Source organism: Xenopus laevis, chromosome 2L, assembly GCF_017654675.1.
Source record: "Xenopus laevis strain J_2021 chromosome 2L, Xenopus_laevis_v10.1, whole genome shotgun sequence".
Taxonomy (NCBI): Eukaryota; Metazoa; Chordata; class Amphibia; order Anura; family Pipidae; genus Xenopus; species Xenopus laevis.
In genome coordinates, this window is record NC_054373.1 from 107,158,448 (window position 1) to 107,302,626 (window position 144,179).

Genomic DNA, 144,179 nt, shown 5'->3' on the forward strand with positions numbered 1-144,179 from the left:
ATTAACAAAAAGATGTTACAAAAAGAGACTTATATCCAATAATACAAACAGTTTATAAATAAAAGGGAAAACATGGAAAACTTATACTTAGCTTCAAAGGTATAGAATTCCTGGTCCTGGAGGCAAGGGGAAACAAATGGGATCCAATTCTTAGTCAGAAGAGCTGACTATTTATCAGTGATTTCAGGGGCATCAGGTAACTGCACACTCCCCCCTCCCTCAGAAATGAAGGAGCGTGGCCTAGCAGGACACAGGTTGAGTTTTTTATGACCTCCTGTGAGTAGGAACTGGACCAAGAATATACTGACCATAACTCCTTATTGGAACATAGGAGAGAGATGATATTATATTCATTGGTTATTAATTCTCTCATGAATGCCATAGATATTAAACATCAATACTGTGTGAATTGCCCCTGCCCAGATATTCACAGAGTACCAAACCTAGTCATGTTTGGACTCATCTGAGACCTGAAATTTTCTTGGACCCATCACCAGTTTTTATACTGTTGGTACAGCAGGTATGGGTTCTGTGAGGATAAATATATTTGAGGAGGTGTTATGTGTGACCTTCACTTCACCTGTGAGGGGCCCTTGCTGGGAACTTTAAGTTCTCCCTCTTGGCTTTCCCCCTCCACATGGAATGGCTCTTATCAGTCAGGGCTTGGAGAAGGGAATAATAGGTTGTGACCCTGTTACAAATGGCTGAATTCAGACCGTAGTGAAGCAAGGCCTGTTATGTGCCTGATTTAGGTATTGGCAGAAATATTTTTTCATGATACCTTGGCCTGTTTTATTAACTATTACAGGACTGTAACATGACAATCACCAAATTATTCTAAGGAAACACCAATAAAATTTAGTGTTTTCAAGTAATGGAAATATAATGCACTGGTTCAACTGGTGCATTTGCTTCAGAAACTCTACTATAGTTTATATGAAAAAGTTGCTTTGTAGCCATGCTGTGTAGCCACGGGGGCAGCCATTCAAAGCTGAAAAGGAGAATAGGCACAGTATACACAGCAGATAGTAAATGAGCTCTATAGTATACAATTGTATTCTTCAGAACTTCTGTTATCTACTTGTAAGGGGCCCTCCGGTGGATTACAGGCCAAGTACACCCAATAGTTGAACTGAAGAAAATAATTTTTATGTAACAGTTGCAGGGTACTCACACAATAAAATGGTTGGAACACTTTGCTGTTGCACATATGATCTCTGCCAGGATGCTTCCAATAACCAAGGATTCACGAACCCAACCAAGGTCCTCTGTTGCACCACCTAATCAGTCAAGTAGTCCGTCACACGACCTGTGACCCTCCACTTCGCCCCGGTCCGGAATTTATACCTTGTGCCACCTCCCTCCTTGAGCCAGGCTGAGACTGCTTCAGTGTCCCTCTGACCTTTCCAGTGTTTCCTCGACCTCTGCTTGGGTTATCCGCTGAATCCTGACTACACACTTGTTCCCTCACTGTGGTTGAACCACGGCTACTAAGCCTCTAATGCTCCTGGTTGGGGTGACTGCTACCCATTCTCACTTAGCTATCATCTAGCTAACTCAAGTACCTAGTACTTTTACACCAATGCCTTGCAACTGTCTACCTCTAAAATATGTGTCCTTTCTTTGGGTGTATCTCCCCTTTAAATACTTTCCCAATTAAACATTAACCAATCATTTCCTGTACATGCTTCCCCAAATTCTGTACATGTGCCTATCAACCCTTTAAACACATGAAACCGTTTCCAATCCCAACTGTAATACAATACTGCCACTTAGTAGTGACACTTAAAATTTATATTCAAACTTTTCAAACAATTTTCAATCACATATCCATTCAACATTCCATCATTCACACATCTTACATAACTTTTTATCACTTAATCACCCTCTTACATACTGTGCATCCTGTGCTTAAATTACTGCCCCCATGGCTACACAGTAGCTTGTTTATATAAGCTATAGCAGTGTTTCTGAAGCAAACACACCAGTTTTAACAGAGCAGGACAACATTACATTAGAATGTCATTTGTTTAAAACTGTTTTATTTTTTGGTGTTACTGTTCCTTTAAGGAGGCCTGGTGCATGACACGCAGCCGGCCCCCGCCCCCCCCCTCCGTACACGATGGATTTCACTGGCGAGCGGGCTGCCGGGGGGCCCTGAGGGGGTGCGGGCCCTGGTCCGCTCGCACCCCCTGCTCCCCCGGTAGTTCCGCCACTGTAACTTACATTTATGTTATTGATACCAAAGGACATAACCTTGCACTTATCAATACTGAACCTCATTTGCCACTGCCCAGTTTTCCAATTTAGTCAAATCTTCCTGCACAGCAGCAAAATCCTACAGGTTTTCACCATTTAGTTTCTCAAGCAACGATAACAGCTTCACTCACAATGCCAACCTCAGAGTCATTATTAAACAAATTAAAAAGCAGATGACCAAGGACAGACCCCTGTAGTACACCACTAATAACACTGTTTTGATTAGAAAATGTTCTATGTATCACCGCTCTTTCTAATTTATCCTTCAGCCATTTCTTTATCCAAGTACAAATATGTTTCAGGACAATATTCTTTAATTGACAGTAACTTTCTGTTTGGTACTGTATCAAATATGTTAGAAAAACCTAAGTAGTTGACATCCACTGCCACCTCAAGATCTATGCTTCTGCTTACCTTCTCATAAAAGGCAAGTACATTTGCCTGAGAAAATCTATCATATGGGGTGCCGTTTGTCCCAAATACATTCTGTATACAAAACTATCCCTAATATACAGAATTCATGTCTCTCATTGTATATAAGCATTTGTGACCATACACAGATAAAAAAATATACAAAACACTTATTTCTATTAAAGAATGAGAACAAAATCTGGTTAGTGCACAAAAGGATGTCATTATATTACGAACTCCATTCTGTACATTTTAACAAGTAATCTGTCTCACAAATGTATAACCTCCATGTAACGGACGCACTTATATGCAAAGTTACTTACAGAATGTATTGTGTAAAAAAACTTGGACATAATATATAATAGTGTAACTAACTAGTGCATGTCAAGCTAGATTTGAATGACAAAATCGATATTTGTGACAGAAAGCAAGATTTTATAGTACAGTTTCATTCTTTGCACAAAATGAAAGCTCAGTTTCACAAAACAGATAAAATAATCATTCTGTGAAGCAACACTGTCAGTCACATTCCTGAACCAATAAGAACAAAGCTTATTGCCATATATCAAACAAGAGGAGAAGTTTCCAGCTCTGCTCCACAGGGCTAAGGCATAGTATCTGCTGCATAGCAATAAACATGAACAAACATTTCAACTACTACATAATAGTTTTAGCCAGAGATGTGGAACTGATCATGTGCACACATATTCTGTATAGTATGATGTGTAGGTCTTATGAGCAGCCACTGAGTACTATGTGCAAACAAAAGGGCTAATTTAGGCAGGGGCAATTTTAGGGGATCATAATTTATTTATATAAAAGCAACAAGCTGCACAGTGCTTTACATTCATTTATAACAGTGCTTACCCCTGTCCAGTGCTTTCCCCTTTCACATCAGAGCTGGTCTAGGGGGGGCACAACACTAGTGCAGAGAGGACAACTGCACACATGTCACACGCATGTCACATCAGTAATGATGACACACAGAATTAGAAAAGAGCACAAATATAATTGTGCAAATTGTAATGCATTGGTTGCAATTGTGTCAGACATCTCACCTACATTCTGCATTGTGGTTAAAAAAAATGGCAACAGTAGCTATAAATGACCTCTAAAGTCTATGTAGTACAATGTGTAACCTTGGTGATTAGGGATAGTGAATAATTCGCCCAGACACAAATTTGCTACAAATTACCACATTTTGCCGCAAGCAAATTCATTCGCCGGCAAAAAATCTGCTGCATCGAAAAAAATTGGTGTGTGTAAAAATTGTCACATGCATAAAAATTGTTGCATGTCAAAATTATTCAAACACCCATTGACTTTAATGAACTTGAACCAAATAGTTGCACGTATAAAAATTTTAACTTGCCTCAAAATTGACATGCGTCGAAATTACTTTGACGCCCATTGCGTTTCGTGAATTTTTCACCGTTTCATGAATTTTGAGGCACATGTTCGCCCATCACTAATTAGGGACATTGTATAATTAATACTGTCTAATCTGAACTGTGCAGTTCCTTGCCCAGCAGCAATCCAGATGAATGTCATACAATAATATAGTTGGAAAAATAATATTTTCCTTAGAGTGAGTTCAGAATTTTTCAACAAGACTGTGCTGCTGAACTCCATCCGCCAGTGGGTTATTCAGCTGTCTTACTGAGCCACATATACCAGATTAATCCGATAGGAAAAATTCACCTATGGGTAGGCTCTGCTCACTCACAAACTGTTACGTTGCTTTTGATAAAGCTGCTATAGTGATGAAATGGAAGTTATGTAAACCAAGAAACTGCTTAAACTGAACTACAGCTAACTATGAGACATCTCAGAATATGTGGCATATGATCAGTCTAGGGTTGCCACCTTTTTTTCAGCAAAAATGGACAGGGCGTGGGCCGGTGATGTGGGGGGGGGCAGTGCAGGTGACATCAGGGGCTGGACTGATTATGTGGTAATCAGCGATTATCAGGGCCGGAACTAGGGGTAGGCAGAGTAGGCACGTGCCTAGGGCGCAAAGCTGGGAGGGCGCCAGGCCAAATTATTTTTCAGGCCCCCAAAATGTTTAGAGGTTAACTTGTTTTACCTATATTTATTGAAACTGTATATGAATTAGGGCCTCATGGGACCCCTATACTTCTTGGGTCCCCCTGCAGCCACAGGGTCTGTTTTCTCTTCTCCTAGTTACACCCCTGCTTCTGGTACATTTATTACAACATGGCAGGTAGGTGTGGCCTGCCCCATTATTGCTCTCAGCTTAGACAGGAAGTGGGAAACAGGAACAGGAGTGAATCATAAGACAATGGCAAAACAGCAGGAATGCCCTTAACCCAAATGTCCACACAATCAGGTTATTACAATAAGAATAGCCATATCACATAAAATGATCATATTTATGTTTTGCATATTTTTCTTTCTCTACAATCGTTATAAGTGCAGCGTTATATTTCTCAGCCATTTGTAAAAACTTCCAATTATGAACCTGTAGTATTTAACAGCAGCTCTTTTAGGAAATGTTTGTTCATGTTTATTACTATGCAGCAGAGGGGACATTAGAGGGCGCCCTCTATAGCAGGCCAGATACTTGCCTTAGCCATGTAGAACTTCTCATCTTGTTTTATATTTGGCAATAAGCTTTGTTCTCATTGGTTCAGGAATGTGACTGACAGTATTGCTTTACAGAATGGATATTTTATCTGTTTTTTGAAACTGAGCTTCCATTTTGTGGAAAAAATGAATCCTGTACTATAAAATCTTGCTTTCTGTCACAAATATCTATTTTGTCATTCAAATCTAGCTTAGCATGTACTAGTTAGTTACACTATTATATATTATGTCCAAGTTTTTTTTACATAATAAATTCTGTAAGTAACTTTGCACATAAGTGCGTCCGTTACATGGAGGTTATACATTTGTGACAGATTGTTTGTTAAAATGTACAGAATGTAGTTCGTATTATAATGACTTTATTTTGTTCTCATTCTTTAATAGAAATAAGTCTTTTGTATATTTTTTTATCTGTGTATGGTCACAAATATTATATACCATGAGAGACATTAATTCTGTGTATTAGGGATAGTTTTGTATACAGAATGTATTTGGGACAAACGGCACCCCATACTGTCACAAACAAGGGAAAGTTGTGCTCACCACTATTTTTTAAAACCATTAGGCGGGGGTGCAATGAGGGTGTGACCACAAAATACATATAGTCAACTACAAGAGGTCCTCTGCACTCAACCCATTATCAATATATTTAAGACAGAGAAATTTTGTGCATACTGCTACTAAAAAATGCCTCTTGTAGTTGACCCCATACTGTCATGCATAAAACCATGCTAGCAAAATATAGCTATAGTATTGTCATTTAAATGTATTTAAGTATCCTATCCCTTATTAGCACTCCAAAATCATTTCTAACAATAATGTCAAACTAACAGGCCTATAGTTTTCAGGCAGAGGACAGGAGCCCTATTTGAATTGTGGCACCATATTAGTATTTTGCAAATTTGCAAGTACCATGCCAGACCTCAAACAATCATTGAACAATCATTGAAAATGAAGTAAAGCATTTTGACAATCACAGAGCTGAGCACTTGTAGTACCATGGGATGAATATAATACAGTCCTGGATATAAATAGTAAATAAACAGCAAACAGAAAAACACAGGCTCCAATATACTGAATAAAATACACTATTATGAACCCAAGTGCAATGTGCAAATTTGATGTTTCTACATAATGCAGCATTTTCCCCCATAGATCCAATTTCTACATCTTTGGCCATACTACAGAGAGTGAACGGTTGAAAGTCCCCAGCATGGGAAGGATATTATAGACAGAGAAGAGAAAGAATAAAAGCAAACTGTGCATTCATCTGTGTGTAAAATGCATTCTAAGTATTTTTGAGGGTGTCTGCAAAAATGCAAATGGTTTTTATTATGATGTATAGGCAAAGTTGAGCATGGTCTATTTTTCAGTGCAGCATTCTTTGCACACCAACAGAGAAATACGAGAAACACCATGGTGATGCTAAATCTTTAGGTTGACTCACTAAGTTCAATATATAAAATATGGCATTTCTAAACATATCGAGATGCTAAATCTTTAGGTTGGTTCAACAAATTCAATATATAAAATATGGCATTTCTAACCATATTCATTTTTAAGGTTTAGTTCTCCTCTAAAACCGAACCTCTACGCTACAGGCCATGCTGGTCAATAAAATGTACATCTTGCAAATAAATTGATATAAGCAATGATTTTCTTGGTGTCTGGTTTCAGATGGAAGACATGGGAACCATGATATAAACTAAATCTAACTAATCTCAAAATAAGTAAACAAGTACTTATGATACTTATTTGAAACTTTTATTAGAATAATTGACCATAAAATTACTGCAGACAATAACTGAACATATATAAAACACACTAGATATTGATTTAGAAATAGTCTCCTACATGCAATAAAAGTCACTAAACTCATAGTATCCAATAGGATATGCAACTTAAGGTGGCCAGAAAATGTTATTGGTAGCAAATGTATCACCTTTTATTACATAACCCCCAAAGGTACTAAACTGTAGTTGTCAATAGACAGTCTACTAGAAGTTAGGAAGAATTGGGGCCTATTTATTATACTGTGTGAAATGATAAGCGCCAAAAAAATTGTCTAAAAAGCTATGTAAAAAAACAGAGAAGTTATCAAGGCATATGCTTTATTTTATGTGTGCATTTGGTTTCTGTTTTTTTCACAGTATGATAATTAATTAAAGGAACAGTAACATCAAAAAATGAAAGTTTTTTAAAGTAATACAAATATAATGCAGTGCTGCACTGGTAAAAAAAAGTGTTTGCTCCAGAAACACTACTTTTGTTCATATAAATAAGCTGCTGTGTAGCAATGGGGGTAGAAAATAATCGTAGCAGGGGATGCAGGTATATATGGCCCTGGCCTAGCCACACGCCAGTATAAATCTCAGAAAAGAAAGTATTGCCAATACCTGTATTTGATTTCAACGGGGTGCTCCCACTTTTATTCAAGGTGCTTCCAGACACTTAACAATGGATCAAACGTTTCGGGACCGCATGGCCCTTCCTCAGTGATACCCAACCATAGAGCGTGTACATATTTATAGACATTCAAACAGCGACCTCTTGTGGTGGTCGATACAAAATACTTTAAAACAATTAAATAACAGTGTAACAATGTTAAAAGCATCACAGTGTATCCATTTCACTTTCAAAACCTGTTTCTCAATGTGACTATCATTATAGATACATATAAATGGATTAAAATTACTAAAATACTCCTTTATCATGTGAATCGTGAATTATTATTCTCTATTTAACAATTGGTAACATTAACCCATTAATCCTCAACCTGAGTGATATACTCCATGCTTACAAAAAACACTATTTACACTTTACAACACATAGTTTGTTAACATACTGATATTTGTTACTCACTGACTATAGTACAATTAGCTGGATGATGCATACATCTCACTTCTTATTGAAGATGTTCCTTATTTTAATGCTGTAAGAAAATGTGTACAAATTAATAATGGCACGAACACATTAACATCTAAAACGCGTTGGTATAGACTTAAAGAAAACAATTTAATCCCCAACTCTCGTTCAGCCCCTTAGGGGCTAGGGTTCCCAGCTTCCATATCCAGAAACACTCCCGCTGTAATAATTTTTTATCAGAATTAGTTTGCCTGGGATTGATTTCTTCTAGCACTTGCCATCTCAATTGCGCAACACCGTGTCTGTGTTCAGACCAATGTTGCCCAACCGAGGTGGCTTTGGTATGTGCATTTCGAATGGAGCTTCGGTGTTCATTTAGGCGTAATCTCACTGGTCTATTTGTCTTCCCTACATATCCCATTCCACAAGGGCATTTTAAGTAGTAGATTACATTATCTACTCCATTCGAAATGCACATACCAAAGCCACCTCGGTTGGGCAACATTGGTCTGAACACAGACACGGTGTTGCGCAATTGAGATGGCAAGTGCTAGAAGAAATCAATCCCAGGCAAACTAATTCTGATAAAAAATTATTACAGCGGGAGTGTTTCTGGATATGGAAGCTGGGAACCCTAGCCCCTAAGGGGCTGAACGAGAGTTGGGGATTAAATTGTTTTCTTTAAGTCTATACCAACGCGTTTTAGATGTTAATGTGTTCGTGCCATTATTAATTTGTACACATTTTCTTACAGCATTAAAATAAGGAACATCTTCAATAAGAAGTGAGATGTATGCATCATCCAGCTAATTGTACTATAGTCAGTGAGTAACAAATATCAGTATGTTAACAAACTATGTGTTGTAAAGTGTAAATAGTGTTTTTTGTAAGCATGGAGTATATCACTCAGGTTGAGGATTAATGGGTTAATGTTACCAATTGTTAAATAGAGAATAATAATTCACGATTCACATGATAAAGGAGTATTTTAGTAATTTTAATCCATTTATATGTATCTATAATGATAGTCACATTGAGAAACAGGTTTTGAAAGTGAAATGGATACACTGTGATGCTTTTAACATTGTTACACTGTTATTTAATTGTTTTAAAGTATTTTGTATCGACCACCACAAGAGGTCGCTGTTTGAATGTCTATAAATATGTACACGCTCTATGGTTGGGTATCACTGAGGAAGGGCCATGCGGTCCCGAAACGTTTGATCCATTGTTAAGTGTCTGGAAGCACCTTGAATAAAAGTGGGAGCACCCCGTTGAAATCAAATACAGGTATTGGCAATACTTTCTTTTCTAGCAATGGGGGTAGCCATTCAAAGGAGAAAAGGCTCAGGTTACACGGCAGATAAGCTTTGTAGAACACAATGGTGTTTTCTGTTATCCACTATTTAACCTGTGCCATATAGCCTTTTTCAATTTCCACCATTGCAACAGAGTAGTTTGTTTATGTGAACTAAAGTAGAGTTACTGAAGCAAACAGATCAGTTATACCAGTTCAGTGCAACAGTACATGTTATTTCCATTACTTAAAAACACTTTAATTTTTGGAGTTATTGTTCCTTTAATGGCAAAATAGTAATTGTATTCATATATCAGCCTCAATAGTGTAGTATTTATGTAATCTGGTTTCCTACTACCAACAACCCTATCAATATGTAGGAACCTACCTGCTGGGTGGGTTAGCTGGAGGTAATATGTATAGAAGAGAAGGGATCTAGATGGTACCCCACGGTCCAGGGTGGATGTGGGTTAAGAACTGAAGTAGAACAGGGGTACCTTGTAAATGAGAGTTAGTCAGTTCAGCTCTAGTCTCTGGCACATGCACGCTCATGTGCACACACGGGGGGGCGGGGTTAGCCGACTGGGTTGCCTAGGGCGCCCGGTCAGTTTGGCTCGGTACTGAGACTAACAGTAAGAAACAGTTGGGGTACGTAGCTGAACTCAGTGGGCTCAGTATCCCAGTGACATGGCCACCCTCATTATAGTTATAGGGATTTAGGTATTCTCCCTGAAGTGCCTCTATAATGCCAGTGTCCTATATATTGCTGTTAATAATTATATGAATTTGATGCTACTGATACTGCACATTCTACTTATTGCTAATGAATTGTATGTGTTATTGCACTATTACACTGTTCATTAAGTTAACATACCACACGTTTAAGAACTACTGTTGCCTAAATATCTGTGTTATTGCACCATATAGCTTAATTGTATTTTGTTTTATTTTATGTATTTTATATAGCTCCACAGATGTACACAATGTTTAAATAGAAACAGGGGCATAGTGATCATAAATGAATGAATAAATTATTGAAAATAAAGTTGGGATGAGGTCCCTGCCCAAAATAGCTTAAAATCTATTAATGCACCATCCACATACACAAAAGCCATAAATATCTTGTAAATTATAACCTTGGTGATGTCATTGGTTATAAACGGTGAGTAGTGATGTCATTTTTGTCACATGACTCTCTAAAACTTGTGTATTATAATAAATAAAGTACCCCCTATTGTAAAATATAAGGATTTTAGAAGGAACACTCAGAGTTCCATGACCTGTATTATATGGTAATGGAACTCCTCAGTTACTTATAATATCCTTATACTTTACAATAGGGGGTACTTTATTCACTATATATATATATATATATATATATATATATATATATATATATATATATATATATATATATATATATATATATATCCCTTTATATAAGGTATTTTAATTAACATTTCTGGGGTTAAAGGCATGGTTCATTGTAATTATGGCTAATAAGCAGCAAATTAGTTATACAGGATAACTTTATGGAAACCAGTAGATTGTGAAGTATGCACAGTAACTTATTTTATAATCAGTTGCTTAGCTTGACGGTTTCAATAGTGCCTAGAGTAGTGCTCTCACATCAGAATAAGCAGCACTTGTCTGAAACCATTATGTCATATTGTTTTATGTCAAGTTCAGGAAAAAAAATTTTTAACATTGCTGAAAATATTTTTATCATGTTTATCACTTTTGTGCTTGTTTGGGGCATTCCACTTCCTGTACTCAAATGAGTACCTCAAAAGTGTCAGCAGCTCCAAGGGTGCTACAGTGACCTGTGACAATTAACACAACATGCTTGTTTGTACCTAAAGAATCTGTGGCAGATATCATTTTGACACAAAGCCTGTTAATGGCAACATTACAGTAAGTACCAAACATTTTCAGAGTAATCTGATTTGTCTAGAGCAGTGCTGTCCAATTTATATGGTACAGAGGGCCGGAATTTTTCTGATCTACATGGTGGAGGGCCGATAACGGAAACCAGTGTTAGCCACTCCCTGTTTTTAGACCATACCCACTTTAAACCACACCCATTTTACCGCAGGACAAAGTCCACATTAATAGCACACCAAAAAACCAGATGGTTGGTGCTCACTGCAGGGATCAGGGCCGGAAATAGGGGTAGACAGAGTAGGCGGCTGTCTAGAACGCCATCATTGAGCGGCACACTTTTAATGTTTTTTTTTTCTTCTTTTTTTTCAAGCATTTATTTAATAATTTGTTTCAGTAATCATGGTCACTCAGTCGGGTGTAATCCCCCTCCTTCACCTTTTCCCTCTTGCCAGCAAGTAATAGCTCCTTCTGTGCGGTGCGGCAGTGCAGCGTGACGTGCGTATACGCGTCAATGACGTCACTCATGCAGTTGGGTGGCAGAGAGAGGCAGAGAGCTGGTGGCCTACTTGGTGTCGCTCGCGCTTGCTGCTCTCAGCCTTGCACAGTTGCACTGAACTGAAGACATTCTTTATATTACTGTAAAGTGTGAAGCTTCCTGCTGGCACAGCCAGGTACAGATTGGGCTGGGTGCTGGCACAGGTACATAAATACTTTGGGGCAATATGATGATGTGATCAGATTTTTGCACAGATAAAGATTGGGGGCAATATGATGGCTGCTGGAGGGCTGTATGATGGATGGCTGCTGGGCTTGCTGGTACAGGTATGGGGGCAGTATAATGGATGGCTACTGGAACAGGTATGGGGGGACAGTATGATGGATGGCTGCTGGGCTTGCTGGTACAGGTACGGAGGGGCAGTATGATGGATGGCTGCTGGCACAGGTACAGATGGATGTCTGCTGGACTTGCTGGTACAGGTACAGGGGGCAGTAATATAAATGAAAAAGTGTTATACATTTTCTTGCTTTCTTTATTTAAAAACCATCATGGTAAGGAGGGAAATGGTAATGCAGGACAGGGGGTGCTGATTGAAGCTCTTGCCTAGGGTGCCAAACTACCTTGGCCTGGCACCAGCAGGGATGTCATATTAAGACATATGCCTCCTCCTCCCTAAATCCATATGCCTCCTCCTCCCTTGTGTATAATACAGTACCCCAGCATATAATTAAACACCTTAGGGGCCCCTAACATTAATTTTCAAATGCTAACAAACCCCCAGAACAAATACTAGACTTACGTTCCATAGGGATCATAGGGCAGAGTATGGCAAACACAGGGTGCAAAGAGGAGGCAAAGTATGGCAACACACAGGGAGCATAGGAAAGACAGAACAGAGCAGGAGACAGGAAAATCAGGACCATTCTAATATGTACTACATACAGTGACACAGTGCTGGTGCACCATTAGCATTTTAAATAAGGTGTGAACAGGTGAACAATGTGGGCAGTTTCAGTCTGGGTCTCAGGTGTGAACAGTAAAGGCTTTAGGATATAAACAATAGAGGTGTCACTAGTGTGAACAATGCAGGGGGATCACAGGTGTGAGTAATAGAGGGGATTAGTCTGAATTTGAGGTTTAAACAATGCAGGGGCCAATTAATATCTGTACTGATACCTTTTAAAGATTACATATGGTAAGCAGACACAGCAGGCAGACTTTGATACGGAGGGCCAAATAAAGGGGGTCGCAGGCCACCAGTTGGACAGCCCTGGTCTAGAGGAACTGAGTTGCTATGATTACGTCATAGATCTGGGAGCTTGGTAAAGAGGAGGTAATATGCTGGAATGACATCATATGATTTAATATTGACATTGCAAAACCATAAGCGAGTAAGCACATAGACCTCAGCCAAGAGCCACATATCATTTGAAAGACAGTTAGTTTATAAAAAAACAACACATTGTTTAGCTCAGAAAGCAAAACAAAGTATTTCTTGACTTCAAAATGGAAATTAGACCAATCCCTGGAGCAGTACAGTAATTAGGATTAATGGGCCAGTAGATCTAGGAATTGAAAATACTTTATCTACAGCATCGGCAAATAAAATATTTCTCTCCTATACAACATGGGTTACACTTCAGTTCAGTTCCCTTCAAATGGGGTCTCAAATAAATTAGAAGTTTACGACTAATTTATGAACACATGAAAATTGCATTTGTCTGCATACACAAAACACAGAATTTGTGTCTGGCACTATCTCAGAGTAGCTGCACTCTGCAACCCAATGCTGGTTGGGCAATTAAAGACGCATCTTGCACAAAGCATGGAGTGCAGTAGCCACTGGCACAAGGGATCTTTGCTGTAAGTAGTAAGTACAGGGACAAATGTACCTTGTATCTGCCCTTATTGTGCATTATGAATTTTCATGCAAATTCAAGACGTGCATAGTTTATTGACATGGATGTCCATGGACTATCCAAACGTATTCCTCTTAAAGGGAATATCTACCCAAAAAATGTTTGTTTAATAAAAGAAAACATAATTCTAAGCAACTTTGCAATGTACATTCACTACAATTTTACTACTTTTAAAACATTGTTTAAAAAATAACAACCAGGATTTAAGCAAATGTTGCTTTCAATAGCAATTGTTTTTAGAAATAACTTTAAAAGCACTAAAGTACACTGGAAAGTTGCTTAGAATTATGTTTTCTTTAATTAGGAAAACTTTTATTTTGGGATTGACTTGCCTTTAAATGGCCAGTGCAGCAGGTTACAAAGGTTACACAGACAGAAACATAGGTTGTAGTATTGCCACATAAAGCAATTGCAGGTGACACCTTTGAGCAGATGGCAAGGTTTTAATCACAGAATTCAGGTTCCTAACTCTACTTACACTTCACAGTAGAGCTGATGTTGCTTAGCTGTTTAACTATAGATAACATACTTTTTGGACTTGTTACTAGCTCATTGTTATCACTAAATTACATAGCAGAATAGGAACTAAAACCAATGGCGTAACTAAAAGGTGGCTGTTATAGGTGGAAGCGTGAGCTGTGACTGGATCCTTGGCGTGTTTGTCTGCTAGGTTGGACGTTATTCATCAACAACCTCTCCAAGCCCGGTCCCGGAAAGCAGACCATTACCTACACCCCCGGGTAATGCAGCGGTAGAACCCAAGGTCGCATTACCTAAAAAAGAGGCATGTAAATTACATTTTGGGTTCATACCCCGCTCCTTCTCCACTGAGAAAATGTTTTTATCACTTTACTTCAGGGGGATCCCCAACTGTGGGCTTTTAGTATATCCCCTTCTGACCCAGCCCATCTCTCATTTGATGCCTTCTTCAAGGCCATGGCTATTATTTCTGATGGCCCTGATTGTTTTGCCTCTGCAGATTCAGCTGTCCATAACCTCTGTGTAAAACTGTGGATCAAAGATTATTGTACTGAATTTCACATATAGGTGGTAACATGGGCTGGAATGATACTGCCTTATCCAGTCAGTTTAGAGTAGGGCTTTTAGATTCTATCACAGACATACATAGTAACATAGTAAGTAAGGTTGAAAAAAGACACATGTCCATCGAGTTCAACCTTTTTTTTTTTATTAACTACCTATCTGCCAGTTGATCCAGAGGAAGGCAAAAAAAAACCCATCTGAAGCCTCTCCAATTTGCCTTAGAGGGGGAAAAATTCCTTCCTGACTCCAAAATGGCGGACTAGTCCCTGGATCAACTTGGACTATGAGCTATTTCCCATAACCCTGTATTCCCTCACTTGCTAAAAAGCCATCCAACCCCTTGTTAAAGCTATCTAATGTATCAGCCTGTACAACTGATTCAGGGAGAGAATTCCACATCTTCACAGCTCTCACTGTAAAAAACCCCTTCCGAATATTTAGGCGGAACCTCTTTTCTTCTAATCGGAATGGGTGACCCTGTGTCAGCTGGAAAGACCTACTGGTAAATAAATCATTAGAGAGATAATTATATGATCCCCTTATATATTTATACATAGTCATCATATCACCCCTTAAGCGCCTCTTCTCCAGCGTGAACATCCCCAATTTGGCCAGTCTTTCCTCATAGCTAAGATTTTCAATACCTTTTACCAGCTTAGTTGCCCTTCTCTGTACCCTCTCTAATACAATAATGTCCTGTTTGAGTGATGGAGACCAAAACTGTATGGCATATTCTAGATGGGGCCTTACAAGTGCTCTATACAGTGGAAGAATGACCCCCTCCTCCCTTGACTCTGTGCCCCTTTTAATACAGCTTAAGACCTTATTTGCCCTTGATGCTGCCGACTGGCATTGCTTGCAACAGCCAAGTTTATCATCTACAAGGACTCCAAGGTCCTTTTCCATAATGGATTTGCCTAGTGCAGTCCCATTAAGGGTACAAGTGGCTTGGATATTTTTACATCCCAGGTGAATGACCTTACATTTATCAACATTGAATCTAAGGCCATGGAGGAGTATATTAAGGAAAATCTGGAAAAGGGTTCATAAGACCTACCTCCTCTCTTATGGGTGCTGGCTTCTTTTTTTTAGAGAAGAAAGATGGTGGCTTAAGGTCATGTATTGATTTATTGATTATAGAGGTTTTAATAGGATCAAGGTTAAGAATCGTTACCACCTTCCCTTGATTTCTGAACTCTTCATTAGCATTAAGGGTGCCACAAGGTCGATATCAGAGGCACATACACAGGCCCGGATTTGCGGCAAGGCCGCATAGGCCCGGGCCTAGGGCGGCAAAAAAATAGGGGCGGCATGCCACCCAGCCGCACTATGTGGACGCGTGCGTCCCCATTCAATTACAGCAGCTGCGCCGGCGTTTTTTCGCCAGCACGCTGGGAAGGGGAGGTGAGGTGGGCGCTAGGACCGCGCGGCCGCCTGGTCGGACCGCGCGGCCTAGGGGCGCCCCACATTGAAATCCGGGGCTGCACATACAATTTGATTTGAATCAGGGAAGGGGACAAATGGCGGTCGGCGGTCACCCATGATGGGTATTATGAATATTTAGTAATGCTCTTTGGTTTATGTAACGCCCCAGCCGTTTTCCAAAAGTTCGTAAACAATATCTGCCATGATCTTCTGGGTCGCTATGTAGTGGTGTACCTAGATTATATTAAGATTTATTCTTCTAATTTAACTGATCATGGTGCCCATGTTCAGGAGGTGTTACATAGGTTAAAGCAAAATCAGTTATATGCCAAGATTGAGAAATGCATTTTTGAAGTACCCAAATTTCACTTTCTGAGATTTATAATTTCACAAAAGGGTTTAGAAATGGAGCCAGCCAAGGTTCAGGACATTTTAGATTGGGTGCAACCCCTTTCTTTGCATGTCATTCAAAGATTCTCATGGTTCTCCAATTATTACAAGCAATTTATAAAAAAAACAACTTTTCAACCCTGGTGGCGCCGATCAATGCCCTTACCAAGAAAGGGGCAGATCCTAGTATTTGACTGTTGAGGCGGTAAAGGCATTTGAACAGTTGAAAAAATATTTAATTTCTGATTTAATACTCCAGCATGCAGATTCTACCCTTCCTTTCCTGGTAGAAGTGGATGCCTCTGAGATTGGTGCAGGAGCAGTTTTGTCATAGTGACACCCTGTTACCTGTAAAATTCATCCATAGCTTTCTTTTCAAGGAAGTTTTCTCCTCCATGTAACAGGGAATTGCTGGTTATTAAATGGGCATTTGAAGAGTGGATACATTTATTGAAGGGTGCTAAACATGTGGTTTTAATGTTCTGTAAGTGTTACTAATACAAAAAGAGGTAGCCGGACAGCACTTGTTTCTTTAGTTAAAAGATCATTTCTTTATTTGCAGACATTTACTGCACAACATGTTTCGGCTTCACAGGCCTTCATCAGGTGCATAAAATCAATTAACACAGCAAGCTATTTGACCCCTCACCTCACCAACAACTGCATACCGGCTCCACAGAGTGGCCAGGTTAATACAGACATATTAGAAATAATAGTACTGCCATCTTGTGGCCTACTAGTAATTAGCACCAACAAAAGTTGCAATTGTTTTGTAGCGATGGTGATACATATTGACACAATATATGCAGAAGTTTGAAACAGTAACAAGGTATTGTCCTACCAGTGTCAAGCCATTTTCAGTATTACAGTGTATATTATTCCAAAGTATATCTGTAAGAAAAAATGGAATTTCAATTATACATAACCATTATAGAAAGCATTTATAGCTCATAGCTTCGTTCATTCCCCTTGGTTCAACCGTATTCATTCTATCTATCCATCTTGCCTCAGTTTGTAGTGGTAAGCGTTTTCTATCTCCCCCTCTTTGGGGTAACTGAACCTTCTCTAAAACCAGCCACCTTAATGTTGCAGGATTGTGCTTATGCAAATAAAAATGTTTACCGACAGGTGTATGAGTTTTTTTATTCTCTGGATCATAATTGGAAATAGAGTACTTATGTTCCCTGATCCTAATTTTTATTTGTCTCGATGTTTGCCCAATGTACATTTTCCCACAGGGGCATTTAAGGGCATAAATCACTGAATCAGTATTACAAGTATGATAAGCTTTTATGGGGATCTTATAACCCTTCAATGGGTGCGTTATACTGTCACCCTTGATTATGGAACTACAGCACCCACAACCCAAGCAGGGGAACGTGCCAAACTTAGGAGCGCTTAAAAATCTTGTTTTATTCTCTGTCTCATAGATGTCAGTCTTTACCAGCTTGTCTGCCAAATTTCTCCCTTTCTTATAGGAAAATAATGGGACCGCTTTACAGTGTTTGCCAACCACAGGATCCCTTTGTAAAATGGACCAATGTTGCAAAATTAATTTTTCAAGTTTTTTACTAAGTGGTCCAAATTGGCTCACAAATGGAATTCTTTGATCAACAGCCAATGCATCCTTTGTCTTCCTTAGAAGACTTGTTCTATCTCGTTTTAGGACCTCATCTCTTATTATACACAATGAGTTATAGTCATAACCCTTTTCCACAAATTTATTTATCAGTTTATTCGCACTACTCAGGTAGCGTTCATCACTAGAGGATATACGTCTCACCCTCAGGAACTGGCCCTTCGGAATGCCTTTAATAGTATTCGGCATATGGTAGCTGTCAGGGCGTAAAATGTTGTTTCGTTCAGCAGGTTTGGAATACAGGTCTGTTGATATTTTCCCATCTACATTCAAAACCTCCACATCTAAGTAGTGGATGCTAGATTTGTTGTACTCTGCTGTAAATTTTATGGAACCATGGTGTGTATTGATATATTCAATGAACTGTTGTAGTTCAACATCACCCTTTTTCCATATAATGAAAATGTCATCCACATATCGAAAATAGCAATGTGTGCAATCTGTGAATAGTGGATTATGCAATATCAATTTTTGTTCCAGGGTTCACAGATTGCATACATTGCTATTTTCGATATGTGGATGACATTTTCATTAAGAGGGGGAGATAGAAAACGCTTACTACTACAAACTGAGGCAAGATGGATAGATAGAATGAATACGGTTGAACCAAGGGGAATGAACGAAGCTATGAGCTATAAATGCTTTCTATAATGGTTATGTATAATTGAAATTCCATTTTTTCTTACAGATATACTTTGGAATAATATACACTGTAATACTGAAAATGGCTTGACACTGGTAGGACAATACCTTGTTACTGTTTCAAACTTCTGCATATATTGTGTCAATATGTATCACCATCGCTACAATTGCAACTTTTGTTGGTGCTAATTACTAGTAGGCCACAAGATGGCAGTACTATTATTTCTATGTCTGTATTAACCTGGCCACTCTGTGGAGCCGGTATGCAGTTGTTGGTGAGGTGAGGGGTCAAATAGCTTGCTGTGTTAATTGATTTTATGCACCTGATGAAGGCCTGTGAAGCCGAAACATGTTGTGCAGTAAATGTCTGCAAATAAAGAAATGATCTTTTAACTAAAGAAACAAGTGCTCTCCGGCTACCCCTTTTTGTATTAGTAACCTTTGGCACACTCACAAGGATGGATACATAAAGGACTCTTTTATAGTTGGATGTTCTGTAAGTGGTTTAATCCTACAGGCCAGGTGGGCATTATTCTTTACCCATTTCAATATTACCAAAACAAACAGGCGGGGGGGAAGAAATGCTAAGGCAAATGCCCTTTCCAGAAATTGTGTCAAAGGAAGTGATTGTAGCAGCACTGAGTTTGGATCTGTATTACTCTTTGTTTGAATCCCAAGTTAATTTACCATCTAATGTACCTCCGGGCAAACTCTTTGCTCCAGAAAACCTTCGTGAAGTGATTCTGATTGAGATTCGTGATTCTAAGGTAGCCGTGCATCCAGGCCCGGATATGGGGAGAGGCCACCTAGGCCTGGGCCAAAGTCAGCAAGATGTTTAGGGGAGGCATGCACCCCTAATGTTCTGTTTCAACCCACTATCCTTAGAGATAGTTCCCTTAGATCTGGGCCAGGACCTTTACAGGACACAACTCACTGTTATTAGCAGATCTCCACAGACAGCTGAACTCAACTGGACCGACACGAGTATGCAGATATTACTGTAGTTTATTACAAAACTAAAGAAAATCATCCATACATTGATCAGACCAGTAGGTCAGAGAATATTTCTTTCACTAGCGTTGCTTAGGCAGTTAGAGAGCACCTAATATGGCTGCTAACTGTAAACTGGGAACAGTTGAAGAGGGGAGGGGGGTTAAGGGTCACAGCATCTTTCTGGACTACAGGGGGAGGAGAAGACAAATAGAGAAAGATGCAGCACACAAGAATAACAATACAATAAAGACAAGTTGTGTGTAACATAATACTCCCCACCTGAAATCTTTAGATTTCACAATAACTTAACAATAAATATAACAAATCAGTCCATAAAATTGTGATTCTTGTACTGCAGAACCTGTAACAAGAACAGAGAGCAACAAAAAACATGCATAACAATACTGGAGTCCTTTGTAGACATCTTCTGCCATTATATCAGTCTTAATGTTAAAAACATCACAGTGCAAGGTATAAGGAGAAATGGTGTCTTCTATTGGTATGAGCAGTACCAGCTCTGTAAAAAGTCTGAAGAAAGCTAGGTAGTGTCACATTTGACTACCTTTTCTACTATCTTTTATAGCTTCCCTCCTTCACTGGGTAAAACAAGAAATCCTGTAGTTCATTTTGATGAACAAGATCCCTTGTTGGTTAGGCTTTGCCTCTTGGCCACTTGTTCTGAAAAACATGCAAACACAATCTTTCTGGACTAGAGGGGGAGGAGAAGACAAATAGAGAAAGATGCAGCACACAAGAATAACAATACAATAAAGACAAGTTGTGTGTAACATAACACCTAACATCTATATATATTACAGGATAAGCCAAAACAGACCACTTGCTCAGCTCTTTGACTCTTTAAAATTTGTGGCATTTATTTTTATAACGCACCCCCACGTAGCCACCCTGACCCAGGATCCAGTACTTTATTCGCTCCCAAAAAAGGGAGTAGAGAGCAGTGCCTTGTATATCCTTCCAGTGGCGGCTGTGCGCAGTGACGTATTCACGCAACCACATGACATCACTGGGTCAGATTAGGCGCTAGATTAGAGGCCGCCACTAAAATGTGCACAACAGAGGCATTTATGTGAATTTGGCTAGCTGCCTCAGCCTGGCTGCAATTACCTGCAATTGTGCAGCCACAGCAAGCGGGGACATAGCTATAGTACTGTGTTTTTTTTTTCTTTATTAAAAAGCTTACAGTTGGCAGGTTAAATGGTTAATTTTATATATATATATATATATATATATATATATATATATATATATATATATATATATATATGCTGTGCTGTCTGCTGCTGACTAATGTATTGCGAAATAAATAGATAGATAGAAGTGCTGATTGTGAGGGCAGCACATCATGCTGGGTGGCTCTTTACACTCCAATATTGTTCAAGTATTTAGGGAGGGCTCAGTGGTTCGCTTCCAGGAGATTGGGGGGGCGGCAAGAAAATAAATCCGTCCCTGCGTGCATCCGGGCTGCAGTAAAACCTGTTCTCTTCTGTCCCGCACACTCTGGTAGTCAACATTAAGACAGGATGTTGGGAATTATTTTGATTCTTTCCCAGTTTGTCAATATTCAATATCGTCCAGGTTCTTACCTCAGGGTCTGCTATAGTCGCTTCCTATTTCTGAAAGACCATGGACCCATACCTCAATGGATTTCATTGTGGAATGACCTACAAGGGTGGTAGTATAGGGTGGTAGTGGATCGATTTAGTAAAATGTCTCATTTTATTCCCCTTCCCACCCTCCCCTCTGCTAAGTTTTTTGCTGAACTTTTTATATCTAATATATTTAAGCTTCAAAGAGCTCAGTTGAATATTGATAGGGGGGTTCAATTGTTTCAAGTCCTGGCAGGCCTTTTTATGGGCACTTGTCTTTTTCCTTTGTGTATCATAGGCTAAATAATGGCCAGACGGAAAGGACAAATCAATCTTTGGAGCAATATCTCAGATGTTATGTCTCCAGTAATCAATCACCTTGGGCCCATTTCTTCCATGGGCCAGGTTCGCATACTATAATGCTACTCACTTGTCCACTGGGGAATCTCAGTTTTTTTACTGTTTTTGGCTATTATCCTAGAGCCTTTTAAATTTCTGGTCATTCCTCAGATGTTCCTGCATTGTACTAAATTCAACTATTTAAAGTTCCACGCACAATTCTCCCTGCCCAATGTAGGTCTATTGTAAGATAGTTCATGGGTGAGCTCATTGTCTTGTTCCTTGTTCTTGACCCTTGCCTTGACTTCTGCTGATAAGCTGCATGTACTGACCTTAGCCTGTTATTGACTATTCTTCTGGATTCTGAATTTGTACTGCATTTACTGGTTTGTGTGACCCCGGGATGAGGCCTTGACTATGCTCCTGGTTCCTGATTCTGTACTGCACTGTCTGTTTGTTTTTGACCCCAGCCTGATCTACAACTAGGCTTTGCTGTAGGGCGGTGGCACACGAGGAGATTTAGTCGCCTGCTACTTCAGGCCACAAATCTCCCCAAAATGCCTTTCCACAGGCAAGAATGTGAATCACCAGCGGGATGGCATAAGATTCACTTCAGTTTTCCAAAGTCACCTGAAGTTTCCTTGTGCAATTGGGCAATTCACATTCTTGCCAATGGGAAGGCATTTCGGGACAGTAGTGAAGATTTACCGCAGGCGACTAAATCTCCTCGTGCCGCCACCCCAACCCCGTTCCTCCTGTTGCACGTTACAGTTCCCTTGTCTGCTCGGGAACTCTTGCCTTTTTTCTCTCACATTAAGACCTGGTGGCATCCAATAAGTGGAGGACTCCTACGGAAGCAAAAGGCAGCTGTTATAGGTGGAAGCATGAACCGTAGCTGGAACCTTGGTGTCTGTTCTGGGGTTTGGGAACCAAGCTAGGAACAAGGCAGGATCTCACACACCCAATCAATAACAACAATATGCCTGGTGCACAATGGTAGAGGTTCGGCAAGCCCCACAACAGAGTACAGCAAAGAAGGAATTCCAACGGCACACAGGACTGTAGGAAATCTTCAAAATTTATTTCAAAGCAGAATTCGATGCAACGTTTCGGGGAGTAAAACCCCTTTGTCAAGCATACGTGATCCACATACAAAGTGCAAATAAATAGAACAGTGCTTCATTCAATTAGCATGTCATAATTGATTGTCCAATCATTGTAAGATAAAAAAACATCTAAAACACTTTCTCTTAGATAATTTAAATAATCCAATAAATAGTATACAATGCATAATATATCATAAAAGTGCATACGGTAGAAAAATTGATAACGACAGAAGTGTATCCAATAGAAGGAACAACAATACAGTGAATACTCCAAAAAATACTATATTAAATTTAGTGTATCACAATGCAGCCATAAATGATTAAATTAACACTTGCAGGGTATTATTATAAATTTGATCTTACCCTATACATTACAAATTTTTAAATTTTTTAAATTTTATCTTTGTTTCTTTTACAGATAATCACTACAAATGGCAGTGTAAATTGCAAGCAGGGTCAGCTGCTCTTTGTTATTCCTGTATAGGGTAAGATTAAATTTGGATTATTTAAATTATCTACGAGAAAGTGTTTTAGATGTGTTTTTAATTTACACTGATTGGACAATCAATTATGACACATTAATTTAATGAAGCACTGTTCTATTTATTTGCACTTTGTATGTGGATCACATATGCTTGACAAAGGGGTTTTACTCCCCGAAACGTTGCATCGCATTCCGCTTTGAAATAAATTTTGAAGATTTCCTACAGTCCTGTGTGCCGTTGGAATTCCTTTGCTGTACACTGGGGTTTGGGAAACCATACAATATGGTATTTTTCCCCTACCTCTGTAACAACTAACAGTTATGAAGGTTTCTTATACACAAAAAAGTTGGACTTGATGAAGACATCTATATTCGTCCTCATCTACTAAGTTATTATGTGATTGCTACACCTCTTAGCTTCATTTTTTTATATCTCTCCTTTTGCTTCTTGCAAAAGCATAAAGAACCTCCAGCCCCACTGGGATTCTCTTTTACAAACAGATACTCCCTTTGCTCTGTGTCTTGCTAAGAGTGAAATTCTAATTACAGTTAAATACCATTCCAAATAATTCCTTCCTATAAAAAATATATTTCAATGTACCAACTGGATTAGTGGAACAAACTTTTTGGCCTACCCATTCCTTCTCAAAATTTTTGTGCTCCAGGATACAACAGCAATATTCTCAAATCAGCAAAAATATATTTCCTGTTGGTAGCCTCCCTGAATCTTCCCCCACAAGGGATAATTGAAGGCAAAACACATCGTCTCACATATTACTTTGGTCATCCTGAAAATCCTCAATAATGCAATTAAAGTCTAAAAAAAGACCTATCAAGAGACAAACGGAATACTATTACTATTTTAGAAATGTGAAAAGAAATATTTTGATCCCTAGAAATATTTGTACAGCAGTATATATATATATATATATATATATATATATATATATATATATATATATATATATATATATATATATATATATATGTACTGAGCAAGCAATTAAGAAAATAAACTGATTTACTTGTTCATGACTGAGAATGCAGCATTATTTAACCCTTTGCCTGTCAAGCATGTACTGGCAGGCAAGGGCTCAGACTGCCAAACACGTACATAGTACGTTGTTTGGCACTTCCGGTTTTCTTCTGTGATCTGTGACTTGCAATGCAGCGAAAAATCCGCAGATCACTTGGCAACCCCCTAGGCAATGAGCAAAGGGTCCTCAATCCCCTGCTGGCCCCCCGGATCGACCCCCCCACCCGACCCCAAGATGGCCGATCACATTGACACGTACCTTGTACGATGTCCAGATATTCTGCAAATCTTCTGTGATCTGCGGCTTGCGATGCTGGGGAAAAGCCGCAGATCACTTGGCTCTCCCTAGGCAATGAGCTCCAGGTTGCCTGCTGGCCCCACTGATCGCCCCACCGACCGCCCCACACATGACCAGAAGCAGCGCCAACATCAGACTGGTGGCTGCTTCTAGGGGAAAAAAATCCTGCCTCCCAGCACTGCCCCCTTCTCTGCTGGTGCTGATCTGCCTGGGATCCTTCCTGCTGCGGTCCTCCGGTGTTGCTTGAGAAAGAGAGACTTTGCCTGTCCCAGGTACAAAATTTGCTTTATTTCACTTTTGTTTTTATCAAACTTGTCTTTTGTTTTTTTCTTTTTTAAATTTTCACTTCTTTCTCCCACTTATTGCTGTACACCCATATACCCACACATATACTCGCACATATACACACCTACACACACCTACACACACCTATACACCTGTATAATTATATTTATTTGCTGTAATTTTATCATTATTGCATTTTCTGTGATTTTTTATTGAATATTATTTTCTGTTTTGCTTATGTATCTTTAGTATAGTTTTGCTGTTTTGGTATAGAAAGATGTATTTTACTTTGTTTGATCCATGAGAATTTGTGCTTTCCAAAAATATATGGCCTTACCGCACATAATGCAGTTGGGGCTGAGTTGGCCAGCGTGAAAATTCATATGCACTATTTTTATTTGGGGTCCGCACATGCCATTTGCTTTGGTATATCTATGCATATTGGAAATCAAACTGTTCCATAGACCCTTGCCGTCAATATTTAGGGTGTTTTACAATTGTGTGTAGGAAATTGGGTGAGGTAAATGTGGCAAACTGCAACATTTTTAGGCGATTTTCAGAAATGTTGTAAAAACCTCTACGTTTAGAAAAGCTTTGCAGTTTGGTAGTTTGGTGTAGAAAGACGTCATTATCTTTGTTGGATTCATCAGAATGTGTACTTTCCAAAAATATATGGTTTTGGGGGTCTTTGTGCTTTTAGGAGGGTCTTGTGGCAAATAATACGCACTCACATGTCTTTGTTCATAGAAGGCAAATCAGCAGCGGAAAAAAGTAATCTGCACTGTTTTTATTTGGGGTCCGCACATGCCAGCTGCTTTGGTATATCTATGCATACAGGGCATCAAACTGTTCCGTAGACCCTTGGCATCAATATTTAGGGTATTTTACAATTGTATGTAAGAAATTGTGTGAGATAAATGCGGCCAATTGCAATATTTTTAGGCGATTTTCAGAAACGTCATAAAAACCGCTGCCTTTAGCGTAACTTTGCAGTATGGTAGTTTGGAGTAGGAAGACATAATTACCTATTTTAGATTCGTCAGAATGTGTACTTTGCAAAAATATATGGCTCTGGGGGGGTCTTTGTGCTGTTAGGAGGGTCTTGTGGCACACAATGCTCAGTCATAGGTCTTTGTTCACTGAAGGCGAATCGGCAGCGGAGAAAATCAAATGCACTGTTTTTATTTGGGGTCCGCACATGCCAGCTGCTTTGGTATATCTATGCATACAGGGCATCAAACTGTTCCGTAGACCCTTGGCATCAATATTTAGGGTATTTTACAATTGTATGTAAGAAATTGTGTGAGATAAATGCAGCCAATTGCAATATTTTTTGGCAATTTTCAGAAATGTCATAAAAACCGCTGCATTTAGCGCAGCTTTGCAGTATGGTAGTTTGGAATAGAAAGACATAATTACTTATTTTGGATTCGTCAGAATGTGTACTTTCAAAAAATATATGGTTTTGTGGGGTCTTTGTGCTGTTAGGAGGATCTTGTGGCAGACAATGCTCAGTCACAGGTACTTGTTCACAAAAGGCGAAACGGCAGCGGAGAAAATTCATATGCACTGTTTTTATTTGGGGTCCGCCCATGCCAACTGCTTTGGTTTATCTATGCATATTGGGCATCAAACTGTTCAGTCAACCCTTGGTGTCAATATCTAGGGTGTTTTCCAATTGTATGTGGGAAATTGGGTGAGATAAATGTGGGCAATTGCAATATTTTTAGAAATGTAAAAACAGCTGCCTTTATCGCCAAATTTAGGAAAGGTTTGCGGCTTGGTGCTTTGGAGTAGAAAGACATGCATATCCAATTTGGATTCAGGGGAATGTGTACTTTCCGAAAATATATGGTCTTCTGGGGTGAATGTTTTCTACCTTTGCACCCCCCAAACTATGTAAATGTGTTCATTTTGCAGTACCTGAAATGACAGACCATATTGGGGGGTCTTCATTTTGGGGCCCCTATATGCCACGTGCTTAGGTACACCTATACATATTGGGCATAAAAATGTTCAGAGGCCCCCAGGCTTTCATATTTGGGGTGATTTATTGTTATACCTAAAAAAATGTGGGGAAAACGATGCTGCAGGGTGGAAGTTTTGAGGTGATTTTTGGAAGTGTCACCAAAATCACCAAATTTAGGAATGGTTTGCGGCTTGATACTTTGGAGTACAAAGACATGCATACCCAATTTGGATTCAAGGGAATGTGTACTTTCTAAAAATATATAGTTTTCTGGGGTGAACTTACTTTTTTCTACCTTTGCCCCCCCCCCAAAACGATGTAAATGTGTTGATTTTGCAGCACCTGAAATGACAGTTCATATGGGGGGTCTTCCTTTTGGGGCCCATATATGCCACATGCTTGGGTACACCTATACATATTGGACACCAAACTGTTCAGAGGACCCTAGGCTTTCATATTTGGGGTGAATTATCTTGATATCTAAAAGTATGTTGGAGATACGATGCTGCAGGGTGGAAAATTTAAGTTGATTTTTGGATCACCAAATTTAGGATTGGTTTGCGGCTTGGTACTTTGGAGTACAAAGACATGCATACCCAATTTGGATTTGTGGGAATGTGTACATACCCGAAAATATATTGTTTTCCTGGGTGAACTTACTTTTTTCTACCTCTGCCCCCCCCCCAAACTATGTAAATGTGTTGATTTTGCAGGACCTGAAATGAGAAACCATAGGGGGGTCTTTCTTTTAGGGCCCCTATATGCCACGTGCTTAGGTACACCTATACATTATGGGCATAAAACTGTTCAGAGGACCCCAGGCTTTCATATTTGGGGTGATTTATCTTGATACTCAATAGTATGTGGGACATACAATGCCGCAGGGTGGAGGTTTTGAGGTGATTTTTGTAAATGTCACTAAAATTGTCAAATTTAGGAACATTTTGCAGCTTGGTGCTTTGGAGTAGAAAGACATGCATACCCAATTTGGATTCGAGGGAATGTGTACTTTCTGAAAATATATGGTTTTCTGGGGTGAACGTACTTTTTTCTAACTTTGCCCCCCCCCCCCAATCTATGTAAATGTGTTGATTTTGCAGTATCTGGCATTACAGAACAGCTCAAATAGGGTGTCTACATTTTAGGGCCCCTATACACCACATGTTAAGGTAAACCTATACATATTGGGCATCAAACTGTTCAGTGAACCCCAGGCTTTCATATTTGGTGTGTGTTACATTGATACCTAATGATGTGTGGGAGATATGATGCTGTAGAGTGGAAGCTTTGAAGTCATTTTTCAAAAAATTCACCAATTTCTATAAAACATTATAACTTTAGGAAACAATTGCAACTTTGTAGTTTGGAGTACAAAGATATATTTACCCATTTTTGATTCACCAGAATTTGTTCTTTCTAATAATGGGTAGTTTTCTAGGGTAAACCTATTGTTAGTCGAATGTTTGGCCTTGAAATCAGAAGTATGCCGTTTGGGGAGCGGTGCTTTGGAAATTTGGTAGTGTACTGCTTGTAGATTTTGATCTATACAAGTGAGAAATCTCCATAAAACTATATATATTTGGTATTGCCGCATTCAGGAGGCATAGACTTTTCTAAATCAGCTGTGTTCTCGTACATAAAATAAATGATGTTTCTGATATATGTGATTGTTCTTTGTGAAACATGATTTTTTTCATTTAATTAGACACTTAGAAGCCTATATTTTTTTACAGAAGTAGAATTACACCAAAATTCTTGCATATTTTGAAAGTTCAGGTTGTCCTGAAAAAAACAATATATTGTTTTCCTGGGTAAACTAAAAGACCGCCCCAGGAAAGGCCCGTAAAGTGAAAGAGTACAAAATGTCTAAAAACTGCTTGGTAGTAGATGTTCGCATCTAGGACAAAACGGTTGGCAGGGAAAGGGTTAAAGAGAACCCACCCTCCTCCTCTTTGACATAAGCTTATTTCATGAGGATTTTTTAATACATACACAATTCCTCAGAGTAAAAGGAAGCCATGATAGTCTCTGCTTATCAGAGACAGACTATTTTTCCATAGCCCCTTAGGCCATGATCAGGCGGAGTGGAGATCAACGGGAAAATAATCTTTTGTGGGCTGATCTCAGCTCCACTCCATGTAGCTGCACTAAGGTGTAAGATATGCACTCAGTGCAGCTATACAAAGCTGCAGAGGAGAGCAGGTCCTCTTTGTTCAGCCTGATAATAAAACACAAGCCAAGAGCAATAGAGCCAACGCTCATATGACCATGGCCTTAGTCCCTCCCTTACATTTGTTCCATGTTGAAATTATAGATTTTTGAACTTAGATCCCTTTGCTTTCCATGGTGGGTGGTACACAGGCTGTCTGGTGAGCAGAGGGATCCATCACTTTCACATAGAACAAGGTGAGGGAGGGCTGAATGTAAACATACACAAATATCCTTACTTTTTGACTTGAGATTTGATTCTAGACAGTGTACTGTTTGAAAAGACTTTGGGGCAGATTCACTAAAGGGCAAAGTGGCTAACGCTAGCGACACTTCAACAGAAATCCCATCCGTAGGGACATCGCCAATTCACTAACAGGCGTAGAGGACAATGCGCCAGCGAACGAGACTGCCGCTAGCATATGTTCGCACCCTATCGCCAGATGACATTTTGCTCTGGTGAAATGCGAATCTTACTGAACGTTACCTCTTTCGCCAGAGTTTATTCACCACCTCAAACCAGGCGAACTGATAAAACCAAGCTACATCTTCCTCAATCTTATGTCATTGAAATTATTAGTGGTGTAACTAGTAACTAATTTTTTAGGCCTCCAAAATGTCTAGAGGTTGACCTGTTTTATCAATATTTATTGAAACTGTATATGAATTAGGGCCTTGTGGGGCCCCTATACCTCTTTGGCCCCCCTGCAGCCGCAGGGTCTGCTTTCTCTGTAGTTACGACCCTGGACATTATATCCTGTATGCTGGAAATGTATTAAAGTGTTTAAAAACACTGGTGATTTTTCATTTTTAAAGCGGGATTGTCTTCAAAAGTAGTAACTATTAAAGAACTATGTGTGAATACTTTTTATTCACCAATATGAGGGGCATGCCACATTTCTTTAAGGGTGGGCTCATGTCTAGGGCATTAGAGAATCTCTTTAATCTTAATATTGCTTTGTTTAACATTTGGAATAAAAAGTGGCCACTTCAAGCATTAGCACCAACATCACTAATAAAGACGTCCATACGACTTTTATGTACTCACCCTAATCAAATTGACCTAAGCCTAAGAGTACTAGCAAAGTTTCTCTAGGCAGAAATGAACGCTAGCGAAAATTCGCTATGAAATGCTTGCACACCCGAAGTAACGCTAGCGAAAATTCCCCAGCGTTCGGCTGCTGAGACGCAACTTCGCATTTTAGTGAATTAGCATAGTGGTAACTAATTTGCGCCTGCGAATCGGTGCGAAGTGTGGCGAATCGGTCGCTGGCTAAAATTTGCCATTTAGTGCATTTGCCCCTTTTTATGCTCTCCCCAAGTTATAGTATTGTACTGGATTTTCCTTCTACACTCAGAGGCAGGTTCATTGGATTCTGTTAAAACTGACTATATATTGTATGAATGCGATAGGAATCTTAAAGAGCTGCAGAATATGTCAGGGCTATATAAATAAGGATAATTATAAAGATACTGAGAATAAAATTGTATTTTGCACTCATCACTCAAGTCAAGTCAAGCCTGCTTGGTTAAAAAATTGTCTGGGGCTTATAGCATCTCTGACCATATCACATATGAATGTAATAGGAACCATAAAGCACTACAGACTATTTAAGTGCTATTTTAATATTTAATATTATAAATTATATTATCATAATAATTATAAATACAGGTATGGGATTCATTTATAGGAAACATGTTTTCCAAAAATTTCTAAATTATGGGAATGCCATCTGTCATAGAGTTTATTTTTAAAATGATTTCCTTTTTCTCTGCATAATAAAACAGTACATTGTACCAGGCCCTAACTAATGAATCCATATTGGTAGCAAAACAATCCTATTGGGTTTATGTAATTTTAAAGGAAAACTATACCCCCCAAACAATGTAGGTCTCTATAGAAAGATATTGCATAAAACAGCTCATATGTAAAATCTTGCTTCATGTAAATAAACCATTTTCATAATAAAATACTTTTCTAGTAGTATGTGCCATTGGGTAATCAGAAATAGAAAATTGCCATTTTAAAAAATAAGCCCCCTGGGATCGTAGGATTCACTGTACTCACAAACATACCAACAAACCATACATGTTAGGTCACATGAGCCAATTAACAGACAGAGTTGTGTCTTTTGCTTCCACACTTCTTCCTGTTACAGTTAGAGTTGAAGTATTTCTGGTCAGGTGATCTCTAAAGCAACACACAGACCATCACGCAATGGTGGCTCAAGGCAAGAGATGTAAAAGGGCAATATTTACTTAAATATATATTCCAGTTTGGTAAGATTCTTTAATATGCCACTTAATATGATATGAACTATCTGTTGCTTACGTGTTCATTTTGGGGGTATAGTTTTCCTTTAAGCAGACCTAAGGTATAGAGAGCCAAATTACATAAAGATCCCTGTGCAAAATAGGATTTTATTCTCATTATATGTATGGGACCTGTTTTCCATAATGTTCAGCATTATGGAAAACAGGTCCCATACATATAATGAGAATAAAATCCTATTTTGCACTCATCACTCATGTCAAGTCTGCTTGGTTGAAAAGTTGTATAGGGGCTTTATGGAATCCCCTTTAGGACAGTCTATGTTAACTTAACCTTTTTCTAAGAACACTGTCTGATGGTGTGCTCTTTGATCAGACCTTGGCATTGTTAGGTTAATCTGAAATAAGTGGATCCTAATGGAGAAAATTATAGTGAGTACCATGTGACAACAGGGCCGTCACCCTTTCTTTTAAAGGAATTGTTCAGTATAAAAATAAAAACTAGGTAAATGTTTTGATAATTTATGATGATCCCTAAGCGTAACCTCCCATCTGAAGCCCAGACCACACTGAACATGTGCGTGGTCTTGCAAAAATGTTTAACAAAGTTACACGTTGACAGCCCCCTGCGGCCAACTTTGAAAACATAAATCATTTGTTTAATTAAGCTTCTGGTGCAGTTCATGTTTATGTTTAGAATACAAAATACAGTACAGCATTTCTAGCATTATTCTATTTTAGACTTTAGTTCAAAGTAGAAATTGGGTTCTGTTCTATTAAACATCTAGTCACTCCTGCCTTTATAGAAAACATTTTTGGCTAACTAACTATATTAGACATGTTTTTATTTTACACAATCTATCTATTTACCCAGTTTTTATTTGTACACTGAACTGTTCCTTTAAATCCAGCAATGTTTTCTTTGCCACAGACTACCTGTTCTTTTCTTTCTTTTCTCCATTTTTCTAACACTGCTTGAATGTTTTACAGTATCTACAACCATCTCTGCTTTTGGTTTGGGTTCACATGCTCTTTGCCTTAACCAGTGAGATTCAACTTGTGAATTTCAAGCTGATGATACACTATTATCAACAGGATTTTTTGTTACAAACCCCTGTAGAAGGGGCTCTGCATTGCACCATTGTCTGCACTGCACTACACTGTCAGCATTGTCTCCCAGTGGGAGAGCACACTAGGATCCCAGGATTACAAATTCTAAATACAGCAAAACCTCAGTTTTAGATACCATAATTTTAAGTTTTAAGTGAATGGTAATATTAGTGAAATTATTGTAATTCAAAGTAAGCCTGACACCTATGCCTATATCCTTTGAATAATTGAATAATAAATTGCTTTAACACATTTCCCTGATTCTAGATTTTCTCATATTTTACATTATGTGGTCCTAGTCCCTTGACACTGTACACTCTATTATTTTCAATTTCTTGGAGCAGAAAAACAGAATTTTAGTCACTTGCCAATCTTCATGTGTCATATAGCCAAAGATGGTTTAATAAGTACTGCTGGAGTTAAAATTATGTTTGGATGATAATTTACTATCAATTTACTATCACAGAAAACTATTGTCATATCAGTATGTCCTTGTTTTCTGTGTGCCACAATAGGTGTTCCATGTCCTGTAAAAGAAATAGAAATGAAAAAGAGCTAATTATGATAAATATATTGGTTCCTCTATGGTACTATTAATTATACACATGAATCTAGAGGTATGTTTAGTCTTGAGCTTGCACATACCCCCGGCTGCAAGCAAACAATATTATAGTTCCAAAGTATTACAATGCATGCCTCCTAGAATCAGAATCCAGTGTTTTACCCACTGTATCCACTCTACTTATCTACCTGCTAGTAGAGCAGTTAGTCTGATGCATGGTTCTAAAAGCCAATGGGAACACATATTGTAAAAATTAAAAGTGAAATATATGTGGTCTGTTAAAAGCATATGGAAGGGGACTTATTGACCAGATATACATAGTTGTCCTGTTGGCCCCACTTTTTAGCCCAGAGCAGTAGCTGGCTAGCCCAGTCTAAAGGCCAGTAAGACTAAGATTTGCTCTTCTAGTTACATGTGAAAACCCAGCTGGACTTATTTGCTGCCCTAAATATACTGTAACTGGAGCTATAGCTGCATTATTGATAACACAGTGTTTTAATTTCCATAACCTTTCTGTAAATAAAGGGGGCTGTAACCAAATGTTACTTAGATTGTAAGCTCTACGGGGCAGGGACCTCCTTCTTTTTACCACAAGGCAATTAAGCTCTGTGTGCTTATATTTATATATAATACACAAAAGCCATGAATATCTCGTAAATTATATCCTTATAAACGGTGAGTTCTGATGTCATCAGTTATAAACGGTGAGTTCTGATGTCATTTCTGTCACATGACTCACTGAAACTTGTGTATTATAATAAATAAAGTACCCCCAGTTGCAAAATATGAGGATATTAGAAGTTACCTCGGAGTTCCGTGACCTGTAGAAAAACACTCGGCCTTCGGCCTCGTGTTTTTATATGGTCATGAAACTCCTCGGTAACTTATAATATCCTTATATTTTACAAAAGGGGGTACTTTATTCACTATATAATACACAAAAGCCATGAATATCTTGTAAATTATATCCTTATAAACGATGAGTTCTGATGTCATCAGTTATAAACGGTGAGTTCTGATGTCATTTCTGTCACATGACTCACTGAAACTTGTGTATTATAATAAATAAAGTATCACCAGTTGCAAAATATGAGGATATTAGAAGTTACCTCGGAGTTCCATGACCTTTATAAAAATATGGTCATGAAAACTCCTCGGTAACTTATAATATCCTTATATTTTACAAGAGGGGGTACTTTATTCACTATATATTTACTGTATTTATTATGTTACATGTTCCCCCTGTGTTTACTTATATTTTGTACAGCGTATATATTATTCACAGCCACAGGTCCTTACAGTGCTTTATAAATAAAGTTATTCACACAAAGGTTGGACCTCGAAGGGATGCTACTACCTAAAAGATCCAAAAATGTCTGCCCTACTGCATGCAATATTCAATATGACACATTCTGTCAAAAATGTAAACATTCATATTAGTATGTATATTTTTAAAGATGTAATTTAAAATGTAAACAACTTATATAACAGCTGCTGTCCTTTAAAGTTTAATTTGCATCAACAGGGCTATTTTAGGTTTTTATGTCCTAATAAGAATATCTTAATTTTTTAACTAATTGTTTCTTTACTATTGGAGGTCCTCACACCTTTTTTGAAATGCTGTTCTATTTTAGATAGCCCCTCATTTTAATATGCCTTTATGATGGAAGCCCTGGGAAACAAATGAACACTGCTAGAACTTCCCATCCTCGGACTATTAGATATGAAAAACACAGAACAATTGCTATAGTAGTTAGAAACTTTTTTGCCTCTAGTTTATCGTCATACCACACAACCATCTGTGTCTTTCTGGCCATTCCTCTAATTTAGATCTCTGAACCTGTGCCTGTTATAATATTATTGAATAGCATGATATTTGAACTTAATCTTAATCACTTAAACTAAATTAAGGAACATGGAAGGCTGCAAAGTGCAAAAAACACATGAAATGTCCAATGTTTTTTGCAATTTTTCGCCACATAGAAGAATTCCAGTGTTACCCTGATGAATGCAGCACTGCCTGCATTTGACAGCTCTGTATTCATGAGGGGTAAGTGGGGGTGGCACATAGGCATACCCCCTTCCCCTGGGGTCCTGTACTTAGCGTTAGGGACAGGACTGCCTTGCATCCAATCACACTGCATATTGCACCTTGAGCCAGATTCTGAAGGCAGATCTTATTTATCTCTTTGACAACTGTGGGGGGCCAGAGGGAGAGCTGGGTCTGCCCCCCCTCAGGTATGACCCCTCTCCCCCCCTGCACACACAATCTCCTATCTGCACCCAGCTCATACCTGTGGCCTGCACCTGAAGTAACCATTGGAAAAAGCACAGGGGGCTCTGAGGGCTCTTGCAAAATAATTTTTTGCAGTGGGCAAAGGTATGATATGCCACTGTTTAATCCCACATATTAGGCTCTTAATGGTAAATTATGTAGAAGAATTCAGAGTGGAGTTCTTCAACGTCGATTTATGGTTTAAAAACAAATACTTTTATTTATCCACATTAAAACAGCACGCAGAGTGTGTCATCTGACGCGTTTCAGACATTTCCACCCTTAACCTATGATTAAGGCCCGAAACGCGTCAGCTGACACACTCTGCATGCTGTTTTAATGTGGATAAATAAAAGTAATTGTTATTAAACCTTAAATCTATGTTGCGGAACTCCATTCTGAATGTTTCTACTTGATGCGGCATGAGATGACAAGGGATTTCAGCACTCAATATCTGTGACCACGTACCGTGCCATTTGTACTTCACAATTGAGCAGTGAGTCGAAGCGGTGATTATTTATGTTTGCTTCTTAATGGTAAACCACCCACTTTGTATTAGTTAGAATATATTTTAATATTATACAGTTTACCAGTCACATTTAACTTGAAATTATGTGCGTTACCTCCGCATTTGTATGTTCCCTTCTGAAACAACCAACAGTTATTCAATCTGAATGATGATACCACACTTGGAGCTAAGGTGTTAAATAATGTGGAAGCTTTTTTAGATACGTACTTGAAAATATTTGAAATTTTCACTTAGCATAGAATCATTATATACGGGAAGGTATCTCTTTGTCTTACAAATTTGCTTGTACTCACTGCTATACTGTGTAAAAGAATAGATGTCCTTTTTACCATCTTGTTTTTTTATAGTTTTGAACATCATTTTCTACTGCAAAGCTACTATTTGATATCAGCATGTTGGTCTGTTTTTAAGGCTATATTTCATCCAACTTCTTTCGCTAAGACCTCATTATAAAACTTTAATTTTGCCTTTCCAGAAAGATTGATTCCCTGTTCATCAAATATCTCAGAAGCTGAGCAAATTCAACTTTATTTAAATGTATCATCATATAAATTGTCCAAAGCATATGATATAAAGGGAGATATCTACTAAAGCTTGATTTTTTTTTTTTTGGTCAAGGTTTTTTGGGCAAAAACTAAAATTTTTCATGGAAAAAAACCCTAGAATTTTTCGAGATTTATTATACCCTGAAACTGCTAAAAGTCCGAAATTCCCCCATCTCAAACCTGCTATGTAGAAGTCAATGGTAGATGTTCCTTTTATGATTTGAAGATATTGTGATCTGTGCTGGGTTTCGTTCGATAATAATAAAACATTTTTCCAGATGAAAAATCTATTATGAACTCCACAATGAATTGTTGCCATCTTACCTGACTGGGAAAGATAGTGCTGTGGTGATGTAGTACTTTCTTTCCTGGACTATTGGATTTCAGTGGGGAAGTCCAATCCCACTGAATTTGGCTTTCTTGTACTCTATAACACAATCACCTATGAATATGGCATCCAAAAAGCTTATTTCACGTCACAGTGAAAGAAAAGTTATGATCATTGTAATTTACAATAAACAACTAACGTACTTCAACTAATAAACAATAATCTAAACGGTTCTTGTGCATTCATATGTGGCACACCATACTGACTGACCAGAAATGCCACATGATGGCATCGCTTTTAGCTACAAATGCATAAATGGTGAGACTGTTTAAATTATAGATTTGATTGCCTAGTGGATAGGCAGGATATATAAATGCAACTGGTATTTACGGTAGCTCCTGGTATAATGTATCACAATGTTAATTCCCCCTGCACTGTACAGCACTTATGCCAATGTTGTAAGGGGCCACTTTGGAATTCCATCACTTGCAGTCAAGTTATGTGTGGACTAGTTAAGATCGCTAAGACTGCACTAATGAGATATGCCAAGTGGACTATAGACTATCTAAACTAAATTGTGGCCACATTCAACGTCCAGGTTACAACTATACTATTCCTGTCGAAGAGAATCGAAGCCCATCTTGAAGGTCCAAGTGTTGAACCCTTAATCGATGTCTAACAGGCTGATAAAAACGTTTTCATGTATTTGTAAAGTTGTCACCGTGCGCTGCGTTTTCATCCGACAGTCGAATAAATGTAGTTCTTACCTGCGATTTCTCCTTCACTTCCTGTTTCTTTAGAACATCCGACACGTCGCATGCGTTTTGTCGCATAGCGACGTGTATGCTCCAGACGCGTCATGGAGTTCTAGCCTAAAGGGGATTAAGCCCTAAAACTACTGTCATGTTGTTCAGTGTCCCTAGAAATTGTTTCCAAGTTTTGGCAACTATACAATATTAATACTTAAAGTGGCATATATACAGGCCAGCCCAATACTCTCGCTAAATGGTGAGATACCATATGGATATGAGGAGCTACGTACAGTATGTTTGCCATCCTACAGATGATTGGAAACCTCAGGAAGTGAACAGGAGCACTCCATTTTACTTCCTTATCTGCCGATGTACCATGCACTGACTGAGGGTGTATTCCAATCAACGAACCAGCTCATATATGTATAGACACATTTGTCTTGAGAAAAAAAAAACTAGTCCTAAAGACGGCTCAAGTGAAGAGCTGAAACGTTGAATAAAAAAAAAATTCACTTTTTTTCAATACCTGATTGGTGTGGTCTTTTCATTGTGGTAAATATGGCTTTTTTGACCTGCACACAGGCATGTGAATGAATGTTTAACGAGTGCACTATACTGGATCTCTGTATGTATATATATATATATATATATATATATATATATATATATATATATATATATATATATATATATATATACTTTCCAATGAGTATCCGCACTCCAAGGCTGCTGCAAATGGAGGGGTGCACGGTAATTTTTGTATGTATCAATTATCTTCAGACCAGCACTGCCTTTAAAAAACGTAGTAATTTATTGTTGCATAGTATCAAATACCCGATGTTTCGGTCCACATTTGGACCTTTTTTAAGGATATATATATTACACAGACATTGGTCAGGGTCACACATGCATAACATAGTACAAAATTATTATTGGTACAGTTCTAGCAAGCTTTAGGCTTATGGCAAATATGTTTTCTCTGCCAGTGTATTTCTACAGGAAGAGAAACTGTCCATTCACTTAAATCCCCCTATATTTGTTAGGTGGCAGCAGCTCTGGACTGGGATTCCATTCAAAATAGGCCGACATTTTAAGGTCACAGAGGTCCAAACAAGCACCCACTAGCCTTATAAATGGTGACTATGGAATTTTACAGCAGTCGCTCTGGCATTTGCCAGAAGCCACATATTGCCAGTCTGGCCTGGGTGGCAGGGGCCTATCTGGCCTCTTCCCTGCCAGCTGAAATATGTCAAAAGAGAAAATGTGCCAATGACCTAAACAAACTCTGCCAGCCCCTAAAATAAACATTATTAAAGCTTAATGGTCAAAAAGTTAAAAAAAAAAAATATTTTATAATAATATTTTATCTGGAGTTCATGTAATATAAATTTTAAGTCCAGTCTTCTATTATAAATAGAGCAGTTGAAAACAAGGATTAAGGCGCCCTTGTCACTCATTGTGAGACCTAATTGATATTCTTCTCATAAGGAATATTTGATTTGATTTAGTCGTACATTTATTATACCCGCTTGCTCTAAACCTCACGCCATACTCATACTGCTGCCCAATCATTATCCACTTGATCTCGGGCTTCTTCTCTTCATCCGGGGAACTATACTTTTACATGTGATATGTCATCCAATGGTGCCTCCGCCGAACTCATTGCAGCTCGTCGCAGTAAAGGCTGTTTAGGTGTCACTTCTAAGTCGCTGAAGCAAAGTTTCATATTTTTCGTCTATTTCCGTGCCCAGCAAGCCTCACGCACTTTGAGGACTGACTTAGTGGAAATAACAGCTTGACATTATATGGGGGCAGCATAGGCTGAGGGAGCAGGGCTTCTACACACTAACATCAGTGGGGCTGCTCGAGTGCCCATGAATACACATGAATCATATCACGACACAATGCACTGCTCTTGTGGAAAGCGGCAGCTTGCAATGTATCCCTTCGACTTCCAGTGCGTTATGTGCTATTCACTTCCCACATCAACCAGTTGACGCCACCTCGTTTAATCCCTAGTTATTTGCACTGCGCACAGCACCTTTTCACTTAGGACTGTTTATTCTAGTGGCTGTTGAAAAAAATAATGCAAAAAGTGACTGATTTGTACTATGTTGCACATCTAACGATAGAGATACGTACGGGAGCGAAGGAGAGGCGGCCGGGTGTAACGGGCTATCTGTATGGCTGGCTAAGCTGTCAGTCAGTACTGCAGCCAATCCGGCGTCGCCTTAGAAATGAATGTTTGCAGTTTGTCAGTGCATGTACACTATGTGGAGCACTGTACTGAGCGGCTCCGAGGCACAGTGCTGAGTCCCCTCTCTATACCCCATACACCGCAGGGGGAGGGAGCTCGCACTCACACTGTACTCTGACAGACGGGGAGAGAAAGAGGGTCGGTGGCTGGGGTAGTAGCCAGTGCGCAAGGAGGAGTGGGACGAGCGAGGTAAGTGCGGTGCGTGAATGCCATGAGCCCTGTGTACTGAGCTGCCTTCCTTCAAACACTTTTTCTTCACTTGCAAACACGCCAGGTGCCGGGGGAGCTGCAGGCAGCACTTGCATCGCACGCAGGGGGACACGGGAGAACAGCTGCTGTCTGTCCCGGCGACAATTTTCAGTCACTTTTTCGGGCCGGCATAAAGTTGAGCAGGGGATGTGTGCGTTGGTGAGCGGCTGCCCAGCACTGCTTACATGTCTGAGCTCTTCCCCCTCCCTCTGTATGTAGGCCGGGAGGTGAATGTACAGATGAGTGGGCCAGGCTGCTCCAGCAGAGCATTCACAGGGGGGCACAGAAGCAAAGGTGACCCAGCAAGGAAACCATGACAGCGGTCAGCCATGCCAGGCACAATGATGCGCGTCTTGTCGCTCCCTAAACTTGCCGTGTGCAAGGGGAAAGTGCGATCATATGAGGCAAGGCATGGGGGGTGCTTATGGAAATCCTCGCCACTTGCTCCATCTGTTGTCTCCAGTTCTGTGCGTGTCGCCACCTTTTCCCCAGATGGATGAGTGGCGGTGGGATACAGGCTTGGATGTGGTGTCATTTCATGGGAGGGGGGGTTTGGGATTATATGCTGCTGCCATGTTTGACCTGCGGCCCTCCTGCTCCTATTAAACTACACGTTGGCTTGCAGGGGGAGATGTGGGAGTTATAGTTCATGTAGAGGTCCACAGGTTGAAGTTCACTGCGTGCCCCCATGTTGAGGTGTGTGTGTGTGTGTATGTGGGGGGGGGGATGTTATAGAGGGATCGTGTGTGGGGAGGCCTTCCTTGTTAAAGTTCAGTTTATCAGATACGTGTTTATGACACCAGCACCATGACAGAAAACTTGTAGTCGCTGCCCCCCTGGCACCCACTGGGCCCCCTAAACTCTCCCAGTGACACGGGGGCTGTAAAGAGATCGCATGCACAATGACACCAACCATCCTGTCGGCTTTCTCCTCCTCCCTCCTGCAATGCACTGCTAATAGGTGAGGAGGGAGGCTAAAACTTGTGATGACAGAGAGGAAGCCCCAACAAACACACACTCGAATGAAGGATCCACGGGGAGTGGGCAGTTCGGGTGTGTGTGTGTCTGATCCATGTCGCGCAAGAGGGAACAGCGAGACGCTGAGCGGACATGTACGACAGGCAATGTGACTTGTCCTAGCACTGTGCTACACGGCCGCACGAAACTTTGCTTAAATATGTCATTGCTGGGGGAGGTAGAGGATCTGTTCGGTGCTGTGGTGCACATATATATGTGGATGTTTATCAGTGATGCCGGTCACACTGGCCTGGGGCTGCGAAACCATTGCCATCCGCGCTCATGACACGTTCTTTTCTGGCAGCGGGGCGAATAGTCAGTACGCACGTCCCATTATACGGGGGGGAGTCCGAGCACATGAGGGTCCAGATCTGCCGTGAACAGACGGAGGAAGCTCGTTTCCACTTATTGAGTTGAGCGAGTCGCCACTCCTGGCAGCCAAACACTGCGCGCTTTATTGTTCTCGGGAAGGGGCACGGCTCGGGGAGACCCCCTTTCCCCTGATGCTTATTTAACATGAGGTGCCTTGTAGAGTTAGCTGCTGCCTGAGCTCTGCACTTCACCCCCACCCCTGCCGAGGCAAGATGGACTCTGTGCGTCTCACTGCGAGTCTATTTATTCCTCTCTCCCTTTCTGGGCTGTCTCGTCAGCCTTTTAGATCGACATTTTGCGCTGAGATGCAAGAACATGTATGTAACCTACATCTGATTGTTGTCTCCAGGCCTCCTCTGTTTCTTTCTGTCGGCATCTTGCTTTTATTTGACGGGTGCTAACATCTGATCACACTGACTTTGTTGACTTTATTCAGTGGCGTTCTCTTAATCTGTGGCAGATCATGTTAGTGTGTGTTGTTATGAGGCAGACAATGTTAGGCTGAGTGCACGTTCTGCTTGCTTTGCAGTCAGTAATAAAGTGTGTGTGTAGGATGGCGAGATTGTAATGTTTACATGACAAGATGTCAAGTTGTACATATGGGGTTTTCACCTGACACCACTAAAGCTGTTTTATGTGTCACTTTATTAAGCATCTTTATTTCAGCACCACAGGTTCCTTTACTAAGGTGTGAAATAAAAATATGGCCCATCCCACAAACAGTGAAGGAAGGCAGGGAAAAAGCATGAAACATAACCAGCACAATGCTGTCATTGTTAAATAATAACCCTTATAAATGGTGCTGGAAAAGCAGCAGAAGCCTACATGTATCAGTGGCACAATGCATACTAGGCCCTATCGTATTAGAACTAACTATTTCTCTACTTGTTTTTAATTTAACCCTTCTTGAGTGAGGGGCACGTACAAAATAATAACAACCTTTGGAGCTGTACTCTTAAGTAATGTCGCTGTTCAACTGAAGTGAAAACTGGGACTGTGATGCCAGGATGTTTGACGGGAGTCTGTTGTTGGTTGGTGGGGGGTGTAGGTACATGTAGTACAACAACATCTGGATAAACAGAAACATCTAGGCCAGGGATATATCTCAGGCAAATTAAGGTGGCCTTACACAGGCAGATTTTGTTTCCATAGTAAAGGCAGGGGCACAATGACAGATTTAGGGGGAGATTTAGTCGCCTGGTGACGAATCGCCTCTTCTGCAGAGCAGCAATCTCCCCGAACTGCCTACCGCCTGCTGTAATGAGAAAACGCCAGCACAATGGCACTCGCAGAGCTTCGATTTCCAAAGTTGCCTTACAAGGAAACTTCGGGCAATTTCGAAAATCGAAGCGCCACAAGTGCATTGGCGCAGGCGATTTTTCATGTAAAGCAGGAGCCCGAATCTGCCTGTATACCCCTGCCCTAAACAATATGTGAGGAGACTTTGGTTGTATCTTTGTCATATTGGCTGCAAGATCTAACGTACATCTGTTTCTTTGTTTACTTTCGCAAAAGGAGAGTGAATTAACGTTTAACCATGATTATCGGATTGTCATCCCCAGGACTGGACTGGGATTCTTAATAGGCCCTGACATTCCTAGTACACAGTGGCCCAAACAGCCCCCACCAGCCCACTTAATAGTCACTTTCTATGGCATTTTACAGCAGCCCCTCTGGCATTTGCCAGAGCCAACAGATTGCCAATCCAGGCCTGGTCATCCCATCCACTGATTTCATTGTCTCACAACAAAATTTTTTAAACCTGTCTGATCGACTGTTGGAACAATTTTGTCAGAACAATACAATCGTTCGCGCCCCCTTACATGTACTGACAAGTAGTCAATTTTATCGGTAAATTGGTTGAAAATCTGCCTTTGTATGGCCGCCTTTAGTCTAATTGCAAGTTAGTCAGTGGGCCATATACAGTATGTTATTTATTTCAGAGTATCCACCCCTAGCAAAGTGGGGCATCAGAAGCCTCAGGTAATAGATTTCTTTTTTCAGGTTATTGACCTCAGTGATTAGTATTTTGAATTTTGGAAAAGGTAGAATTACTCTTTAGTTACTTGACCTCCATTAAACCAAATGATAGATGAAGGAAAGACGGTCCTCCTTGGTATAGTTGGGACAAGGATTACTTATTTTTAACTTTTCTGAACTTCAGTTTGCAGCAAGTACAAGGGTTGTCTAATTTGAATATCCTTTGCTTTTAAATGCATTGGATTGATATCCCTTTCAATTCTCTTCCAAGGAATGTGGAACTGAACTATGAAGAGACTGTTGGTTTTGCCGGCCTTTGCATGCTTTGGAATTTACCCCCTTTGCATTTGTAAGGACAAGGCTGAAACAGTTTGGAAAGTTGCGCATTGCAATAATTATATGCATGATAAGTATGTTTTTGCCTTAGATTGTAAGATTTACAGGAGCAGGTGCATTGAGAAATTACCAGGGACAGCAAAAAGCTGATCTTGGTAACTTCAAGAGCCAAAATTCTGCACTCGCTGAATTAACGATGCGGCCCCCTAAGAGAGGAAGGTCGGCATTTACTAAGCAACGCACATATGTCCATGGCAGGGACGTAAATGATCTACAGCAGGGGTGTTCAAAAGGTAGATTGGGATCTACCAGTAGACTTTTAGCTGGTGATCAGTAGATCTCGACACTGTCAACATATAGTTTGCAAAGATCATCCTCCTTTTTCATGTTTTTCATTCATATTTTGTTATGTTAAGGTTACATAAGCTAGTTATTTAAATAAAACAATATACATTTTCTCATAAATCAATACTGAAGTAATATTGTAGAATGCTAATATATTATACAAATATATTGTAATAAATAATTTCTTATGAATGGGTGTAAATATGTAGACACTTCTATAATTTTATCTTTTATTGATGTAGTGCCAACATTAAACATCATTCATGTCAGCCCTTGTACCGGTGTAGTTACGTTTATAATCTAAGTCTAATGTCAGACAGGGGTTGATCTCAGTTTGCTGAAATACACAGGCCCGAGAATCAGCCCTTATACTGACTTCCTTCTGTGCCTGCACCCAAAACCTTTGCGTAGGCTCGGTGCAGACACATAGTGGATTTTGGTGCCGAAATGCAAACATTTTTCAGCACCAAAAACCTGTGCATGTGCCTGTACCTAGGCTAACACAATGGGGCAAATTTAGTGACTAACGCTGGCGAAAATTCGCTAGCGAAGGAGATAGACTCTAGCGGTACTTCGTTCCCTAATGCCAAGTCAATTTGGGCTCTTTCGAATGGACTTTATTATGCAAATTCAGTAAGATGCCGATTTTGCTGAACGTTACCTCTTGCGCCAGACTTGAATTTTCGGAGATTAGTAAATTTGCCCCAATGGATCTGGCAGCAGGCAAGGAAGGAAGGAAATGCAGCCTAAAGGCTGATTATTGGGCATGTTTTTCTCAGCTGGCCAAGATCAGCCTCCATCTAACACATACCTCCCAACATTCTGGAGACGGAAAGAGGGACAAAAAATTTGTTGTGCTGAGTGCGACAATTTTATTTGACCAAGCCCCTTAGAAACATTGTATCTTATTTGGCTGTTCAGTGCAAAGAAATCGGGACTTTTCAGTACAAAAGCAGGACTGCGGGTTGAGCTGTCAAAAGAGGGACCGTCCCGCTCAAAACGCTGTCCCTCTTTTGACAGCTCAACGGGACAGTTGAGAGGTATGATCTAACATTAGCCCAAGATATGAATATGTTATCAGTAGACCATCACCTAGGACCCACTTAATGTTTTTAGACCAGACACCAGTTAGGGTCATTGCTGGAAGCACCCTTTTTCCTTGAGACAGAGACCTACATATAATTTATGTCCAAAGAATAGAAACATTTACATATATATTCAACATGATACTAAATCGTGTTTGAACACTTTACAAATGTAATAGCGTTGTCTTTTAAGAACCATGTAAAACCGGTTGTTATTAACCTATTAATATTGATAGTGGTTCAAAATAGGGTTTTTGAACCAGACTTTATAAATGTCAAATAAAAACTGTAACTACTCCATTGTTTATAACACAAATGAATACTGAAGCGAAGAGATATACCAATCTACTATCTAATATGATAATGGACAGTGAGGTACCCAGGCATTTCCATCTCTTACAGCAAAATAATTATAAGTTCCCCATAACTTTGTCATAAACTTATATTGGAACTGCTTTTCAATAAGCTCCTTCTGACCCATTTACTAGTTGCAGGGTCTTCTTCTATATTTGCAAAATCGAAGTAGGATGGAGCACACAAAATAGCAGCTTTTCACACTTGAAAAAGGATCCATGAAGATCCGAAACATGTTGTGCTCAATAAATCTTTTGGTAAAAGCTGCTATTTTGTGTGCTCCATCCTACTTCGATTTTGCATATTACATTGGTCAGACTGGTGTGGCCTAATCAGGAGAGAGAGCAGAAACAGATGGTGGAATTTCGTTGGAACAAACCTACCTTGTTCTTCTTCTATATTTATGACCCTGGTAAGTCATTAATGTAATTCATTAATAATAACATCACATTAATGATCCAGTTCCTTACAACAAATTAGTTATGCATTGAATCCAGGATTCGGTTCGGAATTCGGCCAGGATTCGGTTCGGGATTCGGCCAGGATTCGGCCTTTTTCAGCAGGATTCGGATTCGGCAGAATCCTTCTGCCTGGCTGAACCGAATCCTAATTTTCTTATGCAAATTAGGGGTGAGGAGGGAAATCATGTGATTTTTTTTGTCACAAAACAAGGAAGTACAATTTTTTTCCCCTTCCCACCCCTAATTTGCATTTGCATATGCAAATTAGGGTTCGGTTCGGTAATCGGCCGAATCTTTCGCAAAGGATTCAGGGGTTCAGCCGAATCCAAAATAATGGATTCGGTGCATCTCTACTACAAATGCATGTTCTATGTGACAATGACATTCTAAGTCACCTGCAATTTATTTCCAGCTTAGTGCAAATGTTTGTTGGATGACTGCTGGGATATCAAGGAGAACTCCAAAGTAATTGGTATTTGCAGTGAATATCAAATTAAAAGACTGTGTACAAATTGCAAGGCAGGCACTATTAAAATCGGTATCCATGACAATTGCAGCCTTTACAACCAATTTGCACAGCTCTTGTTGTGCTGGGTGAATAATGGCCACTTATTGTGAGTGATAGGATTCCCTCAACTTTTTATAATTCGACTGGGAACCAATAAAATCCTTCATGATAGGGGAGAAATAGTTCTGGAATAGATGAACATTCCAGAGTTTCTAAAAGAACACTGTAATGTAATATGTTATATATATATATTATAGATATATTTTAGAAAAATTAGCATTAAATGTAGATAAAATATATGTATAATGCTGGAACAGACACATACAGTAGATGAATTCAGCTGATGTGTATGTATTTTATTTATATAGCTCCACATATGTATGCAGGCATAAACACAAGCATGAGTATAATTATAATATGTTAGACAGTGAAAATAAATAAATCTATGCTTAATTGGTAGGTGTTTCAATACATAAAAAAGGCGCTTGCGAGGGGACATAATTACACTTTACAAGTACATTAGAGGACATTATAGACAAATAGCAGGGGACCTTTTTACCCATAAAGTGGATCACCGTACCAGAGGCCACCCCTTTAGACTAGAAGAAAATAACTTTCATTTGAAGCAACGTAGGGGGTTCTTCACAGTCAGGACAGTGAGGTTGTGGAATGCACTGCCGGGAGATGTTGTGATGGCTGATTCAGTTAATGCCTTTAAGAATGGCTTGGATGATTTTTTGGACAGACATAATATCAAAGGCTATTGTGATACTAAGCTCTATAGTTAGTATAGGTATGGGTATATAGAATTTAATTAAAAGTAGAAAGGGGTGTGTGTATGGATGTTGGGTTTTCATTTGGAGGGGTTGAACTTGATGGACTTTGTCTTTTTTCAACCCAATTTAACTATGTAACTATGTAACAGTTAGGATGATGTCCCTGCCCCTAAGAACTTACAATCTATTAGAAGAGACAGACAGAAACAAAAAGGAGTATGGAAGAAGTGCATAGGTCAAGGTGTGTTGTTGGAGAGGAAAACTATGGAAGTGCTTCCTCTAGAAGTCCTCCTGTAGAAGATCAGAGTTTTTACTGATCAGCAGAATTCAATCTGAAGATTACGATTGAATGTGTTCCTAATTTATGATCATCGTTTTGAATGAATGCATGGCTCTTCCTCCAGATCTTGGATTTGGGGTGTGCCTGAATGTCCCACGTTCACAAGTATGGCCAATGCACTGGCTTACATCTGCCATTGGTATAGCCAGGTGTACACACTTATTAGCTAAACATAAATAGATAAATGGCTCTTCTGCTTAATCATGTCATTTAGGCAATTGCCAGATGTGAGGATATTGGCCTCTACTTGCCAGTTTGGCTCACTGTATTGAATTAACCTTTTTTGTGGCCTGGCATATAAAAAAAGTATGATTACTAACTTAGATCAGTTTGTGACGTGTTTCTAATATGCAACAACTATCGTTGACTTTAATATATAATTACAGTTTTATATAGTTTTCCTGTAATCTTCTTATTCTTACCACTAGGTGACATGTATTTTGAAGCTTGCCATATAACATTTAATTGTATTGTTATCTTTCTGCTGACTGAAGAAATTTTTTTTTTTCTAGGTCACTGTCACATGACAAAGATATCAAAATACCGTTACCATTCTGTTCTTCCATTTGCCTTTCTTGGGTAAGTAATTGCTCTATCTGCTAAAAGGAAAAAAACGGAAAATGTCTTAATGTGATCGAGACAAAAATGGGCTAGTCTTGTCAACAGACCATAAAATATGCTCTGTTCGTTTTAAGGTTCTTACTTCTTAATTTATATACATGCTATATGCTTTGGTTTATTAAGTGTAATAGCAAATGTACAGCACAAGTGGCTTAACAATTGGCCTAAAGTGGGCTGAAGGCTTTTGTTTTACTGGGAATCTAAACCCCAAAATAAACTCCCTTAAATGTAACCAGAGTGCTTCTCGGAGCAATTTTTCAGTTTAGTATTAATTTTCTATTTTAGCAGTTTCTGAGTTATCAGTTTTAGACTCCTAATACTAGGCTTTTGGCTTAATAGCACTTTCTTAAAGTCAGCAACCCTATAGCTGGCCATAGACGCAAAGATCGAATCGTACTAATGGAGGATTCGTACGATTTTTGGACCATGTATGGACATTTTCCGTCCGGAGGAGATCGGTCGTTTGGTCGATCGGAGAGGTTAAAAGATTTCTGTCGGCTGCCGATAATATCTCTGCATGTATTGCTGATCGTACGATTTTCAGTGGGAGACTGTCACTAGCTTTTGTCGGACATAACTTTCGTACGATTGCTGTCAGGGCTGATAATAGGCTGATCTTTTATTTTCTACTTTATTTGATCGGAATGGTTAGTGGCAAGTCGGGAGATGGGGAAGTCCGATCGTACGATGATTCGTATGATCGGATCTTTGCATCTATGGCCAGCTTAAGGTTAACTGGCTATACAGAAAATACATAGATATTTAAGGCACCTATTTATCATGCTGTGTAAAAGTGGAGTAAAATATTACCGGTGATGTTGCCCAGAGTAACAAATCAGCAATTAGAGTTCAACCGTTAGCAAACAAAAGCAAAAATCTGATTAGTTGCTATGAGCAACATGTTTTACTTCACTTTTTACACAGCACAATAAATAGACCCCTTAGGTTTGTTGGTAGTCTGACCTTCAAAGAGAACTGCTGTCTAAAACCTCTCAGAAACCACTAGCAAAATAAACATAAAAGGATGAGGAAAACCTACAGTATTTCACTGGGGGTGCCAAAACACTAGCCACCTTTAGTGAAATACATAGCTATGTTTTCCCACCAGGCTGGTGCTCCTCTTCTGAGAAAACTGCAATTTAGTGATAACATGGATCCCCATTTGTTTCTCTTCCATGCCCTCCAAACATTTGCAATTTGGGATACAACATAACCTCTGTAGCTGCCAAAACTCCTGCTCCAGTGAGGTGTTTTACCGTATGTAATTCAGCATTATTTGTTAGAGCCTGGATGAAAGTCTTACAACCATAAAGCTGGCCATAGACGCACAGATCCTATCGTAGGAATCGAGGATTCGTACGATTTTCAGATTGTGTGTGGAGAGTGCTGACATCTTTCGTCCTGCGGAGAACGGTCGTTTGGTTGATCGGACAGGTTTGATTTTGACCCAACCGATCCCGCCGGAGCCCATTGCGCATCGTAATTACCCCCCAAGATAGCCATGCTCATTAATGGCATATCGGGGAAAGATCCGCTCGTTTGACGATGTTACCAAACGAGCGGATCTTTGCGTCTATGGCCACCTTTACTGATAATTTATCCCCCCTTACAGCAGTGTTTTTTGGCATACCATAAGGCTTCACATGTTACTCCATGCATCTCCCTGCATTTGCTTAAGACAAAGGATGTCATATTTGGGAAAATGGGCACTCTGTTCCTTGGTTAGTTCTGCTGCAAGACCCCTTTGAATTTCTGCATTTGTTGTGAACCCTCTTGCACTGGACAAGTAAGCTGGAAAGAGGCACCTTTCTGTCTAGTCTCCTAGAAGGCCATATCCTTTTCCCAATTAGTAACTTAATGTTTTAAAAGCATGCCAAGCAGAGCCTTGTTGTGTAACTGGCATGGTAGTACACAAAGCACTTTTTTTCAAGCATGTAAAGTATGACAGCTAGGAAATCTTTTAGCCATCCTTTTTCTAAAGTATCTCAGGCTTATCCACCTGTGAGCCTTTCATTGTGAAGGTTACTGCAGTACTCTTTGTTCTCAAGATCTCTGAGGTGCTCAAAAGATTCTTAGGAATCCTGCGATTTCTCCAGTTATAGAAGCAACTGACTCTGTTTCCTATAGCAAAAGTTGATTTGTGTGTCTTGTATAAAGAGGCAAAGGCAAGTCCTTACCTGAAATCTGGCAGAAATAGTAGAACTAAGATTTTCAGAACTTTAGCTCTTGAAAATAAAGATCCCAACAATAAATGAAAAAAAAAAAACTGTTGTTACGCACTGAAACCTGGAAAAAATTAGCAGTTAAAAGTTAACACGTATGGTAAAAATATCTAATTGTGGAACAGAAATACTGGTCATTTACTTTTCCCTGGTGCAAAAGTGCCAGAAAAATGGGCGGTGACAACGGAAGTATCACATGTTGACGTTTTATTTTTTATGTTATTCTTAAAGGCACTCCACTTTCTTTTTTACTTCTTTAGCCTTCATCAACTTTCAAGTATACTGACACTTTATAAATAACAAAATAACAGTAAATTAGTACTACAGGACTGAATTTCTCGATTTTAACTTTTTAATTTTGCACCTAGAGAGTCAGTCATTAAAACTGCTATGTATTAACTTCATAGATAGTGTAGCAATGTAGAAGATGTTACATTTGTTTATGACCTATACATAAAAAAACACTTTTTATCTTTGTATTTTTTGAAACTTTTGTTAGGATAATATAGACATTGAACTGAGCACAAACAAGAGACAAACCTTGTTTATGCAGAACCATATTAGTGGTAAGAAGTCAAAGTAACTGTATCAAAATAGATTGTCACAGTCATTATAAAATGTTTATGAACATGGCTGATTAACCCCAAGGTGGTGAAATGCAAACAGTATATGAGAGAATATTACCTCCCAGTGTCTCTTACATTTTGATTGCCATACTCCTTTACCACAACAACATTTCTGAACATATATTGTGTTATACAATCTTTTGTAATAGCATCATGGACCGAGCACCATTATCCATATTATACTTGTTATAACCTGTACAAGCTGCTGATGTAATAATAAAAATTCCCTGTAATCATCTGTTTTTCCAGAGTCCTGAGTATCCCCTTCTCAGTGTGGGTTTCCTCAAGGTACTCCAGCTTACTCCCACAATCCATAAATACAGGCAGGTTAATTGTTTTCTGATGAAATTGACCTTAGTTTGTGTGAATGTGATTGGGACCAAGTTTTACTGAGGCTGTGACTGATGTTTATAATAAAATCTCTGTGTATAGAAATAACATAAGTAATTAAAAAATGATTTAAAATGTTACTTTTTATACTGGGATATATTTTTTACAGTGGCAGATTTATTGTGAGATTAGAGCTCACCACAAAAAAACTCACCCACTTTCTATTCATTCCTTTGGGATTTTTAGAATCATATTTATCAAATGGTGAACTTTTACCCATTGATAAATATATTCGGTATAATATATAAGTCTTTAACTTTAAATTGTGTGTGCTTGCTTATGTGTGCGATATGTTATTAACAGCCTTTAAAAATATTTTAAACATTACAATACAACTGATTGATGACCCAGGTTATTCAAAAAAATTGCCACACACAAATTATGTGTGCCAAGAATTCACCATATCAAAAACTGTGGGCCATACTATAAACGCTGTACATAATTTTGTGACTGCAGAAAAATACAAATCACTCCGAAAATTGGTTTTCAAATAGTAGATACGCTTTAACTTTATATAAGTTACAGGTTTGCATCATCAGATGAGATAAAGATGCCTGAGCCAGAAAAGTAACTAACCACAATTATTTTAACTCAAAGCATGAGATAATGTGATAAACAGCGGCATGTAATATTTATATTAAAATGACATTATATTTTTTAAATATAGCTTTGCCAAAAGGAAAATCATGAAGACAGAAAGATTTGGTCCAGTTGTTATGCATTCCCTCTGCCATGCAATTTGATGTGTGTATGTTTATTTACATATGTATACATTCTTTCCTATGTATAAAAGTAATTAACTGCAATCTAAAAACTCATCACACTTGCATAAAAACGTAGTTGGTCACGGGTATTCAGTCTACTCACGCTTCTGGAAATAGATTCATGCTACTGAATAAGCCATAGACAATTGAAAATAGACAATAATTATCAATAATTGTTATTGTTATTGACTATTAGGATTATGTAATAAACGGCACTAAGTTTGCCCTGGAGCAGTAACCTGTAGCAACCAATCAGCAGGTAGAATTTACTAGTCACCTGTTTAAATGCAAGCATCTTATTGGTTGCCATGGGTTACTGGTCCCAGGCAAACTAAGTGCCTTTATATTACATATGGATGTATGAATATTATGGGGCCGATTCACTAAGCTCGAGTGAAGGATTCGAATGAAAAAAATTCGAATTTCGAAGTATTTTTTGGGTACTTCGACCATCGAATTGGTTAAATTCGTTCGAAATCGAACGAATCGAACGAAAAATCGTTCGACTATTCGACCATTCGACCATTCGATAGTCGAAGTACTTTCCCTTTAAAAAAAACTTCGACCCCCTACTTCGGCAGATAAAACCTACCGAAGTCAATGTTAGCCTATGGGGAAGTTCCCCATAGGTTTGCTAACCTTTTTTTGATCGAAGGATTTTCCTTCGATCGTTGGATTAAAATCCTTCAATCGTTGGATTAAAATCCTTCGAATCGTTCGATCGAACGAAAAATCCTTCGATCGAACGAACGTTTAGCGCTAAATCCTTCGACTTCGATATTCGAAGTCGAAGGATTTCAATTCGAGGGTCGAATTTCGAAGTATTTTTAACTTCGAAATTCGACCCTTAGTGAATCTGCCCCTATGTGTACACAAGGAAAAATATTGAGGTGTATAATTTGTGAAGTAATACCAGTCTACATTTGTTATGAGACAGCAGTTACATACGTTTTTTGTGATATGAAAACTTCTCTGAGACTTTATTACCAAAGATATAGTTTAGTTCACATACATTTGATTTATAGCCAGGTTAATGATGATGTACGTAGGCGTTTGGTCAAGTTTTTATATATTGGAACAATGCGATACATTTGGATTTTAGTAAATAACCCCATAAATCTCACATTGGTTTATGAACTGCTTCTAATGTTATTTGCTATCTGATGTCTGATTACCGTTAATCATGAATGTTTATGAGTCTTCAAAAAGTGCTCCGCCTTGTTAGTTTCAAACTACACTTCTGTGTAAATAATACATTGATTCCTGAAGTATGGTGTTCACTTTAAACTTGTGCTTAATTGCGAGAGGCATATTTGACATTTTTTTAAAAGCTGGCTTACTGACTCACACATCCGATAATTTAGTATATGAATAATGTGAATGATGTATATAGAAAGCTATGCTTTTTCTTTTTTTTTTTTGAGAAGTGGAAATGTTTATCTTTAATTAACATCTAATGACACCTTATGTTCATCTGTTTTGGTTACTGCATTCAGTTATTGAAGTCTTGAAATATTTGTCATCAGAATGTTTTATATTTACAATTTAATTGCAGTCATTCTGTAACAGTTGTTCATTGGTGACTAGTGTAGTACAGGTATGGGACCTTTTATCCAGAAAGCTTGGGACCTGGGGCTTTCCGGATAAGGAATCTTTCTGTAATTTGGATCTTCATACCTTAAGTCTACTAAAAAATCATGTAAACATTTTATTAAACCCAATATGCTGGTTTTGCTTCTAATAAGCATTAATTATATCTTAGTTTGGATCAAATATAAGGTACTGTTTTATTATTACATAGAAAAAGGAAATATATTTTTTTTTAAACAGTAGATTATTTGCTTATAATGGAGTCTATGGGTTTTCTGGGTAACGGGTTTCAGGATAATGGATCCCATACCTGTACTGTTAAATTATAGAGGAAAATGAAATATTTTTTTCAAAATGTGGATTATTTGGATAAAATGGAGTATAACATACAGTAGATGGCCTTTCCGTAATTCAGAGCTTTCTGAATAACGGGTTTCCGGATAATGTATCTCATACCTGTACCGCTCTTTTGCATCTAATTTCTGTAATAGTGGCCCTCTTTAACATAATAATATATCATATATAATATATTTTATATTTCTCTGATTTTACATTTTCCAGGATTTTACACAATTTATTTCTGGTCCCCTGAAAAACATAGAATGGGGGGATTCTACTGTATAATGACTGTAAAATAGCACTAGTTGACACAAAAGTATTTTCAACTCGCATGAGTTGTTGTTCTTCATAATAATAACATTTTATAATTAACAGTAATTTTAATAATTAACAGTAATATAAATTGTGTGCGTTTGTGTGCATAAGACATAGCTGTTTTCAGAACTTTCTGGATAACAGGTGTCCACATAATAGATCGAATTCCTGTATCCGTAAATTATCAGGGGTTCTGTATTTTTGTTTAAAAATGTAAAAGCATAATCCCTATCTTTTCTTTCATTACTGAATATGCAGATCAATATTCAGACTTACTTAAAGAGTGGTTCACCTTCTAGGTAAATTTTAGTATTTTATAGAATGACCAATTCTAAGCAACTTTTCAGTTGGTTTTCATTATTTATTTATTTTTAGTTTAGTTTTTGGTTTTATAGTTATTTGCCTTTTTCGTCTGACTCTGTAAGGCTACAAATGTATTATTATTTTATCACTCATATTTCTATTCAGGCCCACTCCTGTTCATATTCCAGTCTCTTATTCAAATCAGTGCATGGTTGCTAGGGTAAAAAGTAAAGGTTGTGGGAGCACTCCACGGCTTAATAAAAATGTACTAAAATACAATGGAAGTGCTACTGATCTGGCCAAATTAACTACTGACATAGGGAAAGAAGATAAATTGATCAATGCACATTCCCTTGTCCCCTGTCATATAAGTAATCTATGCAGATGCATGTATTTACAATGAGAGGGTTTGTTTAGTGGTTGCTAGGGTAAATTGGACCCTAGCTACCAAATTGTTTAAAATGCAAATTGAAGAGCTGCTGAATAAAAAGCTTACTCAAAAACCTTAAATAATAAATAATGAAAACAAATTGCAAATCGTCTCAGAATATCAATCTTTAAATCTCCTCTTTTGCAAAATTTCCCTTTGGGAAATTAATCCATTTATTCTATTTATTTAATTTGTTTTTTTTTTCTTTGTAGTAATAAGACAGTATCTCGTATGTGATATTGATTAATCTAGCTTAATGCCAAAGTGATGACAAAACAATCCTATTGGTTATCTGTAACATATAGATGTTTTAGTAGCCTTAAAGGGGTTGTTCACCTTCCAAACACTTTTTTCAATTCAGTTATTTTTAGATCGTTCCCCAGAAATAAAGACTTTTTTCAATTACTTTCCATTATTTATTTTTTTACTGTTTTTCCAAAATCTAAGTTTAAAGTTGAATGTTCATGTCTCTGGTGTTTCAATGTGGCAGCTCAGTAATTCTGGTGCAGATTCTGAACTGTTACAATTTTGCAACATTTAGTTGATACATTTCTCAGCAGCATCTCTGGAGTATTAGTAACTATTGTATCAATTCTAACAGCTGCCTTTAACGAAACCCAGAGATTCTGCTCAGCAGGGACAAAGATAAGAAATGTATCAGCTAAATGTATCCATTTAGAACATTTTACAGGGTCGATGACCCCCCTCCCAGAACTGCTTCAGAAGGTGAAAAATGACACTTTACACTTCAATATTAGAAAAACGGTCACGGAGAATGGAAAGACATTGGAAATAGTCGTTATTTCTGGTGATCTATCTGAAAACAAGTAGTGGTTTGAAGGTGAACCACCCCTTTAAGGAATAGTTATACTTCATAAAAATGTTCCAAATGGCTACTGTACGATTAACAGGGCAGCATGAACACTGGGAACTCATTTACTTAATATTTAATATTAAAATTAATAGATTTGTCTGGATTTTTTAACCACAACATGTCAAATCAGGGTGACAGAACATGTGGTACGATCTTCAATCCAATTCCTCTGTTGACAGCTGGAATCTGAACAGGTTGTCAGCTAAAACCGGTCTGGCTGCATTTTCATGCTGGTATGCCATTTGATTCCATTTGTGGAAATTTTAACTGTTCACCATGTGGAACATTTGGGGACAAGCCCCCTTTTTCAGAAGCTTAATCAAGCCTGCCAAACACTGACATATGTCCTAGTGTAACATAGCCTAGTCACAGACCTCTTTCAGGCAAAACCAAGACTTATTTCTGTGCAAAAAAACACAAAGTGGGCAGTGTGCCATAATACTAAACCTTTCTGCTGTTCTTTCTTGATCCACTTCTTATCTAAATCATTCTTCTACTTAAATGATAGTGTCACAAAATGTGTATTAGTGCCTAAAAACATTGTAAAAGTAAAGTTAAAGTTGTGATGTGCTTAGGGAAAACACTTACATTTTAAAAAGCTTTTTCTTGATGCAGTATGCTTTAGAAGAGACCTGTCATCCTAAGAAATAATTCCAAATCCTATTCAATCATGTTAATTGAACAAAAATAAATGTTTCTTATAGTATTCAATATATTTAAATGTTGAATCCTTCAGTCTTATAATTCACAATCACAGGTAGGCACCATGTTGTGGACACTGTTATTATAGCAAGTTTTGTATCACCCCAATATCCTGTGTATGCACTGAAATGGGGGACCATGCTCATGCACTAGCTACACATCTATAGAAAATAAGGAGGGAGGATGAATTTGAAGAAGTGCAGAAAGGAAAGTGAAAGTAACTGACTTCCCCGTCTCTATGCCTGAGGGAGGGAGAGAGGAGGGCCAGTCAATATACGATAGACAATTTTGAACAAATAGAGTCTCAAATTGTGCTCAGTAGATGTATATCAATTCATTAAATTGTATTCAGAAAATAATATATGATAGACAACAGATTTTTTTTTACCTATTTATATGGATATATTAAAAAACAAATTGGGTTTCATGTTTACTTGACTATACGGCTTTTTATTTGTGGGTGACGGGTCCTCTTTAAGATTTAGATTCCAGCAATATTTAGGCTGATGGAATTCGAGCGCATTGTCATTTGCAGGAATTATTCTCCACTCGAGCGACAAAGTTCTAGAAAGTAATTTGCCATAGGGAACTTGTTGCGGGTAAAACATAAATCGTACAAAATTGCAGAAGTCCATTTTGCATGTTTTCATGATTCATGTGTTTTACCTGCTGCGATTTCCACTGTTCCTTATGGCAAGGTATTTTAGGTGTTTTGTGGCCCATGGGAGAGGTGATTTCCCACTGGAGACAAAGTGCCACATGTGCATACCTCCCATAATTTTGGAAATAAAAATAGGGTCAAAAAGATTTGCTGCGAAAAGCACAGCGACATTTTCTGACCACGCCCATTTTTGTGGGCACACCCCTAATTACCAATTTAATTTTACAAAATTTGGTAGTTTATGAAAGTTTGAACACATTTCTGGGTTTTTTTTCCAGTTATTACAGTTTTGCTAATGAAGGGGAATAGCCCTTTTAGCTGCAAGTCAGTTTCTCCAAGAGACCTGCTTATCCTAAATTGTTACAATTGTTTATTTTGCTTCTGTTAAATTGTCACAAAAGTATCTTTTACTGGCTTTTCAGTGCAGTAGATCAAAGAGAAAGTTCAGTAACAGACCCTTGCAGTTTGCAAATATGCAATATTTAGTCAGAGAAAAATTGTGAAATCATGAGATGTTGGTGTGGCTTCTACTGCAGTAGAGTAGAACAAGCTTACATGTGGATTTTTGCATAATACACAGTACCTCTCAGTTCATACACAGGAGGGAGCAGAGGCCATTGGATCGACTCATTGTCGGCCTGCATATAAATGCATATCATCCCCACCTGGCAGTAGCCTAACAGTGTCCTCTCCCTCGACTTCTGTAAATTTCTTTGAAAGATCTTAAGCTGCACTCATAGGCACATAAACCATAGGGGTGGGCATGAAGTTCAGTGGACCTTATTGAGAAGCTTTGAGACACAGGAATCTGGAGATCCACATATGGTCTGTGGGAGGTTGAAATGGGAGATTCAAGAGAGTTTTCAGAAATCTGTTGGTACCACACAGTTTTGACAGCGGCCAGCATAAACCCTTATTGTGTTGAATATGAGTGGTGGAGTGAATACCTAGCATTTCACTTATTTCACTGAAAAAGACCATATATATATACACAAGAATATATCATCTACAGAGTGTGTGTGGATTAGTTGAGCATGATTAGCGCTGTCAATACTTTCGTTTATTGTATATGCAAATCAGAGATTTGTTTGTAACCTTTAACAGCTTTTTTGGTAAGTGAGAAAAAGTACAGTTGTTTGAAAGGTGTCAGAATCAACATCTCCTATTAGAAGTTGACAAAAGTGAATGCAAAAGGAATAAATAGATGTTTTAGCTAATCAAACTCCACTTTAATTTATAGTTAAAGGGAAGCTGTCACCCTAAAAAAATAATTCCAACCCCTATTTTATAATGTCAAGCAAAATAAACTTCACTTTCACAACCTAAATTATTTAAATATTGTTTATTTTAGTCTTGGAATTCACAATCACAGCAAGCAGACAGGTGCCATTTTGTGGCCACTGTTTTTAAGGCAAGCTTTGCATCACACCAAAATCTTGTTTATGCTTCACAATGCTGCAGCTGATGCCCATGCACTGGCTGCACAATTATATGGTGAGGAGGGAGGGGGAAATGCGAGGAGGGCACTAACATCTAAAAAGTGCAGAATGGAAAGTGAAAGTATTTAGCTGCTCCACCCCTATGCCTGAGGCATAGAGGAGGGGCAAGCATTATATGATTGGCAGCTAAGACTTTTAATTGTGTGTCTGTTGTATGGATGTTTTAACAGAAGAAATAATTTTGGTTTCATGTTTATTTTTATAACACAACTTTTTATGTATGGGTGACAGGTTCCCATTTTGAAAACATAGCTTAGGTCACATAGTTATTTTTAAAAAAAAACTTCTTCAATTAACTTCAGTAATTTAGTTTGCATTGTTTGAGATTAAGATTAAAAAAACATATTTCCAGTGTTAACTAGAGAGTTCAGAGAGCTAGGTTGTCCATTTTGTTACATGTAGCAGTTAGAACAGCTAATGATATGCCACAAAATAGTGGACCTCAAACTCTATAATTGAGCATGTCAAGCTTGCCTACCTTCCTAATGAGCACATGTATTGGTGGTCATTTTCTCAGTAGCTACAATCTACTGGATGTGACTGTAGCTATTGCACCTGCAATTTGTTTTGGAACTTTAGTGAGTGGGAAACTCATGACTATATTGTGCAGTCCATGATCTAAACTTGTCAACATGGCTATCCGCACCTCTCACTTCTTTTCAAAAGAACTTAAAGATCCAATGGGCAGCACAGTGGCTTAGTTGATAAACTCTGCTGTCTTGTAGCTCTGAGGTCCTGAGTTTGATTCAAGCCAGGGCAAGGATGGTCTTCACAGGTCTGCTCATGTTTCCGCCTGTTACTCTGGTTTCCTCAAACACAAAACACACAGGCAGGTTAACTGGCTCCCTATAAAATTGACCATTGTGTTTGAATTTAATAGGGTCCTTTGCTCCACTGGGACAGGGACTGATGTGAAGGATATACAGGATTATCTCTGTAACGTGCTGAGGAAATATGTTGGTGCTGTATAAATTATCAGGAAAAACATTCTAAAATCATTTTCTTACAAGTGCTTGCTCATATGTGTGTGTTGTAAGAATTTAGTTCAGGCAGCTGTTTGTCAGACTTTGATAGCTGAGGGCTTATTAGATTGTCAGCTGCCCAGAGACATTATATCCAAGCATGCTCTGTTAGACATGCAGGCTCATGTTTTGCAGCACAGATCTGTACTCTTGTCAGCCATCCCAAACTTAAAACTTCTTCTGATATGTGTTTAAGGACCCCACATTTTCATGCCCCTTGCACTGAGCATGAACCGATAGAGTATCTTCTAATAAACACTTAGTTATCCACTCCGACAAGGTGCCTGCTCTGAGCCTGAACATTTCATCATTGTTTCTTCTACTGTACATAAATCATTGCAGCTTTCCATAGCATTGTTGTCTATCAGTCAGCTTTCTGGTAAAAAAAATCTTCTGCAATGAAGAGTGCTTTTCATTTAGTGTTATTTTAAAGATGTAATATCAATTTTCCCAGGCAACACCTATTACCTTGGCTAGTTCCATCAGGATACACAGTCACATCCTTTATAACACTGCCCTGTATGGGATTATGGCACAAACTAAGTCAACACTTAAAGGAACAGTAACACCAACATAAAAATAGTACGGAAAATATAACCGTGTTGCTCTGTACAACTGGTACAACTGGTGTGTTAGGGAAACTATATTATAGTTTATATAAGCAAGCTGATGGGTATCCATGGGGGCAGCTATTCAAATTGAAATAGAGCTAAATGGCACAGGTTACATAGAGGATAACAGATAAGCTCTGTAAAACACCATTGTATTCTATTTAACCTGTGCCTATTTTTTTTTAACCCTATGGATACACAGCAGTGTGTTTAAATAAACTATAGTAGGGTTTATAAAGAAAAAGCTCCATAAAACAAATATCTTTTATACCTGCAAAAGTGTCTAAACAAATTTTTCAGTTGTTGGAATGGATTACTTATGCAAACAGAGTACTTCTTTTCTAATATAGATAAATGTCGCTACATGTGAGTTTCTAGAAAAGATTCTAAATAATGGTTGCTGTGACTGAAGGTTTTATCTTTAAAAAGTTAGGATAGAGTGATATTTTTGGAAAATTTGCAACGGGTTTTCATTTATTATTATTTGTAGTTTTTACGTTATTTCACGTTTTATTCAGCAGCTATCCAGTTTGCAGTGTCGGCAATCGGGTTGCTAGGGTCCTATTTACCCTAGCAACCTTGCATTGATTTGAATGAGAATATGGAATATTAATAGGAGAGGGTCGGAACAAAAAGATGAGTAATAAAAAGTAGCAATAACAGTAAATGTGTAGCTTTAGAGAGGATTTGTTTTTAGAGGGGGTTAGTGACCCCCTTTTGAAAGCTAGAAAGAGTCAGGAGAAGAAGGCAAGTAATTTGTAAACTATTAGAAAATAAATAATGAAGACCAATTGAAAAGTTGCTTAGAATTGGCTATTCTATAACTTACTAAAAGTTAACCTGAAGTTGAACCATCCCTTGTACATTCGGTAGGGTTCAAAGTAAAAAAAAAAAAAAAAAAACAAGCAGCTATGGTTTTTTTACATCTTGCACCCTGACCTGCCAACAGTACCTGTAGCTGGTGTAAAGCACAAGGACTTCTGGATGAATAAAGTGATGCCAGAGTTCAGTAGCACTTTATTATGAGCCCCCATCCCAACCCATAACTTGTGCCTCATTAAAACACAGAAGTCTGCAAAGGAGCCTGGTTATTAGCAGTTGGCCTATGGTAGTCGTACAGGTACATTCCTATAAAAATCTGAATCTGAAAAACTGCTCTCGTTCTCAAAATTTGTTAACCCCTCTCAGCCTGCATAATATTTTACTCCACTTTCGACAAAAAAAGATAACAGTGGTATGTCTTTCATTTCCCCCGGAACATCTGAGTACTGGGGTGTTTTCTGAAGAAAGATTTTTAGTGAAGCAGTATTCAGTTGTATGAAATCAAATCAAATGTAAAAAAGCTGGCTGTGCAAAAATGTGGGTACCCTTGTAATTTTGCTCTTTTCAGTGCATGTAACTGCTCAATACTGATTACTGGTAACACCAAATTCTTTGACTCGAACTTTATAGGCAGGTGTGTCCAATCATGAAAAAAGGTACAGTATTTATAGTAAGGTGGCCAATTGCAAGTTGTGCTTCTGTTTGACTCTCCTCTGAAGAGTGACCGCATGGGACCCTCCAAGCAACTCTCAAAAGGTCTGAAAACAAAGATTGTTCAGTATCGTGGTTTAGGGGAAGGCTACAAAAAACTATCTCAGACGTTTAAACTGTCAGTTTCAACTGTAAGGAATGTAATCAGGAAATGAACGGCCACAGGCACAGTTGCTGTAAAACTCAGGTCACAGGAGCGGCATATGCGGAGAATTGTGAGAATGGTTACAGACTACCCAAAGATCACCTCCAAAGACCTGCAAGAACATCTTGCTGCAGATGGTGTATCTGTACATAGTTCTACAATTCAGAGCAATTTGTACATAGAACATCTGTATGGCAGGGTGATGAGAAAGAAGCCCTTTTTGCACTCATGCCACAAACAGAGTCACTTGTTGTATGCAAAAGCTCATTTAGACAAGCCACAGTCATTTGGAACAAAGTGCTTTGGACTGATGAGACAAAAATTTAGTTATTTGGTCATAACAAAAAACGCTTTGCATGGCGGAAGAAGAACACGGCATTCCAAGAAAAACACCTGCTACCTACTGTCAAATTTGGTGGAGGTTCCATCATGCTGTGGGGCTGTGTGGCTAGTTCAGGGACTGGGGCCCTTGTTAAAGTGATACTGACACCAAAAATTTTATTTTCAAAAAATGAATCATGAATTCGCTGATAGTTCTGCATTTGTAAGTAATTATTACTTGAAGTTCCTGAACCTGACTGTTTTGTCAACCTGACTGTCCCTTCTCAACTTGTCAGTTAGAGTTTCTAATGCTAACAGACTACTGCTGCACAAATATGGCAGCCCCCTCATAGGGAAAAAAGGGGTAAGAAAGGTAATGCAAAAGCATCAGGTAGATACTTTTTATGGCAAAATAAATATAAATGGCATTCAAAGATAATGTTATGATAGATATTAAAAAAAGTTTATTTTCTGGGTCGGATGAATTCAACCAAATATCAACAAATTCTTCAGTATAATGTTCAAGCATCAGTCACAAAGTTGAAGTTACGCAGGGGTTTGGATATTCCAACAAGACAATGACCCTAAACAAACTTCGAAATCTACAAAGGCATTTATGCAGAGGGAAAAGTACAATATTCTGGAATGGCCGTCGCAGTCCCCCAACTTGAATATCATCGAAAATCTATGGGATGATTTGAAGCAGGCTGTCCATGCTCGGCAGCCATCAAATTTAAATGAACTGGAGAGATTGTGTATGGACGAATGGTCAAAAATACCTCCCATCCAGAATCCAGACACCCATCAAAGGCTATAGGAGACATCTAGAGGCTGTTACATTTGCAAAAGGAGGTTCAATTAAGTATTGATGTAATATCTATGTTGGGGTGCCCAAAATTGTGCACCTGTCTAATTTTTTTTATGACGCATATTGCATATTTTCTGTTAATCCAATAAACTTTGTCACTGCTGAAATACTAAGGCATGTTATATATTAAAAGGAAGTTTCTACTTTGAAAGCTCAGCCAATGATAAACAAAACTCCAAAGAATTAAGAGGGGTTCCCAAACTTTTTCATATGACTGTATATACATAAGTGGACCAAGCTAAAAAGATATGAAGTAATTAAAAATATATTGATTAATAAAAACTAGCAAATAACTGACACTAGCAACCAAATATTTGTTTCAGATTGTAAAAATTCTATTTTAGAAAGGTCACACTTGAAAATTGTACATGCCCTTGTTATAGTTGCATAGTTAAAGGTGCTGTATTGTTTTTAAAGGGGTTGTAGACCTTTAAATTAATTGTTAGTATGATGTAGAGAGTGATATTCTGAGACAATTTGCAATTAGTTTTAATATTTGTGGTTCTTGAATTATTTAGCTTTTTTTATTCAGCAGCTCTCTAATTGTCAATTTCAGCAATTTGTTGATTTAAATATGGAATTGAAATAAGGGACTGGGATATGAATAGGAGATGGCCTGCATAGAAAGATGAGTAATAAAAATTAGCAATAACAATACATTTATAGCCTTACAGAGCATTTGTTTTTTTTAGATGGGGTCAGTGACCCCATTGGAAAGCTGAAAAGAGAAGTAAAATGCAAATAATTCAAAAACTATAAAAAATGAACCGGTTGAAAAATTACTTAGAATTAGTCATTCTATAACATACAGAAAGTTAACTTAAAGGGGAACCACCCATTTAAATAGTATGCACCAATAATGACATACTCAGTAAATTGCTGTTTATTATTTTTGACTATTTTTCTAAAATTGTAACAATAATAATAATAATGAATTTGTTAACCAGTAGCAGCAGTAGTAAGCCATGTTGCCAGCCTCAACTGTTACAGTTTGATACACTCTCAGCAGCTACAACAAAGAGGTGCATGAGTCTTTTAGCAATGTTGTGTTGGTTAGCAGATGTTAAGAAATGTATATAACATTGATTTCACATTTGCACTAGAAGAAAAATAGTATTTTAAGTAAACTATTGCAGTTTTACATTATTAAACAGAAAGACCTATGCTGTGGACTCCTCCAACTCAAGGCTTTGTGTAAAAACTATGGCCTAAGGCTGTAGATTGTATCCTTGCCTTTTAGTGCTAAAAATTTACTTACTATGTAAAAATAGGTATGTGTGATTATTAAGGTACCATAATGATATAATATTCTTTTAATAATTTACTTAACTACTTTCACTTGTGAAGCAACACAATACTCATTTCTGAGGGGGCTCCAAACATAGTAAAGCCTGTACAATAGTCTTTTAAGCTGCTGTAACATAGAAATCAAACACTAGGGGGCAGGATGTGATTGTGTTTTGTGTCTGTAAGGCTGTGCTGGGCTGAAATCAATTTTCAGTTGTGTTCGTACTCAAAGAAGCTCTTTTTGTCAGTGTAAAACAATATAAGAGATTATGTATCAGTGTTCATGCTGGTTGCTTTGAGGAGCATCTGGCCTTCAGAATTATTCAATATATATATATATACATGTATGCTATTGTGTCTGTACATATAGAAGTAAAAATTATTTGTTTTAAAGAACAAGTGTAATATTTGTGTTAGAATATATCTGTCCCATTCATTTGGTCATATTGAGTTTAGGATTTCGTAGCGTTCTTGCTAATTTTTGATTCCATCATTACACCACGTAACTGATTACAAAGCAGTGCGTTCATGCAGAGAATGTGCTTATTGTTGCAATCTCTTGGCAAGCAATGCTGACTCATGGGATAGTGATGTAGTTGCAGTTTCAGCTCGGCACAGCAGCATGAAATACCTGCTCACCTGATTTACACCACAGTCACTTAGAATTCCTCTGCGTTTATTATTACTTTTACATACAAATACTTGTGTTTAAATACGCCACCCTGTTATTGTGATGTTGCTTTTATGTTTTCAAATATTGCTAAGTGCTGTTTTAGTTGCTGCTAATATACTTCCCAGAGTAACTCCCATGCCTCAGTCTATGAGTTTGGTACTTTAACATTGAATACAGCAAAATGTATAAGAAATGTTTGATTTCCCTTGACTTCTGTGACTATTCAATAACAAAAAATTAGAATTGTGTCCAGCCAGCAGACACAGAACAGATAGACTGGCATGCAATTTCATGCCCAAATCTGGATACACATAGGCTAGCCATTTGGAGCAGTGTGTAACCAAACCTGCACCTGCATTTAGCTCCAAATATTTTCAGTCTCAGTCTGACTACCAATATGTGTAATCCGTAAATCAGCAGATGCATGCAGAGGCGTGTGTAGCAAACATTAAAGGGGTGGTTCACCTTTAAGTTAACTTTTAGTATGACCAATTCTAAGCAACTTTTCAATTGGTCTTCATTATTTATCTGTTATAGTTTTTTAATTATTTGCCTTCTTCTGAATCTTTCCAGCTTTCAAATGGGGGTCACTGAACCCATCTAAAAAACAAATGCTCTGTAAGGCTACAAATGTATTGCTATTGCTACTCTTAATTACTAATTTCTCTATTCAGACCCTCTGCTATTCATATTCTAGTCTCTTATTCAAATCAAAGCATGGTTGCTAGGTTAATTTGGACCCTACCAACCAGACTGCTGAAAATGCAAACTGGAGGGCTTCTGAATAAAAAGTTAAAGGGGAACGCCGGCTTCCAAACCAAAATTTGATAAAGAGGCTTGCATAACACAGAAACCCCTAATATATCCATCACAGTTACCTGTTTCTTCAAAGAATAAATTCCATTTTCTATGCTGAAATCCAGCTGTTTAACAGTTCTTCTCTTTCTGCATCATTTGAAATCCTGGCAGGGAAGGAGAGACTAAAACACTGATGTTACAAATTGTAACAATTTCTCCACAGCTTACAGACAGCATGCAGGAACTACATAACCCACAATGCATTGCACTATGATATTCCATTCCTTATTGAAATAATGTGTGCAGGGAATTGTGGGGTTTGGAGGATGCAGGCTGAGGACAGCTGGCTGTTCATACAAAGCATAGTCAGCCAGCTCAGCAAAGTAGTCAGAGATAGTGATGTGGGGGCCGGCCCGATACCAGCAGGACCCACGGGTGAGTCAAGGCCAACCTCGCACCCCCATTTGCGGGTTCCGGTTTTATAGCCAAGCGCCTGCTTGCCCCGGGTCTATAAAAGGAAGTCGGGCGCGGGTGGAGGAGGGGTGGGTTTTACCAGACCCACACATCACTAGTCAGAGAGATCAGCAGGAGGGCAGGGGTCTAGTCTTAGTGAACTGTCAGAAACCATTAAAAATCATTAAAAGTCTGCATATTTTTCAAATTATGTATCTTGCAAAGCTGCTTGAAATTGTTTACTTTTCAAAAAGCTTAAGTCATGTTTTTGTGGAGTTTCCCTTTAAATAACCACTCAAAAACCACAAATAATAAAAAATGAAAAGCAATTGCATATTGTCTTAGAATATCACTGTCTACATTATAATAAAAGTTAAAGGGATACTGTCATGGGAAGAAAAAAAAATTTCCAAATTAATCTGTTAATAGTGCTGCTCCAGCAGAATTCTGCACTGAAATCCATTTCTTGAAAGAGCAAACAGATTTTTTTTATATTCAATTTTGAAATCTGACATGGGGCTAGACATATTGTCAATTTCCCAGCTGCCCAAAGTCATGTGACTTGTGCTCTGATAAACTTCAATCACTCTTTACTGCTGTACTGCAAGTTGGAGTGATATCACTCCCCTCCCTTTTTCCCCCAGCAGCCAAACAAAAGAACAATGGGAAGGTAACCAGATAGCAGCTCCCTAACACAAGATAACAGCTGCCTGGTAGATCTAAGAACAACACTCAATAGTAAAAACCCATGTCTCACTGAGACACATTCAGTTACATTGAGAAGGAAAAACAGCAGCCTGCCAGAAAGCATTTATCTCCTAAAGTGCAGGCACAAGTCACATGACCAGGGGCAGCTGGGAAATTGACAAAATGTCTAGCCCCATGTCAGATTTCAGAATTGAATATAAAAAAATCTGTTTGCTCTTTTGAGAAATGGATTTCAGTGCAGAATTCTACTGGAGCAGCACTATTAACTGATGCATTTTTTTCCCATGACAGTATCCCTTTAACTCAAAGGTGACCAACCCCATTAACAGTTCACCTTCATAAAACCAAAAATTACTTTTCAATTGCTTTCTATTTCTATGATGTCTGGTCCCTGACTGTTTAATCAGTTACAGTTTGATACGTTAGTTGAAACAGCTGGTTGTCGTATACCGCAATGAAACCTCAATGTTACATTTAAATTTAAATGCTTTTTTTTTTAAATTTGTGGTCGCACCCATATAGTATGTATAATATATTTCCCTGATTTTACACATTTTTTTTAGTCCCATTTAATGGAAATTCTACTGTTATTAATCGTGGAGATAGATAGTTGGCAACCTGGCTTACTGTGCTGCAGCTAGGGTAAAGTGAAAAAAAAATATTTATAAAGTATTATAGTATTGACGGGTGGTCAGTCATAACCAATGACTGTACCCTGAGTGCCATCAACCTATTAAAACTATTGTATTATACACAGCTCAGTGGATGTGTGCCTTATAGCCTACAGTTTTTTTTTTTTAAACCTGACTGTCCCTTCTCAACTTGTTCATTTCTGGTGTCAGTATCTCCTACCTAGATCAGACATGTCAAACATTTGAATTCAGCAGGCCATGGTTGTGTTTGGAATCTGTTAAGGTTAGTGACACACTGCATTTGTCACAGCTTCAATATGCCAGAAAATATTTTGCCATTGGGGACACTGTGTATTGCCCTTTATACACATGTAAAGCAATTATGCGATTTGAGCATTACTTATTGCTTTCTGTGTGTTGTTTTTTTATGGGTTTATATCTCCACTCCATTTAATACATAGAACTGTGTCCTTTGTAAGTGAACATTAATGTTTCTAAAGGTTTTAACCAAACCAAAGGGCACCAGAAAAACAGTGGCACTCTTTTGGCAGATATATCATAGCACGACTAAGGTTCGGGGGGTGAGGTTTATTTTTTTCTGCTAATCAAATTTATTTTCTAGTTTGTGGCGCATCATGTAATTTAGGGTATTATTTTGCATATCTAGGCAGTACAAGTACAAAAAAAGGAGCATACTGAAAATTGAAAAGCCATTGTAGCTCTGAGTTGGAAATTATGCACGTGTTATTGCTCACTAGTATCATGCAATAAAGACGCATAGTTGGAACAATATCTAAACAATATCCCACTTGTTCCCAGCGTGCAACTATTAAAACATCAATTCAGTGAAACTTAGAAATGATCATTAATGGCTCAGTTCTGAGAAACAATGGAGAATACATCACACAGCTAGCCTGTAATTACCATCCTATACACTTCTCCAGCGACAGCATATTAGGCTGACACTTTAATTACACTTGTTTCACTGAGAATTTATGCATTGATCTTTCTTATTGCGTTTGAGGGCATTTCATTCTTACAAACTGATCTGCAAGGCAAGGACTGAGTCTGGTGTCACTGAGCTGTATTATTCATGATGTCATTCACCCCCCTGCCCTGTCTTACATTGCTTTATTGAATTATCTATGTTTTAAAAGAGAATGATTCTTAACATCAATTCACATACCCCTGCAAAGCCTTGTACTACATCATGTGACATCAGCTAGGATTTCAAGTTGGGTTTTCTTATCGTTACGTTATATTATTTTGGTAAAAAAATGTTTTATTTGAATATGTCTGTGTATGTGACATGATGGATTACTATGCATGCCCAGCATTTCAGATGGAATATGCAGCTTGGCTGCCCCCCCCCCTTTAGTCTGTAAGTTCATAGAGTTCTGTCATTATGAATGAGCAATGCCGTGGTCTTAAATGAGAACTAAACCCCCCCAATAAGAAAAGTCCCTACCTACTACCCTAGATAGTCCACCACCCTGCTTCCCCCCCCGCATAGTTCAATACCCTTGAAAGTGTCCCAAAAAAATGGCTCACGTATCAGTGCAGAGTAAGCGCAACAGAGCTCATGGGCGCCAGATATTCGGTCTTCATGTGTAAGGGAGCACCATATTGGCGCATGCACAGTTGGAGAAGTCTTCCAGTACGTAGCAACTGCCCATTTGCCAAAAGTGCCGTGAATTGCCAAAGGGAAGGAAGAGGACCCGAAGATCCAGAAGATGGCACCAATGAACTCTGCTGTGCTTGCTCTGCATTGATGCGTGAGCAATGTATTCGGGACACTTTCAAGGGTTATAAACTATGCGGGGGAAGCAGGGAGGGTGACTATCTAGGTTAGTCAATAGGGGCTTTTCTTATTGAGGGCTTTTCTTATTGGGGGGTTTAGTTCTCCTTTAAAAAGCCATAGCAGAGGGACCACTTTATTGGGCAGTGAGCTTGTGTCCCTTTAGTGTGTCTTCGAGTTTCTACTGACTTCCGAATATCCTGAAGATGGTGCCCATAAGCTCCGATGAGCTTGTTCTGCAAAGATACGTGAGCAATGTATTCGGGGCACTATTCGGGGGTGATGAACGATGCCGGGGGTGGACTATATAGGGTAGTAGGTAGGGGCTTTTCTTATTGGTGGGGTTATTGCTCTGCACCAATATGTGAGCAATGTATTCAGGACACTTTCAGGGGAATGAACTATGCGAGGAGGGGGGAGCAGGGAGGTGGACTATCTAGGGTAGTAGGTAGGGGCTTTTCCTTATTGGGGGGGTTTAGTTCTCCTTTAAAGAGCCATAGCAGAGGAAGATTGTGTCCCGTTAGTGTGTCTTTGAGTGTCTGTTGGTTTATGTTGCATACAGTATATATGTGTAGTGTCTGTTGGTTTATGTTGCATACAGTATATATGTGTATGTATAGAAAAAAAATTCAGCATATATATAATATTAAGCTCAAGCTTTTTGCATTCAGTGTATAGTCATGAAAGGCAGTGCAAGAAATAAGGACAATTCTACTGAAGGAGAAGGAGCTGGAAAACGACCAAAGAGAAAGTGCCTTCAATGGCACCCACTGCTTGCAAACAAAATCCTTGACTTTTCTGAAGAAGATGAGGAAGAAGAGGATGAAGAAGATATTGATAAGGTATATGTTTCATTTTATAGTATTCAGGTAGCATGGTGTATTTTACTCTGATAAACAAACTTGTCTAATGAAAATTTAAATTGAACTTATTTAAATTAAGTTGGTATTCATTGTTGCCTACAGTAGATAACCTGACATTCCAAGTACCAACCTTCTCTCAGCAGTTGCCTACAAATCTTTCAGCAAGAAATATGTTGTATGATATTTGCTTACTCCCAGTACTTTGTATTAAAAGACACTAAGGGGGTTATTTATCAAATGTGTGAATTTTAGACATTGAATGAACTCAGAACTTGAATTGTTTCTAATTCATGAAAAAACTTGAATGGAAAAAACTCGAATCAGTGAGTTACTCTCTAATTGATCAAGCTTTCGTGGTGGAACATACCGAAAAAAACATATGAAGGCTAATAACATCTTCAAATGGTTCAAGGGACGTCTGCCATTAGCATCTACATAACCTCGACAAGTTTAGATATTTTTGGATGCAAGCTATTTCTAGGGTCGGAGTATAATAAATCTTGAAAAAATTCAAATTCATTTTTTTGGAAAACACAACTCGAACTTTTCGTGGCGCATTTGACACCATTATTTTACTTCATTACAGACCTTGCATAATCTATTTACGTTAATGTGAAAAATCTAAGCATCAAGTTCCAGCGGAAAAAAACACGATGGATAAACACTGTATTGTCCCATAGATTTTTTAAGTCTATGACTCCCCTTCAGTAATCCAGATATTTCTCATAACTGAACACCCTGCTTCTGTTTGTTCACCAGCCTATTCATTTGATCATCAGTTCAAAAGGAACAAACTGCTAAAGCTTCCTTGGCCAAATGTTGTGTCTCTGCATTGTCTTTAAGACAGCTGCGTGTATTACATTTACACAGCCCCCTGCTTGAGTATCTCTTTGTGAGCCTCAGAGCAAACATGCCCAGTTTAAAGGTGGGCATACACAGGTTGATAAAAGCTGTTGGCTCAGGAAGGTTTTGGGATGAAGCCTGCATTTACACAATGACGTGTTCCTCTCACAGATGTCCTACATTGGCGGGAAATATGATCCAGTCCATAGCCCAATATTGCCCAAGGTGGGCATATTGGTGAAAGATCTACTTGTTTGGTAACCCTGCCAAAGGAGCAGATATATTTTTAACAATTCTTTATTAAACATACAAATACATGTAGCAGCAGGATGAAAATACAGATGCACAGGATGCTGATTTTATAGTAAATATGAACAAGAAAAATAAAACAAATTAACTAAGGTGTCCTTTTACTTCATGTTCATGTAGGCTTGCATTTTCCCTTTCATGTTGTTATAGTGTTGTATAGGTGGCATGGTAGTCAAAGCCTGGAATAGGTGGGTCTGGCCAGGTAAGTAATTGAACTAGAGGTGGAGGGGGGGAAGGAACCTGTCTGGGAATATCCGAACAGATATTTACATGTATGTCCACCTATACTTTTCAATACTAGAGCACTCCTGCCCTGGCATGAGTGATTTAAGAATAGTGGCTTAGTGAAAGCCCAGATGTCAATTCAGTGGAGAATCGGTGTCAAAACTGCTGCAATCCATAGATAATTTATAAACCTTAACAGACCAGAAACACCAAAAAGCACAATCATTGTCAAGAAATAGGAGAGATGCCCACTGTGGATGATGGATCACAATCAATGTTTACGACCACAAATAACATCACAGAAGGGTAATGCTACGTTCCAAACTTGTACTACTGTATGTAAAGGAGCACAGAGTAGGTGGAAATTCTTGTGTGAGGCTTCCTTCTAGCTGAAGTGTGTTGTGTTGTGTGCTGTTAGCATGTATTAAAAAAGAACCCTTTTACTGAACCGCTTAAGGTACAGATGTGCCTATAAAAAGATTGCAGTACCATACTCCGAAGGGAGATCTCACTACAGCAGGACTGCTCCAAGATAATTGGACTTCTTGCTCCTCTGGGCCTAAGTGATGCTGAAAAATTGGCAGACCAACTAATTTTATTTCCAGTCTAATTGTGAGCAAGAAAGGAAAGATGCTTGTTTAATTCTAGTAAGCAGCTTAGCATACATCCCCACAAATAACTTATGGCTAACTACTCTTCTACTACTGTCTGCCTTCTCCCTCCTAGTCTAGCCAATAGAAAAAAATAAACTCCGTAGGTGAAGTACAACATTATGTAGTGGGAGGAGTGTCTTTTTATTTTTATGTGCTACCTTTGGAGCTAAAGGAATACTTGAGCCCCCACTGGCAGAAAGGACAACTTGAGGGAAATAGTTTATTTGTAGGTACTAGTAAAACGGATCCAAACTATGTTAAAGAATGCCCTATTCCTACCAGCTTTGCAATTGGTTTTCATTATTTTTTATAGTTTTTTTTTATTATTATTTGCCATTCTCTTCTGCCTTTATACAGCTTTCAAATGGGTGTCACTGACCCCGGCAACCATAAACTATTGTTTTGTGAGGCTGCGATTTTATTTTTATTATATTTGTTCTATGCAGGCCTTATCCTACTCATATTACTATTTTTCATTCAAAACCACTGCTTGGTTGCTAGAGTAAATAAGACCCTTGCAACCAGATAGCTGCTGAAAAACCAGACTATAGAGTGCTCATCAATAACATAAACAACTGAAAAATGAAGACCAATTGCAAATTGTCTCAGAATACCAATGTCTTAATCATATTAAAAGGTAATTTAAAGATGAGCTACCCTTTTACTTACATTTGGCATTTTGTGAATAGTAATCAGAAAAGCAACTGTAGAAGTTGAGTCTATTGCTTGTAGGGCTCTTTTCTGAACATAAGTGCTAACGCACACAAGTGCAGTTACCTATAGATACTATCAGCAACTAGTTTTAACTAGTCTACTTCCAGTTCAAAAATTAACACAAATATCTTGTTAGTTGCTATGGTCATATGCACTGGTGTAGTTTAGCACCTGTTGTAGTAAATCAGCCCCTGTAATGTATCCATGGTATTAATCAATACTGATTCCTACATGGTCAGATATTTTCCTACAGTAGGGTCACACTAGACCATGTTTTTATTTAGGTAAGGAAACAACTAGTTGAGTTAGCCAAACAATAAAGTTGTATAGCCATGTAGAGTTCTAGCAGCACAGAACCAGTGTAATCAGTGTATTAACATAATCACGCTCTTATTCTTGAAATTGCAATGATTTATACAGCAAATGATATCCATGAAAAACCTGTGTTTCAACTCATGCATGGATCTTTGTCCGGATAAAGTCATGTCACGTAGTACCTGGGAAACAAATACTGTAGGCTAAAGAACTGGCATGCCTGATTAGGTTAGAGCCCAAAACTGTAGCAGAGAATTGTTTGAGAATAAGCAAAGAAGAACCTCTTAACAGAAGCAAGTGGAACTATGCCAAAATAAATAATTTTGCGTTAATACTTGTAAATAGTTTGAACTCATGGTGGGTTAGCAATTTTGTAACCATTACAGCCTAATTCTGACTCACTTTCTTCCATCCCTCAATTTCAAGAAAACTCCTAATGCTTATTTTGCCTTTAAAGGTCCAGCTTCTTGATGGCGATGGTCTTGAAAATGATGAAACAGAAGACAATGATTCTAGTGAGCAAAGAGCCCGCAGGCCAATGAACGCTTTCCTCTTATTTTGCAAACGTCACCGTTCTCTAGTGCGTCAGGAACATCCTCGTCTGGATAATCGTGGTGCTACAAAAATACTGGCAGATTGGTGGGCCTATCTTGACCCTAATGAGAAGCAGAAGTACACAGATATGGCTAAAGAGGTCTGTAAAACACAACTTAAAGGTCATTCAAGCGCACTGATTACAGATGCATTTGTTGATGATTTGTACAGGTATGGGATCTGTTATCTGGAAACCCATTATTCAGAAAGCTCTGAATTATGGAAAGGTCCTCTCCCATAGACTCCATTTTATATAAATACTTGAATTTTTTAAAAATGATTTCCTTTTTCTGTGTAATAATAAAACAGTACATTGTACTTGATCCAAACCAAGATATAATTAATCCTTATGGAAAGCAAACCCAGCCTATTGGTTTTTTTCATGTTTACTGGATAATCTAGAAGACTGAAGGTATGAAAGTCCAAATTACGGAAAAATACATTATTCAGAGAACCCCAGGTCCCAAGGATTCGGGATAACAGGTCCCATACCTGTACTATCTATCATTTGTAATATTTTTTACACATTACTCTACCTTTATTAAAGGAAAACTATACCCCCAAAATGAACACTTAATCAAAAGTTTATATCAAATTAAGTGGCATATTAAAGAATCTTACCAAACCTGTATATATATTTAAGTAAATATTGCCCTTTTACATCTCTTGTCTTAAGCCACTATTTTGTGATGGTCTGTGTGCTGCCTCAGCGATCACCTGACCAGAAATACTACAACTCTTAACAGGAAGAAGTATTGAAGCAAAATACAGAACCCTGTCTGTTAATTGGCTCATGTGACCTAACAAGTATGGTTTGTTGGTATGTTTGTGTGCACAGTGAATAGTACAATCCCAGGGGATGGCACTTTTTTTTTTAAATGGAAATTTTCTATTTCTGATTACCCAATGGCACATACTACTAGAAAAGTATATTATTATGAAAATGGTTTGTTTACACAAAGCAGGGTTTTACATATGAACTGTTTTATGCAATATCTTTTTATAGAGACCTACATTGTTGGGGGGTATAGTTTTCCTTTAATTGACATATGTAGTTAAAGTGCTAAAAAAATAAATAAAAAAAAACTCCCTGATTTACAGATATTATGTATAGGCTCCTGGTTCTGTTTTAAATAATAATGCATAGTTTATGCTTATAATATCCGATAAGTTATTTAATTGTTCTTGATTTGTTCATGAATTGTGCAGCTTCTGTGTTAAAACGTTACCTTTTCTGTGGGACCTGAGAGCATATCTAGAAAAATATTTCTGAGAGCAGTTTGCACTGATTAATTCCATAAGTAGACAGGAAGCAATTTTTTTGTCTTTGTCAGTCTCATTCCCTGATGCAAAAGTCAAGCTGGCCATACACGTGCAAATTTTGATGCCATGAACTGTGAACTGATTATTTTAACTAATGATATGTGATCTGGGCTGTGAATTTAAATGGTTACATCTTTTTTTAGTAGAAACCGAGGAATTAAAATGGGTGGAGGTGTCTGTCTTTATGTAAAGCCAGAATTAAAGCCATGCACTAAAGACATTACCAGGGGTAGAACTGGGGAGAGTGTGGAATCCTTTTGGATAAAGATTTCGGCTGGGCTAAAGGTTACAAAGAAAATAATCATTGTTTTATGTTATAAACCACCTTGTATTAGCAAAGAGAATCAAGCCCAGCTACTATTACAATTGAAGAAGACTTTACAATCAATTTAAGTTGTTATCATGGGTGACTTCACTTATCTTAACATTGACTGGAGTAATGGGGCAGCCAAGTCATTAACAGCTAGAATATACCAGGAATAACTCTTTTTTGCATCTGGTATTTACTAATAATATGATCACAACATGGTTTTCATTGAGATTATGTTGCAGAGACGGTTTGATAGAAGTGTTGAGGTTGGTAAGAAAAACATGCTTTTCAGGCATTTACGTTAGCTGGGATAGCTAAAACTTTTATCAGGTATAAGGAGCCCAATAAAGCGTGTACAAAACAAACTACCAGACAAACTAAAACAGCCAATTAAAGTTTCCTTTTTAACACACCCAATTCTAATAATATAACTACTGATGAAAGGGAGACTCAAGGAAATTCAAAAAAGACTAGCACGTGTAAAGATAAATAAAGTTACAGAATCAGATGGGATTCATCCCACATCCTTTGCTCTGTGATAGTGAAATCTCTTTACTTAATTTTTTTAGGATTGAGAGATTGTCAAATTGCTGGTGGTGGTTCTGCAATCGCAAAAGGGATCCCATTCTCAGCCAGAATACTATAGACCATTAGTTTGACAACACTGGTAGGAAAGTAATTTTGGGGTTGTTTTCTCTGGAGAAAAGGCAATTGAGAGGGGACATGATTACCCATTACGAGCACATTAGAGAACATTATAGACACATAGTAGGGCATGTATGAACAGTCCTGTTATTGAATGCCCTGCTGTGTGGTTTTGTGATGGCAGATTTAAGAGTGACTGGGTGATTTTTCTGAACAAGCATAATATCCAACGCTTAAAGGGATACTGTCATGGCAAAAAAATTTAAAAAAATTCAAAATGAATCAGTTAATAGTGCTGCTCCAGCAGAATTCTTCACTGAAATCCATTTCTCAAAAGAGCAAACAGATTTTTTTATATTCAATTTTGAAATCTGACATGGGGCTAGACATTTTGTCAATTGCCCAGCTGCCCCTGGTCATGTGAATTGTGCCTGCACTTTAGGAGAGAAATGCTTTCTGGCAGGCTGCTGTTTTTCCTTCTCAATGTAACTGAATGTGTCTCAGTGGGACATGGGTTTTTACTATTGAGTGCTGTTCTTAGATCTACCAGGCAGCTGTTATCTTGTGTTAGGGAGCTGCTATCTGGTTACCTTCCCATTGTTCTTTTGTTTGGCTGCTGGGGAGGAAAAGGGAGGGGGTGATATCACTCCAACTTGCAGTACAGCAGTAAAGAGTGATTGAAGTTTATCAGAGCACAAGTCACATGACTTGGAGCAGCTGGGAAATTGACAATATGTCTAGCCCCATGTCAGATTTCAAAATTGAATATAAAAAAAAATCTGTTTGCTCTTTTGAGAAATGGATTTCAGTGCAGAATTCTGCTGGAGCAGCCCTATTAACAGATTCATTTTGAAAAAAAATTTTTTTCCCATGACAGTATCCCTTTAAGATCTACAGTTAGTTTAGTGTAGGTATTGGAATATATATATGTGCATATACAGTATGTGCTCTGGGGATCATTTGGAGGGGTTGAACTTGATGGACTTTGGTCTTTTTTCAACCTAACTCAACTATGTTTCTATGAAAGGTTTGGCATTAATTTATTTTTTGTTTCTCCTTTTCAGTACAAAGATGCATTTATGAAAGCAAATCCAGGCTACAAGTGGTGTCCTACTACTAATAAACCTGTGAAAGCCCTTTCACCTACTGTAACTACCAGAAAGAAACTATGGGCCTTTAGCTCAGAAACTGTCAAAGATGCTCCAAGCCCCAAGAAAGTCCCACAAGAGGATGAAATGCCTCAACTTAATTTTAGTATTGCAGGTGAGTTATAAAAGTTGTGCTCCTGTAATTTGAAACCAAATTTCTCATTCAGTGCTAGAAGTTATTAGCTTTGTTTGTGGCCATACATGGCCACAAACAATATTAAAATTTGCTATCACCGCATATTTGACCCAGGCGTGGGGCCTTCAGGAGGCATGTCTGGCCAATATTTGGCTTAAAATCAAGCAGATATCTATCAGGCAAGTTTAAGAATGCCCATCCTTGGAACATCATGCTGTAAATGCTATTTTTTTTTAAACAGTAATTTGTGTTGCATTTTGACACACTTATGAAATTGTCAGTGTCTTGGCTATTACTGTTAGGAACACAACACTGTTTTCCATGTAATACATTCAAAGAAATGCGGCAATTTTAAGGGATTCTGTCATGATTTTTATGATGTCGTTTTTATTTCTAAATTACACTGTTTACACTGCAAATAATTCACTTTACAATATATCATTTAATTCCTGAACCAGCAAGTGTATTTTTTTGTTGTTGTAATATTGGTGTGTAGGCAGCCATTTCAGGTCATTTTGCCTGGTCTTGTGCTTTCAAAAAGAGCCAGCATTTTAGGATGGAACTGCTTTCTGGCAGGCTGTTGTTTCTCCTACTCGGTGTAACTGAATGTGTCGCAGTGGGACCTGGTGCTGTTCTTAGATCTATCAGGCAGCTGTTATATTGTGTTAGGGAGATGCTATCTCGTTACCTTCCCATTTTTGTGTTGTTAGGCTGCTGGGGTAGAAAGGGAGGGGGTGATATCACTCCAACTTGCAGTACAGCAGTAAAGAGTGACTGACGTTTATCAGAGCACAAGTCACATGACTGGGGCAGCTGGGAAATTGACAACATGTCTAGCCCCATGTCAGATTTCAAAATTAAATATCAAAGAATCTGTTTGCTCTTTTGAAAAATGGATATCAATGCAGAATTCTGCTGGAGCAGCAGTATTAACTGATGCATTTTGAAAAAAAAAATTTTTCCCATGACAGTATCCCTTTAACATTTGCTGTGTATTATTTCTCTAATCAATCGATCATTTCTTCCTCAAAAATGTCAGCTGCCTTTGCATTGTAGACCTGCTGGCAGATTACTTTAAATTTTACGAAAGGAATGGTATAAGGTGAAAAATATCACTTTTCCATTACTAACTGCTAGTTGATCCAGAGGAAGAAATAAACCCACCTCAAGCCTCTTCGAAGTGTCTCAGAGGGGAGAAAATGAATTTCTAATTGCAAGAGGTTAGTCCCTGGATCAACTTTCTACGAATAGTTAATAGAAAGTGTGCCCAGGTCTAGTAACCCCCAGGGGCAGATTTATTAATATGCAAGGTTTTAATTTTGTTGTGATTCATGCAAATTGTGCAAAAATGTTTTTTGTGAAAATCATGTTTTTTTGCCACAATTTATCACACCAAATTTGTAAAAATAAAAATCTCACGACTAAAGACCAAATGGGAAAAAATGTAGAAATATCTGCAATTGTGGGGAAAAAATTTGATTGTGGTCTTGGTTATTAAAAATTTTTTCTCAGTCACACAAAAATTTATAAATCTGCAGCATTGTAAATGTTTGCTTTTAAACAGCTCAGCAGTAGCAAACATTGCACATTGTATTATCACTATTAAGCACACCAATGTTGTTTTCATCAAAATAGTGATTTTATTTAGTACACTAAATAAAATCACTATTTTGATGAAAATAACATCGGTGTGCGGCTCTTTGCAACAAATCTCTATATGAATTTTTTGACCCTGCACCCACACAGATTAAGCCCGGTCCGGTCTTCAGAGTGCGGTCGCTTGTCACAGATTATATATATAGAGAGAGAGAGAGAGAGAGAGACGTGTATATGTTTCAACTTACATACAAATTCAACTTAAAGGAGAATTCAATCCTTTAAGGGGGTAGGGGGGGACTCCATTGGGTGGGGGGTATGGGTTTTTTTCTTAAAGGGTTGAATTCTCCTTTAAGAACAAACCCAAGGACTGCCTGTATAAATAATTTGATGCCTTTAGTTGTTCTTGAAAAAGATTTTTGTTTTGCTAATTTGGTACGTTTGGTATATTTCCGTAAATACAACGTTTATACCGGTAATTTTACTTCTTTTGTGTGATGTGTGTGTGTATATATATATATATATATATATATATATATATATATATAGCCTGTCTTTTACGCACTCTGATGCTCCAAGACACTGTTAATTTTAGCCACATGCTGCAGTTTATAGAAATGCTGCTGAATTTTCAAAATGTTAAATGTGAAAAATGTACTGACACTATAAACCCAATCAGAGAAGTGCCAGAAGTTTGCCATCTGACCAACTAAAAATGTAATACTCTTAACCAGATCCCACACAGATGGGTGGACTGAGTATGCTGCTTCTTGCTGGTGAACATGCCTTGACTGCACATGGGGATCATGCTGTGACTGAAAGTGTGGAACATTTAAGTGACCATGAGGTGGGTAATTACATTTGTTTTGATCTCTTTTTTATTCTCTTTAGCAAATTAAAGGAGATCACTTGGGGGTGCCTAACTTTTGGCACCCCAAGTAAAAAGGACCTTCCTTATCCTTTAAGTAAATATATTAAGAAGCTGCAGGATATTATCTTATCGTACTAAAATTTCTTAAATTACTTTCAGTGCTTATCATATCATTATTATGAGGGGGGGGGAAATATTGCCTGAATCAAATGTGCAAGAGAACCACAATGTTCATATTTTTGTGTGCACCCTCATGTGCCATAAGTCTAAAACAAGGGTTACGAAGCCATCCATGCAAGTTTTGTGCTTTTATAGTGTTCATATATGCTAATCCCCTTTGATCAGTTAAGATGTGTGCTCTTGGTTCCATTTCGCTCTATTGGAAGTGCATAAGACAATGGACCTTCTGTCACAGGTTTTAAAAATAATACTATCTTTAGAGTTTCTCATACTGAGACCTATGATGGTTAAAGGAGAAGTAAACCCACATTTTACATTTTTTCATAAAGAAAGCATGGGGCTGGTTACCTGACATTGAAGATAAATATTGCCTATAGCAACCAATCAGCAATTACATTTGACCAGTCACAATTTAAAAAACACCAATGGTGTTGTTTATTTCCAATGTTTGTAAACCATCCCTGTAATGGTCAGCAATGTTACAGAATCCATTAATTACCACAGTTATGTAAATAAATGGGTGTATGTGCAGCATATTTCAGAATGCAAAGTATAACTCATGTATTTTTTCTCTTTAAATTATAGGTTTCTTCAGATATTTGTCCTTTAACTGAATCACGGTTTCCCCAGGAAAACAACTCCTCATTATTTCACTTTGATGAGGTATAAACTTTTTTGCATCAATATTTATAAATATAAGTGATTACTGTTTATGTTGAGCTTCTATTATGTAATGTTCATTATATTCCATTATATATTTTTACACAATATAACATTTTCCAATAAACTCCAGCATGAAATTTGCCACATTTGTTAACCTTGTTGTTCCACAATATGGAAAAATTAACTGAATTGACCAGCAGCCTTGTGCCTTTATACTGTATTACACTGTACACTTTTTTTGCAGCTGTTTATTGCATGTTTTATTTCTGCATTCATTGTTTTGCTCATTTGTGTGCTCACTGTTTTCATTTTGGCAACTCAACATGAAACTCAGGTTTGTAATAATATTGGATATCTTCATTGTATCATCAAACTCATGGCAGATAAGATGCTGTGCAAGTTCAAACTTCGAGGCAATTTTCAGAAATTCTACTCTAGCAAATCTTTGCAGTTTGAAGTAAAAAGCAATACTATGCGTATGTGTTCTGAATGTCACAACGTGTATATATATATATATATATATATATATATATATATATATATATATATATATATATATATATATATAGTGACATTCAGGTTAGCTAGGACCAAAGCCACTACACAGTTTAAGCACAGAAATGGATTCTGACACCAACTTCAAAAGTTCAATGCAGCTTGGCTGGCTTTTATTATAAACATAACCAACAGATTCAGCACACTTGCTTCACATATTCTTAGCAGTCCCACTTTCACACACACCTTGGTGTTCACAAAAACACAATACTTCCAGAATACTCTGTTAGACACTCACGTAGCACACAATCTCTTGGGAGAGGTTCTCTGTTCCTCTCACTAGTCACTTGGCGCTCTCTCTCCGACACTTCAGCTCAGCAAGGAAACACAGTCCACGGCCCACTCACCCTCACCCAGCAGAAGGTTTCCAGGGGAAGCTCTGACATGTAGTCCCACACCTGTATTTTTCTGCAGATCATCTGCAGCCTAATTCAAAAGCTGCCTATTGCTGGGCAGCTGAAAACACTCAATATGGAATGGAAGGCCCACCCTGCGCTCCTCCATTCACTCCAGGGACCCAAAAAAATAGATACTATTTTTCATATTTAGTTATTATTATCAGGTTACAGAAGTGAAATTACACAAAAAAGCAAGCACATAGAAATCTTATGTTTCTGAAAAAACAATGTATTATTTTCTTAGGCAGACTAAATATATCTGCCAGAAATTGCCCATGAAGTGAAAATTGATGCAGACCAAAATACACAAAATACTGACAAATTTATCGCTGAATATGTTTTCGACAGTTTAACCTGCGGTAAATATAAATTAGCAAATTTTCTTGGGCAAGAATATGTTTTCGCCAGTTGTCACATTTGCAGAAAATAACGCTACATACACATGCCTGGTTTACTAAACAGCAAAATGTATGAAAGACAAAATTAAAGCCAGAAATTTTACCGCCATCTTTATAGTGGTGGTAATTTATTTTTTTGCCAGAAAATTCTCAAGGGGACAGGAAATATTCCATAACACCTTGTTTTACCCATCATTCTGTTCCTGTTGCCGTTCCTGACAGTAGAAGAGAGAAGTGACAGGATAATCAAAGATGTTTTGGATTATTCTTTTGTCTGCTGCTAAAGCAGCTTTTTCAGTTGAAATAAGATTTATTATGGCTAGGAGGGACCCAAGGCTTCGACAGCCTAGATTAAACTACATTTATATGATGCACACAGATTTATTGCTAAAACTTGTTTATGAATTTTATTTATATGATTCTATTGGCAGGGGGTAAGTCTTGTGACTGGATGTATTGAAATGTGGATTTATATGATGCACACATGTTTGATTGGGTGAAATCTGTTTACTGTGTTGTTGATAATATCTATAAAGTTTAGCAGTTTTGAAGATACATATCTGGCCATGAATCATGCCATAACAAACGCCATAAAAAAAGGCTATTTTATAGCATAAATATTCGCAAACTTAATTTGTCGCCAGAAAATTCGCAACTCGCTAAAATTACCGCCAACGTAAGCTGGTTCGTTAACGTAGTGATCGCAATGACTTCTGAGCGCATCGCTGTTTAGTAAACTTAGTCGCTGTGAATATTTTGGGGGAAAAATATTCACAGCGATAACATGCGAAAACTTAAAGTCTTAAAATTTAAAAACTTAAAATTTATGTATTTAACTTTGAACTAATACAGTGACGCCCAACGTGTCCACCAATAGCTCACAGCAGGCCAGGGAGTTGAAGCTCGGGAGGGGGCCCCCGGGGACTGCCAGGAGGGCCTTTCGTATGCAGCCCAGGTGGGCCCCCAAGGCTCCAGTCCAACCATGTGGAGATACAAATTACAGAAGGATCCCCTTATACAGAAAACCCCAGGTCCCAAGCATTCTAAAAAAAAAGGTCCCATATTTTTATGGGGCAGATTTAGCAAGGGTTGAATAGTAAATTAGAATTTTCAAGTGTCAAAATTCACAAATTCTAATTTTAAACCCTCAATTGGAATATAAATTCTAATGTGAGATTTATCGCACCTCGGCCATGGAAACAGTTCTTATTCGACTATTCGTCACCTAAAACATGCCGAGTTCATGTACAAGTCAATGTCAGGTCTCTGTCTAGCCATTTGGAGATGTTAATAGCCTTCCTGACATTTTTTTTATTCGGGAGAAAAATTTTCGGGTCGGAACCATTAGATAGATATTAGACATTCCAATGTTTTCTTAAATAACCTCCCAGTCAAATTGTGAGTATATTAGAATTTTAAAAATTTCACATGAATTAGAAATTCGAACTTTGATAAATCGGCCTCCCCATATGCACATATACAAATCACACACACACGTTTAAAGGTTTTTAGCTAATGAAAAAATGTAATCCTCTGTAAACTATACAATATTAATTCTTTAAAAAGTTTCATTGGTCATGAAATTATTTCTACAGGTATAGGATCTGTTATCTGGAAACCCGTTATTCAGAAAGCACAGAATGTACAGAAAAGGCCATCTCCCATAGTCTCCAGTTTATCCAAATAATCCAGAGTTTTAAAAATAATTTCCTTTTTATATAATAATAAAACAGTACCTTGTACTTGAGCCAAACCAAGATGTAATTAACCCTTATTGGAAGCAAAACCAGCCTATTGGGTTTATTTAATGTTTACATGATTTTCTAGTAGACTTAGGGGCCGATTCACTAAGGGTCGAATATCGAGGGTTAATTAACCCTCGATATTCGACTGGGAATTAAAATCCTTCGACTTCGAATATCGAAGGATTTAGCGCAGATAGTACGATCGAAGGATTATTCCTTCGATCGAACGATAAAATCCTTTGAATCGAACGATTCGAAGGATTTTAATCCAACGATCGAAGGAATATCCTTCGATCAAAAAAACTTAGGAAAGCCTATGGGGACCTTCCCCATAGGCTAACATTGAGTTTGGTAGGTTTTAGGTGGCGAACTAGGGGGTCGAAGTTTTTTTTAAAGAGACAGTGCTTCAACTATCGAATGGTCGAATAGTCGAACGATTTTTACTTCGAATCCTTCGAGTCGTAGTCGAAGACCGAAGTAGCCCATTCGATGGTCGAAGTAGCCCAAAAAAAACTTCGAAATTCGAAGTTTTTTAACTTCGAATCCTTCACTCGAAGTTAGTGAATCGGCCCCTAAATGTACGAAGATCCACAGTTTGGAAAGATCCATTACCTGGAAAGTCCCAAGCATTCTGCATAACAGGTCCCATACCTGTAATAACCTGCAACTTAAAACAGTATTTGTTTATCCTTTCTTGATGTCTGGTTCTGACTAGTGAAACAATGTTACAGAAATCGATTTTCTTTCTGGTCTGTTATTTAGTTGCTTGGGTCAAATAGACAGTAGTTTGAATGAAAGATGAATAGGAGAGCCTCTGAATGGTTCTCATTTTCTGCAAGGCATAGCTGACCCCAGCAACCAGACAAAAAGAGAGGAAAATAAGAATGCAAATAATAAAAAATGTGATCTTCCATTTATTTATTTCACTGTCCATTTTACTGAAAAGTACATTCTACATTATCTACTTTGCTTATTCACCTGCATTTATAAAATAATCACTGCCAACTTGGCCAATCTTGCATAATATCACTTCCAAAAAACAAATCACTCTGCACACCAAGAAGCAAAACAGACACAGAGCATATAAAGCATGTTCTTGTGGGTTCTACAGGACATGGCAAGGATCACCTTGGATTTTTCTCTGTTTGCATCGAAGATTGTGCCTCCATAGACTTCATTAGTAAAACTTTTTATAGCATAATAAATACAACTTATTCAACTTTTTGCTAATGGTGTATTATTTTTTTTTTTTTTTTTACAAATTCAGAGTATTTACAGTTATGTATTATTTTAAGATGTCTTCCAGCACATCACATTCAGATGAACCAGCATCTGCTAACCAAAGTGAGAAGTCTGCACTTTTTCAGTTTGCTGAGGTATGACACCAAAAGTTAAAGGGCTTTACAACAAGCTTTACTTTTAAGGGTTTACCTATTTTTATGTGCCTTTGTTAGAGATTAAAATATAATTATTTATTCATAAAACATTAGAGTGTGATAGAGAACACACTACAAGTATAGGATCCGTTATCTAGAAACCTGTTACCCAGAAAGCTCCGAATTACAGAAAGGCCGTCTCCCATAGACTCCATTTTATTCAAATAATCCAAATTTTTAAAAATTATTGCTTTTTTTTTGTAATTATAACAGTTAGTTACATAGTTAGTTACATAGTTAAATTGGGTTGAAAAAAGACAAAGTCCATCAAGTTCAACCCCTCCAAATGAAAACCCAGCATCCATACACACACCCCTCCCTACTTTTAATTAAAATTCTATATACCCATACCTATATTAACTATAGAGTTTAGTATCACAATAGCCTTTAATATTATGTCTGTCCAAAAAATCATCCAAGCCATTCTTAAAGGCATTAACTGAATCAGCCATCACAACATCACCCGGCAGTGCATTCCACAACCTCACTGTCCTGACTGTGAAGAACCCCCTACGTTGCTTCAAATAAAAGTTCTTTTCTTCTAGTCTAAAGGGGTGGCCTCTGGTACGGTGATCCACTTTATGGGTAAAAAGGTCCCCTGCCATTTGTCTATAATGTCCTCTAATGTACTTGTAAAGTGTAATTATGTCCCCTCGCAAGCGCCTTTTTTCCAGAGAAAACAACCCCAACCTTGACAGTCTACCCTCATAATTTAAGTCTTCCGTCCCTCTAACCAATTTAGTTGCACGTCTCTGCACTCTCTCCAGCTCATTTATATCCCTCTTAAGGGATATACATTGTACTTGATCCAAACTAAGATATTATCAATCCTTATTGGAAGCAAAACCAGTCTGTTGGATTTAGTTATTGTTTACATGATTTTCTGGTATACTTATGGTATGAAGATTCAAATTACGGAAAGATCTGTTATCCTTAAAATCCCAGGTCCAAAGCATTCTGGATAACAGGTCTCAAACCTGTATTACAATAGATCAGGGGAGTCTATGCTTATTAGGATTCTCTCTCTAAAAATACAAAAGAAAATAGATGTTGAAAAAGGATTGTTGGTCAATTCTGATAGCAATTAAAGGGTTTACCATGAACATAGGAGGTTGTAACTCCACTGAAAACAAATACCTTTGGAAAGTTGAATTTCCAGCAAATACTTAACTGCATAGCTGCTGAATCTGCCAAGCTGCTTGTGTCTTTTAAATGTTGGTCAAAGGTTGAGAAATTCTTAGTTTGTTTATATTCAGGATTGAAAGGTGTTTAAAATATACAGTAACATATTAGGACATAGTTTATTATCTGCAAACAGTATTATTTCTCTGCACATTTGCATAATAAAGAGTGTAAATGAGCGATAGTATTTAGCCATTGTTAGATTGCCAATATAACTAGTTGCATCCTCATCTATAGGGATGGGCGAATTTGAACCATTTCGTTTCGCCTAAAATTTTTGTTGCTCGGCGAAAAATTTTTTGAGCGCGTGAGGGCAAAACAAGGCGAAAAATTCGTCCATCCCTACTCATCTATATTGTATTAATATTGTGTTTCAGCAGAAAAACACAAAGATCCAATGTTTGTAACACTGTTCGAAGACATTAATGTGTTTTTGTTTGCAGATATCTTCAGATACTTCACAAACAAAGATTAATTGTGTCAATGCTGTTCCTGTGAAGTCTTCCCTTTTCCATTTAGCAGAGGTAACATATTTATGTTAATATTCAGAGGTAATCATTCTACAACATTTGGCAGTTCTTACATTTAGCAAAATAATGGTCATAATGCACTTAAAATGGCAATATTACAGCTATATTCAGCATGAATCCAGTAAACTGATTTTGTGTCGAAAATCCATTGTTTTCATACCTGTTTATGTGTCATACTAAACAGTACAGAGACTCATTTCACTTTTGTTCCCACCTTTTCTGGCTTCTTAGAATTTAATCAGATTCTGTTTTATTACCTCTATATGTACAAATCTGTAGTGGTGGATAAATAAGTCTCATTTGGTTGATTGGCCTCTGGGCCAGTGATTGGATTGTATTGGGGACAGAGAGACTTATCAACTTCCCAATGTGATCCTTTTCCTGCAGGATTTTTTTAACCTTTACCATCAGTTTCTGAACAAATTGCACTCAAATTTCTGTCAAGGAGGCCATGGTTTTCACACGATACTTATGCCAGTAGGCTACTGACTACATACTACAGCCTTTCTGTTGTCTGAAGTTATGCAGTTATAGCTACAGAAATAAGACTTTTTGTGAATTGTATCATTGTGGAGGAATATTTACAGTTTAATTTGTAGTTATTTTGTGCATATGATGTTTCCCAGACTGAAACTGCTATTCAACATTGACTATGGACACTATGGGCTCGAAGTAAATTACTCTTAGCTATTCAAGGCTTGCTGAACCTCCCTAACATGGCTTAGAACTGTATATAGGATTTCAGTACAGCTATGATAAACATCAATTATTTAATCAGCATTATTTGAATTAGCCCTGTTAAACATTAGGGCTGTACAACACACTAGCTTTTCTTGAATGCCCTCATCGCATGTAGTTGCAGTGTAGTTACATCCTGATGATATGTAGTTCATAATAACATCTTGTCTGTCAGCTATATTAAAGATTTGTCATAAGAAGTGATGTTGGGAACAAAAAACAGCATTTTTATCCAAAAAGATAACGTCAATAGACTTTTCTTGTTGAAAACAGAGAACAGCTGAACAAATCTTTTATAACATATGTCATTGGTTTGGATACATGCCTAGTCTTTTAATTAAACCATACATGAGTCTCATGTATAAGCATTACTTGTCATACATTTCATATATTGTGTTAATACCTATTACTATTTTATTTTCATTTACATAACTGATATGTTTGTTGGTTTTGAGTGTAGATATCTTCAAGTTCATCCCATTCTGATTCATCTACATCAGAAAAGCAGTGTGGAACATCAGCATTGTTTCAGCTTGCAGAGGTAACACTTGGAAATGTAACTATGCATATTGTCCTACGTAGCCATTGAATAGCATTATAAATAAGGTCTTTTAAGAGGTTCTCTTTGTGAGTACCTTAAATCTTCAGATTGATGCACGTATAAACACATGCTAGCAGAGCACGTGGAACATCATGCTTGATGAAGGGGCCTAAAAAAAATTGCAGGGGTTATTTCTGCTTTATTTGCTATTTTGTCAGAATTTTGCAACTATCAAAATCACCTCATGTGAGTACATTGGGAATAGATGAATTGCAAAGGTGTGCCAAAAGGAAATGTTTCCTGATTTAGGGAAGTGTGATGCAGTTCTGTACTGTTATTTTGGATGAATATGCAGAAAGCTAACGTCCTTTTCAGTAGTGGTGTTACAGATGATGATCATATATATATTTTTTAATACTCCTAGAGACATACTAAATTTGTACTCACACAAAACTCCATCATTGCCATTTATTCTCATTGTTGAACTTACAAACCTAGGACCACTGTAGCAAAGGCACACAATATACCTTTAGGATGAACAAACGTACACGAAATGTTTTCACAATGTACATAAGCTTGAGCTCTTTCCTTCAATTTTCTGCTTGTTACAAGCATATCAGTTATAAATAATCTGTTTTCTTGATAGAAAGTTACAGTCGATTGTGCTCTGTTAAAATACATGTCCAAAAGCACAGTAAACAAAAAAAATCACCATGTCTAAACTGTTGTTGTTTGTTGTGGAGAGAAGCTGATCCGATTTAGTCAGCAGCTTCCTGTAACTGCAATGACAGGCACAGGTTTGGCCTTAGTGCAGCTACACAAAGCAGGCAGAGATAGGCCTGAAAATGCCTGGTTTCAAGTTTTTCAGGCCAATCTCCGCTCTTTGTAGCTGCACTCAGTCCAATCAGTGCAGCTACAGCCGACTAAATCGAATCTGCTTCTTCTTTCCTCCTGATTAAAAAGCAAAGATGGAGAGAAACATACCAACAAACCAACCCATGTGCCAATAGCTTTATTCCTTTTTTAGCGACACTGAAGCTTGTTTATTTAAACCATAGAAGTGTTTGTAAAGGACATACACAATGTTTACCAATTAAGGGTAACACTACCTGATATTTAAAGGGGAACTCGTGAAAATGAAACATTTATATTGGCTTCGGCATCCTGAAACTTTCTAAATACAACCAATTAAAAATGATGTTCTGTTTCTGAAATAATCAAGTTTATCTTCACTATTCCTCTCTCAGCATCTGTTTCTCCTCATTCTGTCTTCATTCAGGAGTTGGGTGTCAGAGGAATGATCCAATATATCTTATAGGGGGGCTCCTTTTACCTAGAAAATGTATTAGATCTATTAAAATCACCAGAATTTGTGCAAAAGGCAGTTGTTTTTGTTAGATTTTGTTTGTACTGTACTGGAATCAGTCAAATCAATTTGAGTGAGCTTTGCTAGGAAAGGGAGCCCTCTTTAACATATATTGGATCATTTATTTGACAACCTACTGCTGCATGAAGACAGAATGAAGAGAAACCGATACTGAGAGAGGAATGGTGAATATCAACTTGATTATTTCAGGAACAATGCAGATTTTTTAATTGATTGTATATTTAGAAATTTTCTCACTTCAGTATGAGGAAGCTTATATTAAATTTTCATTTTCACAATAGTTCTCCTTTAAATGCATATTTTTTTTTAAAAAAAAAAATCACTGTGAGTGGTAGTAAGAAGAAGATTTTTTCTATACCTGATCTAAAGTTGTCATTCTTTACAGATGTGTGTGGCTTCTGAAGCTGTCAAAATAGAAATATCCAGCAACGTAGATGCAGACGATTTGGTAAGAAAGCCTATTCCCACGAAGGAAGAAACTGAAGGCTCATCAGAGGACCTGATTTTTAGAAATCTCAACGATAGTTCACATGTCTGTGAGAAAACGGAACCCAACAATGTTAAAACTAAAAAGCACAAAACACACTCCCTAGAACCTATAGATGCTGAACTTTTAGGACTTGTGAAACGAGAAAAAGTAAAAAAGAAGAAGAAAAAGAATAAATCAGACCCTGATGCTGCAGAGAATGCATCCCCAAAGAAGACTTGTAAAAAAAGGCAATCATCGGAGTCTGATATTGAAAGTGTCATGTACACTATAGAAGCTGTTGCAAAAGGTGACTGGGGTATTGAGCAATCTTCCAGTTCTCCAAGCAAGAAGGCACTCATTGCTACTAGCCCAAAACACAGCATTTTTGATTTAAAGTCAACAAAGAAAAAAGTGAAATCAAAAGAAGGAAAATTGCAGAAGGATAAACTCTCAGACAGCACCAAAGAGCTGTATGTGCCAGAACCCATAATTACTGCATCAATCATAGATTTACCTTCCCAGACTCCTGAAAGTTTAAAATCAGAGCCACTTTCTCCTACTGAGGAGCTGCCTCCCATGTGCTTGCCAGAAATGCAAGAAATGCTTAAAACTGAGGACTGTAACAGCAATAAAAAAACAGAAGCTTGTGGGTCAAGGAAATCAGAACGATCTTGTAAAGGTGCTCTTTATAAGACACTAGTGTCTGAAGGCATGCTGACATCACTGCGGGCCAATGTTGACAGAGGTAAGTCTTCAAGGACTATAGCTTCAGAATGAATACTTAACTAATACATAATGACGTATTAAAAATTTACCATATTGACATATCAATAAAATATTGGCCTTTTACATGTTTTATCTTGAGCGTCCATTTTGTGATGGTCTGTGTGCTGACAGGAAATAATGCAGCTCTAACTGCAATAGGAAAAAGTGTGGGAGTAAATGACAGGTTAATGTAACCTAGCATGTACTGTATGTGTTCACTTGGTTTGTATGGTTGTAAGCACAGTGAATCATATGAACCAGAGGATGGCAGTTTTCTGTTAGGATAATCCAATGGGACACACAAGAAAAGTATAGTTTTCTGAAAACTGTTTATTTAGATAAAGCAGTGATTTACATACGGGCTGTTTTATGTCATATCTTTTTATAGATACCTGCAGTGTTCAGTGTATAGTTTCCCTTTAATGATGAAAACAAGGTATTTGAAAATAGGAGAACACTCATATGGTCTCATAGACCACCAAAACAGATACATTCTGTTCTGAAAATCTTAAAAAAATTGTATTTGTACCAGGAGCTTTTTTTTTGTTTAAACATCTAGTTTTCTGTAATAAGATTGTAAACTAAATCATGACAAAGAAATGTGTTGTATATGAAGTACTAGGCTAGTAAATAGCATGACAACCTCCTGCAGCCATTCCCTGGTCAGATTACGTGACCATCAGACCGTTCTTTTGTTATATGTAACGTGAAAGACCGAAGTGCATTGGCTACAGAGAGCCTTCATTTGTCAGTATGGTTTTTAACTTCAGTAGGTACAGTGGACAAAAAAGGCCAATTGGAGCAGTTTTACTTTTTTTTAATGTCATTTTTTTTAATTGCAGCATTTTTTGCACATCTCGTTAGGCATTATAAATGACCACTATTATCATTCAAAAATCACCCCATTATTTTAAGCAACTGTAAATTTTTTTATATTAATTGATAAAGCATCTTTTAAATTGTCCAGGCAAAAGAAACTCAGGAAAGGGCTGCTTATCAGACCATGAAGGATGTTGGAATGAAGACATTTGGGCGTTCAATCAAACTGGAACCACTGGGAGTAAAAAGCTGAAAAAAATTAAACCAAAGGAAGAGTCGACTCTTGGGTATATTTTATAAATACAGAATTTAGCAACAATAGCATTGAGTGATTGTCTTTAAAACTCATTTAAAATAATAGCCATGTATTATCTGTAGGCCATTATTGTAATGAAAAAATGTCAGCATCTACATATTTATCTGAAAATATTTTGAAATATATTAAACAGATATAAAAGTGAGCCTGAACTATATGGCCGATGACATAAAGCTGTGCAGCCATTCTAGGTTCAAAATAGACTGGATTATCAAGCCACTCCTCATCTGGGAAACTTCCACAGAGCACAGAAAATTTAGCAAATGAGCCATAGACATATATTAAGTGCACGGTAGGGTGCACAATCCCCTATTGTTTTTGTACATTGTACCCTGCCCTGTATCTTGATAAATTGCTGCAGGTCACTGCATTTAGAAACAGGCTGCATAGACCTGCATCTTCCCATGAACATAGTGCTGCCTGCATTCAGTAGCACTGTTTTCATGAGCTTGGAAGCTTAGTTAGGGAGGCACATAAGCATTCAGTCGTCCAAGTTAGGTAGCACCAATGCATGCAGGGTGCAACACAACTCTATACTTACCACCTGCCCTATGGTGCTATTGGTAAGGTGCAGAGCCCATCAGCACTGTACTCTGCACCCAAGTTTCCACTCCGGAACTAGAGACAAGTAGGACCCAAAGACAGGTGCTTTTAGAATAATCAAAGAGGTAGGCAGTAAGAACAAGGCTGCCTTGCATCCATCAGCACTGTGTTCTGGATCTAGGTGCAGAGGGAATCCAGACACGCTTCAAAGCACCACCCTGAACCCCCCGCACAAAAAATATATACCATAGTGCTTTGCCTCCAGACAGGATTACTTATATCTTATTTGAGGTCAGGTACATAGTACTGTTTTATTATTACAGAGAAAAGGAAACATTTTTTTTAAAAAAAATGTGAATTATTTGATTAGAATGAAGTCTATGGTATATGTTCTTTCTGTAATTTGAAACTTTCTGGATAACTGTTTCCAGATAACAGATTATATACCTGTATACACAAAGCTGTTATTACTGTTAGTTTGTGCTAATTATTGGGTTACATGTTTACAAAATCAGTGGTTACAGCATCTGAGACTTTTTTTTAGAGGATAAAGGGGTTAATTTTTCACTGGGCACCCATACTGAGGCAGACTGTTTAATCTCTGGTGAGCCCTGAGTATGGAGGACACAGTGGAATCCTGATGACAGGAATCAGGAACATTGTTTATATGGCAGGTAATCTTCACAAGGTTCTTTGCGTGCGTAAGATGACTTTTCTCATTAACTAGTTAATACCACTTTTAATTAATTTGTGTTTGGGTACTTACAAAAGTAATATGGCTCTGACATTGTTTTATTTGCACTCTTGACTTAAAGATTAGCAAAGCTGGAAGAAGAGTTTGAAAAGAAATTTAATAGCCTTCCTCAATACAGCCCTGTTACATTTGATCGCAAAAATACAGTACTTCCAAGGAAGAAGAAAAAGGCCAGCGATGGTGTAGATGAGCCACAGAAAGCCAATAAAGGTAAGCGTATAGGAAAACCATACACTGTATCATTTTCTCATCAAAACAGATATCAACATGGAAAGACACAATGTCCAATGTGATCACACATGAAAAAAGTTAACGCAATTCAGCTAACTGCCCAACAATACTCCACCATGTTGTCTAGATTAATAGGGTTTTTGAATCACTTACAGCAGTTAGACTTGACAGATTATTGTAGACTTGGTGCTTCATTATTCCATTATTAAGTGGTGGGATTGGCTGACTGAAAGTATGCTTTATAAACGAGACAGAATTTTATCGCTTGTTTTCTTTTTACTATTTTTATCAAGTTTTTGATATTATAAAGATCTTAGCATTATTGGCATCTTTGAAACATGAATTAGCTATTTGTTGTGCCATAATGGGTTCTCATGAAATAAGAAGAAAAGGAAACAGAAATATACTGTATAAAAAATTCCCTACCTGAAAGTGTACTATATTTGCTGCAGGTGTATTCCAGCCTCAGAAAAAGAACTTCTTTCACAAAATCGTAAACAAATACAAGCACAAAAAGGACAAACAAATGATTTCGGATAAAGGTATCTTTGTCACTATATGTTTCTTCCATGTGTTGATTTTGAGTGAAGTAGATTTGATGCAACAACACTTTTTATAGACTTTTGCTGTATTTGTAAATTATGTTTTGGCATATTTCTTGTGGATTGCAAAAAAGATTGTTTTATTGTTGAATCAGCGGGGGTGCTATATATTGCAGCCAATGTTTGTCCTCATCTTACATTTTGACGTCCCTGTGTTATAAATTTCTTGAAAAAAGTAATTTAAGCAAAATACTTATTATTCTTGTTTACAGATATACTGATGACAAATGTTACATGGAACCTCTGCGCATGCAGCACGTGGCTTAAAAATTTTTACTTCCTTGTATTGCGACACAAAGTTACATAATTTTAAGGATTCGGTGCATTCCGGATTGAAAACTGTTAAGAACAAACGAAAATATTTTGTATTTTCAGCAATAAAATATTTAAAACAAAAATACTGTATATACAACTAAATACAACAGAAAGCTTGGTTGATCTGTGATAAAAGAAAAACATATTCATTTTTGTCCATATGTATACATAATTCCTCATGTATACATGGGGAAATGCTTACCTTTGATTTAGTCGAACCATTTCGCCACCCCTCACATGCAGGAAGTTTTGTCAGTGCCACCCCAATATTTATTCAGTAAGTTACGAATTATGGGACTATAGCAAAAAAATGGGAAGTAATTAATTTCTCTAATTTTTAAACCAATGCAATTAGACTATGACCAAAAAATTCATAGATAGACAAGAGGTCCTCTGCACTCAACCCATTATCAATATATTAAGGAAATTGACACATTTTGTGCCTTAAGCTACTTAAAAATGCAAAACAGGGATTGTTTGCCCATATTTTGCAATATATTTAACCAATGTGGTTAGGTTTAGCATATCCCAGATGCTAGGGGGGTTAACCAAGTACATGCGTAGGAATTCTGCTTTTCCCCAAATGGGGGTTTGTGACAGTTATTTATTAAACTGCTGCCTTAAATAAAACTTCAGTTATACATATAAGAAATATATTTATATAAGATACTAATGTGTCAAAGTAGAACAGTTTACCAAATCGGTGGTACCTCCAAGAGCTGTGCTACGGAGACAGGGAGCTGAAAAATTAGAAAAACATGAGAAGCAGAAATTTCAATATCAAAAAAACACTCAAAATATAAGGAGTAATTGAAAAAAAGTCTATATTTCTGGTGTACTATCGGAAATGAACTGAAAAGAGGTTTGGAAGGTGAACAACCTCTTTAATAAAAGCTTTTTTATCATCACAAAGAAGTTTATACACCTGTTTCTCATTAGCCCACATTTACCTTTTAAAAGGGTGGTTCATTCTTCATGCTGAACAAAAGGCTTAATTATTCAAAAAATGTTAAACTGTCTATCATACTAATACACTTTGTGTCTATTACTAGCACCTAGAGTGCAACAGCTCTCTTTTTTTCTAATTTATATATACTTATTCTGTTGGCACAGGGCATTATTTCTCACAATCTGTATATATATATATATATATATATATATATATATATATATGTATAGCAAAAATAGTGCCCATTGGGCAATCTGTATTCACACAATTGCATTTATATATTAATACTAACAAACAAACAAAATTCTTAATTGCCCAACACGCACTACCATTGCTAGTACATATAGCACATAAGCCTATGAAACACAGGCACAGGCACATTCGACTGCTCAAGTGTCCTCTCAGATTGTATTCAGCTCATACGCACATACGCACACCGATGAACGCAGTACAAATTCCACTCCCTTACCTTGAGCTGTAAAAGTTTCCGTTTACATGCTGACTTGCAACGACTGTCCCTTTGACATAATTTATGCAAGTTCTGATGATGATGTACGTGTGCCAACTTTTCTTTTTTTATGCTGTAGCTGACAATGTGTTGTGTTTCAGCCATATCAGAAGATAAAAACAACAGGGAGAACTCACCCAGGGCCAGTAATTTTGCATCAGCTTCCAGCATTCCAGAATCTACAGCCATTCAGGAGCCCCTGGTAGGAAGCCAAAAAAGAAAAGCAAGAAAATCGAAGATAACCCACCTTGTTAGATCTGTAGATGGACAGGCGTCATTAAAAGGACAGATTTCAGGTACTAACCATATGAGGTTGTTCAGAAATTGTACCACAGTGTTTTTTTGATACCAGACTGACTTTTGCATATTTGCACTATTAGAAGTTATATAATGTGTTTTGCATGAACAGCAAAGCAGGGATAAGGAAGTAAGCAATCGGGTCAGCAAGGCAGTTTATTGATACATAAAACCATGAGTAAGCTTACCATGGTGCTAAAGTCTGGGTAATCCAAAACAATTAGGCTCACCTTTTGTTGCATTATGGTTTAGAATCATAGCTACCCGTTCATGTTTGCAGGATGTACTGTATTGAAATTATGTCATAAATATGAGTATCAGAATTTGGTATTTTAAAAAACTAGTGAAGAACAGAGTGCAGCATATCCAGACCTACAGTTGGACAGCTTTGTTCTAGAACAAGTTTACTATAAAAGGAGAAGGAAAGGCAAAGATTATACACTGTCTCCTTCAGCAGTCTTCATACTACAGGTATACTCCGGGATCGCTATGTTTTTTCCCCTGAAAAGCGTTTTTAAAGAAAGATATTAATGGTGTAATCTCACAAGCATTTTAGAACACAGCACCCATCTTACTGAAGGACCTGCTCCTGCCTTCTGCCAAGAATCTTTAATGCGCATGTGCCAAAAATTCCCCCCCCCCCCAGACGATCCCTCTCCTGCTTGCAGCTCAGTGTAAGGGCAGAGACACACGGTCAGATTCGGGGAGATTAGTCTGCTGGCGACAAATCTCCGCTTCTTCAGGGCGGCAAATCTCCCCAGAACTACCTTCCCACCGGCTAGAATGTAAATCGCCAGCGGGATGGCACTCATAGCACTTTGTTTTCCGAACTCACCCAAAGTTTCCTCGTGGGGCAACTTCAGGTGACTTCAGAAAACTAAGCGCTCCAAGTGCTATCCCGCTGGCTATTTTCATTCTAGCTGAGGGAAAGGCAGTTTAGGGAGATTAGTCGCCTCGAAGAAGAGGAGATTTGTCACTGGGCGAATATTCTCCCCGAATCTGACAATGTGTCTCTGTCCTAACAAGTAACGGGCACAAAGAGTAGAGCATTGTCATAGCAACAAGATGCTTCAAATCCTATTGGCTGGGGGCGGGCTCACTGGGGTCATGCAAATGAAGATAGGATTGTTTCAGGCAAGAAGGGAAGGGAGATTCAAATTGCAAGCATGCGCAGAATATGCTGTAACCAGTGGCGGAACTACTGGGGGAGCAGGGGGTGCGAGCGGGCCAGGGCCCGCACCCCCTCAGGGCCCCCCGGCAGTTTGCGCGCCACTTTGCGCCGGCCAGTTCCAGGTGTACGGAGGGGGCGGGGGGCCCGGCTGCGCGTCCTGCGCCAGGGCCCCGCCCCCCTCTAGTTACGTTTCTGGCTGTAACACAATGCCTCAGTGCCCAAGGCAGGGATGGGAACAACAAAGGATTTTGACTGTCGCCCAATTCTGTGACTCTGAGATTATGCAGGCAGTTTACGTCTGATTGAATCCAGAGACATGAAATTCACTCTGCACAGTAGGTGCTTAATGCCTTTGTTTTCAGCCAGAATCATTATTAACCTTTTGTTGTACTTTAACAACACTCCAGCCGACGCTGACAGTATTTTTTGTTTTTGAATGATATTTGATTTTTATTCCATTGCCAGTAAAATATAACCTTGGTTGCTTTCTGATTCTGTTTTTTTTATAGATGGAAAACCACTGCCTAGCATTTGTGAAAAGATCTGCAACAAAGATGCAACATGTAGAGATGAAGTCTTAATCTCTAGAGAAACTGATGCAGAACAGAATAGTAGTATTGCCCAAGACATGCCTGCTGTATCTGCATTTTTTAGTCTTGCTGCTCTGGCTGAGGTAGCAGCAATGGAAAATGCTCATAGGTTAGTTGCTCTTTTATGCTGCATTTTTGCAAAAATAGATAATCTTTTAGAGATCATTAAATGTAATCAGCAAATTTTGCATATTTTAGCATATTTATACCAAATATGCCCAACCTAAATGTAGCGCAGAGACCTGAGGCTCCCATCCCTAATACAACATTGACTGTGTTTATCAGTAATGTTCATCATTCAGAAGTGCAAGGTACGAAGCAGCAGCAGGCGCTGCCCGCACCAGTGCACTGTCCTTACCACCTGCCCACAGGTGCAAATGATTTTTTAATCATATTGAAAATGTAATTAGTAGACTTAAGATTTGGAGATCTAAATTATGGAAAGACCCAGGTTCCATGCATTGTGTATGGTTAATTATTGGTTCATAATTTTAACTGGGTGTCTGTACTTAGAGCATATTTCATCCTACTTTACTTTTAATTTGATGTTTTATCTTGACCTTATATGTATATTTTTACTGTTCTTTCAACAGAAGTCCAAGAGGAGGCCTTTCCCGAGATGGACAGAAGAAAGAAATGTCCCAGGCAGCTGTGCTGATTTCATGTGCTGACCAGTAAAGCTTTATTTTACTGTAAAATGTTGCTCTATAGTCGGTTCTAAACCCTAAGCCTTTGAAAAGCAAATGTTATCCATGAGATGGAAGACATGACCCCGAGACAAGAGTTTAGAATACTAAGGACCTTGATTTCACTTGAAGCCATTGAGCTTTGCTTGACACGTGATTGGCCCGAAAATGGAATCATCAAGTTTGCATTCTGCGGCTACAATTTAGAATGTGTCAGTGAAGTTAAAGATACTGTTTTGTAATGTGTCTCACTCCAGAATCAGAACGTGATACTAGTTTCATATATTATAAACTTATTTAAAAAAAATGGAAAAAAAATATATATAAAATCACATGCACTGCACTAGTTAATAGAGATTTTCAGTCATTTTGTACATGAGGATTTAAGTTCCAGATGGTTTATATGATAGTTTATGCTTACATTTATATTGTAGAATCAGTTTTAAAACATGTTCCAGGAAGTCCTTACTAGCTGGCTAAGATGTACCATTGTTAACGGTTGTTGTGTGCCTATTCTCGTCTTTTTTTTTTCTTATTTACTACACTTGCTTCATACCTGTGCACTCTCAATAATTAGCCACTGCACCTCAAAATAACATTGGTTGAGCATTTGCATAAGCTCCTTTTAACTGAGCAAATTCGTTTGGTTTTTACTTCATATTAATATCTGCTCTTGTTTTAAAATATTGTTTTAAGCCTTAATAGGCTGAATCTTGAGATGCCAAGATGTGGTCCTACCCTTGCAATGGTCAATACATGGAAGAGATTGGTTAATTGTTTGTACTGACTTGTTAAAAACCCAACAGATGTGGTACGTACATGGAAAACAACATGCCAAATTTGGCTATTGTAGGGCTATTGATGCAACAGTTGCCTGAACATAGAACATTCAGTGAAAATATTCAGTGTTATAATACCCACTCTTTACAGTACAGTGTAGAACACTGTACTGAGATGAATCAGGATTACTCTTCTACAGGGATAATTTACTCCAGTACACAAACCATTATTAACTATGCACTAATGCTCAGTTGAAATTCTAATGCAAATAAGAAAGGACATGGAGAATAATATTCCTTTCTGTTATGACACAATTTTGTCAACTCTACATTTCCATTCTCAACTGATGGTTACATGGTAGAAAATGTAACAATGATGTAAGTGAATACATGCAATAACACTACTCTGTACTAATGTGTCTGGACCTCAAAATATGCAGTGAAACAAAGACAGGTGGTGCCATTGTTTTGTTTGTATGTGTTTGTGAAAATCCATGACAAAAATCTATTTATCCCCCAAAAGGGTAACTGAGTGTGTTGCTGTTACTGTTATGAATAATCCATAGTCTTTAAAGTTGTCTTAAAGAAGTGGTGTCCAGCACAGATGTTTCGCTTTTAGGCACTACAACATGCAGTATTCTGCAATAGTCTTCATATGCTGGAAAATGTTAGCAGTAGTACAACATAAATCACAGCAACTGCCTTAAAGTAAGGTATGAAACTCGCCATTTAAAAAAATAGCATCTGAAGCTAGAAACATCTGTAGGGTGATAAGAGCTATGCTTTCTAATACCTGAAGGGATGTTATTTTTCTGATCTAAGATGTAACAGCTTAAGACTAATAATAATTCATACACTGGACTTTAGCTACTCGACCTTTGATAAATAACCCCCTAAGATTAATATAGTTATGGGATCTGTTATATAGAATACTTGGGATCCAGGGTTTTTCCATAATTTGGAGCTCAATGCCTTAAAGCTACTAAAACACATTTCAACAAAAGGAAAAAAAAAACATGACTGTTTTGCCATCATTTGGGATTTACTGTAGCTTAGTTATCATCAAGTACAAAGTATCATTATTACAGATTAAAAGCATATCTGTAAATAATTAAGAACTGCCTGTTCAGTCATAAAGTTTTCTAGATAATAGATCCCCTACCCGAACCCCTTTTATCTTTAAATGTGAGTGAGACTGTAATTTCAGTTTGGGGAAGAAGCACTTGCAGAATATTAGCATAAATGTCATAATCAGCTGAAATCCAAATATATATTAGTTTACAGCCCTAACGTAGCCATGCACCTTAACAATGGTACAAATGCATTCCTATGGAGAATCCCCTTTAAAATATCTATTTTTGTCTGATTGCCCCATTAGATTTCAATATTGTTCCTAGCTATTTCTGTATGACTATGGTACCTTTTTAAAAGAAAAGAGAATAATTCCTTATTTTATATGTGAATTAATTATTTACTTGATCTGTTTCCTAAAACTCTATTGTCTTCACTAGAGTAGAAAGGGTGGAGGGATCAATTTACTGGATATGACTGTTTTATTCTGAAACCGTTTTTTGTAGATAATGCTTAATTTTTAAGCTGCTAGGCAACGAGTGTAGCCGGATTCCTGCAAAGCTTTAGATAGTGTCTGAGATACTTGCCCAGGCTGACTTTCAATGAGTGATCTTTACTAGTTACATTTGCTAATGCACTGAATCTCCTAGGCAAGGCATTGGTTTAATCAGGTAAAAGAAACAAATAATTAGCACAAGTTCCTAACATTTCACTATAACAGTTCCTGCTTTATATGTGTGTGTATAATTAGATTCCCTTTACCCATTTTTTGTAACCGCATACGACCAGAGTGTGTGTCCCAAAATTGCTGTACTGTTGACTGTATGACTTTCCTAGCGTTCTTATCAAGAAATGCTTATAACAAAATGCCTCTTAGGAAGTTTTTGCACCTTACGTATCTTGAAAAAACCAAAATACAACACGCATCTACATTGTTCCATTATTTTGTCAAACTTTACTAAACTAGTTTTAAAAAAAATATACAGGATAGTTTTATTTCAGCATCTGTCTTTTTCTGGATTCGAACCTGTGAATGAACTTCAGTGTGAAAAAAAAGTGTTTTTTAGTAAGTTATTGGAAACTATAGGTGGCAGTGAAGACAATATAAATTATACAGTATTCTGTCACCTGTTATGCCTATAACTGATTATGGTTTTCCTTTTGTATTGTATAATTAAGTTTTATGTTTGTTTACTGTGCCATATGAAATGTTACTGTATCAAAAGATTAACTATGATACTGTGGATTGATTGCAGCAGATATGAAGGAATGGTAATTCAAAATCAGGTTCCTATCCAAAAAACATTAATTATATTCCAGTTATGAGACCAAACTTGTTTAGTTTATTTGCTACCTTTACGCCTTTTGTGTTTGACCGTATATTCATCCCAATGCTGTGCTTCATAAGTGAGTTTATATTTATTAAATAACAGTAAACTAATGTTTTATACCGCTGTAATGAGCTTGTTTTTTTCTCAACAAACCAATATAAAATATACTTGAAATCTTTGAGGTGGTAATAAAAAAAAAATATATATATATATATATATATGTGTGTGTGTTTATATACAGTACCTTGCAAAAATGATTAGACCCTTGGCCAATTCTCACATTTTCTAGAATAACAAGTCCTGTACCGAAATCAAAGTACTTAAACTCAAAATTTGTTTATTATTGTGAAACTATTTTTTCTTCTTTTAAAAATTTAAAAATGTAAATATGCTATTTGTATAAATATTAAAGCATTTAAATATTTTGTAAAAGTACCTTTTGCAGGAATAACTGGGGTAAGTGTGTTCCTAATGGCACACTGCTGTGGAGTAATATTGAATAATTTTTCCAAATTTATAAGTTTAGATGAGGCTTGCGTGCTTCACTTACAATAAAATATAGAGGTGGTATTATTTATAAGCTGTTTATATAGCACTGGCATCTACTCAGCACTCACAGAGGTTACACATCATTCACATGAGGTGGAGCTTACAATCTAAGGTCCCTATCACATTCACACACTTTAATCAGTTAATTTCAGGAGCCAATTTACCTTCTCTGTTTGTATGTGGAAGGAAACCAGAGTACCTGGAGAAACCCCTCACAGATAATATAAAAGCATAACAAATTCTTGCAGGTCGTAATAGAAGCGCTTACTATGGAATCACAGTGATGCCCTAACATCATGTAGCGGACTGCTTTTTCATTAGCAGGGCCTGCTAAAAAACTGAAGCTTGGTCATATTTCATCTTTTAGCAGGACAATGATCCCAAACACAAGGCTAAAGTAATACTGGAGTTGCTCAAGAAGAAACAGCTACATGCCCCACACTTGCCCAATCAAATATCAGATATTTATTCAGTGAGAATCTGTAGCACTGTTTAAAAACTGAGAATGGTTCTAGATTTAAACATACTTTCCCCAAAATTATTGTTTCAGAAGGTGGTATTTTTAGTAATAAAGTGCAAGGTTTACATAATTATGCAAACTTCATCTTTCAGGGGTTTTCTCATAAAAAAAATGTTCAAGGGTCTGAATACTTTTGCAAGGATCTGTGTATATAATAAGATAAGCCAGTTAAAGTATGTGAAATATGTTTTTTTTTTTCCATTGTTTAGTTGAAATAAATCTAGACCAACTACAAAAGATATCCACATGGTATATTTATCTGTGGGCTGGTCTTTTGTAGAAAAGAATGCCAACGTATGATTTACAGTAATGTCCATATTGAACATAATGAATCTCTCTATAGGATTTTACACAGTTATGCTGAGCACAATTGTCTTTCCATTTTGTGTACTCCTACAGTGATCAGCAATTGCTCAACATAGCAAAGCAGGCATTCAGACAAGATTCCCAGCATGCTGCAGATAAAGCATGGCTGAAACTAAGTACATGCCAAGTACTATAGATTTACCATTAGGCTTCACAGCTGTTACAGTTTTTCATAAACACTTTGCTACCAGGAAGAATGTTCCTTTTGCTAAATCATTGTTTTTAGACAAATATGTCATTTGCAATAGCTACACTGCGAAACAACACATAATAGGTCAGTTATCTAAACTGGCACAATTTGAGCTATAGTTTACAGATGCAGAATGTCCATGTGTACTGTTTTTTACTTGACTCGCCTCTCCGGCACACTGCTTTTATATATATATAATATATATATATATATATATATATATATATATATATATATATATATACATGCATCGGATAGAAGCAGCAGTTTATTCCTGCTTTATCAATGGGATTCTAGCAATCTTTTGCACAGATCCTGAGATGACTGACCTATACAAATAGTATCAGTTTTAACATACAAAAAAAATTAGCAATCTATAAGTATAATGTTCCTTTTATTGAAACGCTGAGCTATCAGTTGTGAAATAAACATAAGAAAAGCATCAAATGGAAATGTTTAATTTTAAACAAAAAAAACACGTTTCATATACACTATTATAGTTCATATAAACAAGCTGCTGTGTAGCAATGGTGGAAATTGAAAAAAGGCTATATGGTACAGGTTAAAGAGTGTATAACAGATAACATTATGTTCTACAGAGCTTATCTGCTATCTTCCATGTAACCTGTGCCTTTTCTCCATTTAATGTCTGCCCCATTGCTACACAGAATCTTATTTATATAAACAATTGTAGTGTTTCTGAAGCAAACACAGCTGTTTTAGTAGTGCAGGGCAACACTACATTATGGGACAGATTTATCAAGGGTCGAATTTTGAAGTAAAAATACTTCGAAATTCGACCATCGAATTAAAATACTTAGAATATCAAATTCGAACTTTTTTCATCAAATTTGTGTATTCTGCGGTCGAATGAAAAATTGATCGAGCGATTAAATACTTCGAATCGATCGTTTTTAACGTACGCTCAAACGATTTTACTATGATGGTCGAAGTATCCAAAAAATTACTTAGAGTTTTTTTATTTCGAAAATTCCCTCTAATTTACTTTGACCCTTGATAAATCTGCCCCTATATTTATTTTACTTTAAAACACTTTAATTTGTTGATGTTACTGTTCCTTTAAGTCTACTAAAAAATCATTTAACGTTGTTTTGCATTCAGTTAGTATTTATTGTTTCTTAGTTGGGATCAAGAACGAGGTACTGTTTCATTACTACAGAGAAATAGGAATATTTTTTTAAAAAATTAATAATTTGATTTTAATGGAGTCTATGGGAGAAAGTCTTCCTGTAATTCAGAGCTTTCTAGATAACGGGTGTCCAGATGACTAACCCTAGATAGGTCTGCAGGCTTGTGGTTACAAGCAGGCCAAATAAAATACAAGAATTAATCTCTTAGGCATGTCCTCACCAAATACGATTTTGTAGCCTAATTGTCTCCTAAACTATATTCCCTCGAACTTCTGGGCTATGTGCCCAAAAAAAATTTTAAAACCTCAAAGCTACTTGGATTGAACTACCAAATGCTTCTGATCAATTTACTTGTGGCCAGTGCTCCAGCTGTTAATTTATACACTATCTGTGCTGCTGCTGCTCTGCAAGAGGAAGGTAAGATATTTGTGGCATTTCATGCCTACTGTGTTATGCCCTAACATTTTATTATGGAATTACATATGACCTTACTGACATTTCAGTTGTGTTCAGGAAGGAATGGAGTTGAAGGCATGTAAGTGAGCAGTTCATTATAAATGAATGCAGTCTATTAAAACTAAGGAGTTTTATAAAAAACAAAAAGATAATCATAACTTGCAGTAGTTCAAAATGTTTCACATTTACTTTTCTCACTGTCAGAAAAATTTTGCCACACTGTCAAAGCCATTTTATCTTTTGTAAAATGTCCTGACTCATCAGAACTGAAGATTGACCACTTTAACAACAGCAGTGAACAATTTTGGCTGCAATATAGGGAATAGTGATCATAACATGGTCTCCTTTAGGGATGGGCGAATTGTTTCGCCGAAAAAAAAAAAACTCGCGACAAAATAATTTCGGCGCGAGACAAATTTTCTTTCACGCCCATAGACTTTAATGGGCGTCTGCGACATTTCGCCGGCGACGAATTTTTGACGAAACGGGTCAAATTCGCCCATCCCTGGTCTCCTTTGAGATTCTGTTGCAGAAACAACTCTATAAAAAGACAACTAAAACACTAAACTTTAGACATGCAAACTTGGTCATTATATAGTGAATAAAGTACCCCCTCTTGTAAAATATAAGGATATTATAAATTACCGAGGAGTTTCATGACCATATAAAAACACGAGGCCGAAGGATATTATTTACAGGATATTCATGGCTTTTGTGTATTATAAGGTTATCTCTGCAACATATTACAGGCAAAGGTTTTTCACAGGGTTACACACAGAAGAAAAATGGGACGTTTTTAAAATGATGCTTAATAAACACGTCAGTATATTCCGCTTGTAAGCAAGGAGCGTTGTTGCAAATACTGTTGGTATTGAGGTGCTTTTAAAGTTTTCAAGTTAGCTGGGACAACTGAAATGTTTATCTGGTACAAGGAGGCCAATAAATCATGCAAAAAAAGCTATCAGACAAGCTAAAATCGATATGGAAAAGGTATTGCAGCAAGCAGTTAAAAAAATCCAAAATAATTTTTTAATATGTAAATAGTAAAAAAAAAATTAAGCAGGAAGGGGTGGGACCCTTAATATCAGAGGGGGGTCAGCTGATTGATGCGAAAAGAAAAAAAGCAGAGATTCTGAACTGTTATTTTTCGTCTGTCTACACAAATGAGGAACCAGTTAATGAAGGTTTCCTTCGTAATAGTCCCAATCCTAGTAACACAACTAATGATGCATAGTTCACACAAGAGGAAATTCAAAAGATACTAGAACATGTTAAATTAAACAAAAGTCCGGGACTGGATGGCATTCATCCCAGGGTACTTAGCAAGCTTAGCTCTGTGATTGCCAAACTGCTTTATTTTTTAGGATTTATTGAGGTCTGGCATGGTGCAGAGAGACTGGCGCTATTCAAAAAGGGATCCTGTTCTCAGCCTCAAACTACAGGCCAGTTAGTCAGACATCAGTGTTAGGAAAGCTTTTCAAATTAATGACCCTGACATTCAAAGCACTTCATAACTCTGGCCCACCCTGCATCTCTGAACTCATCTCTATATACTCACCCAACAGTTTACTACGCTCCTCTACTGACCCGCTACTCAACTCTTCTCTCATTACCTCCTCACATGTGTGTATTCAAGACTTTGCAAGGGCTGCACCCCTCCTCTGGAACTCTCTCCCACAGTCTGTCCGACTTTCTCCCAACCTTTCTGCTTTCAAGAAATCTCTTAAAACTCACTTCTTTCGAAAAGCCTACCCTCACTCTGCTTAACTACCAAACGCAACACCACATACAGTACCACATTTCTTGCCCACTCCCACATCTTGTGTATTACTCCCTTCCCTTTAGAGTACTTTACAGTGCTATGCAATATGTTGGCGCTATATAAATATATGTTAATAATAATAATAAAAGGGGTATTAAGGAATAAGATACTGGACTTGATTGCAAATCATAATTCTATGAGTTTGTGCCAACATGGTTTTATGCGTAATAGATCTTGCCGGACTAATTTAATTTCCTTTTATGAGAAGGTGAGTAGGGACCTAAATTCTGGGATGGCAGTGGATGTTAACTACTTAGACTTTGCTAAAGCATTTGAAACAGTGCCACACAGAAGGTTACTGGTTAAATTAAGGAATGTTGGCCTGGAATATAGTATTTGTACCTGGATAGAGAACTGGCTAAAAGATAGACTACAAAGAGTCATATTGAATGGAACATTTTGTAATTTGACTAGTGTTGTTAGTGGAGTACCGCAGGGCTCTGTACTAGGTCCTTTGCTTTTCAACTTGTTTATTAATGACCTGGAGGTGGGCATTGAAAGTACCATTTCTATTTTTGCTGATAATAATAAATTGTGCAGAACTATAGGTTCCATCCAAGATGCTGCCACTTTGCAGAGTGATTTGTCTAAGTTGGGAAACTGGACAGCAAACTGGAAAATAAGGTTCAATGTTGATATGTAAATGAAAGGTTATACACTTACACAAAATAATATTAAGTTATACACTAAATGGCAACATGTTGAAAGTTTCCTTAACTGAGAAGGATCTAGGGTTTTTAGTCTTATTCTGGGTAGTGTCGTTCTGTGCCAACTAAAGCAAATAAAGTTCTGTCTTGCATAAGAAAGGGCATTAACTCAAGGGATAAACATAATTTGGCCTCTTTATAGGTCCCTGGTAACTTTTTACCCATAAAGAGGATCACCGCACTAGAGGCCACCCCTTCAGACTAGAGGAAAAGTACTTTCATTTGAAGCAATGTAGGTGGTTCTTCACAGTGAGGGTCATTTATCAACACTGGGCAAATTTGCCTATGGGCAGTAACCCATGGCAACCAATCAGATTGCTGCTTTCATTGCTCTACTTGCAGCTGGCTTTAAAAAGTGAATCACTGTTTGGGTGCAATAGGTAACTGCCCATGGGCAAATTTGCCCAGTGTTGATAAATGAGCACCAGTGAGTTTGTGGAATGCACTGCTGTGTGATGTTGTGATCGCTGTTAATGCTTTTAAGAGTGGCTTGGATGATGTCTTGGAAAAGCATAATATGCAAGGCTATCGTGATACAAAAATCTATAATTAATATTTGAGTATATGTAGCTAGTGGGAAAGTGGAAAGACTTAATGGTGTTATTAAAAACAGACTAAATAAAGTATGTGCAGAAACTAAACTTGCGTTGCCAGATGCCCTTGGTATAGTGCATATGTCTGTCAGGCACACTCCCAAAAGACTAACTAAACTCTCCCCACATGAAATATTGTTTGGGAGACCAGCACACAGGGCTCAGTACTTTCCTCCTGCTGATCTTTTATGCATAAACTATGGAAGAATGACTCAATATGTAACTCAGTTACATAAAGAACTGACCAAATTGCATTCTCGAGTTTATTTTTTATTACCGGATCCAGCGGATGTTCCAGGATCACATGAGCTCATTCCAGGAGATTGGGTCCTCGTAAAGAGACACGTCGTCAAAGCTCTTCAGTCTCGTTGGGAAGGACCACTCCAGGTACTCCTTATCACAGAAACAGCTGTAAAGGTTGAAGGTAAACCTAATTGGATTCACGTGTCTCATTATAAGAAGACTCAACTTCCACCTGCTGTGTAAGTGGGGGAATTGCAGGACATAATAATGCCTCTTTCCCACTACCACCTAAGTCCCAAGGACCCAATCATCCAGTGCTAAGGAATTAGGTCCCCATTGGCTGAAGGTCAAGCACTAGGACATATCTTCAGCGACATCATCACGTCTTTGTCATCAGATGCTTTCGTCCAAAGCCAGATAAAAGACTTATCACATGTGTTTTCCTGATGCCCATCTTTATCTTCATTGCTTGCTTCATTGCTGTCCTGATTGCAGCACTCATAAAGCCTAATGTTTATGACAAGTCAAAAGGCATAACAGCAGCCTCACCAGCATCTTCTGTACCTGAGGGTAATGTTTCATCAACAGCTCATGCTAAAGTTGTCAAAAGAGACTTGTATGCACAACTGTTTGAGCCTAATGATAATGCTCTTGTTAAAATGCATGTTATGGCAGCATCCACACTCAATATTACTGATTTTTAGATTTGCACACACTCTCCTTTTACAGCTCGCAGTATGCCATACATCTCAGAATCTATATCCCCTCTGGATACATGTAACGAGGTAATTGTACTCTTCTCCAGTATAACACTACACTCATTCCTATGGCCATCTCAGGATTAAGTAAACCACCAGTTGTGTGTTTCAATAAAACTGTGTCGCCCAAAGAATATAATGAAGCAGCACTTCTCCGCTATGCGGGAGAGTGGATCCTCCACAGAGACCTTCACACCACAATCTCTTTAGATCAATATACAACTGAAACCCACTCCCTAAATTTTATACTACATCCACCACCAAACAAAATCCCACCACAATTACAGTACATAACAACCCTCTATTTTTGGACACATACATAGCCTGGCAAGCTGTTAGAAAGAAACAAAAATTGTCACCAACTGTTTCCCCAAACCTATCATGGATAGGCAATGACAATTTTCCTAACAAAACCCTATCCTTTACAATGGATCGACAACGGATTGTGTAACCTAACTGATATAATGGATAACAAATATGCAATATATTCCCAAAATAAACTGAAAGAAAAATTCCCATTGACGACACAACACATGTTTTTAACTCTCCAAATTCTCCACTTTGCGACTAGTGTAATTAGGAAACTCCCTGAGACTGACAGAACTAACCCTTTCAACCAAATCTGGAAAAATAAACATGTTAAACAAACAACTTCACGACTATATCAAACAATCAGAACGTTAGTTAACATAGACGATGAACAAAGACCAGGATTTACATGGACCGCTGACATTCCAAACATCGTCACTTCAGAGATCTTCCAACTTCACCTAAATGTTATGAAGCTACTTCCAGTCAGTAGATATCAGGCTCTCCAAATACTTCACAACTCTTACTTAACTCCAGCCAGGAGATATAAAATGGGAATTCTGCCCTCTGACAACTGTCTCAGATGTCAATCACCCAAAGCGGATTTGATCCATACTTTATGGTTATGCCCCTCACTCAAAAACTTCTGGTCAGATGTAACAGTATATGGTGCTCAGATAATTGGTAAACCTTTTCAGGCGCACTTAGAATGGGCAATGTTTAGCAATGCTACCACTTACACGCAGTTAAGAAAAACTGACAAGAACCTGATTGGAAAACTGGCAGCAGCTGCTCGGAAGACAATATTGCAGCTTTGGCTAAGCAAAGACCCCCTTCCATTACGTTAGTAAAACAGATATTACACTATCTCTTTCACATGGATTGGCTGGAAACCATGATAAAAAAAAGAACAGGACACCACAAAAATTTTCAAGTTATGGACACCTTATATAGAATCTTTACCACAACAAATTAGACACCTCACTGTACAAACATTTCAGTGTACGACATGGTATGACACGGCATTACTAAAAGAAATACCATTGGTCATGGAATCGTCCCAACATGAAAGTAACCAGCCACAAGGACAAAGACAAGTTTTTTAAAAAAAAAAACTGTGTCGCCCAAGGATATTGGGAAGTCAGTACGCTTATGTTCTGATGGCCTTTGCATCAACATTTCATCATCTACACGGCATTTATAAGATATGCTATATTTACTCTTGTTTGTTTTGTATTATTGTTGTCAGACATACTGACAAGATGGGGAAATTGTGGAGGAAAAGTTGTGCAGGCCACACTTTACTTGCCCCCCTTAGTGGACTGGACAGTTTCAAGTGTTCAAGTGGTCCTTTTGGAAACTGTTTCAAGGTTACCCTAAGGCTGTGTAACATCTGAGTGGGTTCTTATCAATTATTATGTATTGTTTATGTATTCTTGTGCCAAGGAGACTCTGAGCACAACAGTTATTCCCTTATTTTTTTGCGAAGGTTAGTTTACCAGAGGGTATATAATGTTTGGTCAGTCCTTTGTTCCTGTCTCTCTTGTGTACAGGATCCACGTAGCTCATGTATGTGTGTATATATATATATATATATATATAATACACAAAAGCCATGAATATGCTGTAAATTATATCCTTATAAACGGTGAGTAGTGATGTCATCAGTTATAAACGGTGAGTAGTGATGTCATTTCTGTCACATAACTCACTAAAATTTGTGTATTATAATAAATAAAGTACCCCCAGTTGTAAAATATGAGGATATTAGAAGTTACCTCGGAGTTCCATGACCTGTATAAAAACACTCGGCCTTCGGCCTCGTGTTTTTATATATGGTTCTATATATTGTTACTCCTATAAATACAGTACTCTATGGCATATTTTAAAATATTTACTGAAACACACTCTAGGTTAATAAATGTTTCCATTAGGCATTGAAAGGGTTAACAATAAAGCTTATTTTTATTTTCTGTATAATATTTAAGCTCACACCTTTAGTGAATGGTCCCTCTGGCTGGGTAACAAACACCCTAAACTATATTTGTTCAGAAACAATTTCACTTATGATACACTATTAAATACACAAACACACCTGTGTTATTTATTAATCAACAGGCGAACCTTGACACTTGTACCTTTACTCTCTTCACCAGAGCTTTCATTTTTGTAGTAGACTGTCAGCTGAGTCTGTGCAACATACTTCCAGGTAAAAATACATTTTAATAACATTTAAATTTAATATACATTTTATTCTGTTAATGGGATATAACAACCAAATAAAAATAATAGATTTGTGTATAATGTAAAGCAAATGTTATTCTAAGCAACTTTCCCAATATACATTTACAAATTTAAAATGTTCAGTGTTTTTGAATACTTTTAAAAAGTTATTTATTTCAAGTGGCAATTGTAAGCATTATTTTTCAGTTCCTTCCTGCACTGCCATGTCTGTTAAAATGTAGCAGAAGTAAGCCTTGTATGCGTCTTCACAGGTCCAAAATCAGATTCCAAGTAGGGAAGAAGCACGCCAGCTCTGGCAGGCAATGCCTTTGACACATTTATTTGCATAAGTATTCAAAGCACAAGCTTTTGGGGACCAACCCCTTCCTCAGGTGCAATAGCAGTTACTTAGAATTACAATATCCTTAAAGGGGAACTATCAAGAAAATGACAATTTAATATAAGCTTCCTCATGCTGAAGTAAGATGCTTTCTAAATAAAATCAATTAAAAAATCAGCATTGTTTCTGAAACAAGTTTATCTTCACTATTCCTCTCTCAACATCTGTTTCTCCTCATTCTGTCTTCATGCAGCAGTTGAGTGTCAGATGAATGATCCAAAATATGTTACAGGGGGCTTCCTTCCTAGCAGATGAATTAGAGCTCACTCAAATAACTGATTCCAGTACAAAAAATCTAACAAAATAACTGCCTTTTGCACAAATTCTGCATGTAAAGAGACACAATCTAATACATCTTCTAGGAAAAATAAGATGTAAATAGTTTTTAAAAGCACTAAATTGGTTTGTAAACAAGGAGGTACAGGTCTTTACAAGTACATATTATTACCCACTAGGTGGCATAGCCATACTTAACAAAACTAGGCAGTAAGTTTCAAAGGCAGAAAGTCGTACTCAAAAAAAAACTACAGTGACCATCTGTGACCGTAAGCATAATACAAAAATCTAACCTTTCAACATTCTTTGTACAACACTGAATCTGGAAAGAGTTGCTTTTGAATCATTCACCTTGTATTGGAGTGAATAGATCTGTTAAAGCTTTTCATAGATGAAATATTCCCTTTGTATTTTATCAGACCTTTGTTGTCTACTACAGATTAGTTTTTGGGTGGGAAAGATGTTTACAGACCAGAGCAGTGGTCTGGCATTTTCCTCCGGTAGCCAGCTGCAGTTACAGGAGTTTTCTTGGTTAGAACTTTAATACAATCAGCCACAACCCACAGAATCTTTAATGCTTTGCATGTCACCAGTGATTCTTTCTTCTGTTCTCTGGTTTCTTTTAAATTTAAATATAGGGCACAGGGACTTCTGAAATTGTCTGTTTATAGCAAAGCTTGCACAGATACAAGACAAATTAAAGAGAAATTAAATGCTAGCTTTATCCCTTTCAGAACTAAACATGAGGTGACATATCCAGTTACAGACATTGAAACAAAAGTACAAATACATCTGTTTATTTAACCTTTGAAAGTTAGTTTGGGTTTTGGTGTTTCTCGGGTTGATTCCATTTTCCCTGCTTCTTAAACAGCTTCTCCCCATACCCTGGCAAGGGATTACAGCCTCTATAGTGTTCTAAGTACTCAACAGTATAATTAATGTAAAATCCTCCAGTGTGCTCTTCTGAGCATATTTGCAAGTTCTTTTGTACTAATGAAATCTGTTATTCATATCAATATTTGCATTTGGCTGGGTTTTGCAGAGATTTCTTTTTGAAAGCATAATGGAGCAAGTTTCAGGTGACTGTATCAAAGGGCGTGTATGACGATCTAACAATAACAGCATATAACTTTTGTGCTGTTATGCCCTAAATAGATAAAATTTCTTAAACACCACAATAGCCTTGGATATCATGCTTGCTCAAGGAGTCACCCAAAGCACTCTTGAAGTCATAAATTCCACAATGCACTGCTCTTACCACAGAGAACCACCTATGCTGCTTCAATAAAAAATGTAGTTCTTTTCTATAAGAAAAAAGATACCCCACTACAATGGCCTCTAATGTTCTTCTAAAGAGTAGTTATGTCCACTTGCAAGCATCTTTAGTAAGACTTCCTTAATTCTTAATTTGCTGGTTCCTCATTTATGTCAACAGATGAAACAGAGGGAACCCACCTTCCTTTGATTCTCAGGTTCCTACCCCTTCTTGTTTTATTTACATTCACATTGCTCTTTTAAATTTCTATTTTCACTTGTCTGATAGCAATTTCACATCCGTAAATGTTAGTTTTTCGTAGGGATGCACCAAATACACTATTTTAGGATTCAGTGGAATCCTTTGAGAAAGATTTGACTGAATACCGAACCAAATCCTAATTTGCATATGTAAATTATGGAAAGGAGTGGCAAGAGAGCCATGTGCTGTGGGCACTGTAAAAAATTTTTTGATTTCCATGATCGTGTGATGAAAAGTCATATGATTTTTTGGATTCAGTTCAGCCAAGCACTTAGATTCAGCTGAATTAGAATCCTGCTGAAAAAAGCCGAATCCTGGATTTGGTGCATCCCTACTTACCAACCTCAATGCTATAAAGGTTTTGCTTTGTGATGGCTTTCATTGCTTAAAAGGGGAATATAATTATGTGTATTTATTAAGCAGCATTTAAAATTTTCTTTTCTGCTTCACATAAACTCACAATTTAAACAATCAAAATATAACAAACTTGAATGAATAAAATTGTGGAAAAAAACTTGAATACCTCAAATTTGTGTTTTACAGTGGTCACTGAGAACAGGGTGATGCTTTTGCTGTGTTTTTTTGCAATGGGATTTATATCAGAGTAAGGATGTTCTTGGGTTTCCAGTGACATCTAACTGCATATATGCAGTGATATTTCAATGTGAATGTGGTTTAGGGAAATCCCTATTCATTGAATATCAATCCAGCTTGCAACATACAGTCATATAAAAAGGTTTGGGAAGCCCTCTCAGCCTGTATAATAATTGACTCCACTTTTAACAAAAAAGATAACAGTGGTATGTCTTTCATTTCACATAAACATCTGAGTACTGGGGTGTTTTCTGAACAAAGATTTTTAGTGAAACAGTATTCAGTTGTATGAAATTAAATCAAATGTGAAAAACTGGCTGTGAAAAAATGTGGGTACCCTTGTAATTTTGATAAATTGAATGCATGTAAATGCTCAATACTGATTACTGGCAACACCAAATTGGTTGTATTAACTCCTTAAGCGTTGTTTGTGTCCAATCATGAGAGAAGATATTTAAGGTGGCCAATTTGTGCTTCTGCTTGACTCTCCTCTGAAGAGTGACAGCATGGGATCCTCAAAGCAACTCTCAAAAGATCTGAAAACAAAGATTAAACAAAAATCTTAGAGGTTTAAACTGTCAGTTTCAACTGTAAGTAATGCAATTAGGAAATTGAAGGCCACAGGCACAGTTGCTGTAAAACCCAGGTCTGGCAGGCCAAGAAAAATACAGGAGTGCAGTGCCGGGCCAAGCGGACCGGGCGCCCCAGGCGACCCAGCCGCCACCGTGCCCCCCCCCCTTGGGAGGAGGCAATGCCAGGCTCTTACTGACACAAACTACTGGGCACTATTTACAGCCCTGTATTGTCTTCAGCTGGCTCCGTTCAAACAACTGGCAAGTGGTACCTGTGGAAAGCAGAAGTACGAGGATCAGAGGCAGCGTTTGACTAAAACAGGACGTTGCTGTGCGCGTATGTGCCTGGAGCGCAGTGTGCACACGCACGCATGCGCAGATCGCCGGAGGGTGAGAGAGTGAGACGGAGGGGAGGAGAGAGAGCGCTGGCAGTGGGGTAAAGGGGAGACAGCATCGAGAGGGGAGAGCAGCGAACATGGGTAAGCAGAAGACAGGTACCTGCCCAGCGCTCCCCTTTGGTTGCGCCCTAGGCAGGTGCCTCTTCTGCCTACCCCTAGTTCCGGCCCTGCAGGAGCGGCATATGAGGAGGATTGTGAGAATGGTTACAGACAACCCAAAGATCACCTCCAAAGACCCGCAAGAACATCTTGCTGCAGATGGTGTATCTGTACATCGTTCTACAACTTAGCTCAATATGCACAAAGAACATCTGTATGGTAGGGTGATGAGAAAGAAGCCCTTTCTGCACTCACGCCACAGACAGAGTCGCTTGTTGTATGCAAAAGCTCATTTAGACAAGCCACAGTCATTTTGGAACAAAGGGGCAAATTCACTAAACGACGAAGCGCTAGCGTGAATGCGCCAGCATAGCGCATTTTCGTTAATTCACCGATTCACTAACGGACACTGGCATAAATTCGCTAGTGTTACTTCGCACCCTTACGCCTGGTGAATTTGCGCAACGGACGTAACTATGCAAATTCACTGACGCGCAAATTATTCTGAACGCTGCCTTTTACGCCAGACTTCCTTTGCCACCTCAGACCAGGCGAAGTGCAATAGAGTAGATAGGGATTGCTTCAAAAAAAAGTTAAAAATTTTTCTAAGTCCCAAAAAACGCTGTCGTTTTTTCATTTTTTATGGGTGATAGGCTGAAAAAGATCGAAAAATGTTTTGGGGCTACCCTCCTTCCCCCCTACATTTCCTAACTCAATGCACCTTAACTATACAGTGGGCACATGTGTAGGGCAAAATAAAAATTGTATTTTTAAGTTTCCCAGGCTTGTGTAGTGCTGCTACATATACCTCCATTGTAACTTGAATTTGAAGCTGTATGCAAATTAACCATCGTTAGGGTAACTTTGTTGTGCTTGGCGAATTAAAGCTAGCGCAACCTTACGCTTCCCCTGAGCGCAACTTCGGATTTTAGTGAATTTGCGTAGCGCTGCTGAAAATATACCTGGTGAAGTGCGGCGAAGTGCGGCGAAGTGCGGCGAAGCGGACGCTGGCGCAACAACAAATCTTAGTGAATGTCCCACAAAGTGTTTTGAACTGATGAGACAAAAATTAAGTTATTTGTTCATAACAAAATGCCTTTGCATGGCGGAAGAAGAATTTGGGGGAGTTTCCATCATGCTGTGGGGCTGTGTGGCTAGTTCAGGGACTGGGGCCCTTGTTAAAGTCGAGGGTCGGATGAATTCTACCCAATATCAACAAATTCTTCAGGATAATGTTCAAGCATCAGTTACAAAGTTGACGTTACACAGGGGTTTGATATTCCAACAAGACAATAACCCTAAACACATTTGGAAATCTACAAAGGCATTTATGCAGAGGGAGAAGTACAATATTCTGTAATGGCCGTCACATTCCCCCTGAGTTGAATATCATCGAAAATCTATGAGATGATTTGAAGCAGGCTGTCCATGCTCGGCAGCCATCAAATTGAACTGAACTGGAGCGATTTTGTATGGACGAATGGTCAAAAATACCTCCATCCAGAATCCAGACACTCATCAAAGGATATAGGAGGAATCTAGAGGCTGTTACATTAGCAAAAGGAGCCCAACTAAGTATTGATGTAATATTTCTGTTGGGGTGGCCAAATTTATGCACCTGTCTAATTTCATTATGATGCATATTGTATATTTTCTGTTATGTTAATCCAATAAACTTCATGTCACTGATGAAATACTACTGTTTCCATAAGGCATGTTATGTATAAAAAGAAAGTTGCTACTTTGGAAGCTCAGCCAATGTTAAACAAAACTCCAAAGAATTAAGAGGGGTTACCAAACTTTTTCATATGACTGTATTGCAACTTGTACTAGCCATTCTCCTGCCCCTTCAGTGGGATATTAAATTATTTGACTACCTCGCAATGGAAAAATGTATAATTCATTGTCTCTGCATTGAATCACTGTCTCTCCATAGAATGTAGCAGCAAAATACGTATGTATACAAGAATATGTATTTTTATCATTTGAGTTGCATAAATGTAAAAATAATTTTTATAAACAACCGATGTATAATAGAAATTTGTCTTAAATTAAAATGTCTTCCGTTAGGCATTCATTTTTATATCCCCTTTAATACACAGAGCATTATGGCTGCATACCCTAATTCATACAGGTCTGGGATCCATTATCCGGAAACCTGTTATCCTGAAAGTTCCAAATTACTGAAAGGCCATCTCCCATAGACTCCATTTTATCCAGATTTTTTAAATGGTTTCCTTTTTCTCTGTAATAATAAAACAGTACCTTGTACTTAATCCCAGCTCATTTATAATTAATGCTTATTGGAAGCAAAACCAGCCTATTTGGTTTATTTAATGTTTACATGATTTTCTAGTAGACTTAATGTATGAAGATCCAAATTACAGAAAGATCCATTATCCAAAAAAACCCAGATCCCAAGCATAACAGGTCCCATACCTGTACTCATGTAACTAGACAGAAGAAAGTTTTAATGGGGTTGTTCACCTCAATTTTAGTATGATGTAGAAAGTGATATTGAGACAATTTGCAATTGGTTTTCATTTTTATTATTTGTGTTTTTTGAGTTATTAAGCTTTTTATTCAGCAGCTCTCCAGTTTGCAATCTCAGTAATCAGGTTGCTAGGCTCCAAATTACCATAGAAACCATGCATTGCTATGAATAATAGACTGGAATATGAATAGGGGAGGGCCTGAATAGAAAGATGAGTATAAAAAAAAAAGAAACAATTAAGGCAAATTGAAAAGTTGTTTAGAATTAGCCATTCTATAGCATACTACAGGTATGGGATCCGTTATCCGGAAACCCGTTATCCAGAAAGTTCCGAATTACGGAAAGACAGTCTCCCATAGACTCCATTATAATCAAATAATCCAAATTTTTAAAAATTATTTCCTTTTTCTCTGTTATAATAAAACAGTACCTTGTACTTGATCCAATCTAAGATATAATTAATCCTTATTGAAAGCAGAACCAGCCTATTGGGTTTATTTAATGTTTACATGATTTTCTAGTAGACATAAGGTATGAAGATCCAAAATACAGAAAGACCCGTTATCCGGAAAGCCCCAGGTCCCAAGCATTCTGAATAATAGGTCCCATACCGTATAAACATTTAAAAGGTTTTATTTGAAGGTGAACCACCCCTTAACCATAATAACAATATGTGTTAACCTGTTAAACCGGTTCCACTCTTGTAAAGGAAATAAAAGTATTGCCATCTTTTGCAACACCCCAGTCTCTTGAGGCAACAGCCACAAACACTTATCTACTCGCGGTAAGTGAATGCATATTGCTTTATTATTTAAGACAGAAGCTAGACATTTGGCAATGATGTGTATAGATTTATTTTATTATATCTTAATGTATTTCCATTAGTTTCACAGGGATGTGAATTATTTTTCTCTCATTGTAGTGTCTTCTCCTATTTACCTTTTCTGTGAATCTTTGGAAGATACTTGTGATTTAGCCTTAAAGGAACAATAGCACCAAAAAATGTAAAGTGTTTTAAAATAATGAAAATATAATGTACAGTTGCCCTGCACTGGTACAACTGGTGTGTTTGCTTCAGAAACTCTACTATAGTTTATACAATCAATCTGCCAAGTAGCTATGAGGGCAGCCATTCAAAACTGGGGAAAAAAGGAGAAAAAGGCACAGGGTGCACAGCCGATAACAGATAAACTCTGTAGTATACAATGGGATTCTTCAGAAGTTATCTGTTATCTACTGTGCATCCTGTGCTTGAATGGCTGCCCCCATAGCTACACAGAAGCTTGTTTATATAAACTTTTTAGTGCTACTGTTCCTTTAAACAAATCAGTGTGTGCGTTTCTGTATATAATCTAGAGAAAAGTATAGTGAAAGAGAGAAGTGGAATGCATTTCAAATAGGTACAATAGCCGTATTTTTATATGCAGTAGATATTCTGTAAAATGATATACTCTGTAGTTTGAAATCACTGCACCCTTTAGGTTTTATTTTGTATTAGGGTAAGTATATAGAATTAAGTCACTGATGAATGTACAATATTAAGGTGCTGTCTTGAAGACCCAGGTTGCTAAATTCATCCTCCCCAGCTAATTTGAACTACATCTATAATATATATATACATGACTTGTTATCTATAACGGCAATAACACTTTGTGCCCACTATAAAAAATCTATTAGAAATTACAATGACTGATTGATAGTGTCCCACTTCAGAAGTCTGCTTATTTTGCTTCTGCTGTACCTCTCAGTTTGCTTCCCCGAATTCTATCTAATCATGTTGTTTAGCTGAACAATATAGTTGTTTTTCATAATATAATTTGCTACATTATGGCAGTTTTCTTCCTTCAGTCTGTCATGACTTTTAACAAGCTCTTAAAGGAGAACTAAACCCTAAAAATGAAAGTGGCTAAAAATGCCATATTTTATTAACTGAACTTATTGCACCAGCCTAAAGTTTCAGCTTGTCAATAGCAACAATGATCCAGGACTTCAAACTTGTCACAAGGGGTCACCATCTTGGAAAATGTCTGTGACACTCACATGTTCAGTGTGTTCTGAGCAGCTGTTGAGAAGCTAAGTTTAGGGGTCGTCGCAAATTATCAAGCAGAAAATGAGGTTGGCCTGTAATATAAGCTCATGCTACAGGGCTGATTATTAAATTATGATACTAGTTGTACTGGTTTCTGTGCTGCCATGTAGTAATTATCTGTATTTATTACTAATCAGCCTTATATTGTGACATTTCTATTCTATGTGTACTGTATATTGTGAGTTGGTTCCTAAGCTCAAAAGTGACTGCAGCACAGAGCATGTGCAGTGAATCAGCAGAAAAGAAGATGGGGAGCTACTGGGGCATCTTTGGAGACACAGATCTTTACTGCTAAAGGACTGTGATTGCCTTGGGCTGGTACAGAAGCTCAGAACATAATGTACAACATTTCTAGCCTACTTCTTTAGTTAGGCTTTACTCATCCTTAAAGATGCTGACTAGTGCTTCACAAAAATGTTGTCCCTGTAAAGGGCCCGCAGTAGCTGCAGGACTGAAATTTGAGTAAAAAAACTGTTTGCATTGGGGAGATCCAGTCTGAAGTTGATTTGTGTTAAACATTTTCAGTGCTAGATATTTGCAGAACTATGACTGAATGCATGCATGAGCACCATTCATCAGAAAAGTCTTGGTCGACTCATCTGCGTTAAGAGCAGCCTGAAGTACAAGGAGGAGGTGTGAACACAAGTACATTAAGGGGCAGATTTATAAAAATGTGACATCAGAGTTTACCACAGGGGAAAAAAACACTTTCTTTTCATTCCTATGGGATTTTAGAAAAGGATATTTATCAAATGGTGAACTCCAACTTTCACCCATTGATAAAAACACTTCTAAAAATCCCATAGGAATAAACAGAATGGGAGTGCGATTGTGTGAAACTCTTACCTCACATTTTGATCTGAATCTGCCCCTAATGTATAGAGTAGATATGTGAACCCCATTTCATCCATTTTTGCACATCCGTACTTGTGACTGCATTCATAAATAGGAAAACCTTATCATACTTACCGTGATTTTCTTTTCCTGGACTGCAACATGGCAGTGGGCACTAATAGGTTAACCCCCTCGTCACGTGTAGGACAGGAAATGAACCTACTAAAAGACCTTCCCCACACATACTGATCCTCCTTTTTATTTACTGACCAAAAAATATATATAAGCTCTCCCTAGGGCCGGGAAAGTTGCCCACTGCCATGTTACAGTCCAGGAAAAGAAAATCATGGTATGTATGATATGATTTTCCTATTTCCTGGTCCTTCACATGGCAGTGGTCACTAATGGGACCTTACCAAGCAGTAAGAACAGACAAAGGGTGGGATGCTGAAATACTTTATTACTCGGGACCCATAGCAGAGTTTAGAATGGATCTCCCGAAATTAGCTCTGTTGGCTGAATCAAAACATTTTTTTTTTTTAGTAAGGTTTGGAGGACACTGTGGGTGTATTTTACTTAATATTGAAACTACTACACTAATTCCCTAGTTGAAACTTACTCCTTGTGAGTATATAATACCACCTGAAAGCAACAATCCGGATTTGTGTTGCTAACCTCACTATCCCTTAGTTACGGACCCACCCACCCCTGTCTGTTCTCTTTTCTTCCTGTTTAAAATAAGGGTGAAAAAGCTATAATTGAACACACATGGTGAATAAGTTAATTTAATACACAAGTGTATGTTCTTTTTGCATCACAGTAAAAAAGTGTTTTAGTAAGGTTTGGAGGACACTGTGGGTGTATTTTACTTAACATTGAAATTACTACACTATATAAATTTTCTGTTATCTCCCCCCTCCTCTCTGAGGGATACAGCAGCATCGTTTATTTCTGCAATCATGATTACCCTTGCTTTGTCTTCCCTCACCTTCCTCAGGCACCTGGGAATTAGTGGCACTGGTGGGAACATATATGCCAGTTGGAAATTCCAGGGTATTCTGAAACAGTCCTGGCAGAACGCTCTCTGTTCCCTGAACTGGGAACAGAACACTTGACACTTGCGATTCATTGCCGTTGCCATCAGGTCTATTGAAGGGTGACCCAGCTCGGCTGTGATCAGATTGAAAGCTTGACTGCTTAGTTCCCATTCCCCTGGGTGAGGTTTCCTGCTCAGCCAATCTGCCAATACATTTTTCTCTCTGGGGCGATAAACTGCTGTTAAATTTCAGGAGATGACACTCTGCCCATCTGAATATTGACTGAGCAAGCTTGAGCAGAGATCTGCTCCGGGTACCTCCTTGTTTCACCAGGTATCTGACTGTGGTCATATTGTCTGAGTAAATCAGGACTGACTTCCCTCTTAGATCTGTCCTGAATTTTAGGAGGGCCATCTTCACTGCCATCAACTTCCAGTTGGATAAAAACTTCATCTGGAAAAAATTCCATCTGCCCCATGCAGTCTTCAACCCTAGATGGGCACCCCCTGTCTTGCAGGCGTCTGTAGTCAGGTGAATCCAGTCTGGCTGTTTCATGGACTTTCCGACAAGTAAATTCTTTGGTCTTGTCCACCACATTAACTTGTTTCTCACTTCTTCATTTATGAAAATAATCTAGTGCTGATCTGCCTGCCGCCTGTTCCACTGGCGCAAAACCTCAGACTGCAGTGGCCTGATGTGGTGCATTGCGCAGTTTACTGCCTCCATAGTTGCCACTAGTTTCCCAATTAACCGCTGGCAACATAGGATTGAAGACGCTGGAAACTTGGAAAAACTCTTCACCAAGTGTCGTATTTCCGCAGCCTTTTCTTCCGGTATTTGGACAAGGAACTCTTTTGTGTCCAGAATTAGTCCCAGAAATTTTAACCTCTGAGATGGAATCAGAACAGATTTCTGAAAATCCACTATCCAGCCATGCTTTTGTAAAACCTCCAGTACTATTCTGGTGTGTGATTCCAAAAGTTCTGGACTTGAGGCTTTTATCAGAAAAAAAGGCCAAAAGGAAGGGCCGCATATTGGAAATGTTGTCCCATTAGATAGAATCGAAGAAATTTTTGGTGCAACACTTCTACTGGAATATGGAGATATGCATCCATGAGGTCTATTTTCACCAGCCAGTCCTCTGGACACAGTATTTGAGTAACTGACTGTATTGACTCCATACGAAAGGACCTCACATGGAGAAACTTGTTCAACTCTTTTAAGTTCAGGATGGCTCTGAAGTCTTTTTTTTCATTCTTGATCTCTTTTCTTCCCTGATAAAATGGTCTTCTTCCTTTCCAATGGTTCTGCTGATAAGAATTTCCTGGTCTATACGCTTTGACTTCTTTGAAGGATTTAAATGACCTGGAGGGAGGTCTTCTGTCCCCTTTGTCCTGAGGCAAAAAAGAAGATTTGACTGCAGAAGCCTTGGATATGATACTGTCCAGTCTGGAGCCAAAAAGTAGTCTTCCTTCAAAAGGTAAGGAACATAAGTTATGCTTGGATGGGGTGTCCGCCATCCAATGTCTCAGCCAGAGAGAACGTCTAGCTGTAACCGCTAGACTCATGCTCTTAGCTGCTAACGTCATGTCCATTGATGCTTCCGCGATAAATTCATTGGCTGCCTTGATTTTTTACATATCCTTAAGAATATCTACTTTTGGGGCTGAATCCCAATCTTTAGTTTAATCCTCCTTGAAAGGGTACATTGTCTTCATTCTTTTTAGTGGGCAAAACTTCCTATCTGGAAATTCCCATTCCTCTTTGATTGCATCCTTTATCACTTGATGCACAGGAAACGACAAGGCTTTTTTGGCGGTGGATTTGAACATTAAATCCTGCTTTCCTGAGAGGTCTTCTGGTGTATCCAAAGGAAGGGTCTCTCTCATAGCTTTTATCAGAGGATTTACAAGGTCCATATTAACTGTCTCCTCTTATTTCCTCGAGAATTCTTCCTGAGAATTTTCAGAATCACTGGATATTGGTGAATCTGAGAGTGAAATTCCCTGACTAACCGAGGTAGAAGGCAGAGATCCGTTGCTTGAAGATACTAATCTGGCCAACACGTTTTCTGTGACTTTATCTACCATAGATCCCACGGACTTATCAAATGATGCTTTCATCCACTCTATTAATGAAGACATCTGTGATGAAGAAGCAACCCCTGAAGTCAGATTCAGGCATTCCTGACACAGTTTCTTGGAGTGTAAGGCTGGCTTATTACATGATAAGCACTCTTTTCTTGTAGCTTTCTCTCTTCCAACTTCTCTTTGTCTGTTTGGGGTACTCCTGAAAAATAATAGATAATGAGTACCACTTTCCAAAAACAAACAATAAGGGGTCCATTAACTAAAGCGCAGTAAAAATATTCTCCAAAAATATAAACAAATTTGTCGCAGACTAGGTTTTCGCCAGTTTACTAACCGGCGGTAAATATAAATTTGCAAATTTTCTTGTGCAAGAATATGTTTTCGCCAGTTATCGCATTTGCTGAAAATAATGCTATGTACACATTAATGGCTGGTTTACTAAACAGCGAAATGTGCAAAAGACAAAATTTACGCACATATGTAGTGGCGTAAAAGTATTTTTTCCCCAGAAAATTCTCAAGGGGCAGGAAATATTCCAGAATACTTTTTTTTTTACCCATCATTCTTTGCTGACAGGAGAGAGATCTGAAGCTATTGCTGACAAGATGTTTCGGCTTCTGCTTCTATCTGCAGCAATTTCAGCTCAGAGGCGTATTATTGGCAGCGGGCATCACAGTCCAAGGATTCGTCAGCTTCTACACTTTTTTGGTTTTATTGTGATTGGCTACATTAAACTGTGCATTTCTATGAAGCAAAGAGATTGACTGGTATCATTTCTTGTTCTTATGATTCTATTGGCAGAAGGGTTTATATGATGCATAAATGTTTGATTGGTGTTACTCTGGTAATGTTGTTGGATAGTATAATCATCAGTCAATAAAGTTTATGAGTTTTGAAGATGCATTTCTGCCCATAAATGTCACAGTAAAAATGGCCATAATAACCGCCATAAAACAAGACTATTTTATAGTATAAATATTTGCAAAAACGTAATTTGTCGCCAGAAAATTCGCAACTCGCTAAAATTACCGGTAGTGTAAGCTGGTTCGTTAACGTAGTTACCGCAAGTGATCGCAAGGACTTCTGAGAGCATCGCTGTTTAGTAAACTTAGTCGCTGCGAATATTCTGGCGGAAAAATATTCTCAGCGGTAACATGCGGAAACGTAAAGTCAAATTTACCGCACTTTAGTAAACGTACCCCTAAGTGTGGGATCAATCACTGTCCACTCACCCCCTGGAACTTGAGTGGGAACGTCTCCCAGAGCTCATGCTAAAATGATCCAGAGAAAAACAAGGGGGAGGGGGAGACAACATTAATCCCTGCCATTGCCAATACTCACCCCCTCCCTATAAAAACTGCACTCACTTTGTGCCAGTTTGTCCCAAGTGAGACCCAGTTGTGCGCTCCTGTACTGCTGCACCAGCTACTGCAGGGAGAGCAAAACTGCCACGATGAAAAACTATTTATTACCTGTGAAAGTGATGTCACGCATTGTCATATCCACCCACCAGTACTCGGCATAGGAGGACCAATGCCTTACTGCGCTTGCGCTTCCTTCCGGGAAACATTGCGACTTACCGCATTGTAGGCAAGGAAAGGCCACAGCCCAGGAGCAGGCTTCTGTCAGGACGCACAAAGCTTAACGTCGGTCCTGCAGCTTCAGCGGGGAGCCCAATATCCACCAGTCACGGGGGGAGCTTTCCTGACGAGGACAGGAAATGAAAAGGAGGATGAGTATGGGCGGGGAAGGTCTTTTATTAGGTTCATTTCCTGTCCTTCACGTGACGAGGGGGTTAACCCATTAGTGCCCACTGCCATGTGAAGGACCAGGAAATAAGGCTTCTAATATTCGGAGTACATAGGTTTTATGCTTGGCAGCATATACCCTTACGTTTATCTGCTCATTACACAATGCTTCAGCAATCTGCTCAGAAAGTAATTAACAAATGTTCAACTTTTTCTTGCAAAGTACAGAATTAAAGTAGAAACAGTGCAAAGTCTGTGACTGATCTCAGTGTGGCAAAATAAAGGCCACATTTTATTAGCATTCCACAGGCCATTATCTTGTTCCACCACATGCCAGTCTAAAGACTCATGAAAGGCTTGCTAGCAAGAGCAAACTATAGCAACAACAACAACAACAAAACCTCATTTTGTTTAGAGATAAAAATGAAAATCTGTACATGGAGACTCAAAGTATCGCACATACATGTTATAGGATTAAAAGAGCAGTAGTTCTGCATTGCCATAGCATAACAACTTTATCACCTTTTGGGTGAATGTAACAAAATTACTTAACAGAAAAATAAATTAAAAAATAATTTTTCCATTATGTGAACAGGTTTCTGGTTTGTGTATTTAATAAAGATTTTGCAAACCTGCAGTGTCTCATCTACCAGCAGTCTGGTGCTGCCTTTTCAACAAGAAACTCTAGGCAAAAAACTGTTACATAACTGAGCAGTACCTTCACCTAACAACTCTGTAGGGTCAAACGGGAATATGCTGTAATAGCATACTTTATATTGATTTAAATGATCTAAAGTAGTGATGCAAACCTCACACATGGGGTCTGTAAATTGTTTGTGGTTGTTGCCTAAAAATACTGTGCAAATTGCTATGTAACTTTACATTAAATGATAGCAGCTGTTTTCATTTAGCAGGCTCTAAATAAGACCTTCCCTGCTACTAATACTCATGGTTGGCTGATAAGTGAATACCCTGAGGCTATTTGTAATTAAATAAGTTGTTCACCTTTGCGTTAACTTTTAGTTATGACATAGAGAGTGATAGTCTGAGACAATTTGCAGTTGGTTTTCATTCAAATCAGTGCATGGTTGCTATGGTAATTTGGACCCTAGCAACCAGATTGCTGAAATTGCAAACTGGAGAGCTGCAACCCTTTTAAGCACTCACGTAAAATTCCCTTGAATGCATTATGGTTTCATAAAGGTTATCAATGTTAGCAGGAATGATTAATATGTTACTTAACAGGTTTTGCTCTGTGACAAAATGAAACAGAAACATGCAAATCCAGAGGAGTGTTTTGATTTTTCGCCAAGCTATTAAAGAAATATTTGGGGCATTGTGTATGCCAACGTGAATACAACTTTTTAAAATTACATTTTGCCTCTTTTAAAGGGGTTGTTTGCCTTTAAATTAACTTTTAGTATGATGTAAAGAGCGATACTTTGAGACAATTTGCAATTGGTTTTCATTTTTTTATTATTTGTAGTTTTTGAATTATTTAGCTTTTTATTCAGCAGCTAACCAGTTTGCAATTTCAGCAGTCTGGTTGCTATGGTCCAAATTACCCTAGCAACCATGCATTGATTTGATAAAGAGACTGGAATATGAATGGGAGAAGACCTGAATAGAACTATGAGTAATATAATGTAGCAATAACAATAAATTTGTGGTCTTTCAGAGCATTTTTATTTCCGATGGGGTCAGTGACCCCCATTTAGAAGCGGAAAAATCTGAAGAAAAAGGCAAATCATTCAAAAATTATAAAAAAGGAAGGCCGAATGAAATGCTGCTTAGAATTAGTCATTCTATAACATACTAAAAGTGAACCACCTCTTTAAAGGAGAAGGAAAGCTCCAAGACAGTTTATTGCCAACATATTAGCCACAATAGTGCAAGCTAGAATGCTATATTTATTCTGAAGAATGCTTTACCATACCTGAGTAAACAACTCTACACACTGTCTCTGTTTGTTTAGGATAGAAGCTGCCATATAACCTTGGTGTGACATCACTTCCTGCCTGAGTCTCTCCCTGCTCACTTACAGCTCTGAACTCAGATTACAGCAGGGATGGGAGGAGCAAACTGAGCAAAATGCTCAAGCCCTGCCCTGGAGGTTTCAGCTGAAAACAGGAAGTCTGATACAGAAGCCCATGTGTACACAATAGAAGGAACGAAATGTGGTGTTTCTTTTGACAGAGGACTCAGAGCAACATTACTCTGAGGGTTCACTGGTGTATTTATATAGACTTTTCTGATAAGCTTACTTAATTTTAGCCTTTCCTTCTCCTTTAACTGTGGATACACAGAGGGAAACTCTGTATGAACATATAAAAGCACTGGTCTAGAAAAATGTATCAGGTTTTAATCTAGCCTGTTGGTACTAATTGTCTGCCCCCTGCTGCATTGTTCCCTTTTGTTATGAGGAAAATTGTGATTGATTACGAGAAATGTATCACAAGCCTGACTTCTGTGCTTAGGCTGTCACATACAGTGCTTTCTCCGTTTGCATATTTCTGCCCCAATACTTCTATCCACCCCAGGTTTTACAAGCACTGACAGAAATTGCATCTGCAATTCAGTGCTCTTATGGGACAGATTTTAAGCCTGTTTTTTCCTGTTTTTAAAGGGGACCTCTCACCCAGACACAAAAATCTGTATAATAAAAGTCCTTTTCAAATTAAACATGAAAATCAAATTTTTGTTTTTTATTAAAGCATTCATAGCTGTTGTAAGCTCATTTAAACATCTCAGCTGTCAATCAAATATTGTCTGCCCCTCCTCTATGCCTTAGGCAGACAATTACTTTCACTTTCCATTCAGCACTTCTTAGATGTCACTGCTCACTGCACATTCCCCCGTTCTCATCACCGTTTAATTGTGTAGCCAGTGCATGGGGATGGACATCAGGTCTCTTCACTAACAAGATTCTGTGATGATACAAGGCTTGCCTTAATAACAGTGTGCACAAAATGGCTCCTGCCTGCTTGTTATAATTATGAATTCCCAGACTGAAGGAAGCAAGATTCAAATAATTCATACAGTGTAATTAAAGTTCATTTTGCTTGACTAATCTGATTAAATAGGATTTTGATTAATTTTTTTGGGTCACGTGTGTGCCAGTCCAGAGGATGCAGTTCTGTCAGTACACTCTAAAGACAGGACAGAAGCAGCAGATCACAATTTGTGACACTAGACTTGCTCTATTCTATAGAAAAACGGCCATTGACTCCAAAGGGATGGGAGTGATAAAAATGGCAAAAGGCTTCAATGCAAAAGTTCACCACTTTTTCAGTGGTTTCACAGATTTGGCTTCACAGATGTTTTGACTAAAGTGACTCGGGGTAATGTTGCTCATCACTTGGGGTAATATTGCCCAAAAAATGCCTCTCCTGATAAATTTTTAAGAGCTGAATTTCCAGTATACACAATTGCGCTTCTCTTTGCTAATATTGTAATATTGTGGACTCCTTGGACTCCTCCGTGGTGTGTACCAGTGTGTGTGTGTGTGGGGGGGTTAAAGACCAGCAAGAACCCAGTGGTTGGGGGGACAAATGCTCTGAGTATGTGTCAGAAGAGGTACATGCCTAACACTCCCCCACCATTGTGCCCTAGACACGTGCCCTGACCAGAACTATAGTTTGGTAGAGGAGGCAAATGCGTTAGGCACAAATGGGGAGTGTTGGGCATGTACCTCTTCTGCCTGCATCCCCCTTGATTTGGCTCATCATTAAGTCCTGGGGATTTGAGAGAGTAATAAGCATGTGTGCAGGGGGCTGGAGATTTGGGCCAAGATGACAAGTAGAAGGGGATATTTGCCTTGGCTCCCCCAACCTTAGGCGTGGCACTTCTTTGTGCCAGATACAGTATTTCCTGTTTGAGCCAATCATACACCTCGCTTTATCATAATAAACCTGTGCCAAGTGTAGTATTAAAACAAGAACAATTGTGTCATTGATGCTCTATTCCTAAATTATGGTATTAAAATGTAATTAAATATCATATCTCCATCTGACCTGCCCCTTAAAAATTCTTTCCCCCCCCCCCCAAATAGGTAATATACTTCACTTTGACTGGAAAATGATAACAACACAGAGCACTACTGAATGTTATGCTAATAGAATTAGGGCCAGAAATTCTGCTTTAAGGGTCTATCTTACCATCCATATATTAAAGGCTGCAACAGAGAAGGTAGCTCCCTATGTGTGTGGGTTTTTTTTTTCTTTTTAAAGGGATACTGTCATGGGAAAAAAACATTTTTTCAAAATGCATCAGTTAATAGTGCTGCTCCAGCAGAATTCTATACTGAAATCCATTTCTCAAAAGAGCAAACAAATTTTTTTATATTCAATTTTGAAATCTGACATGGGGCTAGACATTTTGTCAATTTCCCAGCTGCCCCCAGTCATGTGACTTGTGCCTGCACTTTAGGAGAGAAATGCTTTCTGGCAGGCTGCTGTTTTTCCTTCTCAATGTAACTGAATGTGTCTCAGTGAGACATGGGTTTTTACTATTGAGTGTTGTTCTTAGATCTACCAGGCAGCTGTTATCTTGTGTTAGGGAGCTGTTATCTGGTTACCTTCCCATTGTTCTTTTGTTTGGCTGCTGGGGGGGGGAAAGGGAGGGGGGTTGATATCACTCCAACTTGCAGTACAGCAGTAAAGAGTGATTGAAGTTTATCAGAGCACAAGTCACATGACTTGGGGCAGCTGGGAAATTGACAAAATGTCTAGCCCCATGTCAGATTTCAAAATTGAATATAAAAAAATCTGTTTGCTCTTTTGAGAAATGGATTTCAGTGCAGAATTCTGATGGAGCAGCACTATTAACTGATTCATTTTGAATTTTTTTTTTTTTTTTCCCATGACAGTATCCCTTTAAGTAATCATTAGAATGTGTCTTTCTTGTAGATGGTTTTTAATTTATATTGTCACTTTCCATATTACACCTTCCGCTTTGCATGCCACCCTGGCCTTATCTTCTATCTGTTTACTGTGTCATTGTCTTTTCTGTGCCAGCCAAGCTGTGTGTATCCTTGTACCTCGGATTTTTTCAGTCGTTCCCACTTCTAAATGTTTAGATGTAGTGCTGAATTAAGAATGCAAGCAATTGTGTGTGATATGCAAACTCATTGTCTGTTGAATCGTTAGGGCACATATTATGCCTCTTTATAGGTCCCTGGTGAGGCCTCATCTGGTGTATGCAGTGCAGTTTTGGACTCCAGTCCTTAAGAGGGATATAAATGAGCTGGAGAGAGTGCAGATACGTGCAACTAAACTGGTTGGAGGGATGGAAGGCTTACATTATGAGGGTAGACTGTCAAGGTTTGGGTTGTTTTCTCTGGAAAAAAGGTGCTTGCGAGGGGACATGATTACACTTTACAAGTACATTAGAGGACATTATAGACAAATAGCAGGGGACCTTTTTACCCATAAAGTGGATCACTGTACCAGAGGCCACTCTTTCAGACTAGAAGAAAAGAATTTTCATTTGAAGCAACGTAGGGGGTTCTTCACAGTCAGGACAGTGAGTTTGTGGAATGCACTGCCGGGTGATGTTGTGATGGCTGATTCAGTTAATGCCTTTAAGAGTGGCTTGGATCATTTTTTGGACAGAGATAATATCAAAGGCTATTGTGATACTAAGCTCTATAGTTATTATAGGTATGGATATATAGAATTTATGTAAAAGTAGGGAGGGTGTGTGTATGGATGCTGGGTTTTCATTTGGAGGGGTTGAACTTGATGGTCTTTTTTCAACCCTATGTAACTATGTAACTATATTGATTGGTGATCATGAATTTCTTTCTGTATAATAGAGTATTTGACAGGTGACTTGTAAAGTTTTTATTTCTCTTGCAGTACTTTTAGGCAAGGGTGTAACTACAGAGGAAGCAGCCGCTGTGGTTGCAGGGAGCCCAGGAGTGTAAAGGTCCCATAAAGGCCAAAATTTATGAGCAACTTTCTTATATTTTGTTACAATAGTTCAACTTACCAATGTTTTGGGGCCCCAAACTGAATTTGAGGTGATACACCACTGTTTCTTGGTCACTCTCCTTGAGAACTCAATTCATAAAAAACAAATATATGTTATGCCATTCTTTTGAAACCTGTTGAGACTGTAAATTAAAGGGGCAAACCTTAAGAGCCTTCTCTTTGTTAGATATTTATCCCTATATGCCTATATTTAATTTTCAAATGCAAATGGAATGATTTTTATTTCTTGGCTTGCCCTATTAAAAGATCATTTATCTGTATTACGCAATCTGTTCACCAAGTTATTTTATGCTAACGATGACTACATATGGTTTTGGGTGGAGCACAAATACAATTATAGGTGATGCACTTATTAAACATTGCTGCATACTCATTGCTTTTATGGGTGTGCCATAAATACTTTGCCTTTTGCTGTTACAGTATATCTATATTTGGTCTTTTGCTATTCTCACTGTATCTATATTTGACCTTTGCCTCATCTATTCATTTGGATTAAAATAAATGATATTTGATATACAGATCCATCTCTTCCCAAATCCCTGAAATCTAAATGCAGAGCTCTACGGTCAAGACCATTTCAAATTGCGCCCAACAAAAACTCACTTTTTCTGATACTCAGGTGACTATAGAAAATATAATATGGTTCTGGCCTAAGTGAAATCATGATTAATTAAAGGTAGATTGCATTAATATTCTGTGGTTATGCTATACACTTCTGTTCTCAATAATTCCCCTTGTTTGCCATCTGACAGTTGTATGTGATGATATTTCATCATGGCAGGAGCTATGATAAGGAAAGAAATTCTTTAAACACCATTTCACTTTTTTTGTAGGTTGTTCCCTGTCAGTCCATGAATCAGCAGAGAGAGAAGCACATGTGCAATACAATATTTAGGATCCTTATAGTCTTCAGTTGCTTTGCTGTACATGGTATGTATGCAGTCTGTGTTCTTAACGTGTTTTACAAAGTCTTTTTCTTCCATTGTTGACAGTTTTGGGATCAAAATACTTTAGAATCAGAGGACACAAGGTGAAAATAGAGAGCTAAATGAAACATGAGGGGTTATAAAAAGTGTGAGCAATTTCTAATTGGAGTCTAATTATCCAAGCAACAGTGATAACTCTAGAACCTCTCATAGCACCCAGTGTGGTTTATGTGCAGTCTACAGTCTTGATAACTCTGCTAATTGCATTGTTGTGTGGCACTTTATATGATCTGATTTCTATACTTTTGTTTCCACCCCTATATTAAGGCCTGTGTATTCTGGCAAATGTCAGAGGGCTGCTGTAAGAAACAATAGACAGTCACTATTTATATGGATTCATAGCCATGTGTTTCCCATGTAAATGTAACTCTAAAAAAGGAACATTTGATTTATATTAAATATAAATCAAATATAACAGCTGCCCAACTATCCATCACAAAACATTGGAAAGACCCCAATCCCCCAACTTTACCAGAAGTCCTCTCGAGAATGAAAGACATGAGAAATACATGACATCTAAACTCAGAGGAACAGTCTCGAATTTTGAGAAAACCTGGTCCAAATGGGACCTATAAACCCAAAACTCAAAGACCCCTAGTAAGAATACCTCGAATGAACACACACAGTGCATTTACTCTTAAACTTCCCGATATCCATTTTACTCTCTTCTATGCTAAAATTATGGCGACAGCACGGAATAATAACATCTTAAAATAACAATTACCACGTTGATCAAACCTTTGCTATACAAATGTACTGAACAGCATAATGTCCATTTGTGTTGATAAACTTTTATGTTGAAAAAATCAATAAAAGGAAAGTTACGGAAAAAAAAAGTTAAACAATGAAAACAGAAGTGATGTTGTTCAGTAAATTTGTATACCATAGACATGATCAACAGGGCAATTATTGCAGAAACTGTCAACATTCACCTGTTTCAGCATCGTCTTAACATATAAGAGCGTAGGAGACATAGAAAAGAATTTAGGAATTAAAGAGTAAAGGTGGCCATACCTCGTTTGGCAAAGTCGCTAAATGAGTGGATTTTAACTCGATATGCCCACCACAATTAATCCAATCGTTCGGCCCTAGGGCCAAACCAGCAGATTACAACAAAGGGATTGGGCAACAATGGGACAAGGTCCGCCAAGAAAAATCAAATCCTTGGAATGATGCGGTCCTCGATTGCCAAAAAAAAATCAAACCTACCTGATCAATATCTGGCCAATTTTTGGCCTGATATCGATCGGGGAGACCCATTGGAATGCCCCCTACACTGGCAGATAAACTGCCAAATTGGTCTAAAGGACCGATATTGGAAGCTTTAATCTGCCCATGTATGGACACCTTAAGAAAGGGTACAGATGCACTGTGTGGGTCTATTAGGGTGCTGTCTAAGGGGGTGTTTGAATAATAGCTTGTGCAGTGTAAAGGTCCCATCTGGACTATGTTTTCTCAAAATACAGATAAGTTCCACGAAGTCTAACTGTCATTACTTCCATGTTTCTTATGTATTCCATTCTTAAGAGGAATTCTGGTAGTGTTGGGGGATTGGGGTCTTTCCATCCCTTTGTAATAGATAGTCAGGCAGGTGCTAATACATAGTTCGTTAGCTGTTGCTCTGAAGATATATTGTGGGGAATTGGTTTACCCACCAATGTATTCAAAAAGAAATCAGTTAACTTGGGGCATCTCCACATAATATGCTCTAAAGTGCATACCTTTTATTTAATTTAATTTCATCTGCATTTTTATATTGACACAAAGTATTTAAAAATGTGAAATTAGAGTTCAAATTGTCAGACTGCTTCCACTGTACCAATGAAACACATTACATTCACATTCAGTCTTAAAGTAAGTAGGTTGCTGATCTTTTAATGAAGCACCTCACTGACTTGGCACTAACCATGTCCTACTCAGCTAAAGAAGCCATATAGCTGTATTTCATAGTAACTGCTCAATATGATATTCCTTTAAGAGCCATTCAACAAATATGACTAGTTCACAAGGTTTCAAAATGTTTGTCGAGTATAATTACTGTTAATTTTCTTGTTTGTTTTATTGTTTTCTAGAGCAGGTTGATGTGCTGGGGCAGCTGCACAGAGATGTTATACTGCCATGTGCATTCACACTAGGGGAAGATGTAGTTATCCACTGGTATAAACCCAACAATGGAAAGAAGTTTCTGCACTCTTACTACAATAACAAAGACCAATTGGAAAAACAGGATGAAGCTTATAGAGGGAGGACATCATTATTTTCAAGTGAAATAAAAAATGGAAATGCTTCTCTATTGTTACAAAACATTCAAGAAGCTGATGCAAACCAGTATGTCTGTTATGTGGGGACAGACACAAACACAAATGAAGCTACTGTGAAGCTGAATGTTGCAGGTAGGAAACCACTTCTATTGTTTATAAACATGACTTTGCTTAAAGAACTTATTCCATACATTGGGTTGCACTTCCTTTAGAAGCAGACTATATTTTAAGAACAAAAATACATTCCTCATCAAAAAAAGGTAATAAATCAGTGCACTGTTTTAATGTGAGATTAGAAATTGGATGTAAATAGGAGGCCAAAAAGATGACCATTGACTAAGGTTTCCTCTGCTTACCTAAAGAATACAGATGCAAAGATGGCCTACGCCAAATGTGTAAAACACCTAATAAAAGAAACAATGGAGCAGCTAAAGAACACTTTAAAAACTGTGGACTGGGTTATGCGCCTCCTTTTTAAATTTGACGGAATATGATATGATAATTCTAAGCATATGGTTCTGTTGATTTGTTTTTATCGATTTTGTATTGTGCTCTGTTTATGCACGTTCTTCTTTTTAAAATCATCAAAATAAAAGTTATCAAATAGAAAACTCTTCCAAGTGGTACTGCTTTAAATTGTGAATTAAAATGTGCTGTATAGGTTTTTGTATGTGTGGAGGTGGATGTAGATTTTTTTTTTTAACAAGAAAAAAAATGTCCAAGCTGCTCAGTGTTTGACTAATTAAACCTTTAACCTTTTGATTGCCAGGGGTGCTCCAGTAATGTAGCATCGATAGTTCTAGCTAATTGGTACTGGAGGCTGTTGCTGGTTACTAAGCCTCAGCAATCCTTATTAAACCCCTGTATATCACTCAACCAACTAAAATACACAGGCGTTTGTTAAACTTCTGCTTGGGTTACGACAACAGCTGAAACACTGTGACAGCCTGCCAGTAGGTTTTTATGATCCATTTCCCCCCATACACTGATGATGTACATGCTAGAGTAAATATTACCATTTAAGCCTTATTCTTCCTAATCTAAAACACAGAATTATATATATATATTTATTACATTTCACTCTGATACCGGCACTCTCGATAACTGCGGTAAATGTGCCTCGGTGCAAGAGACAGCAAAATAAACGAAATATATCCAGAAGAATCCCCACTCACAGGTCTTACTAATTTTAACGATGTAAATAAATATAATTTAGGGAGCACCGCCCATCAGGTGAGAGAAACAGTGGATGGTGTGCACGGTTATAGAAATAAGTAAGAACAAAAAAAGCAAAAGATAACCCTAAAGATTGCACCGCCCCATCCAAAAAAAATCATAACTTTTAATGAAAGCTTAAAAAATTATGGTAGGTCCAGGAACTATTAAAATGAGGTTAGCAAAAGGGGGATGAACCTACTGACATTAGGTATTGCCAAATGTGTAGGTCTTGGGTGGGTAGAGAACCGACCTGTGGGGTCTGTGATGGAATTTTAGAATAGTAATGGGGTAAAAATGAGGATCATAAATTGATCATGTAGAGAGGGGTGGATATCAGACACACTGTCCCACAACACGTCAGTACACTGGTGGACCCCAATCAAACCACCACCCCTTCACCCTCCATTTACCCCTCCCAGCGATCGGGCTGGATAGAATTAAGTTGAGAGTGGCAATAATGCCGTGAATTAGGTATGTTGAGCCCAGAAAAAAGCTCCGGTTCATCACCCTTCACCCACAGAGCTTCCCTCCTGGTACAGCTGCCGATCACTACCCAGTGTGCGCTCATATTTTTTCAGTCCCCCTGCCTAACAAAATCTAAAAGGCGCCTGACGCGCAGTTCACCTGCAGACAGCAGGCTTTATCAAAGGGGGTCCGCCTAATTTATTTAGCCTAACCTATGGGGAACTAATTGCTGGGACATGACACATACCCCCTCTGGTGTGTTAGACACTCAGGGGCCGATTCACTAACTTCGAGTGAAGGATTCGAAGGTAAAAAACTTCGAATTTCAAAGGTTTTTTTGGGCTACTTCGAACATCGAATGAGCTACTTCGACCTTCGACTACGACTTCGAATCGAAGGATTCAAAGTAAAAATCGTTTGACTATTCGACCATTCGATAGTCGAAGTACTGTCTCTTTAAAAAAAACTTCGACCCCCTAGTTCGCCATCTAAAAGCTACCGAAGTCAATGTTAGCCTATGGGGAAGGTCCCCATAGGCTTGGCTAACTTTTTTTGAATGAAGGTTTCTATTTTGATCGTTCGATTCGAAGGATTTAATCGTTCGATCGAAGGAATAATCCTTCGATCGTTCGTACTATCTGCGCTAAATCCTTCGACTTCGATATTCGAAGTCGAAGGATTTCAATTCCCAGTCGAATATCGAGGGTTAATTAACCCTCGATATTCGACCCTTAGTGAATCAGCCCCTAAGAATCAAAAACCCATCTTTATAAAATAATAAATGTATAAAAAATGAAAACCCCATAGTAATAATTGAATTAATAAACAACAATTATTATTCACTGTGCTATTCATATTACAATATGCGATATAGAGGGGGTATGTGTCATGTCCCAGCAATTCAATTAGTTCCCCATAGGTTAGTAATAGTGAGGCAAGGTTCAAAATTAGCATAAATTAAATTAGAATGAGACAGAACCCCAGAGTTTAAATTAACACCATTGTGGCCCCATAAGAAACACATAGGGGCAAATTCACTAAGCGCCGAAGCGCCGAACGCTAGCGTTACTTCGATAGCGTTTGTCATTTTCGTTACTGCGCAAATTCACTAATGAACGCTGGCGTAGTTTCGCTAGTGTTACTTCGCACCCTTACGCCTGGCGAAGTTTCGCTAGTGACGTAACTACGCAAATTCACTAACTTGCGCAGTGTACTGAACGCTACCTTTTACGCTAGACTTGCTTCGCCACCTCAGACCAGGCGAAGCGCAATAGAGTAGATAGGGATTGTTTCAAAAAAAGTCAAAAATTTTTCTAAGTCCCAAAAAACGCTGGCGTGTTTTCTACATTATGGGTGATAGGCTGAAAAAGATCGAAAAATTTTTTGGGGCTCCCCTCCTTCCCCCCTACATTTCCTGACTGGCAACTTACCTAGACAGTGGGCACATGTGTAGGGCAAAATAAAAATTTTATTTGATGATTTGAAGGTTTTCTAGGCATTTGTAGTGCTGATACGTATTCCTCCATTGAAATTTGAATTTGGCGCCGTATGCAAATTAGCCTTCGCTAGCGTAAATTCGCTTTACATAGCGAATCAACGCTAGTGCAACTTCGCAACCGTACGCTACCCCTGAGCGCAACTTCGGATTTTAGTGAATTTGCGGAGCGATGGCGAAACTACGCCTGGCGACGTGCGGCGAAGTGCGGCGAAGTTGCGCCTGGCGCAACTTCGAATATTAGTGAATTTGCCCCACAGAGGGTTAAGATATGTTAAATTAAAGGTAACTTAGAAAAGCACTATAGTTAAAGTCTATAAAAAGTAACTTAATTGGATACAAAACCATGGTAAAGAGAAGGGATTGGGATGTCCTGAATCATAGTAAAGAGAAACTCCACTGAACGGCTGAGCTTTGGAACTACTCAGAGGGTGACTAACTAGCAACAATGTTTAGAAAAGTTATAATATAGATACATCTGAGTTTGCTATTTTGTCTTGTTTTTAAACTAATGTAACTAAGGGATGAATTATATTAAGTTATCATTGACTGATATGTTTTTAATTCTTGGGGATTTATTGACAGGCTGAATGGGTGGTCGCTCCATTATGATGATGACTATATAGCACTGATAATGCTGCTGTTTCCCGCCAAATACACAGATTTAACGCATTGTTCATTGTTTATGTGACAGTTTGAGAAAGGCCGTGGGTCAGCCAAAACGTCAGACCGTGTTTAAAAATAAAACGTAAATTTTAATATATATATATATATATATATATATATATATAAATATATATATATATATATATATATATATATATATATATAGCATGGTGGTACAGTGTATACAAAAGAACAAAAACAAAAGAACAAAAAACCAGCACCAAGGGTCTTCATGTGATGAAAATGTTATATCGTTACATAGTATGCAAAACCGACGTGTGTATATATATATATATATATATATATATATATATATATATATATATATATATATATATATATATATATATATAAAACAATACCCACTTTTCCATTGCCTTATCCACCTTCAATGTGAGGGCATTTTTTTATATATTAATTTATAAAAAAAAAGTACAGTTCTGCATTTTATGTACTTGGCCATATGACTGATCTATAGCACACATTAGCATAAGATTTGCCAAACAAAAATTAACATATTTATAGCCTTTGAAGAAAACTCCATGGAATATGATGCACAGAAAGTTTGGTGCTCTGCAAAAAAGGCTACTCCAGCTGGTTCAGTCACAATAACATGGAATAAAGACAAGAGATTTGTTAAAGAAGACCGGAGTGTTGACAGTTCTTTGGAAATAAACTCTTCCAGTAGCCTGAAATGTACAATTCACCATTCTGACCTCAATATTAGCTGGACAGGAAACTGGGAAACGAAGGGTAAGTTTAATAGTCATTTTTCCTTCTATTTATGTAGTCCGTTACTGACTAGATGACAGTACAAACTGGATTTCTAAATGTGCAGGTATGTTTGACCATACCATCAGAATCCAAAATGTAAAAGTTATCCCTGTACTTTATAATAGGAAGTATTTTGTGTCAATATACACTCATTGTGTCTGCCACTGCATTTCTCACACTAGAAATACTCAAAACACTTACAACATTTATTTTGGGTTTTGTTCTTTTGTTTTTTTTTACAGCTTTTAATGTAACTAAAGAAAGTGTTACACTTACATGTGACCACAGCACAGATTCTCATTTCTCAATTACCTGGTCAAGAAAGAACAACTCTCAACAAACTGAAATAGCATCAACAAATGACTTATATGAGCCATTAAAAGTAGCGGATCTTTATAAGAACAGAGTCGGTCAGACTGCTGGTAAGCCAGAATTGATATTAAAAGATCTCCAGGAGGAGGACAATGGAGTGTATCAATGCACCATCCAAACACAAAGCAGTACTCGTATTACTGTAATAAATCTCAGTATTACTACTGTAAGAAATGACATTGAACACCGTAAGTATCTGCTAAAGTTATCTGCCTAGCAACTGATGATTGCATGTTCAGGAAACAAGGAAATACAATTCCAAAATGATGTAGACAATTGCTGTAGATCCTAGACCAAATGATTTTAGTGCTCTCTTTTTAAATTTAACGTTTGATTGCTCAGAAAGTGAAGGTGTGCAAGCAGCAAAAGAGTTTGCATTCTATCCAGTCAGGCTCTTGGATTTGGCCAAATCAAAACCCTGCTGAAAAAGGCTTGGATTCTGTTGAATCATGGATAAGATCACTTATCAGCCAACAGGATTGACCATTGCAAACAATTAAAAACAACAGCTCTGTAAATTCTGACAGGGTTTAGCCAGTTTTCAAGGTTATTGACTGGGTGCATCAATTCCACTTCAGATTCAATACTGGTGCAATACCCTGTGTCACAGACATTTCTGTTCTTTGGATTTATATTAAAGGTGCATATTATTTGTGTGCCATATTCAGTAAATTATCTTGTTTAACAAACAGTAATTGCTGGCAGGGTTCATGTTTCATACTGCATATTATTATGTGTCTCAAAGACAGAGCAGTCAGACAGCAGATACAAACATCAACAGGAAGATCTGTTGTTAGACAAACTTAAGATTAAAGTTTATGTTCTAAGGATACCACTTATTTCTTTTCCTGTGGGATACCCTTGCACTTTATCCATTGGTATATTGACAACACATCTTTGTTTAAAATTGATTCAGAGGTTCAGGGATATCCGATTCCTGCACTAAATTGCAACTGAAAACTCAGTGCTGCGAGTAACCTTTTCATATGGTGATTGCATTCAGTAATATGTCTATGATATGAGCAGGTGTATGTTTCACATTTACTTTAATATTTAATAAACATTTCAAATAGAGGCTTATACTGCTCTTGACTGAAGGAGCCACAAACACATTGATATAAACTTGCAGAATTGAGACATGAATTTTATTGTCCTATTGCTAAGAAAAATCTAGCTTTCATACTTTTATGTGATTGTTTTTAATGTGCTTTAGGTTTTGCCAATTTAGTGATTACGTGAGCACACTTTTTGAAGCTAATTATTTTATCTGTAAATTTGTATACCATTTTCTTTCAGATTCAGACGTAAACAACAGGAAACATTATTACATAATTATTGCTGTAGTTCTTGTTGCTGTAATAATAATTTATATATTCAACGTAAGAAAATGTGTACATGAAGAAGAATGGGAATCAGAAGGTAACCAGAATGTGCTAATTTATTAAAATATACTCTCATACAATTATACTGTATAATGTATAAAAATATTATGGTTCAGTCTTCTGTCTGTCTGCTCCACCTCAACCTTGGGTTTAGCAATTCTTCATAGGTACCATTAATTCACTAGTCTCTGTTCTCTTCACTTAGGGGACAATGCAGATACCAGAAAATCTGGAACAGAATCATGACCTTGCGTTACAACAAGGAACCCAAAAAAAGGAGCCCGTCTAGCAGCAATTTCCTGCACATTTCAGATTTCTTTTTATATCTTAAGTGTATACAACAGCAGTTTCTAGAAGCTGGTTGATATTGGACCCAGGAGTATAGTGGGCTGAAAGTTGTAAGCCTGAAAGAACAAAACTAAATGGTATAAAAAAAGTAAATAATACTGGAGGTAGCCAATTTGTAAGGTACCCCATAAACCAGCATGGGTTATTATACTCTGTGTTTTGTGAATTATGGTACTGCATAATATATATACTATTATTGTACTGTGTGACCCAGCACACCTGGTATATACTGTGAGATTTTGGTAGCAGATTTTGCCATGTCTATCCAGTCAATAGCAGGATTCATTTGGATAAAAATCAAGATGGCTGGAAAATCCTGCATGAACTATATAATGCAGTGGATGTAATTTTCAACCAATGGATCTGCCCAGGACCCCATGTGATATAACTGTGCGGCTAAACTGGGCAAATTTCCCAAGCCGGTCATACCCAGAATGCTGAGCATTTAATGACAATTCATTCTGGGAGTGTTCATAAAATAAAATGCTGTGAAATGTTCCCATTCAGCAATCTGTTGGTACAATATAAGATCAACCCTCATCTAAGCTACCAGTCAATGTATTTGTTCTACCAGTGACAGGAACAAAGTGCAATATACACTTGTTGAAGGAAACAATGTTGTCTATAAATATTGAGGTTTTGGGGCAAATCTTCAGGGGGACAACATGGTCCTTTTACAAGGTATAATTGTATGCTCCACTTGATAAATACCAGGAAAAAAATGATTATACTGTACTTTACAAATTAAATACAGGGCTTCGAAAATAAATGTGCACGCACTCCTGCAGCCATGGCAATTGAGTTAAAAAGTATGGAAGGACGCATACTCTTTAACATGATGGAATAAAGTTACCAATTTTAACCTCAATTGCCATGGCTGCAGGAGTGCGTGCACATTTATTTTCGAAGATTTGTCTTGCCTAAACTACGGGTTCGGGGCACGGCACCCGGGCCACCTGACAGATTTGGTGAGTGACAAGCTTTGCTGATTTTCTACCACATTTGAAATAGAATTGTTCTTCCTTTAAATGAAGGGCCTGGGGTTTGGACACCCAGGTCACCCCTTTCCACTCGGTGAGTATTACTCATTGGCTTGCTTTTTGCTTTTTTATATTTGATGTGTTTAGGTATCTAACAGCATTAAAGCAAGTTTATAATGGAGGTCGTTAATTAGTTAGTCCATATAGAGATTGGAGCCAGCCACCCATTTTTGTGTACGTGTATTTAAATACAGGGCTCCCTTGAATCTATGCCACCCTCCCATATTTTGTACCTCATTCAGTATTTAGGTGTTAGGTGCATGTATCTTTAATAGTGTTAATGGCTGCAATTTTGTACTTTGCACTTTGCGTTGTTAAATGAGCCCCATGCAAATGGAAATATTTGTACCAATAAAATATAAGTACCAATAAACTCAGGGACTCAAACTCCTAATCAAAACCAATATTGGAAGGGATTCTATTCTGATTTCACTTCTAGTGAATAATTGCGTATGTCTATATAATACACAAAAGACATGAATATCTTGTAAATTATATCCTTATAAATGGTGAGTTCTGATGTCATCAGTTATAAACAGTGAGTTCTGATGTCATTTCTGTCACATGACTCACTGAAACTTGTGTATTATAATAAATAAAGTATCCCCAGTTGCAAATTATGAGGATATTAGAAGTTACCTCGGAAGTTCCATGACCTGTATAAAAACACTTGGCCTTCGGCCTCGTGTTTTTATATGGTCATGAAACTCCTCTGTAACTTATAATATCCTTATAATTTACAAGAGGGGGTACTTTATTCACTATATATACTCTCTAGTATGCTACAAAAAAAAGGGGGGTCTTTTGA

The 144,179-nt window shown here is 37.9% G+C and overlaps 1 protein-coding gene across 4 annotated transcripts; it reads left to right on the top strand.

Moving 5' to 3' along the window:
• Positions 1 to 39,729: 39,729 nt before the first annotated feature.
• bbx.L (bobby sox homolog L homeolog) lies at positions 39,730 to 102,461 on the top strand. 4 transcript variants are annotated; one of them, XM_018246983.2, is made up of 17 exons: positions 39,730 to 40,024; positions 48,171 to 48,237; positions 70,515 to 70,685; positions 74,223 to 74,459; positions 77,702 to 77,900; positions 80,252 to 80,364; positions 81,154 to 81,231; positions 85,623 to 85,703; positions 87,389 to 87,469; positions 88,674 to 88,754; positions 90,527 to 91,355; positions 92,343 to 92,481; positions 93,869 to 94,017; positions 94,491 to 94,580; positions 96,514 to 96,708; positions 98,390 to 98,579; positions 99,064 to 102,461. In XM_018246983.2, exons 3-17 carry the CDS (start codon positions 70,524 to 70,526, stop codon positions 99,146 to 99,148), a joined length of 2,709 nt encoding a protein of 902 aa, XP_018102472.1. In that variant the 5' UTR covers positions 39,730 to 40,024; positions 48,171 to 48,237; positions 70,515 to 70,523; the 3' UTR covers positions 99,149 to 102,461. The 4 variants fall into 4 exon arrangements, with proteins under 4 accessions (XP_018102472.1, XP_018102471.1, XP_041438222.1 ...); XM_018246982.2 differs by lacking the exon at positions 39,730 to 40,024 and adding an exon at positions 40,665 to 41,196; XM_041582288.1 differs by lacking the exon at positions 39,730 to 40,024 and adding an exon at positions 41,302 to 41,790.
• The last annotated feature ends 41,718 nt before the right edge of the window (positions 102,462 to 144,179 follow it).

Excerpts from the sequence above, each read along its gene's own strand:
- bbx.L (XM_018246982.2), top strand. Across the intron at positions 77,901-80,251 it reads ACTTAATTTTAGTATTGCAG|ATCCCACACAGATGGGTGGA; the intron begins GTGAGTTATAAA and ends ACTCTTAACCAG. Across the intron at positions 98,580-99,063 it reads GCAATGGAAAATGCTCATAG|AAGTCCAAGAGGAGGCCTTT; the intron begins GTTAGTTGCTCT and ends TTCTTTCAACAG.